The following is a 113,068-nucleotide window of genomic DNA, read 5'->3' as shown; positions in this document are numbered from 1 at the left end:
TATGATTGACTTATAATTTCTTCTTCTTCACATTATTCTTGTCTAGTTTGTCTCTGTACATCTATTATATTGGCTTTTTAAACTGGAATGGAAAGTTTTCCCCTTTTTTCTGTTTAATGGAATAATTTACATAACATACAGATTGTCTGTTCTATGAAAGTTTTGTGAGACTCACCTGCAAAATCAAATAGATCACATAGTTTGTTTTATCTTGTTTGGTTTTCCTTTGTAGGTATATTTTTATTTTTATTTATTTTTTTTTAAAGATTTTATTTATTTATTTGAGAGGGAGAGAATGAGAGACAGAGAGCACAAGAGGGAAGAGGGTCAGAGGGAGAAGCAGACTCCCTGCCGAGCAGGGAGCCCGATGCGGGACTCGATCCTGGGACTCCAGGATCATGACCTGAGCCGAAGGCAGTCGCTTAACCAACTGAGCCACCCAGGCGCCCTGTAGGTATATTTTTAACTACTGATTCAACTTATTGAAATATTCAGGTTTTCTACTCCTTCTTAAATCAGTTTTAGTAAGATATTTTTAAATAAGATTTACTTATTTACCTGAGTGTTAGTTGTCTCTTGCCGCATAAGAAATCACCCCAGGACTTCAATGCAATTCCAGTGAAAATCCCAGGAAGTTATTTTGTGGATATTGATAAACTTATTCTAAAGTTTAAACAGAGAGTCAAAAGACCCATGATAGCCAACACAATATTGAAAGAGAAGAACAAAGTTGGAGGACTGACGCTACCTGACTTCAAGACTTACTATAAAGCTACAGTAATCAGGACAGTGTAGTATGGGTGAAGGAAGAGGCAAATACATCAATAGGACAGAATAGAGGACTCAAGAATAGACCTACATGAATCCAGTCAACTGATCTTTGACAAAGGAGCAAGGCAACACCGTGAAGAAAAGATAGTCTTTTCGACAAATGGCGCTGGAATAACTAGATATCCACATGATTTTAAAAAAAAGGATCTAGGTATTAGCCTCTCACGAAACTTAACGACCATAGACCTCTATGTACAATGTGAAACTAGAAAACTCCTCGAAGATAGCATAGGAGAAAATCTACATGACCCTGGGTATGGTAGTGACTTTTTAGATGCAACACCAAAGGCATAATCCATTAAAGAAAAAATTGATAAGCTGGATTAAACACTTCCAGGTGCCTGGGTGGTTCAGTTTGTTAAGCATCTGCCTTTGGCTCCGGTTATGATCCTAAGGTCCTGGGATGGAGCCCCAGGTCAGGCTCCCCGCTCAGTGGGGAGCCTACTTCTCCCTCTGCCTCTGCCCCTCCCCCCTGCTCGTGTGCATGTGCTCTCTCTCTCTCTCAAATAAATAAATAAAATCTTTTTAAACATCAAATCAAATTAAATTAAATTAAATCAAACACTTCTGCTCTGCAAAAGACACTCACTATCAAGAGAATGAGAAGACAAGCCACAGACTAGGAGAAAATATTTGCAAAAGGCATATCTGATAAAGGACTATGACCCAAAATAGAGTAAGAACTCTTAAAACTTCCAATAAGAAAAGGAACAATCTGATTTAAAAATAGGCAGAGGACCTGAGCATATACCTCACCAAAGAAGATGTACAAATGGTAAATGACATAAGAAAAAATGCCCCACATCATATGTCATTAGGTAAATGCAAATTAAAAAAACAATGAGATACTACTACACACCTATTAGAATGGCCAAAATCTGGAACACTGGCTTCACCAAATACTGGTGAGGATATAGAGCAAGAAGAACTCTCACTCACTGCTGCTGGGAATGCAAATGGTACTTTGGAAGTCAGTTTGGTGGTTTCTTACAAAACTAAATATAGTCTTATCATATGAGGCAGTAATCATGCTCCTTCGTATTTACTCAAATGAGCTGAAAATCTATGTCAGTACAAACACTTGCACACGGATGTTTATAGCGGTTATATTTATATTTTCCAGAACTTGGAAGCCAGGATATCCTTCAGTGAGTGAATGGATACATTGACTGTGGTATATCCAATGAAATATTGCTTAGTGCCAAAAAGAAATGAGCCATCAAGCCATGTAAAGACATGGAGGAAGCTTAAATGTACATTACTAAGTGAAAGAAGCCAATCTGAAAAGGTTCCATACTGTATGCTTGCAATTGTAGGATATTCTGGAAAAGGCAAAACCATGGAGACATTAAGAAGGTCAATGGTTTCCAGAGGTTAGAGGGAGGGAGGAATGAATCTGCAGAGCAGAGAGGATTTTTTTAGGCAGTAAAATGATTTTGTATAACACTATAATGTGGATACATGTTATTACACATTTGTCAAAACCCATAGAAGGTAAAACACCAGGAGTAAACCCTAATGTAGACTACGGACTTTGGGTGATGTGGTATCAGTGTGGGCTCATCGATCATAAATGTAACAACGTTCTAGCATAGGCTGTCGACAGTGGGGGAAGCCGTGTGGTTGTGGTTATGGGAACTCTAGTTTCTGCTCAATTTTGCTGTGAACCTAAAACTTCTCTTAAAAAGTAGTCTATTTACATTGGGGAGGGTATGTGCTACGGTGAGCGCTGTGAATTGTGCAAGACTGTTGAATCACAGAACTGTACTTCTGAAACAAATAATGCAACATATTTTAAGAAAAAAGAAAAAGAAGAAGATAACAGGAGAGGAAGAATGAAGGGGAGTAAGTCAGAGAGGGAGACGAACCATGAGAGATGATGGACTCTGAAAAACAAACTGAGGGTTCTAGAGGGGAGGGGGTGGGGGAATGGGTTAGCCTGGTGATGGGTATTAAAGAGGGCACATTCTGCATGGAGCACCGGGTGTTATGAACAAACAATGAATCATGGAACACTACATCAAAAACTAATGATGTAATATATGGTGATTAACATAACAATAAAAAATTTAAAAAAAGTAGTCTATTTAATATAAATATGTAAACAAAGTCTATTTAAAATAAATTACCCCTAAACTTAGCACTTTCAATAACAAGAAATATTTCTTAATCTCACATTGTTTCTATGGGTCAGATTCCTGGATTCCTGGTCAGGAATGACTAGTGGGTATGCTTTCGGTTCAGGGTCTCATATGAAGTTGTTGCCAAGATATCAGCCAGGGTGGCAGTCATTTGAACATTTGAGTGGGTCTTGAAGATCCACTTCTTTTTTTTTAAAGATTTTATTTACTTATTTGACAGAGAGATACACAGCAAGAGAGGGAACACAAGCAGGGGGAGTGGGAGAGGGAGAAGCAGGCTTTGAGCAGGGAGCCCGTTGCAGGGCTCGATCCGAGGACCCTGGGATCATGACCTGAGCCGAAGGCAGACACTTAACGACTGAGCCACCCGGGTGCCCCTAGAAGATCCACTTCTAATTTGGGTCACTCACATGGTGGATAGCAGGAGGCCTCAGTCCCTCACCACGTGGAGCTCTCCATGGCATTGCTTGTGTATCCTCACAGGATGGCGGCTGGCTGCCCCAGAGTGAGAAATCCAAGACAGAGCCAAGTGGAAATCACAATGAATTTTCTGACCTAGCTGTGAAAGTCACATGCAATCATTTTCACGAGATCCTACTGGTTACACAGGTCAGCTCTAGTCAGTGTTGGGGAGGACTTCACAAAGCTGGGCCACCCGGAAGCCAAGACCATTGTAGGCCATCCTGGAAGTTAGCTACTCCATAAGGTTTTGCAAATTTATCAGCAGAAAGTAATTCTTAGTATTTGCCAATCATCTGCTGTATCTACAACTGTCTCTCTTTACAATCCTAAAATTAATTGTTTGTTTTTGTTCCGGATAAGTCTGTCAGAGATTTTATTTATGTTGAGGAAGAACTTTTTGGAATTTTTGACAGTCCCAAACGTATGGTTGTTTGATATTTAATTACCTTGCTATTTTCTTTATATTTTTTCCCCTTCTGCTCGCTTTGGTTTGTTCTGTACTATCTCTCACTTCTTGAGTTTAATCATCAGTGTATTTTTACTCATTTTTGTTTCTAAAGTATGTATTTAGGTTACACATTTCTCTGTGAATATTGTTTTTAGCTGTAGCTCATAAATGTTGATATGCAATGTTTTCATTTCCTTTCAGCTCTGATTATTCTCTAGTATCCAGTATAATTTCTTTTTAGACTTGTGAATCAATTTTGAAGCATTTTTTTCCTTGTTTAATTCCTAAATATGTGGAGGTTTGTGACTATCTTATGTTATTTGTTGCTAATATTGTTGTACTGTCACCAGAAAAAGGGATTTGTCTGTCTTCGGTATTTGTTTATATTTGCTTTGTGGCCTAGTACGTGGTCAATTTTTATACATTCCTTATAAGTTTGGAAAGAATGAATATTCTCTAATTGTTGGATGCAGGGTCCATTAGATCCACTTTATTAATTGTTGAAATCTTTTACGTTCCTAACAACATTTTATGTGTTTGTTTTACCAGTTATTTAGATGTGTTAAAAAAAAATCTCATGATGATGATGAATTTTGCATTTCTTCTTTAAATTCTACCAAGTTTTGCTTCATATATTTTGAAGCTATATTGTTAGATGCAAACCATATCATATATTTTGGTGAATTGTTTCTTCTATTTTTATGTGATTATCTTTTTTTTTTTAAGATTTTATTTTTAAGTAATCGTCACACTCAACATGGGGCTTGAACTCATGACCCTGAGATCAAGAGTCACACGCTCCACCAACTGAGCCAGCCAGGTGCCCCTGTGATGAACATTTTTATCCTCAGTAATGCTTTTTGTTTTAAGACCAGTTTTGCCTGATAGTAATGTAATTGTACATTGGTTATAGTATTTTTCTACTATATATTTTCCCATCATGTTTTCCCCTATGTTTATGTGTCAGTATGTTTTTTTTTTTAAGATTTATTTATTTGAGAGAAAGAGAGCACACCCAAGTGGGGGGAGGGGCAAAGGGCGAGGGCGAGAATCTCAAACAGACTCCCTGCTGAGTGCACCACCCTGAGATCGTGACCTGAGTCGATACCAAGCGGAAGCTTAAATGACTGAGCCACCCAGGTGCCCCATATGTGTCAGTATGTTTTAATGAAAACAGTGTATGGTTGCATTTTGCTTTGTTTTGTGTTTTTCTCTAATCTGACATTCTCTATCTTTTAACTGGAAAGTTTTGATTATTTACATTTACTACAATCACTAATATATTTGGAAATATTTATATCACTTTATATTGTATTTGCTATTTGCCATGTTTTTTCCTTTGCTTATTTTTACTCTTTTTCTGGCCTTAATGAAGTTTTCCATATCCTCTTTTCTTTCTTTTAATGTGCATTTTGAAGTTGATAAACACTTTTGTTAATAAGTTAATCAGTACTTCTACTCTCCTTACAAACAATAAGAACTTTAGGATACTTGAAATCTGATCACTCCCTCCCATCAGACATGATATTATTACCCAGTATTTTAGTCCCATGCTGTTTTCATATCCCTCAAGTTAGTTTAAGCATGGCCAGACCCAAATGCTCAAATGACTAGTATACTAAAATAGAGACCTTCAAAGCAGTGGTTCAAACAAGAGAGAAGTGTTCTTCCTTTCTCGCAAAGTATTCAAGGAGCAATCAAGTGGTTTGAGGTGGTTAGGCAGCTCCATCCGATGAGGTCACCCAAGATAGGTTTTTTCCATCTTGTTCTGCTACCCTTCCCTACCTAGGGTTAAATCCTGGCACTGGAATGTTCTTAACCACCAAGTCATAGTCATCTTAACTACCCAGATGATAATTCACCTCTACCATGTCCACATACTACCGTTTGGGAAGGGAGAAAGATGAAGTTGAAGACTTCATCTTTCTTTAAGAAAGTGACCTGGAAGTTCGTATGATTGCTCTTTGCTGTAAAGTCTCTTGCTGGGTGATCAAGAGTCCAACTAAAACCTTGAGGCTTCTGTTATTAAAGGGAAGAAGGTGAGAATGGGCTTTGGGAAACAAGTTGCAGTCTTCATAGACATTACCAGAATTCTGTGTCTTTTTCTGATTTTCTCTGTGTTTGCTTCAACCTTGGGCAAGCAGCTCCCCCCACCCCCAACTCCCAGTGATGGCAAAGATGACCACTAACAACACTATCCTCATGGTCTCTCATTTTAGCAATTCCAGTAAAAAAGAGAGTGGCTCTTTACAGATAGTTCCAGCTAAAGTCTAGGACTTCCTCTAATGGCTCCAATGTGGATCACATGTCCATCACTAAACTAGTCACTTTTTTAAAAATATTTTATTTATTTATTTGACAGAGAGAGACACAGCGAGAGAGGGAACACAAGCAGAGGGAGTGAGAGAGGGAGAAGCAGGCCTCCCGTGGAGCAGGGAGCCCAATGTGGGGCTCGATCCCAGGACCCTGGGATCATGACCTGAGCCAAAGGCAGATGCTTAATGACTGAGCCACCCAGGCACCCCTAAACTAGTCACTTTGGCCAGGGGGATGCAGTGCCCTGGTAAACAGGTGTGGGTCACATAATCAGTTCTGGAAGGTGGGTTAAGTAGGGTTAATCCCATCCAAACCATATGAACTGAAAGTAAGAAAAGAGTGGTCCCCAAAAACCAAATAATGAGGTGCCGTCATCATCAGAATGGATGCTGAGCAAGCCACATTAACAGATAACCATTAGATTTATCTATCCTATTGGGCCATTGGATGGTTCGATAAGGTTGTACCAATGAATGTATTTTAAAAATCCAAAAGAATGAATATAGAAGGTGATATTGATGATAAGGTGGCCTGGAACTCTCTTACTTACACTTCTGTTAGGAAGTGGGCAGAGCAGGCATCAGGAGACGAGACTTGTTAAAGGGGGGCTTGGATCAGGAGCCACCCAAACTGAATTCAAATTCTGCCCAGTAATTGGCCAATAACACAAGCTTTCTTTTTAAAGAGCATCTATTCTGGGACAGACATTTCACTAGGGATATTCTTCATATTTTAAATATGAATTTTAAATAGGAAGTCTCCTTAGTCATTCATTCAGCACCTTGAGAATGAACCTCTGTTATGCTGACCAGAGACCACACTGTTTGCTAATTATTTATTTGTCTGTCTTCTGGTTCTCCATAACACACCCTTCTAATTGAGGGCTCCCACAGAGCTAGAATTTGTTTGTGTTCCTTAGTGCCCAGGGCATAGAGTGGGCATCAGGAGATGAGACTTGCTAAATGAAAGAAGGGTAAGGTCTCAGTGAACACTCAGTTCCTTCCTCCAATTTCTAGTTGCCTTGAAAATCATTATTGGAAAGACATCAGCCAAATCCCACAGAGTTCTACTGAATTGAGGGTCAGACCAGATTACCTTGTTTGTAGAAATGTATCTCCTAATAACTGGAAAACACTGCCAGGCATCATTTTATTTATGGAACTCAAATCACATCATAAAAAGACAAAGACCCAAGTAGGAGGAAGTTCAACAGATAATTGATTAATCAGAGTCGTCTTCTCATCCTGTTTGATTCTAAGGTGATAAAACAACAAAAACCCAGCGGTGTCTTGCAGTCAGTTCCCAATCTAAACACATAAATTACTTTCTTCCCCAGAAACACCAATGACCCCAGCTTACTCGACGCTGACAACTCTGCCTATCTTGGAGAGAAACAGAGCTGAAGGCCAGTGAATGTTGCTAGGGATAAGGAGTAGAAGAAAATGCAGGAAACATAAATGGAGAGACATCAAGGAGAGGCCAAAAAAAGTAGTTGGAAAAACAAGAGGTCTTCCTGGAGAAGGTGTCCAAGTGGCTGCCCTGCTTGGCAAGCTCCATCTAGGCTTTCCTGGATGGGTCCTTTGAATACTAATAGCTACCATTCATCGAGCCATTGCTATATGCCAGATGTTGTGGTAAGCATTTTTAGTGCATTATCTCATTTTAATTCTCAAAACAACCCCGCAAGTCCAGAATTGGTACCCCTGTTCAGAGATAAAAGTAAAGCTCAGAAAGGTGCAGTGATATGTCCATGGCCATACAGCGAAGGAATGTAAATCCAGAATTTGAATTACTGTGGACTTGATTTGACTCGAAGCTTCCGTTCTGAGTCCTTAATTCTCTTCACAAAACCACTTTGAGGTAGCTCTTATTTCCTCCATTCTACAAATGAGGCCACTGAGGCCCAGGGATGACCCAACTTGCCCAAGTGACACAGACAGTAAGTGTCAGAGCCAAATCAAGCCTGTCTGACTCCAAAGTCTGCTGTGCCTCCTAGGTAGAGGAAGAGCAAAAGCCGGGGGTCAGGAACATGCCAGTAAGTCCCTTTGCATCAGGCCCTACCCTGTCCTAGGACACTGTCCCCTTGTTTCCTTTCCACCCCACCCCCCCAACCTTCACACTTAGGCCCCTTCCAAGAATTTTCTTTTCCCTGACTCTCCCCAGTATGGGCCCTGGGCTCAATAGGGACTGGGTAGTTCTTGGGAGGCTCTAAGACACCCTTCCCCCAAAGGTTCTCTAATAAAGGAAGAGCCAGGGCCCCACCAGCCTGGGGACTCACATCCCTACACATCCGAACAAGGTCTGTGCATGACTGACAAGGGGGGCTTGGATCAGGAGCCAGCCAAACTGAGTTCAGATCCCGCCCAATAACTGGCCAATAACACCAGCTTTCTTTTAAAAAAAAAAAAAAAAAGCGTCTGTTCTGGGACAGACATTTCACTAGGGATATCCTTCATATTTTAAAAATTGAATCCCCCTTCCTCCATGATTGGCCCTATTTTACAAAAGAGGCGCCTGAGGCTCCCGGAGGGGAAGGGACCAGCGTAAGGACAGCAAGCCATCACCAGCCTGGGACTGGAACCCACCTGGGCCCCAGATTCTGCTGTTGCCTAGGAGCTGAGGAGGGAGGAGCTGCCAGAGAGCCGGGGGGGGGGGGGGGGGGGGGAAAGAGGGGGGGCGAGTTCCCGGCAGCGCGCGCTGACGACAGCAGGTGATTTTTTTTCTGCAGCGCGCTTTCTCCAAGCGTCTTGCCTGATTTTTTTCCCCCCGCCGAGCAGTAGATAAGGGTGGGGCCGCTTCCCTGCAGCAGAGACGGCAGCGGCAGTGGCTGCAGCATCATTGGGAGCAGCTGCTGCAGCAATGCTTAGTCTCCGCTGGAGGTGATCGCCTCCGAGCCCTGCTAGGTGGCTGGCTGCGACGGGACGCTTCGGGGAGGAAGAATAGAGCCTCGTCCGTGGCCCCTGAGGCCACCCCGCTCGGCCCTTCCTCTACTCCATGGCTTAAGCCCGCAGCCACCTCGCCTCGCGTCGCCTCTCTTGGCCGGGGTCTGCGCGCCGCCGCCGCAGCAGGGAGGGACGCGACCCAGACGCCCTCGCCCGGGGACTCCGGGAGGCCGTGTGGCTCACCCATCGGTGCCCGCAGCAGACTGCGCTCCCAAGACCTTTGCAGGCGGCTCCCGGAGGCATTTGCAGCCGGTAATCGGGGGACTTTACGGACTTTATCTCAGTGATAGCTTGACCTTCCTGGGTGCTCTCTGAGGGAGGAGAGCAAGGTAGCTCAGGCCACCAAGGGAAAAACAGTGGGAACCAGACTGGTCGAGGGCCGAGGGGCTGAAGTAAGATTAGAGACTTGCCTTAGAATCACAAAAAGAAAGGGAAGGCCCCCTTCGCAGCTAGCATCATGGCGTGGCCGTGCATCACGCGGGCCTGCTGCATCGCCCGCTTCTGGAACCAGCTGGACAAGGCGGACATCGCCGTGCCGCTGGTTTTCACCAAGTACTCGGAGGCCACCGAGGCCCCGAGCGCCCCGCCGCAGCCGCCGCCGCCGCCGCAGCCGCAGCAGCAGGCGCAACCGGCGCACGCGCCCCCCTCGGCGCGGGCGGTCGCCATAGAGACGCAGCCGGCCCAGGGCGAGTTGGATGCAGTTGCCCGGGCAACGGAGCCGGCGCCCGGGCCTAGCGGCGAACGCGAGGCGGCAGCTGCCCCCGGCCGGAGCGGGCCCGGCCCCGGCCCGGGCTCGGGCCCCACCTCCGGCGCAGGCCCCGCGGACTCGGTGATGCGTCAGGACTACCGCGCCTGGAAGGTGCAACGGCCCGAGCCGAGCTGCCGGCCGCGCAGCGAGTACCAGCCTTCCGACGCGCCTTTCGAGCGCGAGACCCAGTACCAGAAGGACTTCCGCGCCTGGCCGCTGCCGCGCCGCGGGGACCACCCGTGGATCCCCAAGCCCATGCAGATCGCCGCGTCCTCCCAGACTCCCGGGCCGACTCTCGGGGCGTCCAAGCGCCGGCCGCAGAGCCAGGAGCGCTGGCCGGCGCAGGCCGCCGTGGAGGCCCCGGAGCAGGAGGCAACCCCTGGCGGAGCGGGTGGCCCCGCCGCCGGAAAGCCCTCTGGTGCGGACGAGCGCGACACCCGCAGGAAGCCCGGGCCCGCCTGGATGCTGCGTCGCGCTGAGGGACAGGTGCCGGAGCAGATGTCGCTGCCCGCAGCTCAGGCCCCGGTCCAGGCCGCGGGCCCCGAGGCTGGCAAGGGGCGTGCAGCGGCGGACGCCCTCAACAGGCAAATCCGCGAGGAGGTGGCGAGCGCGGCGGGCAGCTCCTACAGGTAAGACGCGGGCCGCAGCTCAGGCGACGGGGCAGGTGACCCTTACCCTTTTGCGGAGGCTGCGCCCGGGGCTCATTCTCCGCACCGCAGGCCTCACAGGCAGCCCCTCCCCTTCCAGACCACACCCTCTCCTCAGCCGCATCCCAGACACCCCCTTCCAGGGCTGACTTCTTTCTGCTCTTTCTTACGTGAAGGCTGTTAGTACTTTCCATTCCGGCCTGCCCAGGTCTTTCCCTTTACCATTTTGGCCACGTTCCCCCATCCCCGCTCCGCCTCAGATCCCTGCCTGCTCAACAAGAGACCCTTTTGCAGTTTCTTCACAGGCGGTGCCATTCCGCCCCACCCACTTCTCCCGCGGCATCAGCCTGGACGCTGCCCCTCGCTGGCTCAGCTGTTGCCCAGGGCCATGGTGCTTTCCCGCAGGGCCCCGTCCTCCTAGAAGAATGCTTTCCCAGTGGCCAATCCCCTCCTCCCTAGCCCAGTTCACTTGGCCTTTCTTTCTTCCCTCCCTCTCTCAGTCCCTGGGAGACGTCCAAGCACCACACCCTTTTCTTGATTCCCCGCAGGGCTCTTCTAGATCACCTTCCTCCTTCTACCACCAGGCTTTGAAGTCAGATTCCTTCCTCCTCTTAGTAGCTGTGACACACTGAGCACTTTTCTTAACCTTTCTGGGCCTAAGGTTCTTAGGTGTAAGATGCAATTGGTAATAGATTGTTCTCTTAGAATTGCTTGTTCACTTATTAATTAAATATTAATATTTAACATATTTTGAGCACCTACTATATGCCAGGCACTGCACTAGACATTGTGAGAATTACAATGAGATGGCCGAGGAGAATTATGTCTGGCACATAGTAGGTGATGAGAATGTCTTAGTGCCATTACAGTCTTGTGCATGATGCCTCATTATTCTGATTTCCACTTCCTAGATACCTCCAGCCTTCTCCCCTATTGATGCATTTCCTTTTTCCTTTCCCTTTATGTTCTCCAGTTGTGTTGCTCATTCTTTTACCACCAAGAACCCCTTCTTTAGCACATTTAAATTCCCTGTAAATGAATGGCTTCAAGAAAGCACATATCCATGTTCTCTCTCTCTCTCCCTCCCTCCTTACCTTTCTCCCTCCCTCCCTCTTCCTTTCCCTCTCCCTCTCTCCATCCTTCTAGAATTCTCCCTGTGCTGCAGCCTCAGCCCTTCCAACTTGCTTTCTCACCCTTTGTACCTCCAATATATATTTCTGAATGCTTAGCTCTCCATCCTCCCCTTATGTTCCAACCCAGATCAAGCAACTGAGAGATCTCATTTGACTCTGAATGTGTAACACTGGGCTTTAGGGTCTCTGGGGAAATAGATGTGCAAGATGAATAATTGAGCTAGAGGGGTTCGAAATGTGGCTTATGGGGTCCTTCATCAATGCCACAGCCAGTTGCCTCCTTCCTGCAGGAGACTGTGGTTGGGAGGACTGCAGAGTTAGTGTCTTTTGCCAAGACCCTGTATGTAGCCTCATATCAGACTGATGTCTTTCTCCAGTGAACGTAACAACCACTCCCTCATATGCTGAGGGAAGCATAGCAGAGATAGATATCCTCTCTTTTTAAGACAAAATTCATCTCTCTCCCAGGTTTTAACTCTGGAAAGCATTTCCCAATGAGAAGGGGCAGCTAATATTTGGCTCCTACTCCATCTTCCCAAATTCCACCTCTCACTTGGCATTTCTCTCTTGGTTTATTGTTATCACGACCACAGTGGTCCCCTAGGAGTGCACTACTTTTTTTATGGCTTTGGGTTGGGCAAGATCCTTTTCCTTGGTTCATAGCCATCAGGAGCAGCATTTGCACAATATTTTTATACTACTACCAAGGGAGGACCAAAAAGAAAAGAAGGAAGCAAATAAGCAAGGGGCATAAAAAACAAAGCCAAGATGTAGTTTTGTGATTCTGCCATGGCTTTCTTGTTTCCCAGGCAGGCCCTACTTCATTCCCAGAGAACCCTAAGATTGGCCCAACATCACAGATTTCTGATCTGGCCTCCTCATCTTCCTGCTCTCATTCTACTACCCCGTGGCAGGTGGAACCTTAACACCCACCATGCAGGAAAATACCCCTCCTCACCTCCAGAGAGTCAATGCCAATCAAGAGAGATCCCAAATTCTCAAATCTCCTTTGGTGATCCTACTCAGTTTATGTTTCCAGGTCAGTGGGACTTGCTTTGTCCATGAAAAATTGACTAGACAGTCAGGGGATGACCTAACCTTCAGATACAACCCACTCCGAATTTATTATCTTGCATCTTTGTTCTATATGGCCTCTTCCCCTAAAACGCCACCTTCACTGTACAGTAAGCATGTCAGGCTTTACAGTTAGAATTATACTCATACTGCAAGTGATGGGATTGAATGGGGGAAGGCTCTGCTGTTGCAGCTGGTGTGAATGACTATTTTTAATGGCTATCAGAACTCCACCAACCTGTCAAAAAAAAAAAATCTCTGAGCACCTCAAAAGAATTTTTTTTCTCATTTGGGTCTTCTGCAAAATTTAATTATGAATGTGACTTTGGGGCCAGCAGTTCCATTTTGCTGTATAATCAGAAGGGTTTGGAAGCATTAAGAGAATGAGTATTGCTAAGAGACATCAATTTCCTTAATGGACAATTTAAGTGCATGACAAAGTTGATGTGAAATTTAACATTGTTTTTTGTTTCAGAAGAAAAATTAACCAGTAATAGGGAAATGCACTTTGGGTGAAAGTAGACATGAAGAAATAAGATAATCAATCAAATATCACATAAAGAAAAAAAAATGCCTGGGAATTGTAGGCTTATCTGGAACATTGATTTTCCTTCCCTATTGTCTCATATTCTTTTCCTTGCTATGATTCCAAATATCTCCTGAATCTAAGTATGCCCCATGGCTGGCATAGATGAGTCTTACATTACCTTGTTAGAAGCCAGGTTGGGTTCCATTTCAAAGATAATTTGATTTACAAACCCCTTTCTTCTGCCACTGTACATAAACCATGGTGGCTTACACCATGGTGACTGGTTCATCTCATGGGCTTTCCAAGTGACATCTGTCACATGACATCAATGCAAGCAGTTGGCTTAAATAGAGAAAGGACACATAATCCATCAGCTTAACATACTGGTATATAATGTAAAATATACAGTCAGCATGCAGAGACATATACATACTCATTGGTTTTTCTCCTACATTATACAGTCAGTACATAATATCAAATGCCCTTTGACGCTATGATTTTGAGAAACCTTCCCAATTCAACAGTTCATCTAATTCATAACATATCCACACTAGCTTGGGATTTTTGCATTAAGTGCTATCTCAGGTATCTTTCATTATTCACCATCATGAAGTTGATTAATTGTTATTACACTCATTTTACATAGGTGATGTTATAAAATTGAGAAGCATGTCTCTGTTACCACTTTTAACGTTAAGGATAGATTTTGCTGGGCAGCCACTTGTGACTTTAGACCTAGCATTCTCAATTAGAAAAGAGATGAGTCATGATGAGGGGATTAAAATTCCCCTCTCAGTCCGCCCCATTGCCCTAGCCATCAGTTAATAGGGATAGATGGGGTGGCAGATGCTCCCCATAGAAATGCTAATGAGAAACTTCTCCTGGAAGAAATCAGCTGAGGCACAGGAGGTAGAATTAATAAACCAGAGGCAAAATACTTGACAAATGAGAGCAGTAACAAGGAAATCGGAAAGAAAAGGAGGCTTTCGTGTCTGCCCTACAGTCTTCCATGAAGGTTAGAGAAAGCCCCATCTGATGTGGGTGGCTTCTGCTGGCAAAACTGCCCTATGCTTCTAGAGCAACTGCCCACTTCCCTAATTTCTTCCTGGGCAAGTCTCAGCAATACTTCAAGGCCAATCTCAGATACTGAATCTTTAAGGATACCTTCCAGGTTCTGCCATTCAGAACTAATTTTTCTTGTATTCCCTTTTTATATTCTGTGCACTCCCATTGTCTGCTTGACTGTAAGATACTTTTGTCTATATCTGCCTCCTCCACCGGATCACAAACACTGGAAGAGAAGGGGTTTATTTTGTTCATCTCTGTACCTCTCACAGTGTAATATTGTGCCCAGGTGCCATATAAGCTTGCAGAATCCAGTAGAATTTTTGGAGTTTGGTGAAAATTTTATTCACCTACACATTGATTCATTTCATTCATTTTAATTTGTTGGGATTTATTTCAGAAAATGACCACCAAGCCCCTGCTTGGGATAGGATGATAGATAGGATGCTGGGGATACCAGATGAATAAGTTATAACCTTTATATAAGGAAGTTATGCCTGCCTTAATCAAGATAAAGTCCAGTCTCTACTAGATTAGTCCTAAAAGTAAATGTTCAAATGAGGACGGACCGCAAACCTTCACCCAGGGCAATGATCCTCCATCTTGACTGCACATTGGAATCACTGGAGAGCTTTAAAAACGCTGATGCATACGTGCCTTGCCCAGAAATTCTGTTTTAATTGGTCTGGGATGTGGCCTGAGCATCTGAATATTTCAAAAATGGTCCCAGGCGATTCTCATGTGCAATTCAGGTTATGACCTACTTCCCTAAGGCAAGGGTTCTCAAAATTTAGTACACCCAAGAATCATCTGGCAAGTTTTCTAAAATGCAGATTCTTGGGCCTCATCCTCAGGCATACTGATTCAGTAGGTTTAAAGTAGATCCTAAGAAACTACATTTTAACATGCAGTCTAGGTAATTTTGATGCAGGCGAAGTTCAAGCTTTACTTGGGAAAATACTGCTTGGAGAAATTGGCTGTCCTTACGTTATTGAGTTTTCTCTTATACAAAAACAGTGTTGGTTGCCACTTATTTAAGTCTTTTACGTCCTTCACTTACATTTTGTAGTTTTCTGCACAAGAGTTTCTCTCTCTCTCTCTCTCTCTCCCTCCCCCCCCCCTCACGCACACACACACATTTTTAAGTTTTATTGTTCTATATTTAAATCTCTAGTAATCTAACTGGATTTTAACTTTAGGTATGGAATAAGGTAGGGATCCAACTTTCTTTTTTGTCTTATGGAAACTCACTTATGCTTAAAATGCAACTTTTCCTCACTAATAGCTCCACGAATCTCCTCTATTACGTAAGGGTCACATATGCTTGGATATATTTCTGGGATATCTGTTCTATTCCATTATTCTGAGTTAATGCCATACTATCATCTTTTCTTTTTGTCTAAAGTATTTCCAATTATGTTTCCTATTGTGAGGAGTATATTTTATTACATTTTCTAATGGTTTGTTGCTCATATGTATTAATTTTTGGATGTTGATCTTGTATTGAGCAATCTTATCACACTCACTAATTAGTTTTGTCTGCAGACTCCCTTGGCTGTCTGTGGTTTTTAGCAAATAACAATTTATTGTCTTCCTTTCCAATATTTATAAATCTTTTTTTGTGTATGTGTACTGCTGCATTGGTGAGGACATAGGGTGTAGTTTTGATAGTAGGTGATACAGGCGTCTTTGTCTTGGGATGTGGAAATGCTTCTTAAGTTTTGTTATTAAGCCGGAGGTTTGCTCTGTATTTCTATGAGATAGCTTCATATCAGGTTAAGAAACTTCTCTTTATCCTGGTTTACTAAGGGTTTCTAAAAATGTGGGTGGGTATTGAATTTTATTGAATGCTTTTTCTACATCAACGGAGACGATCATATGGTTTTTCTTTTTGAATCTGTTAATAGAGTATTCTGATATTGAACCATCTTTGCATTCCTGAGATAAACCTTACTTGTATAAAAGTATACTTTATGATGTTGAATTTGGTTTTTTATTTTTTATTTGAAATGTTTGCATATATATTTATATCATCCCCAAGGAAGGAGTAGGGAAAATTAGCCATCAGAGAATGGAGCCCTGAGGGATATAAGTATTTGGGGGGGTACTGACAGCAGAAGGAATAGCCATGAAAAAGACAAAGAAGGAATGATCAGAGGAGGAAATCAGAACAGAGACGTATCACAGAAACCACACCAAATACCTAACTCAGCAATGCATTATGCCTCTTTGGAATTTTTTGCTGAGGAATTAGGGTACAAAGCATTTTGCTAGATCATTGGTTGACCTTGGGCAGTTAACTCTCAGAGATATAATGTTGACTGAAACTAACACACAACGAGGAAAGGAGATAAGATACAGGCAATTCTTGGTTGCTCTCTTAGGGGGGAAAAAAAGGCACCTACTGCATATATGAACTTTAAAAAATAAGTCAAGCCAGTGATAGTTCTAAATCTATAATCACTAAGAATTGCTCAGTTTCCCAGACACAATACTAAAATACTCCAGTAAATGTCCACTAAGATTAAAAAGCTATCTCTATCATCAATGCAGCTTTGGCTTTACAAATTATATCAGCTGTATAAAGGTAGATGGGTGAGCTTCTAATTCTCTACTGAATGAAGAAAACTGCAAGATGAGCCTCAACCAACAAACTAAAAATTCTCTTATGTTCACTAAAAATGCTAGTTTTCACCCTTTAAAATAATAATAGTAGCTAATTGAGTGCCTACTATGTGCCTGGCAGGCTGCTAGAAATCTTAGATGCATTTTCTCCTACAATCTTTATAGTAGCCCTGCAGAAATGGTCCTATTATTTCCCTGTTAGAGCTTAGGACCCACAGGGCCTCTTATTTGCCCTTTAGGTTTTTAGACTCTGAAGGCACCGACTTTGTCTAATGCTATTTCTCAATGTATGCCATGTCCTCCATGTCATATTAACATGTATTGTCTCAACTCAGTTTTAATCCAGTAAACATTGATTAGTGTCTACTCTGTATCAGGCTCATTCCTACAATGACAAAGCAGTCCTCGCTCTTGAAAGGCTTATGTGTATTAGGCAGAGACAAGTGTGCTGAAAAGTACCCTAATAAAAATTCTGTGCAGGGTATGGTGGGGCACAGAGGAGAGAGAGAGTTTAAGTCTACTTGATTTGAGGGCTGTCAACCAAAGGGTTCAGGAGAGAGGGGACTGGAGGGCTGGATCTTCAAAGAAGAGTGGACATTGTGGGGAAGGGATCAATTTGAGTAAATGTATGAGAAGATAAATTGTAAGCAGTTCTGTGCGGGCAGCATTTAGAGGTTTCATGGGATGACGATAGAATGGTGAAGGGTAGACCAGGTGGGTAGGCTGGGCCAGCTCCTTTGACCTATAAGCAAAGAGAAGAAGCAGGATTAGGTTTTGGATTTTGGAAAAGGTGACTTTGACAGCAGTGGGAAGGATGGATTGGGGGCATGGAGTTCAGGAAGAAGCTGTAGACTGGGTGAGAGATGATGAAGACCTCCAGCAAGGAAAGAAAGTAACTAAGCACTGACTGTATAGAATACAATAATATTGTGGCTATTTGAAAGCAGGTCCAAAGGCAAAGAGAAGAATCTAGGACACTTCCCAGATTTTATGCTTTGGATGTCTGGGGAAACAGTCATTCACTGAGCTAGATAAACACAGTTTTGAACCAATTGAATTTGAGGTGTTTTTTGCAAGGTTGACATGGAGATGTTCAGTAGAAAATGAAAATAGAAAATAGAAATCCGCCCTGCTGGTAAGGGTGTAAACTAGTACAATCACTTTCATAAAACTCTTCGCATTATCTACTCAAGTTAAACATATGTTTTACTCTAAGACCCAGTAACTGTCCCCTTGAATATATATCCAACAGAAACGAGGACAAAAGAATTGTACAAGAATATACATAGCAGCTTTATTAATAATAGCTAAAAAGAAAAAACAACCCAAGTGTCCATCAACAACGGGATAAATTATGGTATATTCATATAGTGGAATATCATATGGCAGGCTGTGGCAGGGAGAATAATGCTCCTCCCCAACCCCCCACCCAAGGATGTCCACATCCTAACTCCTGGAACATGGGAATATGCCATGTTACAGAGCACAAGGAACTTTACAGATGTCATTAAGTTAAGCCTCTTGAGGTGGGGTGAGTATCCTGGATTATGGGCCCTTTGTAATCACAGAGATCTTTATAAGTGAAAGGGTCAGTGTCACAGTGATGCCGTGTGATAAAGACTCGGCCAGACATTGCTGGCTTCGAAGATGGAAAAGGGGACCTGAGCCAAGGAAAGCAGGCAGCTGCTAAGAAACTGGAAAAGGCAAGCAAACGGCTTCTCTCCTAGAGCCTTCAGAAGGAACACCTTGCTTCTAATGACACCTTGATTTTTTTCCACTGAGACCCATTACAGACTTTTTAACTTAGAACTAGGAGATAATACATTTGCATTGTTTTAAGCCACTCAGCTTGTGGTAATTCATTTCAGCAGCTACAGGGAACTAATACACAGAGTTTCTCGATCTTGGCACTACTGACTCTTTGGGCTGGATGATTCTTTGTTGTGAGGCGCTGCCCTGTGCATTGTGGCATATGCCTGGCCTCTACCCACTCCATGCCACAGCATTCCCCACTGCACCCTCACCCTTGCTGAATTGTGATCAACAAAAATGTTTCCAGACATTGCCAAAAGACCCCTGCAGGAAGAAAAATCGCCGCTGGTGCGAACCACTGTTGTATGAAAAGTAAAATTACTGCAGTACTCTATAATATGGATATATCCCATAGACATGATGGTGAATGAAAGGAACAGATGCAAGTACACTTACTGAATGATTCCATGTATATGGATTTCAAAAACAGCCCAAAGGAATTGATGGTGGTGGCAATCAGAATATTGGTGATCTCTGGGGGTGGGGTGGGTAACTGGTTGAGAAGGAGCATAAGAGAACCTTCCGAGATACTGGAATTGTCCCATAATCTTGTTCTGGTTGCAGGTTATGTGGATCTAGACATGCCAACAATTAAGGTTTATGGACTTTATTCTATGTATGTTATACCTCAACCAAAAATTAAAAAACAAAGTACAAACCAAGTAAGAGAAAAGGCAGAACAGAAAAGATCTGGACATGGAGCTGTCAGTGAGGATCAAACAGGCATCAGGGCGGCTGGGGAATAAAGAGGGTGAGAAGAAGAGACTGTTGGGGCTGGGGCCCAACCAGCACTGACACATCAGGGAGAGGTGGAAGAGGAGTCAGTCGAGGATGGGCCACTGGTGTCTGTATGGAGTGAAAGCTCAGGCTCCCCCTTTGCCCCCACTTCCCACCTCCCCTGCCACCGGCCTCTGTGTTCCCTGCAGGAGCTACCCCACTTGTATATAAAACATCACAGTACTCTTCCCTGTCTTCACTGTCCGAGCATAGCCCATTGCCAATGTGTATTTCTTTCCAAACTGAATGAAGAGGCTTCTGCAGGACCATGCCTGGTATAACCTCTTCTGGTGGGAAAATTGGGCCCAGGCCCCAAGCCACAAAATGCACCATAAGTGCCTCCTTGAAACACTGCCTTCTCCACCTGTTGTGCTGTTCCCTGTGGTCACTGTCTCTTTCGTGCAGCGACTTCAAAAAGTTGGCCCATGTCGCGGCATATCCTAAAGGGCATTTTTACAATCTTCTTAGCCCCTAAGAACTGTTCTCTATTAGACCATCATGACAGGCAAAAGATAGGCAATGGCAGAATGCAAAGGAGCATTCTGTTATGATTGTTAGAATAGAGACATAACTGAGTTTCAACCCCACTTACTGAGTATTTACTCGGTGCCAATTGCTTTAACATATCTTTTTATTTAGACTTCATAACGACCTTCTAAAGTGAATATGTCTGTCTTGAAAGATGAATACTAGGGTCAGGGAGGTCTGGGGGCTGATATCACACAACCAGTCAATGGCTGAGGCGTCCAGGAGCCTGTTTCTCCTCTTCCTGGCCCACTACTGTGTCTTACCTGCGAAGCTCAAGCAGACATCTGCCAAGTGCCCCAGTTTGATGTCCTTCCTAGGGGGCTGCCATGCGCCCCCACCCTTCTTGCTGTCTTTTTGGCTCCCACTCTCCTAAGCCCATGCCATGCTCCTTCACCAGCTTGTTTCTGCCGTGGGAGAGGGCTGCCTGTCTCACTACTCCTTATCCGGAACTCTCCTCAGATTCCCTTCCCTTCCAGAGCAAGGCCCAGCACCTCGGGCTGCAGTCAAGGTTTTCCAGGATCTGACCTATCTGGTGTTCCCAGCGTTTTTGCCCCCTGCTCCCCACACTCACCTGATGCTTTTTCCTGGGGATTCTCAGTTCTGGTTGTACATTACAATCATGGGGGCCCCAGCAGGTGATCTAGCCAAATCACAGTCTGAACTGGCCCTTGACAAGCCCTACATGTAACTACGGCTGGATTTTGCTCACAGTTTTCCCTCCTGCCATCCTCCCATCTTCCTTCTAAATCCCTCCTATCCTTCAGAGCTTTTAGTCCATTGTGAAAGAGGCTTATACTGTAAAAACAGGGAATTAGGTTGGATTTATTTGATCATAATATCATAATAATAATGCAGAGGGCTTAATATTATTTTTATTCCGAGTTCAATGCAGCATCCTCAGAGCATGCAAAGGCTGGGGCTATGGGCTATGAGGATTTAAGGTGCAGAACACATGGTCCCCACTCACAGGAGCTTGCTGTCTTGTGAGGCAGGGAACATGGATGCAATCATCTAAAGCACCAGACAGGGCCTGCTGAGGGTTAAACTCAGGGGCCAGAGATCTCAAGGGCCAAAACAAGGGCTGGTTAATTTTGTTGAAAGATTCATGGATGGGATGGTGGGATGAGTCCTTGGAGGTGTCCTGGTGTCCCGTGAAGGATTTGCTGACCATTAAAACTGGGTTCGAATCATTTCTCTGTAACTTAAAAATCTATGTGACCTTGAGAAAGTCTTTTGTTTCCTCATCAGTAAAATGGAGATGATTGCACAGCAGTGACTTCAGAATCATGATGAAGATGGGGGAGATAACACTTTCCCCCAATGCACACCCATCGTACTAAGTGCTGGCCGCGTTTATTGTTATTGAGAGAATGGAATAGAGTCGGTTACCAATGAAAGTCTTTCAGTTATTCACTCAGCAAACATCTGTCACATCTTGTATCAGGCACTATGCTAGGACCCAGAGATACAGAAATGAATTGCACGTATTCCCTCTCCTAAAGAGAGCTCTAGCGAGAGAAACATATTAAGAAAATTACAGTATTAGTAGTATGTGCAATAGTAGAAATATGGACAAGATATTGAGGGGATGTAGAGTAAAGGGAGGGGGGCCTGCCTCAATCTGAGTCATGGACCACTTCCTGAAGGAGGTGTACCTGTGCAGTGTGTCAAAAGCGTGGAGCTAGTTCCATTGGGAAGGCAAGAGGTTAGGAGCTAGATATTTCTTCCTGCAGGTCTTTAACAATGAGCTAAGAACAAAGAAGGCCACTTAAGAGTACAATACTTGCTAGTAATTTCAGCTCCTCTCAGATGTCTAGCTTTATCTTGGGACTTGTGTTCAAATTCTACTCATCACTTGTTAACAGTATGACTTTGGGCAAGTTACTTAACCTCTTTTCTGATTTTGTTTCCTCAATAGTAAAATAGAATCAATAATATCTACCTTGCAAAGTTGTTGAAAGACTAAATATTCCATTAAGTTTGTGACTTGTGACTCTTTTGCCTGTCTTTTTTTTTTAAGATTTTATTTATTTATTTGAGAGAGAGAGTGCACGAGCACACGAGCGGGGGGGGGGGGGGGGGGGGGGAGGGCGGGCAGAGGGAGAGAGAGAAGCAGACCCCCTGCCGAGCTGCAAAATAATCAGGCAGGCAGGGAGGTGGCACGTTCCAGGCAGAAGCAATGGCTGGAGCATGGAGAGTTAGCTATGCATTTGGGGAATCACAGATATTCAGATATGACAAATGTTCCAAGTGTGAGGAGTGACATAGCAGGAGATGAGTCTGGAAAGGTCTAGAGCAGTGATCGGTAAACTTTCTGTAAAGGGATAGATAATATATGTTAGGCTTGGCCAGCCCTTATATGTTATATAACAAGAGAGAACAAATTTCCCGGAAGTTTTAGTGTTGAAATTCAAAAGATAATAATAATCATTGAATACAATATTTTGTAATATAGGTCTACTAATGAGAAGAATGGATTTTTTTTTTAGGGGAATAACATTTGCTGAAATGAGGTTCAAAATTAATGTTCCCCTTCATCATATTTGATTACAAGTACTTATCTACAAAAACCATTCTTAGCTCATGGCTGAACAGAGCCAGGTAGAGGGCCGGATTTGGCTCATGGACTACAGTTTGCCAATCTCTGATCTGTATTATTTTTTTTAAGATTTATTTATTTATTTGAGAGCGAGAGAGAGCATGAAAGCAGGGGGAGGGGCAGATGGAAAGGGAGAGAATCCTGAAGCAGACTCCCTGCTGAGCATGGAGCCCAACGTGACCCAGGGCTTGATCCCAGGACCCTGAGATCATGACCTGAGCTAAAATCAAGAGTTGGCAGTTTAACTGACTGAGCCACCCAGGCTCCCTCTGATCTGTGTTATTGAAGACAGAACACCATGCTATCAAGTTTCAGACTCTGTGTTTAAGTGTCAAATAACCTTCTGACCACAGTGCCTGAGAATACTTAGTTTGACTGTTCCTTATTAAGCACATCATTTATTCTTCCCAAGTGACATAAGCACTCTCTTGTTTCCTTACAACTGAAATGCAACAGGGCACTGATGTATGTGTGAGAGAGTCTCTTTGTCTTCATATATAATGGGTAAAAACCCATCTCTCATAGCAACCAAGGATACAAGGTACGGGAGTCACCATTGTGAAATAATATCAGGCTCTGGCTGCTATGACCATTTCATGTGGGGTTCTCTTGGGAGCCGGAACAAGGCTTTTAAAAAAATAGATAAGGAATAAGTGCTATTACAAGGTGCATGAGGACAGATTCCCTTGCCTAGGATTAGGCACCTAAGAAAAGCACAGAAGAGACCTCTACCATGAGAGAATTGTGGTGACAACTCAAAGAAGCTCCGTTCCAGCACGACTCCACAGGCTGGCTATGAACTGGAGTCTTGGTGATTGCAGCTGCTGAGAATCTAATCTTTTCATACCATTCTCTGGGGAGCCTTTTAGTACATCATAATAGTCCCAACTCAGACTGTATTTCTCGGAAAGTGGTACTTTATAAATGCTACCTTAATCTCTATCTAGATGGATGAATTTGGGTAAAGAGCATGACTTTGTTAATAAAACAATTCAATTCAATTCATATTTGTTGAGTACTTCCTATGAATAAGACACTTAGCTAGGCTCTGGGGAGATGACTGTGAGGTCCGCAGTTTGGCACATCCTGATTTACTCTGTGTCTGTTCCTACTTCAATAATAGGGAGAAGTACTATGATGAAGATGATGATGATGATGATGATGATGGAAAAGAAGGGAAGAGGCAGGAGGAGATGATGCAGCGGCAGAAGCGTGGATGCTTTTAACTAAGCAAGGTCTTTAGGGCTAGGGGTGATAGAAGAGGCAAGAGTACTGTAGAAAAAGTGAAGAACATAAGGGAAATTAGTAATCACAGCTACTGATCTGATAGCCATGGTGCAGAGGATCAGCCAAAAGAATTGGCATCAGATAAACATCAGCTCAAATCTCAGGCTTTCCATTTAGTACTTATGTAACCCTGGTGAAGTTATTTCAAGTCTCTGAGCCTAAATTTCCTCCTCAAGAAAATGGGGCAATATTATACATGTCATAGGTTGCATGGATGTGTACAATGTTTTATAAATCATTAGGTCCTTGCAGTCGAAATTTTAAATATCAATACTTAAAAATAAGCATGGAATCTGACTGCACACCAGTTTAGACAGATTAGTCGCTCGGGACAGGCTCCAAACTAAGTTGGATTGTACTCTGAACAAGATAGATGCAGTGCACCATGGACTGAGCTGTAGAATGACAAATGCAGTGTTAAGCATGCATTCCAGTCGCTGATTATTAAATACAATTGTGATGAATTTTAGGCAGGGAAAGTACTAAGTGCTGGGAGAGCATTTAATGGGACCCCACAGGCCTAACCTAGAGCAGAGTTGGAGCTGTCATCTGAGGAGGTGGTGTTTGAGCTGAGCCCTGGGGGGTGAAAGTGAGCCTTGATGCCTGCCCAGCTTGAGCCCCTCCTTCTGGCTTCATTTCCTGGCCTGTCACTAATGGGTTGGCCCAGTCCCCTCTGGAGGACTTCCTGGCTAAGGGACGACATTCCAAGATCCCCTTAAACACCCAAGCACACGATGCCAAAGCGCCCTGTCCTGAGGCTTGCAGCGGAGAACACAGGGCAGAGGACAGTGCAAGCTGTGATGGGCAACTCTGAGGGCATTGAAGAGTTAGCTCGCGGCCAAGGATTTGGTTCCATCCATTTGATACTGCTCTCATTCCTTCCTAAATATCGGACGCTACCTTGCCTGAGAAATCCTCAAAGCACTTTCTCTTCTCTTTTTTTTTCTGTGGAACTTTAAAAAAAAAAAAACACTACAAAGAATAGCGTAACTCCCATATTCTTGCTACCCAGAAGTTTAAAAATTAACATTTTATTATATTTACTTCCAGTTTTTTTGTGTGTAAAAACATTATTTTCTTTCATAATAAAGCTGTCTTTGCCCACCTGACCCAGACCCATCCTGCTCTTCCCACTGCCCCCAGGAGGCTGCCACTCCTGACTTTGGGGTGCATATCTCTTCATCCATAAACTACAAATGGCATTACTATGTGTGTGTATATGTTGATTTATTTTTTATATAGTATTTGATGACCTTTTTAAAAGTTTTTTATGTATTTATTTTTTTAATAATCTCTATACCCAATGTAGGGCTCAAACTCACGACCTCAAGACCCCAGTCACATGTGCTACCAACTGAGCCAGCCAGGCACCCCTGTGTTTACTTAGATGACAGCTAACACTATGTATCATTCTGTGACTTTATTTTTTTCACCCAACATCATATATCCTGAAAAAATACAAATGAGCAGGCATAAGCACCCACTTATTTATAGTTCCTTCTTTTTAATGGCTGTATAACCTGCCAGCATTGAATATATCACATAATATTTATCTTACTCTATTTATATTAGGTTTTCTTAATTTTTAACTATCGAAAATGTTGCTGCAATGAGTCTCCTTATACATTTCTCTCTTTGAATATATGTAAGAGTTAGAAGGGAAATTGTTGGATCTCAGGTTATATGCATTTTACTAGATATTGGAAAATTGCTCTTTTTACTGGCTGGACTCATTTGTACTTCAATTAATTGTGTAAAAAGTATCCTTTTTTCTTGTAATGTCAGTTAAAATTTTGCCAATTTCATAGTTGAAATGAACAATGAAAATGGTCATTGTTTAATTCATATTTCCCTGCTTTTCAGTGAAATTCAGAAGCTTTCTATGTGTTTCTCAAAATCTGCAATTCCTCTTCTGTGGGCTGCACATTCCCACCCCGTGCCTGTAGTCCTATAAGGTGTGATCTCATTTTTATTGACCTACACTGATACTGACAACTATCTTTTCTGTGGCTTGGCTTTCGCCTCCCTTTACAGGGTCTTTGTCACACGGAAATTCTTCATTTTAATGTATTCACTGTGTTCAGTCCTTGCCTGTGTGGTTTGTGCCTTTTTTTTCTAATTTCAGAAAGACTTCCTTCCCAAAGTCTTTTATATTTTCTTCTGATAGTTTCAAGGTTTATTTTTCACATTTAGGTTTATAGTATATCTGGAACGACTTTTCAGTGATATGAATGTGAGATAGGAATATATTTCCATGTTCTATGTGGAAAGCCAACGATCCCAAATTCACTTGTTTGACAGACCATTCCTTTTCACGACTTAAAAAGTTCCCTCTCTCTGATAGCAAGTCCCCTCACTTGTGTGGGTCCGTTTTTGGGTTCTCTACTTTGTTGCATTGACCTATTTGTCAACTGCTAGCAAATACTACACTTAACCTAATTACAATGGCCCTGTGATGTGTTTTGATCACAGGGCAAGTCTCTCTCTTGGTTGTTCTTTTTTTTTTTTTTAAGATTTTATTTATTTATTTGATAGACAGAGAGAGAGGGAACACAAGCAGGGGGAGTGGGAGAGAGAGAAACAGGCTTCCCGCGGAGCAGGGAGCCCGGTGCAGACTTGATCCCAGGACCCTGGGATCGTCACCGGAGCCGAAGGCAGATGCTTAATGACTGAGCCACCCAGGCGCCCCTCTCTTGGTGGTTCTTTTTCAGAATTGTCTTGGTCTTACTTAGACATTTACCCTCCCATATTTATTTTGGACTTCGTTTTCAACTACTACAAAAATTACTATTGAGATTTTGATTAGACGTGGGTTAAAATTACAGGTTAACCTGAAAATTGACATCTGTGTAATGTTGAGTCTTTCCGTGTATAAACAAGATACGTCACTCCATTTACTGAGGTCTTCTTTTATAGCCTTCTTAAAGTCTTTTTTCTTTGCTCTTTCCTAGACATTTTCTAGATTCTGTGGCTATTGTGAGTGAGATTTTTTTGTTACCTTTCCTAATTGGTTGTTTGTGATGTATAAGAACATCCTTGACTGCCGTATATTTACCCAGTACCTGTAAACTTGATGAATTGTCTTGTTAATTCTAATATTCTTTTTTCAGAAATTTCTTGGATCTTCTATTTACTGTGATTTTCCTTTGTTCCTTCTTTGGTCCAATTCAGCCTTTTATTGAATTGATTAGATTTTTCTCTTTCCCATCTGTGTAGAAGTATGCATTCTATTTCCAGTTTTTTGTTGGGTGGTTGGCTTTGTGGTGGCTAGGCTTATTTTTTAATCTGTAGATCTGACTTACAGTTTCAAGTTGGTCAAACTTTACCTCTGATCGCCCCTCCAACTTCCATGTTCTTGTCTTATAGTTTAGCTCAGCTTTGCTTTATAATTTAGAAATAATTAGTAATAACATTTTTATGTCCAATGCTTATTTAGATTTGCCTCAGTATTCAGTAATACTTTGCTCACCACTGCTTTTTGAATCCCACTCTTGCTTTCTGGAAGTCTGCCCTTCATCTGAAATATCTTTATCTCGCCCTCATACTTTAGTGATAGCTAGCTGAGGGAGGAATTCTAGGTAGACATTAGTTTTCTTTTAGCACTGTAAAAATATCACTCCACTATCTTCTGGCGCTGTTGTTGCCTGTGAGGAATCTACTATAATGTAAACTGCTTGGATTAGTACCCAGCACATAATAAAAGTATCCTACGTGTTGTTGGCAGCCGCCGTTGTGGCAGTAGAAATAATAGGAACAGCTTTCTGTACATTCTATCTAGTCTTCCCGACTCTGTCCTGTAGGTACTGTGTTATCTGAGGCTCAGAGAGGCTGGATGCCTTTCCCAGTGTTACACAGCTAATAACTGAAGGCATAATTTACATCCCCGAATAGGCCACCTACAGCCTGTTTCTCCCTCTCCCTAGATAACACTGCCCCTCTTATAATAAAATAAGGTTTGGACACTGTTGGAAACCAGAGCCTGGGCAGAGTATTTGCCAAGGCCACCGGTGGGAAACTGGGGGACAAGGGCCTGGGTACTGATGTTGTACACTTCCAGAACAAGCTGTGGGAGAAAAGCCTGGGACAGTGTAGGGTTCTTGGGAGGGACCTCAAAGACAGAAAACAAGTTTATAGTCATTCTTATAGTTAAGGATTCTGGTTTTCCAGGGCGTTGAAAATATACACCGTAATATATAGAATCTTCCTAGGGGAGGAGCTGCTTTTGACATCATCCATCCATCCATTCTTGGATTCAACAAAGAAGTCACTCAAATTGCTGGCAAGTGAGTGTTGTTCTGACATAAATGTTGGCTGATATTTTTGTTTGTATTGAGGAGAAGGTGAAAGGGAAGCAGTGAGGGTGCCTGAAGACGTGTCTAGCTTCACGCATTAACGAATGCTGTGAGCTCCCTTGCTGCAGCCGATAAGCATTTTGAGTACTGGAAAAATATGTCCTCCATTTTTTTGGTGCTGCCCACAACGTAACAGCTACAGATATAACACACTTTTACGTGTAATCTGCATCATTAACATTGAACCCATTACTTTCTTAAGTCTGAACAGCCAAGAAAACAATAAGCCTAGTGTTGGTTTGCTGCATTTGCTGACTTCCGTGGTGTCAGAGGCTGATTCCAAGCTGCCCACGTACCGCTCCCTACCACGGAGCCGCCAGTATGTGGCGTTCCCATCCAGTGGGTACAATCAAGAAGACCTAAGTCATCTCAAGAGCATAGATGATAGTAACATGTAGTAAAATACTTAGAAAGTGATGTTTTGAGCGTTTTTACCTTTATCTTTTAGTACAATTTGTTTACTTTATATTTATGTAATTATTTTTTTTATAATGGCTGTGCTTAACCACTGGCTCAGAAAATTTAGTATATGGCTCTGTCAAGACAGTATGAGCCGGCTCCAGCACACTGCTCACATCTAACATAGATATGGAAATCAGAGGGACTGAGAAATCTTCCGAAGGACTGAATTTTGAGCAGGGTTCTGAGGGTTGAGTAGAAGTCTGCTGCATAAACTGGAGGGAGGCATCTCAGGCAGATGGAACAGAATGAGGGAGGGTAGATCCCAGGGCTTCCTTCTGAGGAACGTGGGTGGAAAGTAGGGAAAGGCCAGAGAAGTAGGGCAGAGCTCATTCATGAAGGGTCTTGTGCACCTTTATCCCGAAAGCTCCAGGGAACCACTGAAAGAGGTTAAACAAGAGAATGAGTGACTGGATTTGCCTTCTCAAGAGACCTGTCCGGCATCTGGGAGGCGAGAGGTTTGGAGAGGGCCAAGGTTGGAAGCAGGGCAGGCCGTGATGCTGTGGTGGTCAGCAAGGTGCCAGGTAGTGGAGGTCAAGTGGTAAAAGGGGAAGTGCATTCCAGAAACCCAAAACAGCATGTGCAAAGGCTTGAGATGTGAGAAACGAAACCAAGCACAGGGAACAGGGAGGCCTGGGTATAGACTTCCTGCCAGGGAATGGCAGGGTTGTGACTGGATATCTGGGCACTGTTGACACAGGGTCAAGGACTCCTGTGCCAGGGGATGTGTTGGATATAGTCCTGTTTATGGAGTGCACGGGCAGGAAGTGGGGTCAGCGTGCTTCATTCTCTCTGAACCAAACTATTAAATAATTGTGATGTCCTTTGGCTTACCTGATTGGGCTTTTGGCAGATAAGTGTGGTATGAACTAGTCTCTGGGAGGCTGATCTTCTAGGTTCTTGTTACTCAAAGTGTGGTCCACGGACCTGCACCATCAGCCTCACTTGGGAGCTAATCAGGTATGCTGAATCTCAGATGCTACCCCGAACATATTGAGTCATATTGCATTTTAACAAGACCTCCTGAGCATTCTACAGTCTAAGAATCTCTGAGTGAGGGTAGGCTTTCTCTCTAGTGGCCCACCACCACCTGCACTGGAATCACATGGAGTGCCTATTTAAGGTGTAGATTCCTCAGCTCCATTCCAGACTCCTGGGCCCTGCCCATAGTTTCTGGATCTGAATTTTTAAGGTTGGGTCCAGAACTGGAAATTTCAGTACGTTTCAGAGATCGCCTTTATGCACATCAACAGTCCACGCTCATCCCAAAAAGACTTGGCCCAAATAGTCATGTTTGATTTGGGTCAGAAACACTGAACTCTTTAAACTATCCTGGTAAATTACTTCCTTCCCTTTCTATGTAAAGGACTTTGTAGGTCATTGTCTGCCAGATAGTAGGTGCTCAATAAATGTTAGCAATTGGTGTTGTAGCATTTGTTATATTTGAAATGTCATGAGTTCTTTGGCAAGGCCAGAAGCAAGCAGGATCTAGGAAAAGGTGTGTGTGTGTGTGTGCGTGCGCGCGTGTGCACGTGCTTGCACAATGTGTTGGGGTGGGGGTGAGCAGAAGGATGCAGGGTACTGGATAACTCAGATGTCCTCTCAGCCTGTTCCCCGCCCAGTGCCAACGACCATCTGTTCTGAGCAGCAGCCTGTCTGGGAATCAGGGGTATCCATGGGAACCAGGTTGCCAAGAGGACTCCATGGCTACCAGCCAGAGCGGAGAGTGGAAATCAAGTGGAACCGAAAGTGACAGACTTGTGTGTGTTCAGTGGAGTGGGAGGTGGTCAGCTGTGAGAGCAAGGGTGCGGCCTGAGCACAGCCAGCCTCGAGGCCCGGAGCCCAGAGGAAACGCAGACAACTCTGACTCGCTGTGCGCTGGAGGGTCACTTGAGGCAGAAGAGTAGTATTTCTCTCTCCCCCTACCTCCCTCCCTCCCAAGTGAGGCTGATGGTGCAGGTCCATGGAACCATGGCACCCCAGGAAATTTAGTTCAAAAAAAAAAAGTACAGGGCGCCTGGGTGGCTCAGTCGTTAAGTGTCTGTCTGCTTCGGCTCGGGTCATGATCCCAGGGTCCTGGGATCGAGCCCCACATCGGGCTCCCCCTGCTCTGCAGGGAGGCTGCTTCTCCCTCTGCTTCTGCCTGCCACTCCCCCTGCTTGTGCTCTCTCTCCCTCTCTGTCAAATAAGTAAATAAAATCTTTTAAAAAAGTACAATTTGTAAACAAATAAAAATGACAATGTCAGTCGCCTCAAATCCCACCACTCATATGCAGATGCTGTAATTTTGATGTTAGTTCCTCTTTTTCTCTCTTCATGTTTTTATAAGGTTGAAATCGTGCATTTCCAGCTCTGTATTTTGCTTTCCAGAAAGTTCTCTTGAGTAATTTAGCTTTGCGAAAAAAAGCATGGGATTTAGAGTGAGATGCCACCCTGCATTCACATCCCAGATCTGCCTAATTAAAAATTGATGGCTGAGGCCAAAACGACAAATTGATCCAAAATGGATGGATATTCCTAAATGGATGCTGTGGCACCATCTTAGCTAGCAGTTCCATTTTAGTTTTTGAATTGGGTATTTTTTATGTATTTAAGTCACTTTGATAAAGCCTGTGCATAAAGAACAAAAAAATACTCCCAACAGGGAGAGAAAAATGAGGAATTGTTTTTGCTTAGATACTTCTGAAAAGAGCATTAAGATTTAAAATGCTGTATTGACCCTAGAATGTGATCTAATGGGGTAGGGAATGTGTATCTGGATCATATCTCCTTCATTTACTGTGGCCTGTCGCTCTCCTCACCCCAAGAGCACTTGAGGGCAGGTGCTGCATCTCATGTGACCAGTCACATTTGAGGGAAAAGTGAATCTCAACAGCTGAAATGTGCAAACCTGCTGGTGGGACCACGATGCCACTTCAGTCAGTGTTTCTCAGAAATTCTCCAAAGTGGGCCCATTCAAGACACTGTGAGCAGCTGAGTTTACTTTATTCGATGTGTTTCCACCCTTTTAAATATTTCTGACCTTTTAAGTATGTATCTACGAGTCAGTGTTCTGTGTGATGGGATGTGAAATATATGGGCAAGCGAAATAGAAAGATGCAGCTGCAGGTTGCTTGGTGAGACAGAAGAGAGCACTGGATCAGGAGTCCAGAAAGATTTAGATTCTTCCATTTCCTGCTCCGAAGCCTGCTTCTGTGTGCCCATGAGCAAACCACAGACTGCCCTTTTAGATGTTTTTGTCCTTTTAAGTGTTTATCTGTGAGTCAGGACTGTCTGTTTTCATGGCAAACGAGAAAGCTGGAACTGCCCCTTGTTCCTCTCAGTAAATGCTGTCAGTAAATGCTTTCCTTCCATGATTGAAGGGAGCCTGTAATAATCCAACATTCCACACAATCTGCCATTCGCTTTTACACTTGGCTTGAGAAAAACAACAGAAGTTTGGGAGCAGCTTAAAAATTGACTACAGGGGCCCCTGGGTGGCTCTGTCCTTAAGCATCTGCCTTCAGCTCAGGTCACGATCCCAGGGTCCTGGGATCGAACCCCTCATCGGGCTCCTGGCTCCAAGGAAGCCTGCCTCTCCCTCTCCCACTCCCGCTGCTTGTGTTCCTGTTCTCGCTGTGTCTCTCTCTCTCAAATAAATAAATAAAATCTTTAAAAAAAAATTTGACTACAAATTCTAACCCCCAAAGTGAACAAAATATAAGCTTGACTTTTAAAATTAATTCAACAAATATTTTTTTGAGCACCCACAGTGAACACTATAGTGAGTTAATCTAATAGTTGTTCAGAGAGAAAGCATTTGTCCTCAGGTCACTTCTAGTTGAATATGGGAGACTACTTTAAACATGCAGGCTTTATTTTTATTCTGGCATGGTAACACACCAGATCAAGAGATGACTGCCATTGAAAAGATCGTTGATTAAGCGTCTGCCTTCGGCTCAGGTCATGATCCCAGGGTTCTGGGCTCGAGCCCCACATCGGGCTGCTCCCTGCTCAGCGGGAAGCCTGCTTCTCCCTCTCCTTCTACTGCTCCCCCAGCTTGTGCTCTCTCACTCTCTCTGTCAAATAAATAAATAAAATCTTAAAAAAAAAAAAAGAAAGAAAGAAAAGATCATTGATTCTTAAGAGGAGGGGACAGCCTACACCACGCCATGCCAGGCCACATGGGGAAGCACCAGGGTTGGTCAGGAGGCGGAAGGAGGAAGGGGAAACGTGGGCAAGAGCCTTCCTTGTGGTTTTCCCAGGAAGAAGTGGGTCAGGCAGGGGAAGCAGGCTAAGCAGGTGTAGGATTGGCTTGTTTGAATAATTTCAGTGGCCTCTGGGGCACAGGGGCTGTCCATAGCTGTCTGATGCCTTGCCCTGGAATGATTAGGGCTGGAGGAGAGTGGCCCAAGTGTGAGGGCCCAATAAAGGCAGTGTTTGGGGTCTGGGCAACGGATGGGTTGGGTTTGCATATGAAAGGCATGTTTACTACCTCTAGGAATGGCTAGCCCTGGGGTGGGGGTGGGGAGCTGCTTACCCAGATGCCAAAACACCAGAATAGAAAGACATGCTTAATACAGAAGCAAGGCAAGGCAGGTGCTTAATTGTAGCATTGTATTAAGGGGAAGGCTGTAAGTAACAAAAAAGAAGCACGCTTTGGGTGTTAAGACGAAGAGATTATTTCAAGAATACTTATTCTGACAAGGCTTAATGGAAGAAATAGCCTTTCAGCAGTGCGGGGTGGGGAGGTGGGAGGGGCTCCAAGCTCCTACCACTCGTTGGCAAGTTGCCCACCCTGGGCCAATTATTTAAATAAACCCTCTGAATAACGTCTATTCTGTTTCTATCCCAAAGTTGTTATGCAGATCAAGTAAATACCTCAGTGTTTCTCTCACTGTGCACAGTCTATGGACCTGTATGAGAACTGTGGTGTTTGTTTAAAACGCAGCTTCCTGGGGCCCAGAATCAGACTGTGAGGGTGAGGCCCAGGAGGCTGCATTTTAACAAGCCCCTCACTTCCACCTGAGGTGATCCTTAGGAACACTGAAGTTAGAGACCAGCCTAGAGAAAACAATGCTAGGCACATTCTAGAATCTAGAGGAGAAAGTACTATGCATATGTAAATATGTATTATTACAACAGTAGCTTTCACCCGCCATCGCTCTCATACATGTCAACTCCTTAGACAAGAATTATGTTTGGGTTGCCTGCCTCATGAAGCATCTGCCCAGCTAAGCGTTAAACACACAACAAAGAGATAGCGCCCAACGCCCTGCCTCCCCAGGCTCTAGACGTCTGAGCCCCGCCCCGCCTCGGGGAGGCTAAGTTACAGATGTTCCCACGGCTTCGGGCTGAGCGCAGCCAGGGAGCCAGGCCTCAGACTGCAAGCAGGCTCCCCTCACAGCTTGGCCTCCCATGCAGCTGTGCCATTTCAAATCCCATGTTTACCCGCATGGGTTTCTATTTTTACCTCCCATCTCTAAAAATATGAACCGACAGACTAACCAAAAGTGATTTTGGCACTTTCAAGGGAAAATAGATGGGTAAGAATTATTGAATAATTGCTAAGCCCTCCAGCCTTGCCTAATTGGGTTTTTGGCAGACAGACACTGTAGGAACCGATCGTTGGCTGAAAGCGGTCATAGAGGAGTGTACCACTTCGTGAGGACGCTTGTTTGACCTTGGGGGGGGGGATGCTTTCTGTCCTCACAGAACACCTGTGAGGTACATCTTTCCCGTCTTGCTTTCATAAAGTGAGGCTCAGGCATAATCAGGCCCTCGCACCAGGCTTCACAGACCAGAAGGTGCGGCTGGGCCTTCAGGGGGCTCCGTTTGACTACAGAGTCCCCTTGCTTTCCTGGCCAAGACTGCCTCCCAGAAGATGCTGGGTCCCCAGGGTGGGGTTAAAAGGCATGCTTCTCACTAATCACTTTTATAAAACCCTGATGATTTTATGAACCAAAAAACTTTTTCACTTTACTGACTTTCCCAGAGATAATTCTTATCAGATCTCTGACATAAACCCATATCGTGGCTGCTTATTTTGCTTCACATTTTCCTTCCCATTCCCCCAGTAATTACGCAGTAATTGTTATGTGGGTAATTACCTCATTAGTAATTTGGTGTGAGAGAGCTCAGTGAAAGAATAATAAAAGGGCGTCTATCGCTACAAGATTACAAATGACAAATACAGTTTTAATAGCCCTTAAACCCCCATTAAAAGAAAAGGGAGAACTTTTCCTGCACAATATTTTGGCAAGTGTTAGCGTATCTCTTATTCAATCCCTGTTCTTCTAAAGAGCCCAAGTTTCCCTGCGGTTTGAGAGCCCGTTCCTAAGTGAGTGAAGGCACTCGGAACGTTCTAGTAAAGAAGAGCAGCAGCAGCAGCCCTGACCACCAGCCTTATGTGCCCCACCCCCGCCCTGCCCATGGGGGAGAGGGAGAAACGTGGGGGAGGGCATCATAAAAAAGGAAAAGACACGTGCCCTGGCAAAGGGGCTAGTATCCCGGCCGTTGGTCCCCGGCACCAGCACTGCATAGTCCCGTCTCTGGAAACCAGCTCAGAAGCTCCAGGGGGCAGAGCCTTTGTCCTGCTTGGGCCTCCCTGGCCTGGCTCTCGGCATGAGGACAGGAGAAATGTGAGTCAGGGCTCCTCAGTGTCACAGGCCTGGCCACCCACTGTCTGGCTTCATTGGCTACCGTTCACCCCGAATGTTCCCCATCCTCCAGGACTCTGACCACAGCCACCCCTTGGGGTCTTCACGGAATTTGCTTTCACTCTTTGGGCCATGAAAAGCTATGGGTGCCATCTTTGGTGAATTCTTGGTCATGGAGATTCAACTCATATCCTCCCGTACATTCCTGCCCTCTCTCCCATAAGTAGAATAAATCTCATTTATTTTCCCTTAGCACTCTTTACACACTTCGTGTATGGCATTGTTCGAGCATTCCGCAACAGTCTTTACTCGGAGTCTCTTCGGCCTGCTGACAGGGACACAGCCTCTGTAGCCCATTCCACTGTCGTCCTTCATCTGGATCATTCAAGTAGCCTCCTACCTGGCCTCCCTGTGTCCTCCTTGTTCTTAACCTCCTAGAACGAAAGGCAAATCATGCCCCTCAGCGCGAGATGAGCACGCAAATCCTCCAGGGGCTCCGCATCTCACATAAAGCGAAATCAAATCTCTCACTCTGATGTGCAGTGCCCTACCCCACCCACCCCTGCTCCTCTGATCTTCTGTCCTGTCTCGCTCCTCCAACCCCCTTCCCCTTGTCGGCTCCCATCCAGTGGCAGTTGGCCTTTGTCCTCACACACACCTCCTGCCTCAGGGTCTTAGCATTCTGCCTGGAGGACTCCTTCACCAGATGTCCACAAGGCTCACTTCTTCCAGGTCTCTGCTCACATGTCACTTCATCAGAGAGGCTGCCCTTGACCCTAGGTAACACAGCGCACCTATACATACATGCAAGTGCACATGACTCTCTGTCGCCTTTATTAATCTTGGTAGAACTTCCCACCACCTGGCATATTATAGAACTATTTGTTGGTTTATTGTCCATCCCCCCTCACTGGATTGTAAGTCACTGCTGTCCAGGACAGTAGGGATTTGTCCCTCCATTGTATCCCACTCCCCTATCGACGGCATCTAGGTTAAAATATGTTGAATAAATGAATCAGTGAGTTACTGAGCATCATCCAGTGAGCCCTCCATAAATACTTACTGATGGAAAATCATAAATATGCTCAGAGTATGTGCCAAAGCAGGGAAGTTTAATTTCGAGTTATATGAGGATTAACATAAAGAACAAATAGGCAGATGGACTTGTTGGAAGGATAGTTTACCTTCACACGTCCCACGGGATGGGGATTTATGGGCAAGCATCAAGAAATTTGAAGAACACAATGGAATAATTTCTGCCATGTAAATGGTAACTCAAATGAAATGCTTATGTAAAGTTACGTTCCAAGCTATCAGGTTTTGTGCAGATATTATCAATTGTTGTTTTTAATGACAATATATATTAGCAGCTGAAAAATAATCAGATTATCCTGCTGCAAACAAAACAAAACAAAGACTGGACCAGGAAATGAGAGGCCCGAGAGTGCTGGTTCCAGCTCTGCCTCCAGTTTGCGATGTGATACAGTGGAGTTACTTGCCGTCTCTCCGCTTCATTTTCCCAGTCTATAAAATTAACATACTGGATTAAATTATTTCTGGAATGTCTACCAGCTCTACAATTCTAGGTCCTAGGGATTGTTGGCTGGCTAGCTGGCTGAAGCGATGGACAGGAGACTTTAGTTTCCATGTCACTGCCCCAGTATTAACTCTCTAGGTTGGTTCTAGGTTCTTCTTCTCACTCTCTTCCCACTCTTTCCTAGCCCAGAGAAGCCCTACTCTTTATCTGAAATTTTTTTATGTACACCCTTGAGGTCCCTATATCTACTTTGAATAGGAGACAGAAAATAGTAGAATATAAAGTCATACAAAGCAGAAATAATGGTAACTGGAGGATATTTATTTGGTGAAAAGGGAAGGAAGAAGAGGAATAGGTATGTTGACTTACATCCAAGAATCGGGGGAGCATATACAATTCATGAGCCTGTTTCACTTGTGACTGTTTTTGAGAGGCATTTCTTTATACACTTTTCCACAAGAATTACAAAGTGTTACATTGAATCTTCCCTCTGGCAGATTATAATCACAGATGTTTGAACAAGGAAAGACCTAGAAGAACATCTGAAAGGGAGATCTTGCCCACCTAATTTGATGTGTTTGGGCAAGTCCCCAGAGTTGCAATGGATGAGAACACAGAGGAAGCTTGCCTGAGTTCAGGTCTACCACTCACTAGCTAGGTGACCTTGAGTAAGGCACTCCCTATACCTCATTTTTCTGGAAATAGAATAGAGTTAATAGGGTTGAAGTAAGAATTAAATAAGAAAGCTCAGTGAGGGGGCGCCTGGGTGGCTCAGTCGTTAAGCATCTGCCTTCGGGGCTCAGATCATGATCCCAGGGTCCTGGGATTGAGCCCCGCATGGGGCTCCCTGCTCAGTGGGAAGTCTGCTTCTCCCTCTCCCACTCCCTCTGCTTGTGTTCCCTCTCTTGCTGTCTCTCTCTGTCAAATAAATAAATAAAACCTTAAAGAAAGAAAGAAAGCTCAGTGAGGTAAAGTAACTTGCCCCCAAGGTGACAGAACTAATCGTTTGAATCGCAGAGCCTTAGTAGGAAATAGATGTAAAAAGAGCTAAAGGAGACTGCCTCATGATTTTAGATTATCTGTTGATTAAACCAATGGATTTGAATAAGAAATGTCTATATGGTGCCCACAGAGGTAATTCCACCATTGCGAGAGATTTGCTCACCCATGCACTTTGGTGTCCATTGCAGCAAAATATACCAGAAATGCCTTTGCCGGTGGTATCTATGGGATGGAATTATACTATGCCAGCTGAGTAACGCAACCCGATACCTAGTGCCTCTCTCCTGCGACAGCAGAAATGATCACTTTTCATTGATCTCCTTTTAGATCTGACCTTGATATTCCTTCCTGCCCCCCTAAATATATCAGAGCACCTGAGGATATAAGCATGTTCCCTTTCAACTGAATGTCACTGGTCTCGTGTTGAGGTTTGTGCTCCGAAGCAAGCAATGACAGAGGCTGGATCTGGATCTGATCTTCCAGTCCGCAGAATCTTCTAGTCACGGGCCTTTGAATGTGCCCTCCCCCCACCCCTTTCATGGTTGTGTTTTGTGAGCTTAGAGCGCCCAGAGCGCCAGGGGAAGCCATCCGTCACCATAGCTGTGAAAGCGCGTCTGTGCTGGGTCCTGCTGGCCCTGTGTTAAATGAGCCCATGCAAAGGAGGGACGTGGGCAGGGGTTGGGCAAAGGGCAGAGATCAATTAAGAAAAATACTGCTAGGGCAGGGGGATGGGCAACAGGGGTGAAGGGGATGGGGGATACAAGCTTCCAGTTAGGGGATGAAGAAGTCCGGGGAAGGAAAGGCACAGGGCAGGGAGTGCAGCCAATGGTACTGCATGGGGGCAGACGCTAGGCACACTTGTGGTGCGCATGGCATCACGTATAAAGAAGCTGAGTCACTGTGTTGTGCGCCTGAAATGAAGGTAGCCTGCAGTGTCAACTATACTCAAGTCAAAAAGCATTTTCTTTTTTTTTTTTTTAAGATTTTATTTATTTATTTGACAGAGAGATACACAGCGAGAGAAGGAACACAAGCAGGGGGAGCGGGAGAGGGGGAAGCAGGCTTCCTGCGGAGCAGGGAGCCGACGCGGGGCTCCATCCCAGGACCCTGGGATCATGACCTGAGCCGAAGGCAGATGATTAATGACTGAGCCACCCAGGCACCCCAAAAAAGCATTTTCTTAAAAGAAAAACTCTTCTACCGTATTTTGTTAAATCCCTAGTACCCTAGCAAGGTAGGTGACATCATCCCTGGTTTACAGGTGAGGAAATGGAGGCTTAGAAAGGGCAGGGGGCCTCGACAGAGTCACACAGCTGGAAAATGGCACATTTGGGACTCCAAACCCAAGCTCTTGCTGATAGGCCCTGCTTTGTTATGGCTGAGAGTAGTGGAGATTGTGAAGAGTGACCAAAAATAGCTAGGGATGGCCTAGTCCTGTGGACAATGACATTTGCACCAGGTGGAACCCCCCTCAAGGTACGTCAGATTATGCTAGTCACCCCGGCACCATGGGCATGCTGCCTGGAGCCAGGGGCTGCGCCTGGCCCTTTGCGGACCCTAGCTCCACAAGTGATCACCTTTCACTGCAGGCCTCTCCCCTGGCCTCTGACCAACCTTTCACCGTTAGCCTCTGACCAACTATATTGGAATCACCCTAGGAGCCTGTTCAAATACAGATCCCAGGGCTTTGCCTCCGGGGCGGGAACAGTGGAATTTTCATTACTAAGAAATGCTGTGGTGGTGTTTGGCCCTCCAAGTTTGAGAACAGTTGTTCTTAAAAAGTAATAGATTCTTGTTATTAATGAATCACTCAAAATCACTCACTGCCTTTTTTGAAGCCTTTCTAAGTTAAGCATTTTGTATTTAAAATATAGTTCGGACTCTTTTACTGAACAATGAATTTAAGAAGGATGTGAGTGGGAAGCTGGAATTCAGCGTCAGTTGAGTGAATTTTACTTTACCCAGAGGAATTTGAGGGAACTTATTTTTAGGACTGACTAGTAGGTCACAACTATAAAATTCAAGTCCTGGTATATATAGTATGAAATTTGGCCACCAGTCTGGACTTTTGTAATATTCTATAATATGTCAAGTAGCTTCTTTGAAATATTTAAATAAAATGCTCATAATAAATTAGGTAAGATACAAAATTATAGAGACAGATTCATTTCCACTCAACATCCTAGTGCATTGACTGTGCCCTAGGTACAGTGCATTACAAACACAAATAAGCTGGTGAATCCTACCAAACATTCAAAGAAGAATTAATACCAAGCCTTCACAAACTTTTCCAAAAGATAGAAGAGGAGAGAGCACCTCACAACTCATTATGGAAGGCCAGTATTTCTCTGCTCCCAAAACCAAAGACCTGAGACTCACCAGTGAAGGTAGGATGTGTTTAAGCCCGAGTCACCTGCTGGCTCTGACTCTGGCAGGTGGGTTTCAGGGGGAAGGTTGAGACAGAGCACGATGAAGACAGTGATAATGGTGATGGTGGTAGTGGTTATAATTACACTCTCACACAGACAGATTTGAAATCCAACAGTGTGCTTTTGTCAAGCATTCTTCTCTAGGGTAGGTTTTGGTTTTTCCCTTACTCTAGCTATCTCATTGCTGTGGATATTTAAAAATGTATTCACAGCGGCGCCTGGGTGGCTCAGTTGATTGTGTCCAACTCTTCATCTCAGCACAGGTCTTGACCTCAGGGTCACGAGTTCAAGCCCTGCGGTGTGCTCCATGCTGGGAGTGGAGCCTGCTTAATAAAAGAAAAAAAAATGTATTAACAGATGATAAAACAAATATATATCTTAGGAGCAAGAATTGGGACTTTTGCTCTGGTGTCAACAAGATTTACTCTCACTGACTGATGTTTTCCTCTCCCCCTCCTTCTGCCCACTCAGCTGAACTTCCCTCCCATTATTGTCCCACTGTCCTGTCTCCGTGCACTCCCACCATCACCCCGCCAGTGTATCTCCAGCCGTGTCTTTCAAACTTGAATTCACATCTAGATCTAACCCCTTTCATTGTTGTATTTAGTTATGACCACTGCAGTTTATGTTAATCCTTTGACAAACAGTTGAGTAATGGCAGCTCTGGAATAAACTGCTTTCCAATCTCTTTGGTCTCAAAAAAAGAAAACATTTTGTGTCAGTATTTAGAGCAAAGCCTTTTATCCTTTGTAGTGGAATCTTTACTGCATGCCTGAGAACAGAATTGATTCAGAAGAAATGTACTTGTGGGTCGAGGATGCCAAAATAAATAAATAAATAAGTAAATCCCGTCCTGGGAACCACTTTCTTCAGCCCAGGCTGACCTGCTAGAGGTCCCACGCACAGACACGGTGGAAAGATCCAGACTTGGAGTCCTTGTGAGTTTGCGCCCTGCACTGCCGCTTGCCAGCTCCATGACTTTAGACAGGTCACTTGACCTCTCTGAGCTTCCATGCTCTAATCTCTACAATAGGAACAATAACTTCTATCTGAAAGGGTCGGTTGGCTTAAGAGTAAATTAGATCAAGTATATAAATCAATTATTAAAGCTTTTGGTGTACAGTAAAGTAAGTCTTCATTCATTGAAATGTAACTTTTACGTTGAACGAAAGCAATTCTTAGGACATCATTATAAGGCGACTTTATTTCTGCTTCCTACTATCCTTTTTCATTTATTCTGTGGGACAAGTTCTTCTGCTACTCTTGCTTGAAAATGTGGGCAAGTTCTATAGCGTGTACAACAAATTTCAGTAAATAAAATCCTCTGTCATTAAAATGTCCATCCCGTGTTATAGTCAAGAGAGCTGTCTGTTTAAAGTTACCACCTTTTCTCCTCCTGCAGCTCTGGCCTGCTCTAGAGGAGAAGCAAGGAGAAGCCCATGGTGGGGCTTCTACCTCACTTGTCCTAACCTCTGCCCCCTATTCAACCTGCCCGATGTTGGGTTTCAGGGGTGAAGAGCAGGAAGCAAAGGGGACAGAGGGTTCTTCTGGGACTGGTGTGGCCACGGAGACCGGTGCTCTCTGGACTAGCAGGTTTTCCGGAGGGACTGTCTCTCGGGGGTGCTTTGCTGAGTTTTCTAGAGGCCCCCACTCATCACCGTGGACCTGTCCCCCCAGGAGGGGGATAAAAGGGATAAAAGTGAATCCCTCTGGCAGGTCCCACACTCCTTCCTCCACCCTTCCCACAGTCCCTTCCGGCTTCTTTCTGTTGAGACGTGTTTGCCCCCTGCGGTAGCCCTCTTGACCCCATCTGGCCCCGGGAAACTGCATCGTGCGTTCTTTGCCCGAAGCTCAGACAGCTCCAGGCACCCCCCAGTGCAGCCCTTTCTCCCTCTCTCTGCTCCTGGACAGACCAGCTAGCCATCTCTGACCCTCAGGCTTCTCTGGAGAGGCACCACCGCATCCCCCAAGATCCAGGTGTCCTTGAGCCTCTCTCTTGACTTCCGCTGGAGGGAAAGCAGCCCCTTCATGGCACACAGAGTTCTCACCAGTGTCCTGTCCCTGCACTTTTCTCGGCCTCTGCTCTGGAAATTCCGCCCTCTGACAGCACGCCTTACTCTGGAACGCGGTATTGTCTCCTTGCCTCAGCTGAGCTCCCCACTCAGTCCTGGGACGCGGCTGCTAGCTATACTATTCTTGTCTAACCTGGGCATCTCCACTTACTGCCAAGGTCACGACACTTAACTACCCTCAGCCCCGCTTTCCTCATGGGGAAAGTGAGAACCGTAATAACCGCCTGCCTCGAGAGGCCTCTGTGGGGAGTAAATGAGATAGCACCTAAACGTCCTTCCCTCAGTTCCCGGCACTGGCCAGGTTCTCCGTAATGTCAGCTGTTTTCACCGCCATCACCACTAGCGTGATGAATCTTAAAGCAGAATTCCGCGTCCTTTTGTTAGCAACCCCCTGCCCCCTTACCGCTCGGCCAGAGCCCGCACGCGCACACAGGGGACGCACATACAGACACAGCTGCCCGGGCAGAGCGGTGGCTGTTTGGGGGTGTCTCAGTCCCTAACCCCCTTTGATGCTGGCTCTCCTACAACCGGCACCCTTGGTGCCCTGTCCCCCATCCCGTAACCGCCCCCCCCAAATTCATGTATCTCTTTACACTGTCTCTCACAGCAACCTAATTAAGTGGTGGGCCTGTGTGGAGCCATCTGCTGCTGGACTGTCACCCCTCTCTCTCTCTCAGGATCCCTGGGACTCCCCTAATGGCCCCAGAGTTTCCTGAGGTAGGAGGATGGGGCTAATCCCCACTGTTGGGAAGTCACACGCAGGAGCCTCTCTGTTGGGTGACCACAAGCATGAAGATGCTTTTTGCGTCTCATGCAGTGATGCTCTGCATATTTGTCTTGCTTTCAGTCATTTCTTCCTAACTAGTCTGGTTTTGCTTCAAAAAGAGAAAACGTAAGTGATAGGATGGTAGGCCCGTTTCCCACCTGTGCTGTGTTTTTTCTGTCACCTGTCACCATGAGACCCCATCCATCACCCCAAAGAGGGTCGGGGCCCCGCTCTGGGCCTTTTCAGCCCCCTCCGCTGCTCTCTGCTCTAGCATGGCTCATACCACACGAATCTAATCTGTTTCTTTTTCTCTTCTGCCCCCCACTAGGCGGTGAGCTGCTGTCCTTTATCCCCGTGTGCTAACATAGTGCCTGGCTCACCGTTTCTCTGAGCTTGGTTTCCTCATCCATAAACTGCACAGTCATAGTGCCCATCTCAATGGCTAGTGCTGAGGACTCAATCACATCACGAGGGCAAAGCTCCTTGCACACTGTGGGCCCCCAGTAAGCAGTAAGCATCTTATAACTGCGGCCGACACTTAGCAATTGAATTGAATAATTTGTCAGGAGAGTTGACAGTAAGTTCTAATTCATCATCATTAAACAGAACTTATGTGAATCTGTAGCCTCCAGTCTCTCCCTATCCCCAGGCTCTCATTGTCCCCAAGGGGCCTGAATCACCCAATCAAAGTGCCTCCCAGGCCACATCATCTCATCACTCCACCACTCTGAGATCTTGAGTGGCTCCCGCTGCCTCGAGAGTCAGGTCTGACTCTGTGACCCCACCCTACCTCTCCACCTGGTTTGCCTCCACTGCCCTTTATGTAATCCTTGGCCATAAAATGAGGCGAGAACGTCTTGGGGTGCTTGTCCAGCTTTGCTGCTCTGTGATTCTTACACGATCCTGTTCGTTCAACCTGCCTTTTCTGAATGCCTGCTGTGTGCTGGGCCCTGGGCGGGCCTGGCCTACAGATCCTGCCCTCAGGGCCTCTAGCCCAGAGGAGAATATAAGCATCTTCAAGACATGGTTGAGATGGGGAGGGGATGCACAGTGGGAGCTGGGGCAGAAGTCCTCAGCCTGTCTGGAGGTCAGCGGTGGCTTCACAGAGTTGGCATGGGGGGTGGGGGGAGTCAAGCAAAGAGTGTAGGGTCTAGGAGAGCATTCTGGAAAGAGGGAAGAATATAAGCACATACTAGTGCAGACCAGTGCAGGCGTGTGGATGAGCAGCTCGGGGGACGAGAGTGGGAGGCAGCAGGACTGCAGAGGTGGGCCATGGTAGGGCCAGAGCGGAGATCTGGTTGAGGAGTCTGGCCATGACCCTCCAGACGCAGAACCAGCAAAGGTCCTTTAATCACTAACCCCCCCATAGCCAGAAGTGTGCCTCCCTTCTGGTTGCTAATCTGCACATTATATTGGGCTCCACATTTTATTCTAATAGTTACATAAGAGAAAAAAGTCATTTTTAAATGTTTTGTTTTGTATACAGAGACGGATTCTTGTAAGACAATAGGAAAGTGTCAGATCTGTAGTTAGTCATTCACTCTGGAATTTGATTTCTGACCGTTCCATTTACCAGCTGTGTGCCCTTGAGCAAATCACTCACCTCTCCAGGCCTTGGTTTTCTCATCAGTAAAAATGGGGGAAGGCCCCAACCTTATAGCACTGCTGTGGGGATTACAGATGAAAGCATGTTTTTGTGGGGCATCTGGCACATCGGAGGCCCCGACATATCCCTTCTCTTCCCTCCCCTCTCAACTGCTGGGTTTCCACTCACCCGGACGCCAGCCCAGTGACCTGCACAATGACAGAGTGCCGGGGCACCGATGCAAAGGAGGGTTCCTATGAAATATAGTCATGGTTTCCCCCAAAGACTAGGTGTTTTGAAGGGTTTTGGTCCCCTGGCTGAAAGCTCGCAAACTCACTGGCCAGAACCTGCCCTTATTGCAGGCTGTCCAGGATAGGAAGGCCACTAAGGCAAGTCCAAGCGCTGAGGCTGAGTTCATGAGTTTGTGGGTGTGATCTTCTTCGTATGCGTAAGCTCAGAGCAGGGAAACTGGCAGGAATTTCAGTGCCTCCTCTTCTTTGAAAACTCCTGTTTATCTTCGCAAACCCCTTCAGATTCTCATGGGAACCTTGAACTCCCAGAGCACCTCTCAGCCCTCAGCTGGAAGTTCCTTAAAGGCAATGATACTCAGGGTGGCTTCATGAATACTTATTCAACAGAGCACCTGGCAGAGGCTCAGAGGCACGAAACCATGGTTAAAATACCGGTTGAGCACCTGCTGCATGAAAGGTGTTGTGTTCAGTATATTTGCTGACCAGTGGGCATGAGCCAGGAGACTCGGGTACCTAAAGTACGGTGCAATGCTTGCCATTCTCACCAACGCACACCTTTTCCTGATGGCCCTGTAAATTATGCTGGTTTGTGTCTTTAACCTTTCTTCTCTACTCAACTATATTTGAGCTGCAATTTGCAGTAGCTGTTTCCCCAGTAGGAAGGGGAAAGACAAAATTCAAGATGAGGACAGGCCCATGCAAAGACACAGACTAATGAAAGTGTTTCAAGCTTTCACAGGGCAGCTTATGGAGGTCGAAATGTGGAGCTGAACAGACCCAGGTTCAAACCTGGCCCTGACTGACAGAGACATCCCATGTAAGTTCCTGCACCAGTCTGGGACTCAGGAGACTCCAGCCTTCTGGGGCCACCCTGAAGGTTAGAGAGCAAATATGTGTAAGTGCCTCCCACCCGCGGCATAGAGAGGAGAGAGGAAGTCATGCGGCCCTGGCTTTCCTGTTGCCCCTTAGCAACTGGCCTTTATGTTTTTTTGTTTTCTTAAGAATTATTTATTTATTTATTTATTTATTTATTTATTTATTTATTTGAGAGGTGGAGGAGGGGCAGAGGGAGAGGGAGAGAGAAACTCTGAGCAGACTCTGTGCTGAGCATGGAGCCTGACGCCAGGCTCGATCTCACAATCCTGAGATCATACCTGAGCTGAAACCAAGAGTCAGGCACTTAACCGGCTGTGCCACCCATGTGCCCCACAGCTGGCCTTCAAAGGTGCCACCCCAAATCACTGCCCCCTGGTTGCTGGCTGAGGCAAGTGACTAACAGGACTGAGTTTGACACTGCAGCTTCATGAAGAAATTCTAGGTCCCATTTTTGACAAAAACCCTTCCCGATTTCATGAAAAAAAAGTCTCACGTTTTCTCTGACTCTGACTCTGATGCCTCGTAGGTTGCGGAAAGACTTGCTGGGGAAAAAAAAATTGCATTGCAAAAAGAAAGAGAGGCACCGAAACCAAGAGCGTTTAGTTGTGCCTGGGTAAATGAAATCTGAAATTCCACTCACCAGACTGCCCACCATCTTGCTGCGCAGCTGCACTCCCCCTGCTGTGGCCCCAGAGCTCCCACTACCTCAGCTGAGATGAAGCATGGGCAGCCCAAAGCAGAATTTAATGGTATCACTTCCAGTGAATCATTAGCAACAAGAAACAAACGTGACATTATGTGCACCAAAAATGGCCTCATGGGGATCACCTACTTAACATTTTTATGCTCACCATTACTTAATAATTTCTGAGATTTGGTCATGCTCCAACACTGGCAGACTTAGAATGCATTCGTATTTCCAAACAAAGCAGTAGTTTGCAGCCTTCACACATGATAATTAATCAAGAGTTTGTAATACATGAAAAAGTGTTTTCTTTTCCAGTTATTTCCTTAAGACAAGTTTCTAGAAACGGAATTGCTAGATCAAAGGATAGCAGTTTTAAAGGCTTCACTCCTTAATTCACACAGTCAACAAATATGCACGGAGGACTTGTGATGTACCAGATCTTCTGCAGGAGCCGCCCGCCTCCCCCCCCACCCCCCCAACCCCCCCATCCCCCAACCCCCGCACCAAGGCACAGAGGTGTCCTGCTGGGTCGAGGCAGGCTCTTACCTTCCCCACACCCTTGCCAGCAGTGGCTACAGTTACGCCTTTCCCGCTTGAGCAGCCTACACAAAAATAGTAATATATTCTCAGGGGCTTAAAGATTTAAATGTAAGAAATAAACATGCAAAAAAAAATAAAAAAATAAACATGCAGAATAGAATTACAGGTAATTATTTATATGATTATGTCATAGGGAAGGATATAAGATATGGAATCATATATATAAGGATATGGAATAAAAAATAAAAGACAGTAAAACTTTGCAACTGTGTTCCCCAGTTTATCTTTTATTATATATAATATATATAATTTATTATATATATCTATACATAGCTATATATATCTATAGATATCCATATCTTTATATATCCATATATATATATGGAATCATATCCTTATATATCATATATATAAAATAAAAGATAAACTGGGAAGCATAGTTGCAAAGAATTACTATCTTTTATCTATAAGAGTTATAGAGAACTCTTACAAATTAGTAGGAAAAAGAAAAACAGAAAACCAACTGCAATGGTTATGTGTTCCTTTTACAATTAAAAAGTAAACTCAGGGTGTCTGCTCATTCAGCAACGCTGATTGAGTGCATGCTGAACCGTTCCGGCCTCCAAACCAGGCGCCAGGGGCACAGAGATGGCTTCAAAGCCACCTCTGCCCTCCCAGGCCTCACAGATGGGCTTGGAAACAAATAGCCAGGAGCACGATGTGGGAAATCAGACAAAGAAGCCGGCACAGGCAAGTCCTAGGGCCTCGAAGCAGGCAGGCACCACCTCTCTGCAAGGGGAGGGATGTCAGGGAAGATGACGTTCCAGCTGGGTTTTTAACAGCTTTATTGAGATATAATTACATAAGATAAAATTCACCCCTTTTACAGTTCACAGTTGGATGAGGTTTGATAAATGAATACAGTGGTACAACCATCCCTGAAAGAGTTTTCGAATGCCGCCATCCCTCTTGTTCATTTACAAGCAATCCATACTCCCGCCCTAGGCCTAGGCAGCCCCTGATCTTCCTCTTTCTATGGTTTGCTTTTTCTAGAAATTTTATATAAATGGAATCATATAATATGTAGTGTTCTCTGTCTGGCTTCTTTGATTTAGCATGATGTTCTTGAGATTCATCCATATTGGTTCATTCCTTTTTACTGCTGAGTATTATCCATTCTATGGATTTACCCATTTTGTTTATTCATTCATTAGTTCATGAACATTTGAGTGCTTTCCAGCTTTTTGGCTCTCATGAATAATGCTGTTGCTAACATTCAGGTATAAGTTGTTTGTAGACGTATGTTTTCATTTCTCTTTGGTATTTAGGAGTAGAATCGCTGGGTCGTATTGTAAGTGTATGGTTAACTTAAAAATAATTTTTTCCCCAAAGTGGCTGTACTGTTTTACATTCCCATCAGCAATGTAGGAGAGATTGATTGCTCCACATTTTTGACAACATTGAGCATTGTCAGTGTGCTTTATTTGAGCCATTTTCCCGAGGATGTGGTGGTATCTTACTGTGGTTTTAATTTATATTTCCCTAATGACTACAATCTTTTCATGTGCTTATTTGCCATTGTATATCTTCTTTGGTAAACTGTCTATTAATATTTTTCCTATTTTTAAATGGGTTGTTTGTCTTATTGAGTTTTAAGAGATCTTTATATATTCTGAATGCAAATCCTTCATCAGATATGTTTTGCAAATATTTTCTCTCAGACTATGCTTGTCTTTACCTTGTTTTAATGGTATCTTTTGAAGAGTAAACAGTTTAATTTTGATGAACTTAAATTTATCATTTTTCTCTTTTATTGTTTTGGGGTTTTGTGTCATATCTAAGGAATCTTTGCCTACTCCAAGATCACAAAGATTTTCCTGTATGCCTTACAAGCTGCATGGTTTTAGGGTTTACATTTAGGTCTCTAGTCCATTTCTAATTAATTTTTTATGTATGGTATAAGATAATGGTTAAGATTCTTTTTTTTTCACATGGATATCCACTTTTTCCAGCACATTTGTTGGAAACACTATCATTTTCCCTATTGAATTACCTTAGTACATTTTTCAAAAATAAATAAACCACATATGTGAGCAGTGGTATGATGGTGAATGTTTAACTAGCTCTCTGGAAAAAAGGAAGGGCCTGATTTGTAGTGTTGGCCAATTTACTGATATTTTCGCATGGCTGATTTCAAGCTACCAGTAGTTGAACAATCAGCTCACCAAATTACTGAAAATTTAACAAATTTAATCAGCTCTGTGCACCAAGATAAGCCAGCTTCAACACACTACTGTATACAAAAATCTATTTTGTTTTTAGATCAATGTGTCTATCTTCATGCAGTAACATACTTGGTTACTATAGCTTTATAATAACTTCTGAAATCAGGTGGAGTAAATCCTCAGACTTTGTTTCTCTTTCTCAAAATTGTGTTGGCAATTCTAGATCTCTTACATTTCCATGTAAGTTTTAAGATCAGCTTGTCATTGTCTACAAAAGTCCTCTTGGGATTTTGATAAGGATTGCTTTGAAATTATAGATCAATTTCTAGAATTGCTGTCCTAACAATATTGACTCTTCCAATTTAGGGACATGGTATACGTCTTTATTCAGGTCTTCAATTTCTCTTAGCAATATTACGTAGGTTTCACTTCTAGGCATTGCGCTTCTTTTTTTTTTAAGATTTTATTTATTTATTTGACAGAGAGAGAGAGAGAGAGCACAAGCAGGCAGAAGGAGAGGGAGAAGCAGGCTCCCCACTGAGCAAGGAGCCCAACGTGAGGCTCGATCCCAGGACCCTGGGATCATGACCTGAGCAGAAGGCAGTCGCTTAACCAACTGAGCCACCCAGGCACCCCTGGCATTGCACTTCTTTTGTTGAACTTGTTCCTAAGTATTTTATTCTTTCTGATGTTTTTGTGAATGGATTTTAATTTTTTTTTCTTTTTCCAATGTCTGTTACTAGTCTATAGAAATAAAATTAATTTTTGTATATTGATTGAGTATCCAGCGACCTTGCTGAACTCATTCATTTGTTCTAGTACTTTCTGCAGATTCCTGAGGATTTTCTAAATGCAAGATCATATTTATATAAATAAGGATAGTTTTACTTCTTCTCTTCTAATCTGTATGCCTTTAATTTATTTTTCTTGCTTTATTATACTGGTTATGACCTACAGTACAATGTTGAATAGAAGTGATGAGAGTGGACATTGTTGCTTTATTCCTGATCTTGGGAGGAAATCATTTAGTCTTTCACCATTAAGTATGATGTTAGTTGTAGGGTTTTTATAGATGCTATCTATTAGGTTGAGGAAGTTCCCTTCTGTTCCTACTTTGCTGAGTTTTTTTTTCTAAATCATGAAAAAATGTTAGATTTTGGCAAATGTTTTTTCTATGTCTATTAAGATTATCTGTGGTTTCTGTCCTTTACTCTATGAAAATAGTATATTATATTAACTGATTTTGGGGTGTTAAACCAACCTTGCATTCCCGAGATAAATCTCACTTGTTCATGGTGTTTAAACCTTTTCATTTGTTGCTGGATTTGATCTACCGACTTTTTGTTAAGGGTTTTAATATTTATATTCATGAGAAATATTGACCTATAGTTTTCTTGTAAGGTCTTTGGCTTGGTATCAGAAAAATATCTGACATTACCCATCTTAAAATGAGTTGGGAAATGTTCTCTTTTCTAAAAGAGATTGTTAGGATTTGGTATTTATTTTTTCCTTAATGTTTGATGTAATTCACCAGGGAAACCATCTGGGGCTGGATTTTCTTTGGGGAAAGATTTTAAATTACTAATTCAATTTCTTTACTTGATATGTATTTATTCAGTTTTTTTCTATTTCTTTCTTAGTCAGTTTTGTAATTTGCATCTTTCTAAGAATTTTTCCATTTCATCCAAATTTATTGACATGAAGTTGTTCCTAGTATTCCTGTATAATTCAGTTACATTTTAAAGAATAAATTAGCATGGTCTCAATAAGTCATAAAATGATGTTTTCTTCAGCACCAGCTTGATTTGTGAAAAAGATGTTGACTAAGTACTTCCTAGGCACCAAAGAAAGAATGAGGAAACTGAAGCTTATTGAACACTTCACTAGATATATCATGCAACGTCCTTGGCGCTGTGTGGAGCTCTCATAGGAGTGTACTCCCAGAATTCTAGGTCCACCTGCAGAAGGAGGCAGCACTTTCAGGGCGTACTCTCAGTGTTTCCATTTCCTGTCTAAGGAACCATCTTTCTGCAACTAATGGACACAGATCTTTGGGGACCCAACTAACCAGAGAAGTGCAGCCTTTGTTTTTCAACCTCAGCCAGATAACTCTGTGGTCTAGTGGCAAAACCACCACAGAATTCCTACGACCAAAAAGCCCAGCTAATAATGGGGTAGTGCGGGGCAGGGCAGAGTGAGAAGGGAGTCATTGTGATTTTCCTATGAGCTCTCATCTAGCTCTTCTTTTTTTCTACCTGAGATGTATTTGTATGTGTACTTACTTTAACTACCACACGCCCTCACTCTTTTCCTCCGCCTGCCATCTATAGCTTTCTTATTTTGCACCTTTCTCTTCCATACAGTTCTTAGCATAGTGCCTAGTAGATACGGCAGCCTAAATTAATTTGTGTAGAATCACATTGACTCCTAATTGAGCAATTTTATTTTTAACTCTCTGTCCTCATAACTCTATACATGTTGTGCATATGAGCTTTCTTTGTGTGAAACACTATCTCCCAGGTGCACAGGGGCTTGTGACCCTCATGCAGCCTGGGACAGGGCTTAGCAGTTACCCGCAGAATCTCCATTTACCTAATGAAGGAACCCAAGCCCTGACGCTCGTCATTGCCAATCGCTACCCATGTTGGATCTTTCCATATAAGGGAAAGGGCAGATTCTTTTCCACTCATTCTCTGTTCACATTAAATTAGCTTCAAAATTTTCTTTACATACAGACATTGCTTTGCTCAAGTGCATGCCCTCCTCATTTTAGAAAACTATTAGATATGGTGTGCACGTGTTTACTGGATATTAATGGATTAGAAGCACGGTCCTGAATGCTTACAACATTGGCATTGTCTATCAGATCCCTTTTTCTCCTCTCACACAAAAGAAGCTGAAAGATGCAGGCAAGTATGTGCACAGGCATAGATCGTAAAGCCCCTCTCTTGACCCAGTCATTTCTGCCAGGAAGAAAGAATCTTCTGTTCCCCTCTAACGAGAGAGAAGCCACTCTAAGCTCCCTGCAACCCTCTAGGCTCAGGTGTTCTTTTCTTTTTAATCTCCAGATCCGACTTCCTTGAACTAGCTCCTGACAATAGCTTGGCAACCGACAGCGTTCACTGACTGTCTCCATCAGATTTCATGAAAGAGCCTGCTTCCCTTCTTCAAGAACACTTTAATATAATAAACGTAGGCAAGGTTTTTGAACAGAGACTTAGTGTGTTTCCATGACAATGTAAATCACCTATGAGAATCTGCAGGAAGATTTTAGACCATTAAGACTTAAAAGCACGATTTTCTTCCTTCATAAAGCAGTAGAAGAATGTTGTTGAAAATTTTGATGTCAGGAGGATGGGGAGAGAATTTTATTTCCCAAGAACTTAGATACATAATAAATCCGGGCCTTATGGGCAGAGACATGGAATTTATATTTGAGCATGGCTGGCAATAATCCATTATTCTGAGTCCCTACTTTCGTCAAGAAGTGATTTGTACTAATTAGCACGTGTAGATATTCTCCCCAGCAGTAGAATTATTCCTTGTATGATTCTATCTCATCGTTTCTTGTAAATGCCAGGCTTTTTCAAATTAGAAATGAAAGAGCAGCCCCTGTTCTCTTCTTTAGCAACACTTTCTCTCCAAGGCCAAACCCTCTAGCCATTCTCCCAACGCCTGCCCTCCTCCCTCTCCTGGGGCCTGGCTTCATCAATCACCCGGCTCCCTGCCTGTCTTCAGTCTCCCCCCTATAATTGCTCTTTCAGTATCTCCCCTTGAATCACTGCAAGAAAATGTGTGTAAGTGGGGCAAGTCCTTAAGCGAACATCCGTGTATGGCGGACATTCAGTATTGGAGATTCAATTAATCAGGCATTCACTGAATGCTACTTTGTTCAAGTCCAATGTGAAATGCATTCAGAAAGAAACCTGGCATTGGAAGCTGCTGCCCTGATTTTACCCTCTCCTAGCACCGGAATGTTGACTGCTGTGGTCAGAAATACGGCCACAGGGACAGGCATTTGGTGGTGTGGTTGTTTCTATCTCCCTGCCTGACTAGCAGGTCAGTTCACACTGCATCACTATCTCTGTGCCTGGCATGTAGAGGATATTCGGTAATTTTTCTTGAATGAACGACTCTGTAATGAAAACCAGATACATTTATTATACAGTTATGCACCGGGCTTTGTTGTACTGACACAGGTGGGCGGGTCCTCTTCAATAACTACATCCTCATTGAACCCCATATCAACCCTGTGAGGTAGGTGTCCAGCTCCCTGCAGTTCAGGGCAGGGGACAGCCTGGACCCAAGTTTGGAGCTGGGATCCCGCCCAGGTTTCCTGTGCTCTTGCCAGTGAACCACCTGCTCTGTCCTGACCCGGGCTCTATGCTTCTCACCTTGTTAACCTCTGTCTGCACCTCCCTGAGCCCTGTATATGCTGTGTGCTCTGAGACATCATTTTCTCCTGAGGCCTGTGTTTCTTTGTTTCTGCTGATGACCCGGCCTCAAGGCAGCCTCATCTTTAACAGCTTTGCTGCATCGGGGGCTTTGCTACCTTCTAGTGAGGGCTGCAGTACGGTCCCCCCGCCTCAGTGTCTTTTTTTTTTTTTTTTTTAAGATTTTATTTATTTATTTGAGAGAGACAGAGAGAGCAGGAGCAAGGGAGAGGGGCAGAGGGAGAGGGAGAAGCAGGCTCCCCCCTGAGCCGGGATCCCGACGCGGGGCTCAATCCCAGGACCACCCAGTGTCATGCAACCAGAGCATGACCTTCTGTTCACTTGATGCCGCAGTTCTGCTGAGGGCTTGAACTTCCTGTGCTCTGCTCACACCAGTGCTTTCTGCCTTGCTGAAGTGAAGTGTGGGTGGTTTTTTTGTTTTGTTTTTTTGTTTTTTTTTTTAAAGATTTTTTTATATATTTATTTGACAGAGAGATAGAAGCACTAGTAGGCAGAGAGGCAGGCAGAGGGAGAAGCAGGCTCCCCGCTGAGCAGGGAGCCCGATGCGGGACTCGATCCCAGGACCCTGGGATCATGACCTGAGCCGAAGGCAGCCGCTTAACTGACTGAGCCACCCAGGCGCCCTGAAGTGTGGGTGTTTTAAGCCCCTTTTGATGAGAGGAATAGTTTCTGATCAGGGTGTGTATTAGAATCAACTGCTTTGTAACAAATTACTCCCTACACTTAACAGCTTAAACCAAGACAAATGTTTATTATCTCATACAGTCTCAGAGGGCCAGAAGCCCAGGAATGACTTAGCTGGGTGGTTCATCTGAATACTTGCCTGGAGCTAAGGATCCACTTGTAAGCTGGCTCACTCACGTGGCTTTTAGCAGGAGGCTTCAGTTCCTTGCCACACAGGCCTCTCCACGGGGCTTGTGTGTGCGTCCTCCTGTCGTGGCCGCTTTCTGTGCTCAATGTGAGTGATCCCCAAGAAAGCAAGCAGGAGGCTTGACAGGGTCTGTAGCGGCTCAGTCTCAGAAGCTCCATATGGCCACCTCCACTGTATTCTGTTGGTTGGAGGGGAGTCACTAAGTTCAATCACATTCAAGGGAAGCGGAACTAAGTCCCACCTGAGGGAGGAGCGTCCAAAAATCTGTGGACGCATATGGTGAGAAGCATTATAGGTGCCAGACAGCCTCGTGCCCTCTCCCTGGCCAGGGCAGCCCAGGGACTTCCTGTTCAGCCGTTCACAGGGGTGAGTGAGGCGGAGGCTGCATTGTGAATCTGTGGCCTGGGCTCTGTGAGCATTACACAGATGCAAAAGGACCCTGCTGACCCTCAGCAGTGGCCCATGCGGGAGGGAAGAAAGGTATCTACACAGGCAACCTGCTCTAACACAGAGAACAGTGAATGCTACGGAGGGATGAAGTTCAGAGAACAAGCTCGGTGCAGCCGTGCAGCCATGGGACTGGTGAAGGCCCCCTGGGGACGGGGCACCCGAGCCTGGAAGGACCGTCATGTGGTGTCTCCGTAGCCGGATGTATGGAGGGAAGAGCAGGCTGGGGACAGGAACAGCAAGAGCAAAAGCTCAGTGGAGGGGAAGTGCAGTAGGCGTTCGGGGAAGGGAGTGTGGTGTTCTCCTTGGCAAAATCAGCCATAGTAGCTGCGGCACGGGGTTCTTGTGGGGGTTACAGCAGATAAGGCATTTAAAGAGCTTTGCGCAGCGCCTGGCGCCCAGCAAGTGCTCACTAACTGACGATGTGGTGACTGGTGAGGATGAAGAAGTAAGGCCTGAAAGGTAACTTGGGGCCGAGTCACAGGGCCGTGCATGTCACCCCGAGGAGTGACAGCATGAGGAAACTAGTGGGGCCTTGGCTTGGACTTTAGCTGGTCCTGTAGTGACTGGGATCTGTTGTGGCGTTTCATAGGGGAGTAATGTGCTTACGGCCGAGCTGGAGGAAGATTTCTCCTGGAGCCTGTGCCGATGAATCAGAGTTGGGGGGGGGGCGGGACTCTGATGCTGGGGTCCTGATGCCACGGTCCAGGGAGAGGAGGCCTTGAGGGCCAAGGGGAGATGACGCAGGGGGACAGAGGACAGGAGGAGGTGAAAGTAGGGTATTTATTGACTCCTCCGCACAGCATTGCACACGGCAGGCCTGAGCCCGCCCGGGCACCTCCGGTGAGAACAGGCCAGCACACTGCGGTGCCAGCACGTTGGGGAAGTGCGGTGGGAAGGATGTGGGCCTCCCGGACTCGAGCTGGTCCTTCAGCCCTGCTTCTTTCCCAGCTGTTTGGCCTTAGGCAAGCCACCTGACCTCTCTGAGCCTGGCTTACCTTGTCTTGTAAGAGAGATACAATACTACCTCCTTTCAAAGTTGTTGTAAGGATTATGGAGAATATACCAAAGCAAAGCCAAAACAACCCTCCAGCTTGTAAAAGGGGACTAATGAATGGTAGCTAATTCTATTTTTGTGACATATGATTAGTTATGGCTTGTGGCTGGGGGAAGGTTTTGTGGAGAGTTCAAAGAAAGCTCTAAGTAGCAGAATTTGGGTTTCAACCAAGCTGTCATAATTACAGTGAACTTAATCATGGGACTCACTAACATGGCCTCATATGAAGAGCAGTTCTTTAAGATCAGGGGTCACCAAACTGCTCCCACGAGGACACGCCCCATGGGTAATGCTCACCCTGAGACACTTGCCAGCCCACAGAGGCCAGGACAGAGATGCAGAAAGATGCAGAGGTTGGCCTGGGAGAGATGATCCAGAAAGAGTTCTTAGGGCCGGTGTAGACCTATGTCAGTCCTAATTCTGGAAGCAGGCAGGGGTAGGAGCAGAGAACTCAGGGTTCTATATTCAGGAACCAGGTTGTTATTGGTAAGCCACATATAAGGGGCTTCAGCAATACTCTGGTCCTGAAGGGTGGGAGGAGGGAGGGGCTGCCTGGATTCTTAGATGGGTCATGGTGGCCACAGCCCCCAATGTGACCCAGGCCAGCCCAAAATGGCTCAGAAGTCAGGTCACAGGGCGCCTGGGTGGCTCAGTTGGTTAAGCGACTGCCTTCGGCTCAGGTCATGATCCTGGAGTCCCGGGATCGAGTCCCGCATCGGGCTCCCTGCTCGGCGGGGAGTCTGCTTCTCCCTCTGACCCTCCCCCCTCTCATGTGCTCTCTATCTCATTCTCGCTCTCTCAAATAAATAAATAAAGTCTTTAAAAAAAAAGTCAGGTCACAGTAGCTGGTTGAACCCCTGGAAGTGTAAAAGCAGGGAGGAGACCACAAGAAACAATATAACACAGGCTTGAGGCCAGAGCAGATGGGTGCCATTAACAGAATCAGGGGGGTCTCAACCCTCCCAGTCCCCTTCTCCTCCCAGGTTCTCCGTCTCAGTGGGGAGCACTGCCACCTACACACCACAATCCTAGATCTCTCCAGATTCCCCTCTGACCCTGGCCTCCCACGGCTCAGCCGCTCTCAAGTCCTGCCCACTTCCCTTTTGACTCAGCCACTCCCGGTCCCCACTGCCACTGTCCTGGCTCAGGCCTCTGCTGTCATCCGGGCTCACGGCACAGTCTCCGGCCTGGCCTCCCGACTCACCTCACCCCGTCTGTGCACCATTCACACTGCTGCCGAAGTTCTCTCTCCCCAAACTAACCTGGTCACATTCATCCTTGGCTTGGAGCCATTTGGCATCTCCTCGTTACGGTCCAGACCATCCCCTCAGCATGGCTGGCAGGACCTCATGATCTGCCCCGTCCCCACAAGCTTCCCCCCGACCACCTGAGCTGTCTGCAGAGGGCCATGTCTCGGCAGCCTCTTCGGGTACCCCTCATTCTGCCTGAAGCCCTGGCCAGCTCCCTGTGCCGTCTGACTCCACTCCAGAACCCACACCCCCGACTCGCTCCCAGGCCGGTATAGGCTCTGTCATGGCTCTGTTCTTACTGTCCTGGAGTAACCGCAACCCTCTGCCTCCCACACCTTGAGCCCAGGGCCTCTTCTTACTCACTTTGGGCTCCACAGAGCTCAGCATCCTGCCAGACAGACCTTAAGCACTCAGTAAATGTGTTGCGAATGAATGAATGAAAGAAAGAAATTGAATGATGAGGGAATGAAGACAATTTGGCAGGGCAGACAAGATGCTTTCGTTCTAAGGATGTTGGGGTTGAGTTGGTGGGGCCCCTAGGTGGGGGTCCAGGCTGCACTGGAAAGGCAAGTCTGCAGCTTGGGGGAGGGTCTCTTAAGAAACTGTGGTCTCTCTGCTCGCAAATGAGCCAATTCCCCTCAGGAGGTCAAATGACCAGCAAGTGGCTCAGTGTTAACCAAACCAGCTTTATCGACTCAGAGAATCTCTGAGCTAGAAGGAATGATAAGGACATTGTCTGGACTTTTTTTGACAGGTGTGGAAACCAAGGCTCAGAGAGGGGAGAGGACTGCTCCACATCTCGTTAGAGGCGGGGCTGGGACCTCATGACTCACAGCCTCAGCCCCTTCTGCCGTCCCCTGTGGCCTCTGTTTGGGCCACTCGTCTCTGAGCCCCAAAGGAGGGCGTTATCAGTGAGGGTGACGAGGGCACTGGAAGAACCTAACCACAGATATTTACACCCTAACTCTTCCTTTCCCACAACACAGCTTCTCATGCCCCCAATGAGAACAGATCCATTGAATGTCATGCACTCAATAAACAGGCTGGACCCCGTGGTCTCCATAAGCAGCCACATGTACTTTACCCTGCTTTGGACCTTGTCCCCATCTAGTCTCCAGCCCTGCAACAGATCAGAAACAGCTAATTGGAATCCACAAGATCCTAACAGGAAAGATAAGAACATGTACACACTGACTCAGAAAAAAGCAGCAGATGGTGGTCATTATGGGGTCAGGACCAATAGCCATTCGCACCAGAGCACGTGAAGATTCTCCTGCACATACTCGGTGCGACATCAGTCCTAACAGTGGCATCCACATTACGTTTGGTACATTTTGCTTATTTGTGATCTGCAAGCATTTAGACATCTCATGAGTATTTTCATCTACAGTGAGTAAGATTGTTAAATTTCTGACAATATAAGAAGCAAGCCCTTTGCTATCAAGGGGAGGAACTATCCTGGAGGATTCTGGCTGACAAAGGGTCTCCATCATGACAAGGCAGGGCAGGGGACTGGCATTTGTCTTTGGCCACGGCACACCAGGCACGCCGTCTAACACGTCTCATTTTCGCACTCTTGACCTCACACACGGCAGGCATTTAATCATAGAGGCTGAACCCGTGCATGACGGAGTGGACTGAGTGTTTTCAGCCTCATTTGCGATATTGCAAAAACGAGGCCCAAAGATTAGATTTGCCTCTCCGTGATCACACAGTGGTAGCTGGGAGCCTGAGCTTCTTCGTCCTATAGGGGTTATTGCCACAGCCTGCCTCAAGGTGGCAGGAAGGAAACCTCGCGCTTCCCCATGAGGAGAAGGGAGTTCACTGCTCAGCCACCCCTCCGTGTGCAGCACCAGCCCCAACTGAGAGCTTGCTGTGTTTGCAGCCCGGTATGAGGAGCACTGCGTCCCCGCAGATCGTGTTTCATATCTCCTATGCTTTCTTTGATTCACAGAAATGAATTCAGAGCGTGGACGGACATCAAGCCCGTGAAACCGATAAAAGCCAGGCCCCAGTACAAGCCCCCAGATGATAAGATGGCTCATGAGACCAGCTACAGTGCCCAGTTCAAAGGGGAGGCCAACAAGCCGACACCAGCGGACAATAAGGTCATTGATCGCAGAAGAATACGCAGCCTCTACAGCGAACCTTTCAAGGAACCCCCAAAGGTGAGATAGATCTTGTGGGGAACCCCTCAGCACAACCTAGAGCCAAGGGGTTAAGTGCAGCAAAGTGTGAGGGCGGGGCTACTGCCCACCTGGCCCAGCCCCCACGGGCTCCTGGGCAATTCCTCCTCTTCTTGGTAACCCAGAGGCTAAATTCAAAGGGAGTGTTAAAAAGGAACAGCGCCTAAAATAAAGCAGCTTGAAGACTGGCAGGTTTTCAGAGAACTAGCTTCTGATTTAGAGAACCCCCCCCAAAAAATTTGCAGAAAATCTCACCTGAGCCCTCAATCCCCCCTTCGTAAAACAATGGCTTTGCCCCTGAAGTGCTGGCCATCGGAGGTATCTCGCTAGCGTCCTCCCCACTCTGCCCCTGCCGCATCCTTGGCTCCAATCCGTGGACACTTCCTTACTCCTTTTTATCCTTCTCCTCCGTAAACACTATGCACCATCAGCTCTTAGTCTGTCACAGAGCACCTGTCTCGTCAGCTGCAAGATGTGTTCCGGGTAATTTGTTACTATAATAGACGGTTTGTGAATGATGTACATTTCTAAGTAACTTCCAGTAGATTCAGGGATTTCCACATAATAACACTACTTTGCCTTATTTGCATCCCAGTACACACTCATGAGGGAATGAGGGGGAGAATGGAGTTGGAGACTCAGCTGGAAGCAGCACCAAAGCTGATTCTGTGAAGTCAAGCCACATGGGATTGTGCAAATATCCACTCTTATCTACAAGAGTAGGAAAAGTGTGAGATCCCTTCCTCTGCTTTTGTCTGAAAGTCTTACACTGAAGTCGAGTTTCCTATCTGGCCCAAGACTGATTTATAGGCGAGGTAGGAAACCAAGCCAGCTTGAATGGACTCCTCCACTTGGAGCACTGAAAATTCCACGTTCCATGAAAGCCCTCAGGCCCGGGAAAACCAAGATGTACAGGTCAGAGGTGACTGAAAACCCCTGGACCTCCCTGAATGAATGACCTAGCCTGTGAGGCCCAACAGCATCTCTGCCCATCTTCCACAAACAAGGTGGAGCCCAGGACATAGTGCTGGCTTTGCACAAAAGAAGACTCAAGGGGAGGAAGGAGGGAAGTTTGGGGAAAGTAAATCCAGAGATGGAGGGCATATTGCGGGACCATACACAGTGGCCCCAGAGTTCTCAGGAAAGAGAGGGCCGGGCCATCTCCTGGGAGTAGGGGGGGGTGGGTGGCAGAGCTAGAGCCGAGGGTTTGGGGGGAGTGGATGGGCTGGAAGGGCTGCTCTAAGGAAAACAATCCAGGGAGCCTGCAGGAAAGGAAGAGTGGATGGTGGGCAGTGCTGAAGGCCTCTCTGAGAGGAAACTGCCTGGCCCATTTCTCCACACAAGCTCACCTTCCTGGAGACAGAAACAAAGGAAAAGTCCAGTTTATACGGTGGTATAAACCCGTCCGAATCTCTGCATCTTCTATCAACAAAGGTTTATTTCCCATGAATACCCGTCCATCATGGGTGGCCACAACCCTACCCCTTGCCGCCTCTGCAGTGTGGCCCTAGGGTGACGGAGAGCCTCCCTCATGGCCGCGGAGCAGAGAGCCCTGGGAAGCATGGGCTGACCCTCCCGTTTCCGCTGGAGGTGACCCCTAGCCCTTCTGCTCACATTTCATCGACTAAAGCAAATCCTAGGCCTGCCCAAGTTGAACAGAGTGATGAGTGATGAGGTATAATCGATTCTCCCACAGGGAGGGCAGCAGGTATTGCAAAATGCTAACATCATCCACCACCACGGTGGTTCCGTGGTGATAGCCTCCCGGCCGGGCTGCCACTGTGGCCTGTGAGCCTGTGGCCACAACGGACCAGCCGGTTCAGAAGCCGGATGACCTGTGTCACTGAAAATACTTTAGACGCTGTGCTTCCTCGATGTCAAGTGTCATCACGACAGTTACCGTTGAGCTAATCATGTCTTCTCTCTAACTTCTCTCTCCCACTCCCTCCCTTTCTGTGTTTCTGTATTTGCGGTCTGTCTGTCTGTCTCTCCAAGCAGGTGGAAAAACCTAGTGTTCAGAGTTCCAAACCAAAAAAGACCTCAGCGAGCCATAAGCCCCCGAGGAAGGCCAAAGACAAGCAGGTGGTGTCGGGCCGGGCCTCTAAGAAAAAGAGCACGGAGGGCCCCAGTGCCACCCAACCCGAAGACAAGGAGCAAAGTAAAGAGATGAACAATAAACTGGCTGAGGCTAAAGAGTAAATTTCACTGCATTTTCCTTTTATTCTTCTTTCCTTTTTTTTTTTTTTCTTAACCAACCAACAAAAAAGGCCACAAAATTGCTTAGAGGTTTCTCATCTGCCTTGGTCCTGAGTGTTCCAGGAGCTCTTTGGTTTGGTTCCTTTTGATGGAGGAATGCCGTCTCCAAGCCCGAGTGGCATGCCTCCTCTCCAAATCGAGAACGGCCGGGCTAAGCGCGGCGCAGGGGTCCATGCCGCGGGGCCCCCGGAACACCAGGAACCCCGGGAAGCGTTGCTCCCCGGTTGTGCCTCCCACAGCAGGTGAGACTGCTCGTCGGCTGCCTGCCGAGGGAGGCAGGCAGGCCTTAGCACGCAGAGGCCCTTCCCAGCGGCTGGAAGTCTCTCGGTCATGCTTGGGAATGCCCGTAGGGTGCCCGCCTCTTCTCCCCCAAGGTCTGTGTCAGGGATCAGTTCTGAACTTTAGGTAAATGTGTTCTTTTCCAAAATTCAGAGGGTTATCGTGTGCTAGAGAAGCTCGCCTTTGGGCTTCAGCGATGGACAGCATTTGTGGAAATATTTAAAAAGCAAAAAACCTCGGCCTTAATGTCCGTAAGATGAATTGTGTCTGTTAAGTTCCAGTAATTTTTCTCATAGACTTTTCTGTTAGAAACGTGTGACTACATTTAGTTTCCTATCAGTGGGCTTGAAATTGTATGCCAAGCGATAAATATGCCACTGATGACTCAAAGCAGGCCAGGGTGTTTTAGGTACGTTCTAGACGTCTTAGGAAGATGAGCACGGCGTGAGGAGACTGTTCTCCTCTGTGTACCCAGTTTGGAGAGCAACTGGTTACAGATGACTGAGGAGGAAAGTTCAGGGGGCAGGGGTAGTGTATTGAGAACGTGGCTTCCTTGCTTCTGAGAAACACAAGGTGCGAAGTCGACGCCATGCCAAGCATGGCGATGTTCACTCTCCCTTCCTGAACTGTGTTTGCTCTGTTCCTCAGAGAAGACAGAGGATGCTGAGCTTCAGTTAGTGGAAATGTCTGTGACTTAGCTGAAGATTAGGAGAGTTCCCTACTAAGTGATTAGCAAGCATTTTTGACCTCACTGATGAATAAAAGCAGCTCTCACCGTGTTGTGTTTCGCGTGTCTGTGTGGCCAACGCCCCCGGGAGTGGCAAGGGGCACCTTAGTTGTGCTAGAGTTGTGTTGTAGGCGGTAGTCAGAGAGTTGTATAAAGACCCCTAGTGCTCATGAGGGAACCCAACATACCTACCGGAAAAATTACATTTGCAAACCTTGTGACGTGTACATTGCTCGGTATGCTTTGTTGCCCCTGTCCTTGAAGTCCTTACTGTTGCTGGCCCCGTGACATGGCTGGGCTGTCGTCCGGCTCCTCACCGCGGCGCTCCCTTTCGGTCCCTGTGGTGTGGAGGAAGCAGGGCTTCCCCCAGTCCTCTCCTGTTCTGACCATTCAAGCAGCAAAGTCTCTGTTGGCGCCATTTTGTTGGTCACCCTGGGGCTGATGGAGAAGTCTTTCGCAAACTCGTTGAGCGTGTGCTTTGCGGGCCACATTTGTTAAGAGAACAGGACTCCTAGAAATGAGGCGCTCAGCCAGGCCCACCGTCATCTTCCTTTCTATCTCAGGGCGTGGAACGGAGAACTTTTGAAGAAGGTAGAAAATAGGAGTGAGTTTCAGTGCTCGTGCATCACACGTTTTGATGCCTGTCTGGAAAGGACCAGAGCAGACCTCAGTACTGATTCTAGCTCTTTGCTCACTAATCTTAATGTTAACCAGAGAGCTCTATCAACATGATCTTAACTCTGTCCAGAGAATTTGCCAATGTATGTTCGTTCTCTTGAGGTCTGGCATTAGTCAGGCGTGTTGATGTTAGCCGCAATTTGGATTTCTCCATAGAACAGTCATATATGTTTTGCAGATCAAGTAAATCAAACTTTACGATGCACAGGGGAACGTTCGTTCCATATTCGCGACCTGAATGCCTGTGTGCCAGACACCGTGCAAGACGTGCTGGGTGTTACACATACATCTGTCTCCACAGCAGCACAACCAGAAGGATACATACGGCTTGATCTCGTGTCTGATTCAAGTTTGTTCGCCCAGATTGTAGTTTCCCACCCACCTTGCAGCTCCAGGGACTGAATTTCCAACCCTGCCCCACCTGCGGCTTGAGACGTGACCCATATAATGTCTTTTCGACCCTTCAGGCTCCCCGTCTTTTTAATCCTGCGACTGGGAAAACTCTTATTTGTAGTTCACTTTGACTCTTGAATGTGTCACTTCATGGCAAGAAACTTCCTTTGATTTCTACTGTTTACACATAGAACTCAGCCAGTGTTATTCTGCATCCCAAACGTACTGATTGAAACTGATTCTGGTTTCGCAAGCAGTGTTTCCGTTTTGCCTTTCCGAAGATGACCAAGCTTCCGATGCCTGGCTGTCCATTTTTGTGGATTTCCCTACCGATTCCTGAGCTCCCCTGGCAAGAGAGCAAGGCCTGAAGCTTTCCTATTGTCTGCTTTGCTTGCCTGCAAAAATAATCCCTAAAGCTGTGCGTTGGCTCCCCAAAGTTTTCTGTTATCTGCTGGTGCTTCCAACCGGTCCGTTCTACCTTTGCCTCTCCAAGGCAGACAGGAAGTGTCTAATTACGATTTTGTGGCCTGGGTTTTGTTGCATACCACAGATTGTCTATGTAATGTGTAGCGCACACCTCTCTTGGTGCTATTTCATTCCTGCTGTTAGTAAGAAAATGACAAAAAATATTCATGTATAGCCAATTGATTGTGACGTGCTTGTGGTCTGTGCTTGCTCAGAAACAAACAAACAGTTTTTTTTTTTCCAAGTATAAATAAATGCTAAAGACGAACACCACTTTCTTGATCTTATTTCCTTGGTAAGGCCCAGCTGAGTAGGTGAAGGAATCAACCTTTGCCATTTGAGCCACTCTCCACGAGATGAGCTGTGCCCTGCAGTTTTTCTGGGGTTCTCCCTAATGCAGCTTGACTCTTTTAGATTGCCTCTCAGATACTAATTGCAAGCAGTCAGAGCTAAGTGTTGGGAAAGGCGAAGATGGACCAAGAGACCCACTGGCCAACAAGGTAGTGTAACGTTTTGATCCCATGTCGCTGGGGATGAGTGACCGCCTGCGCCCAGCACCGCGTTGCCGCGCCGGGAGGCTGGGTCCTGATTCTCCACCCCCCTTTCCGTCATCCTGCAGGACTGGTGGTTCTGGCTTTTTCTCCTCCCAAGAGATGGTAGAGATGCCTTCACTAACTCCTTTAATCCGGTCATTGTGAAGGTTCTACCCTCTGTGGGCTGGCTCGCTGTGTGGGTTAGGGGGAAAGTCTTGTGCGTGCCTAACACGGGGGAGCGGAAACAGCCATAAGAGCGGTCCAAGGAAGGTAACAACAGACTAGGTAGCTGGTTGCTCATATGAAGGACAGGTTTCTTCCTACAGGAGTGGGGAGTCAGAAGGCTGCATCGGGGAGGGAACCTTGGAGAGTGGGTGGGTTGTGGGTGTGCAGGCCATGTGGGGCAGGCCTACGGGCAGGAGAGCAGACCTGGGAGGGAACCTCAGAGCTAGGGCCAGGTTTAACCGCTTGGATAGCCTTCTGCTAAAGTGGGAGACAAAAGATAATATACTTTTAGTATGGGATCCCTCTTCCTTTTACTAACATGTGTTGATTGAATACCTATTATGTGCCAGGCACTGTGCCGGGCACTAGGGAACCAGGATGACTGAGACCCCACCTCTGGTCACTGTGGGGCATGAAGGAGGAGCCTGTTCTAGCTGGTTCCATGGATCAGGGAGAACTTCAATGGATGAGCAGGTGATGACCAGGTGAACAGAGTCTGGGGTGGCCAAGGCGTGCCAGACAGAAGGAGCTGCAAGAGCAAAGGTGTGGAGGGGTCCAACACCAGGTGAGCTCAGGTCCTGGGGGAGCAGTTCACTCAGGGAGGGTCAAGGCAAGGGCTGGAAAGTGGCAGAGACCGTCATGGAAAGTGGTGCCATGTGAGTGGGCGGTTACTAACTGGGACCTCCATTCCATACACCCAGATTTCACCCCCCCCCCGACCTTTGCATGCTCCCTGCCATCATGCTTTTGGCCCTTACCTACATATCGGGCGACAACCACAGGTCCTCTCTTGCTTTAGGCTGGGAGCTCTAGGCTGGGACTTTTATTCTACTTCTGGTCCCCAATTTCTGTGTTTTGGGGAGAAGCCATGGTGGGAATCAATCAAGGGTCGTATATATGAAAACCCACTATATATTTGTTTTCCAGATGAACAGAAAACATTCCACCCACCTGCCTGCTTTTGTATAAGGCAGAGAACACAAAATTCTGTTTAATAAATACAACATACATAAGGGCCTATTATTCAGCTCTTTTGTGATCCGTTAAAAATAGTTTTGGTCAAAACCAGGGACTGAGAGAAGTAAAAAGAAAGACAGGAGAAAAACAAAGAGGTAGAAGTAGAGACAGAGAGGGGAGAAGACCACAGAAAAACACACTGATGATAAGCTGAGAGAAAGTGAGATGTACTCAGAGTCAGAGAGGCGGCACGGACCCGGGAACAGAGCAGGCAGGAACGTGGAAAGAGAGCCTTGCTAGCTTGGTGTGACCAGCGCTCAGGCCTCACCCAGGGCCGCGGCCTCTCCATGCTCCCTGATGCTGCCCCAAGCCCAGGAGGCAGATCTATAGCTCATTACTTGTGTCGCCTCCCCAAACAGCTCACAAAATTAAAAGCAGACCTCTAGTTTTAAAATAGGTCATTATTGCTAAATTAGCTATAAGCATATTGTCATTCTTCCCTACAGTTTGTGTGTTCTTATGAAATCCTTCTCTGTTTGTTTGGGTTTTTTTCCCACTAGGGTTGAAAAATTTATAACCTGCTTCTCCTAGATTTGGGAAGTGTTAAGTCCCACTTCACAAAGGCTATAAACTCCCTTAACGTGTCATCGTGGTTTCAAGGTCCTTTTACCGCTAAGATGTCTTAAAGCAGTTTACGTTTCCAAGACCACAGGTATAAAAGTTTCTTCCAGCAGGTAGCCTGTGGACCGTCTGCAGTTAAGGCGGGGCCCCATCCCCGCGCCCCCCCCCCCCCCCGAGCCCACTGACAGGAGAGGTGCGGTCTCAAAGGAATGGAACGAAACCTTTCTTAGACTCGCCTCTTACAGAGGCAGGCACATAGCCCAACCTCCTCCATCACCCTGCCACCTGCTGCACAGATGCTCCGAGGAGGAGAGGACCGAGGGTGAAATGACCCACAGCGGACACTAAATACGGGTCATTTCAGGCCCTCCCCCTTCCTTTCTCAGTGCTTGGAAGGTCCGTGTTCACGATCTTTCTGATAGTTCGCTTTAGGTAATCTCAGACAATACTTGAGTTTGATTGGGGCAGACACTCTGAGAAGAAGGTTTTTGTTTTTTTGTTTTTTGTGGGGTTTTTTTTTTTTTTTTTGAGAAAAAGGCTTTTAAAGGATTCTAGCTATGGATTCACCTTGAGTCCACGGACCTAAGCAATATTTTAACAATTTACATTCATTGACTGCCCACAAAGCGTTTCTTTCTGTGCCATTCTATTGAGTTCTCCTCATGTGAAGCAGGTGTGTGCCCCAAGTATAAAAGACAGAGAAGGGAAGGTCAGAGAGAAGGGAAGCCTGCATTGAGCCTGGGTCTTCTGCTCCGCAGCCTGCACTGCTTCCCGCCCTCACCCGAGGGAGGCCGGGGCTGGCCTGAGGTGAGTCAGGCTTCAGACAAGCTGTACTCTTAACTAAAACTACACCCACACCTCACAGTGCCATCGTCTGGTCAGGCCACTGCAGGCCCTCCAGCAGGCTTACCTAGGATCTTCTTTAAATCATGGGACCCAGATACAAATAGGGGGAATTAAGAATTTGATCCGGTCTCCCCACACAACTGGCTCAAACATCCCGACTGAATTGACCAACTGTCTCAGCCAAATATACAGGTTTTCTCCTTTGGGTACTAAATTAACTGCCTGGGTAACTAAAATGCATGGTTATTGAACACAGAATGATCCAACAAATTTTTCATTCATAAGAAATGTATTTGGTACTGGAGATACCAAGATAAAACTGGTGTCCATTTCCTGAGGCACTGGATCAGAGACCACCATTTTGTGCTTTTTACTTCAAACAGTAGAACTGAGCTGAACTCTCTGTCCCTTGTCCTCATATAAATGGTCCCCAACTGCTTGTTAACTTGACATTATCAACCCAGACATCTTATCTGGGGCCAAGGGAGCCTCAGATGCTGAGGTAAATAAATTCCTGCCACTGCTGCTGGTTTAAGCTGCCAGAGAGATCTTTAGAACATGCAAATCTGACCCTGTCATCCCCTGCCTTCAACCATCCGTGGACTCCTTGTGGCCCACAGAAGCTTATCGTCCCCCCAGTGCACCATGCTGCTTCTCACCTCCATGCCTTTCCCCACGCCGCCCCACCTGCTCCGATTGCCCTTCTCCTGCTTCTCCACCTGGCTAACTCATCCTTCGAGACTCCGCTCAGGGGACAGCTCCAGGAAGCCTTTCCCGCACCTCCCAGGCTGGGTAAGATGCTCCCTGTGTGTGTCTTCATCACAGAACTCACCACATTATACTGTGCCACTTGCTTGTGTGCGTGTCCCCCCACTAGACTGTGCTCCCCCAGGGGCCAGGACCGGCTCCTTCTGTTCACCTTTGTAGCCCTAGCTGCTGGCCCAATGCCTCCCTCAGAGAATGTCTTCTAAATTGTTTGTTGAATGAATAATGAGTGAGTGAATGAATGATGATATTCACCATCTGCCTCCATATTCACCACGGCGCCACCGCAAGGCTTTATTCTGCCTAATAATTGTCTCTGCTCACCTGAAAGGGGTGGTTTCAAGAGAGGTCACAGCACAGATCACAGAGCAGTCGATGGCTGGTTTTACAATGGCCAGCCCGCCCCTGTTCTTTACGTAGCCACTTTTCTCTAAGCAGACCTGACTTCAAAAAATCATAGACTCTTGGTCACAGGGTAATCTTAAGAGGTCAGCTAATCCCGCCCCCTGCCCAATGCAGATCGCCTAACTTCATGATGGCAGAGAGGCATCCCCATGGGGAGGTCTCTTTAGGAAGAAGGACGGAATTAGAGCCGACAGGCCTGGTTTTCAATCCAAGATCTACTCTTTACTAGCTGTGTGACCTTGGCTGAGTCTCTTAATCTCTTTAAGCCCCAAAGAGATAACAGTAATACAAGTATCCATCCCTCTCCAAATCTGTTTGGTTCCCAAATCCAGAAAGTAGGAGTTTGGTCAGCAAGGGACACAGTATTATTTGAATCTTTTGATTCCAGCGTTTAGGATAGCAGGTGGTAAGAGTTCTCATAGCTGGTGATACCTGCTTCTGATCTGCAGGACTATCTGTTATGAGGACCCAATGAGGGTGCATGTGAAAGCCCACCGTCAACTGCGAAGTTGACAATAGTTCATTTCATGGATGGTTTTGTCAACAGTTAATTTCACGGATGGTTTTCTTGACCCCCGCTGACCACCCTGGGTCCCAACGGTGTGGTGGCTGGAGCCACATGTGGTAAAACCACTCCCTCTGTCACACAACAACCTGAGATAGAGTCCACCTAGTGCTGGGTCTTGCTGCCCTCCCTCCCCCAGCGCTTCCCCGGCCCCTCCTCTTTGGGCACACCCTGTAATCACCGGGTTCGGATTCCATTTCCGCAATTACACATTCGTTCTAATTGAGCCCCTCTGGACACATGAAACCAATTTTGATTAATGGCTCTAGATCCCATCCTTTGCTTTCGATGGAGTGGGAAGAAAGGACAGAAATTGATTTGCAAGGTCCCGGGAGCACAGAGCTAGACCAGAACTGAGCCTGTGTTGTCTGGTTGCCTTAGTTCAGCACTTTCCATTTTAAGAAGGGTCATTAGCAGGATTATCAGCTTCTTGGAAGCCCATTGAGACGGTCCGTGCTGTCTTTACCTTTGCCTTCTTGGCGTTAAAACAACCAAGGATGCGTTTTGAAATTCTTATTATACAATGGGGAGGCTATTTGGGTTTTTTTTCTTAGCAGATTGTATCTAGAAAAGCTATTTTAACAGCAAAAAGGGAAACAGCAACAACACAGGGCAAAACACCTAGTCATCGAGCGCCCCGGGCGACCATCTCCCTGTGCTTCACAAGAACGCACCTGCTGCAGGGAGCCTGGAGTCGTTGGCGGGGAAGCTGAACCGGGAATCTGGCCCGGGTCCGTGGTTCCGTGCTGGTAGAATGCAGAGTTGGCACAGCCTCGGGGAAGGGGAAGGACGTTGATCCGGCCCTCACGCCCTCGTCCTCACTGAATCCTCACATAAGGCTAGAGAGTTTGGAGGTCTTTACGGATAAAGAAATCAAGACTTAGTGATTAAACGGCAAAGTCACACAACTTGTAAGGGGTGGGCCAGGATTCAAAGCCAAGTTTGGGTTACTTAAAACCCACTCTTTGTCCAGATGTGGGGCCGTCTCTCGGATTTTGGTTGTGAAGATGTCCTCCTCCTAAAATAGCGGCCTCTTTGTCTTGTCCTGTCCCTGCTCCAGATCCTTCAAGGACCCTAGGTACTCTCATCCTCTATGGGACACGAGTCATGTGAAGGTCCCAGATGCTGTTTGATCCGCACTGTTGCTACCCCTCCTCACCTTCCGCCCGGCAGCCCCCCGCCCGCACCCAGAATGAAGCCTTGTGGTGGCAGTATTTTTCCTAGCTGTTCCCCCTGTGCTGATGGGCCACATCCGGGTGGACTCTGGGGGGCTCTAGGCTGGTAGACTGATGGGCAGCTGTGCAGGGCTTACAGGTATGGGCGTAGATGGGCGCTCTCAGACCAGGATGCTCTCCGACTGTCTGGGACTATCTTCTTTACAGGGTCTGCCGAACACCAGGTGGTAAGCCTGGGAGAGTCGTCGTGTAGTGGATGCAGGAAGGGCCAAGGTGAAGGGGGACTGGTTGCTGGGGGCCTGGCCCCCAGAGAGGCAAGTCTCTCAGGAGATGCAATCGGGAGCTTAGAGCTGGGGACCTGCAGAGGTCAGCAGCTCCAGCCTCCTGCACCATGGTGGCAGAACAGGTCAGGGTCATCTCGAGCCAGAGCTCTGCGGAGGAATTTGGAATCTCTCTAGCTGAAGTCCCATCCCTCGAGGATATTGTTGTAGAGAGGAAAGAGCTTGACTGAAGTCTGTGCTCCTTGGTTAAAGTCTTGACATCGCCACAAATTCACTCTGTGACCTTGCGCAACTCACTTCCCCTTTCTGAGCCTTATTTCCACCCACAGCTGGAACATGGGGGGTGCGGGTGACACCCCGGCCCACCTCCCCCCCTGCCTGGCCCACAGGGCTGCTGTGAGAATACAATGTGCCACATTGTATGTCAAGCCCTGCTAGAAAACCATCAAGAAAAGGACAAAAAGGTGCGAACACAGTTAAAAATAGGACGGGATTTGTGTGTCAGGTAACCGTGGCTGCTAGAATTTGATCTTGTGTGAGTTACGTTTACAACTTCTCACTCCTACCCTGTGCCCACCCCATGCCAGAGTCTATGCTTCTCCACTCAATTCAGTGGCTCGGCACATAGTAGGCATTTATTAAATGTGCATGGAAGGAAGGAGGGAAGAAAAGGAGAGGGGAGGAGAGAGGGACGGAGGGAGGGAGGGAGAGGTGAAGCGGACCGCCTCCCCCCCCATCCCCCAGTCTGGAGAGAGAGCTACAGAGCAGTTGGGCTGCTGTGAGCAGGGAGGGCTCTGTGCGAACACCGGAGAAGGAGGACTGGCCCCTGGAGGTGGAGGGCTTCCCTGAGGAGGTGGCTCTGGAACTGAATCTCTGCTTGCTGAGGAGGCGAGGGGCTCAGCTGGGGAGGGGTGCCGGGCAGCAGCGCTGACGAGGCTGAGAGGAAGCTGACGCAGCCCAGAGCCCTGGGGACGGAGCTACGGACCCCAGGGCAGAGGCGCTGTGTCCTGCTTGGAGGCCACACCTGCAATATCACTGTCAGCTCCGGGGGTCATGCTTTCCAAGGGATGAGGAGCCCACCTAGATGTGGAAACCAAACATCTGAGCAGTTGTCAGGTGTCTACTGCCCAGAGACCCCAGAAAGAAGGACACAGCTGCTTCTCCCTCCAGATAGCCGAAAGGCCGTCCGGGAGCAGGCAGCATGGCCTCCTCGGAAGGGGACCCGGCCCGGGGCAGGAACGGGAGGGAGTGGAGCCCACAGAAGCAGGGTTCTGCTCGGGGTCTAAACACTAGGCCCCCAAGGGGTGGGCAGTAGAGGGGCCAGATGGCAGGGAGACGGGCAGTTGAGGGCTCGGGTCTGTCCTTCCAGCCCTGGACACCTTTGATTTGGCTCGTGAGGAGTTGTGCTTTCATAGAGCAGCAAGGGAGGACTTCCCCAGCGAAGGGACCTTTGGGCCTCTCTGGTTGGAAAGCCACAGGCCGGTGAAGGCTTCGGGCCGGGGCGGGTGGGGTGCTGGCTTTACGGTGTGCACCGTGTGCTTATGGGTCTGTCCTTGGCTCCGCACAGGGGGGCTCCTTACGGGCCCCGGTATCATTCAGTCTTGTGCCCCCAGCACAGGGCCGAGCCCAGAGTGGGGTGCCTCAGCCAACTTTGTCCAGTGAATGGATAAAAGAGAAAAAAATAGAATAAAGGGAAAAAGCTACACACCAGCGATTTGTTACACAAATCTCTGCAGGTGCTACTATGAGTCCGACCCCAGATACTGGTGATGCGAAGATGAACAAAACAGCCCATGGGCCACAGCAGGAGAGGCAGGTCACCACCGAACACCATGATCCTTGCTAAAACAGAGGCTACCTGGAGTCTGTCGGTGAGAGAGGCAGGAGCTGGAGCTCTTGTTTTGAGAATGCCTTGTCTCCTGCAGATTCTTCGTAAGAATAATGAGCCTTTCAGAGATGGTTTCTTGGTACTCCCCCTCTAGTAGCTGCATTTCCTATACAAGCTTCCTTGGAAGCTCTGTTTATGTCCGGGAAAAGCTCCTGCATGAGGCCCATGCGGGCAGACAGGAGGAGAGCAAAGCCATCAAATTGCCCCATCCACTGTCTCCCCAACCTTCTGCCAGAGCCCCTGAGGTGCAGTTGGCCTGGGCCCCGGCTCAGCCCCTCCTGTGTGTCTTTCCTTCCAGTGAGTTTGCTCCATCCCCTCCCACCCCATCCACTACGATGTTGAGAGGCCTCTGTTTTAGTCCCGGACCTGCTATCCATTGGCTGTGTGGCTATGGGAGAGTCACTTGCCCACTTTGGGCCACTTTCTATCTGCAGAGTAACACAGTTGGACTAGATCACTCAGTCCCTCTTTGGAACTAACATCTACTAAACGTCACCCATATTCCAGGGATGATGCCGCGTGTGTTCACATATACTAATCCTCCCTAAAAGGCGAGCACTGTAATCCCCATTGTATAGATTATGGATGCTGAGATATAGAGACTGGAATGCCCATGATGAGATCCCATGGGCTAGAAAGGTCTGCATTCAAACCCAGCTCTTGTGGCCCCTAGCCCGGCCCGTGCACTTTCTTTCCCCCAGCAGGCTGCTCTTTACATTCCAAGAAATGATCTATGTTAAAGCACCTGGCCCCAAGCCTGACACATGGTTCCTGCTCAGGAAATGGGAGTTTCTTTCTTCCCCAGGGCTTTTCCAAGCTGTGGAGGCAGGGGGTTCATGGACAGGGCCCTCCTACATGAGCACTGCCCCAGCTCTGGGCTGCTTTGATGGTGCATCAGGAGACAGTCCAGGGAGGAAAAAAAAAGGAAAACAACTACATGGGTGGATGATGGAATTAGAATTGTGTGCAAGAGCAGGAACCAGCAGGAGGGAAGGAGGCCCTTTTTCCAAATAATCTTGGGCAGGGCTCCATAATCCTGCTTCCAGACTCTGATAAAGCATAGATCCAAAGCCAGTGCGTGTGTATCCAGGAGGCATTGCCTGTCTCCATGGTAACAGGACGAAGGGCAGAAAATTAAGTTCCTAAGACTTAGGATGTCTCATGTAACCTTGGAACATTAAATTTTGCAAACAGGACAGAGCCTGGCACAGAAAGGCTCTCATCTGTTCATTCGACAAGTATTTAGTTGGGTCCTTTCCTTTGTTTTAGGTACAGACGATACAGTGATATGCAAAGGCAGCCTGGTCCTGCCCTCTGAATGCTTCAGTCCAGTAGGGAAAACATTAATCCAGAAGAATGCGGGTCCTGAGCTGTGTTAAGGGGTGGTGGAGGGCCAAGGACTAGGAGAGCCTGCAGCAGGCGACCTGGGTGGGATCAGGGAAGGCTTCCCTGGGAAAGTGCTCCAGTGAGCTGAGAGATGGGAGATGAGTACACATTAACCAGGGCAAGAGGGAGCAAGAGAATGTTCCGGGAGGAGACAACAGCACATGCAAAGCCAGAAATGGAAAGGAGCAGGGCATACTGAGGAACAGAGCAAAGTCCTGGGAGGCTGGAGGGGACATAGAGCCGGGAAGGCAGTGGGAGCAGGCTTGTCAGCTAGGTGGGGCCATGTGACAGGCTTTACTCTTTATGCTGAATGCAAGAAGCCATTTTGGAAAGGTCATTCTGATTTCTGTTTGAAGAATGGATTGGAGGAGGAGATAAGGCTACCAGTTAGGGGGCTGTGACAATGGTCCACAGAGATGGTGGCACGGGGTGGGCAGGGAGGGAGGGAAGGTCGTGGAAATACTGAAGAGAGAAATGTTAGGAGCTGGGACAGGTGGTTCCTGATGGATTGGGTGAAGGTTTTAAGGAAGAGGGAGACATCAGGAATGACTCTGGGGTTCTAGCTGGGGCCATGGGATAGATGATGATAAAGCAGGTCTCAGCAACAATAATTTGTAAATCTTCCCATTTGATCTTCTTTGTTGCTGGCACTGTGCTGGGCCCTGGGGCTGCAGGCCGGGAGGATGAACTCACGGTAGAAGGGGAGCTGGGGGAAGGGGGGAGACTGACATTAATGGGGGCATGTGTGAACGTGGGAGAGACTGTAAAGTGGTACAGCGAGGGAAAGCTCATTCGGGGAGATGTCACCAGGACCTTGTAAGGAGATGGGGTCTGAGCAAGCGGATCCGCCAAGGACAGACAGGGCGAAGCGGGTGAAAGGGTGCAGTCCAGGCAGCAGGAACAAAGCAACAAAGCACTGGGGGTGCACAAAACAGCACGGGCTGGCCAGACAGCAGTGCACGGAGGGTGAGTGTGCAGCGCTCGCCGCCCCTCTCCCTGCCTTCGTCCGGGGCTGCCGTGAGGGCCCATGGGCTGCAGTAAGGAGTATGTGAGCATCTGTGAGAAGCCGTCACTGAACTTAATGGGAATGGACTTTACCGTGTGATGCACTCTACAAATGTCAAGAATTGTGATTTCACATCCCTGCCCAACAGGATCATCTGATCCTCTGTTGTTACGGTTCCTGAATTTTGTATTGTTCTCCCCATTTTATAACTGAGGTCTATCGTAGTTGAGTAATTGCCCACAATCTTGCAGGCGATACGCAGCACAGAAGCCAAGATGAACTCAACGGGTTATTCTAGTTTATGAGAGGGTACACAGGCTGGGAGGGAGAGGCTCCTGTGGCATGTGCTGTCCCGAGAAGATCTGCAGCTGGCTCAGGGCTGCAGATGTGGTTGTGCAGGTTAGGCCATGCTCAAGGACAGCTGGCCCGTGCGCTGAGCGGGGCTGAAGGCAGCCCATCTCCACTTGCCAACCGGCTTCCACCCGGAGGGCTCGGCTTTGTCTGACTCACACAGAAGGCACTGTGCGTCTGGCTTCTGCCAGCCTTACTGGGAACAGTGGGGCGTTTTTACAGATGGGGACACTGGCAGGGCACCATGGAACGAAGTGATGGCCAGTCAGGGTCACCGTGAGTTTTATGTTGCCCTCGAGGGTGCTTCTGTTCATAGGAATACCAGCTGAGGCTGCTTTGGTTTTATTGTTTTTTAATTATTTTTTTTTAAAGATTTTATTTTAAGTAATCTCTACACCCAGTGTGGGGCTCGAACTCACAACCCTGAGATCAAGAGTCGCACACTCCACCGACTGAGGTAGCGAGGCGCCCCAAAGCTGCTTTGGTTTTAAAAATGAATGCTTAGGGCGCCTGGATGGCTCAGTCGTTAAGCGTCTGCCTTCGGCTGAGGTCATGATCCCAGGGTCCTGGGGTCGAGCCCCACATCGGGCTCCCTGCTCAGCGGGAAGCCTGCTTCTCCCTCTCCCACTCCCCCTGCTTGTGTTCCTGCTCTCGCTGTGTCTCTCGGTCAAATAAATAAATAAAATCTTTAAAAATAAATAAATAAATAAAAATAAAAATGAATGCTTAATTTATAAAAGTAACACCTTAAAAATCTAGTAAAGTTCAACAATCTCTTGTAAGGAGGATTTTATAACCTAATTAATTCAGTTCGCCTAAATAATTTAAATTAAATTATAAGTAATTTAAAATAAACTAAGCTTAAAATATAATTATCGGGTTATCATAAAAGTTCCATCGTTGTTTTCAAAATTTATAAAATTGTCCTATATCTTTCAACTTAAATCGCAAATCTAAATTAATTATTCCATTACACATTTTATATTGGAATCACAAAGCTCATCTGTTAGATATCCTAATACGCCAAATTATTTTAAACATCACAAATATTTTCAAAATAAATCTACACAGACATTTCCTTAACTTAATACCAAAAAAGGGTAATATTGTAGACTTGATTTTATCATTTCCAATCTTCATTCTAAACCTTCCCATGAGTAAGGAAGGACACTTACTAAGGAAACAGGTTCACTAGCGAAAGCGATCTAGGGTTGTTCATCCAAGCAAATTTGGGGTTAGTTAGCTGACAGGTGGTTGAGAGGCTCATTCAACGGAAATATAGGGCAAGGCATGGGAGCTAAGGCCTCAGACATACAGGGAAGTGCACTTTACCCACGCTGTGGGGCTCTCCCCTGTTTCATCTCCATACCAGCCAGGGACGCCAAGTCCATGTCCTGCCAGTGAGGGAGGTCTTGCAGGGCAAGCCCCCAAGATCAAGTTAAGCTCTGCCCCCTTTTGTGTTTCCTACCTCAGCTCTGTCACCCCTTCAGGATGTTCACTACCTGATAGGATTCATCTATTCGAATTCCTGCTTGATTCTATTCTGAACCGGGCAGTTTTTATTTCCTCTTCGGCCAGCCACCAAGTATTAGACATATTTTAATGCCATCCTTGGATTCTGCGTACTTCTCGAGGCCTTGCCTGGCTCTGCCAACACTAAGGTCCCACTGATGGCAGCCAGCTGTGTCCATCTGGCTCTGTGTCATGCTGAGCCAGGGAGGCAACCTAGCCCCTGTCTGTCCACTGTGATGCTCAGAGCCATGCAGAGGGACTGACAGAGAGGACTGAGGACACATTGCCTATGCCAATGTGTCCTCTGCTGAGAGATGCAGGTCCCCAGGTAGCTCAAGATGCTAAATACAGTAAGAAGCTTCTGGATCGGGATGACATGTCAGAATAAAAATAGTCCAAATATGTGTAACTTTACTTCTAAGTCAATAGAAAAATAATGGTAATATTGCATAGTAATATCCTGGGACAAGGTGCTAATGATCTCTAATCATACATTCCTGAGTAAATATCATTATATCCAATGAAATAGATGACAAACTTGAGGCCCAGAGAGAGGAAATCATAGGGAGCTATGAAAGTGTGAGCAAGTAGGGGTCTTATTGGACCAACTTTAATAAGCAGGTAAGAAAGACAGTCCTAAAAGCTAATAGGAACTGGGTTTTTTTTGTTTTGTTAAAGATTTTATTTATTTGACAGAGAGAGAGAGAGAGAGGCAGCGAGAGAGGGAACACAAGCAGGGGGAGTGGGAGAGGGAGAGGCAGGCCTCCCGTGGAGCAGGAAGCCCGATGCGGGGCTCGATCCCAGGACCCTGGGATCATAACCTGAGACAAAGGCAGACGCTTAATGACTGAGCCACCCAGGCGCCCAGCTAATAGGAACTGTTAAAATGCCAAAGTGGTTTTAAGCATAAAGACTTGATTGGCCACAAAGTATAAAAGAGTAATAACAGCTACGGTGTACTGAGCAGCGACTGTATGCCGGGCACTACAGGGGACAGAGCACAGGCCCCAGGAGTGGAAAGACCCAGACTCTAGAGTCCATGCAGGTCCCTCACTTTCCACATCACTTGCTATCTCGGGACCTCAGTTTCTTCATCTGACAAGTAAGGGTAATAACATCCATGCAGCTTCATGGGGTTGCTGGGTTGCTGAAATGAGCTCTGAGAAGTGATTTGGAAGGTGGAATGTGCTGGAAGTGTGCGAGGGTCTCAGACACCGGCTGAGTGGCTGCTCTTGGGTGGCAAATTCAGCCTGGCCTGCAAGGAACGAGTGTGCATTCTAAACTAGCCTGGCGGGCTCTGAGTGTGGCAAGGTTTGCCCTTGGTGTCAGCGATGTCGCCTGCTCTCCACCATGTGGATGGGCCAAGGGGTGAGGCGGGGGTCCTCAGTGAATCCTGGTGAGAGGCTTGGGCTCGGCTGCAGGGAAATCAACCCCAGGGCCTTGGAGTGAGGGCAAAGGCCCAGCGACAGTAGGCGGAGCCAGAGGCGGGGACAGAGTGAGGGGAGCAGAGTCTCTTCACTGCCAGAATGGGGAGCCCCAGCCAGTCACCTGCCCAAGATGGGGGCAATGGCAGTGGCACGGGCAACAATGTGGCGCATTGTAGACAGAGAATTTAAATGCAGTGATAAAACCAATGGAAAGCCAGTCTGCTTTTTATTGTCACCTTGTGTAGGTGATTCTAAACAATGTTCATGATAAAACACTTTTCCCCTTGCAGGAACAGCGGTCGGAGGGACATTCCCCTGCCCTCTTTCTTGTCCCTCTCCACAGTCAGCCCTTAACAAGGGACGTGGGGAGGGGAAGGAGCCTTGGAAGGCCCGAGAAGGGGGCCAGGGCGCAGGCGTGGGGGGCCATCTGAGCAGACAGCTGGGACAGGCTTGCAGAAGGGTCCCAGCTACCACAGAGGCCGGAGGAGCAGCCTGGGTGGAGTGTGGGGTGGACAGGCTGCTGTGATACCCACAGGAAGACTCTGAGTCCTGCGCCGGTACCACCTTGTCACCCGGGTTCCACCCTCTGTGCCACGCGCAGGTTATAATCAATTGGCAAGCACATTGAATGACTGATTCCTGAGCCCGCCCCTCACCCCAGCCCACATTCTGCACTAAGAACATGGAAATCAGATTCTCCTCTCAGCTCTCCAGCCAGAGCTGCCCTGCCCAGGCTCCACTAGGCCAAGACTTATCAGGCAATCTGTGCTCTGCCCACTCCTTGGCCTGAGCTCGGGCCCTCACACTGACTACCTCTCTCTCCTCTGCAGGAGCCAGGTTGAACTCGCCAGTGATTCACGTAAGAATCGAGGTCCTATAGCCACAGAGCCAGACAAGGATCAAAGTCCCGTGGGCCCAGGGCCTCCGAAAGATCAAGGTCCTGTGATCCAAGAGCATCCAAAGGATCAAGGCCCCATGGCCCCAGAGCCTCTGAAGGGTCAAGCTCCTGAGGTCTCAGGGCCTCTGAAGGACCCAGGTCCCATGGTCCCCACGCCAGTTAAGGATCAAGATCACGTGGCCCCTGAGCCTTTAAAGAATGAAGGTTCTGTGATCTCCGCACCAGTAAAGGACCAAGGTTCCTTGGTCCCCATGCCTCCAAAGAATCAAAGTCCTATGGTTCCAGCAACAGCTAAGGATCAAGGCTCCATGGTACCAGAGCCTCCGAAGGAGCAAGGTCCCATGGTCCTGGCACCTGTCAAGGATCAAAGCCCCGTGGTCCCTGAGCCTGTGGATCAAGGTCCCATGGTCCTGGCACCTGTCAAGGATCAAAGCCCTGTGGTCCCTGAGCCTGTGGACAAAGGTGCCATGGTCCTGGCACCTGTCCAGGATCAAAGCCCCGTGGTCCCTGAGCCTGTGGACAAAGGTGCCGTGGTCCCGGCACCTGTCAAGGATCAAAGCCCCGTGGTCCCTGAGCCTGTGGACAAAGGTCCCATGGCCCCGGCACCTGTCAAGGATCAAAGCCCCGTGGTCCCTGAGCCTGTGGACAAAGGTCCCATGGTCCTGGCACCTGTCAAGGATCAAGGTCCTATGGTTTCAGAGCTTCTGAAGGATCACAGCGCTGCAGTCATAGCACCTGTAAAGAAGGAAGGTCCTGTGCTCTCTGAGCCTGTAAAGAATCAAGGTTTAGCAGTTCTGGAGCCAGTCAAGGATCAAGGTGGAGCGGTCCCAGAGCTTCCGAAAGATCACGATTCTGTGGTTGCAGCACATGTAAAGAATCAAGGTCCTGTGGTCCCAGCAGTAGTCAAGGATCAAGGCCCCGTGGTCCCAGAGCCTCCAAAGAATCAAGATCCTGTGGTCCCTGAGCCTGTGAAGAATCAAGTTCCTATAATTCCAGTGCCTCTGAAAGATCAAGACCTTCTGGTGTCACCACCAGCAAAAGACCAAGGTCCTGTGGTCCCCGAGCCTCTGAAGACTCAAGGTCCCAGGGGCCCCCAGCTTCCCACTGTCTCGCCTCTACCCCCAGTCATGATCCCAACTGTCCCCCGTGCGGAATATACTGAGAGTTCCCCTTGACACTCACCCCTTGACATGCCAAGGAAGGAGCTGACCATGGAAGTTCTCCCTCCCAGGGGCGGCGAAGACACATATTTAATCTGCATGAAACACATACTGTATAGTCTTGCTGGAATCTAATAAAACTGGTCCCTCTGGCTCAGCAGTGTTTCTCTCTGGTCCTACTTGAGTGTGTATGTGTGTGTGTGTGTGTGTGTGTGTGTGTGTGTGCGCGTGCGCGTGCACTCCCGTACACCGTGCACATTTAAAATTGGGCACGCAGGACTCCGCATTCATCCATCTGGGCCAGACAAGTCTGAGAAATCCCCAGCTCCTGTGAGCAGACAGCATAAGATGGGAGGGGGTGGGAGAGGCTAGGAGATTGGGGACGGGACCCCGTAATGAGGATGTGGGGCAGGACGAACCTGTGTTTCTCCTTCACTCTCACACTCTCACAGCACTTCACTTCTGACACCACACATGGAACAATTATCCGACACCAGCTGGCGGTCCTATCATTCAACTCACTTCTGATACTATCTACCCAGAGATAGTGCCAGGCCCCACAGGTGTTTAGGGCTCAGTTGCACAATACTAGCCCCACGCCCACATTTCAGATGCCAATGGCAAGTCCCAGGTTGTTACTTATACTTCCGACTGTGGGCTATAAACTGGGATTTCCACAACCCCCTACCTGGGTTCAGTAATTTACTAGAATGTCTCATAGAACTCAGGGTAACACTCACTTAGGTTTACTGGTTTATCATTAAAGGATAAAGAATACCGATGAACATCCAGATGGAAGAGATGTGTGGGGTATGGCATGGGGGAAGGAGCATGAAGCTTCTATGCCCTCACCAGGCATGCCACCCTCTCAGTACCTCCAGCAACCCAGAAGCTCTTCAAACCCTGTACTTCGGGGGGTTTTATGGAGGCTTCATCATGTAGGCATGATCCATTATTAACTCAATATCCAGCCCCTCTCCCCTTCCCAGAGGATAGGGGTGGGGCTGAAAGTTTCATGGTTTGGTCTTTCTAGTGTCCAGCATCCAACCTGAAGCTATCCAGGAGACTACCAAGGGTTGCCTCATTACAACAAAAGACAGTCTTACCACCTAGGAAGTTCCAAGAGTTTTAGGAGCTCTGTGCCAGGAACCAGGGACAGAGACCGATATTTTCTATCATTTCACGGGTCGGGTCCCATGAAAGCCGAGGAACGGATACCAGACCGCAGCAGACTGAGCCCTGTATTGGTCAGAGTAGAAGCCCAAAGAGGAAAGAGGAACAGGGAGCCAGCTGGCACAGGGCGATTCTGGGTGACAGTTGTTAGCCAAGGGCTCAGACCTTATCTAGGGGTCATGCTCCTTTTTTTGCTGTTGTTTTTTTTTTTTAAGATTTTATTTCTTTATTTGAGAGAGAGAGAGAGCACGAGCAGGGGCAGAGGGAGAGGGAGAAGCAGACTCCCCACTGAGCGGGAAGCCCAACGTGCGGCTCGATTCCAGGACCCCGGGATCGTGACCTGAGCCAAAGGCAGACACTTAACCGACTGAGCCACCCAGGCGCCCCCAGAGGTCATGCTTCTTGAGAAAACCAGGCCTCTGATCAGAGAGTCCAGGACACTCGTGAAGGTAGAACCTAACATCTGCTGATCCCCATTCAATATCCAGGACAGCCCAGCCAAGGCTTCTAAACCAATCCTGAGGCTCCTCATTCATTTACACCCACAACAGACTTTTCCTTAGCACCCACTTTGTCTCACTCAGTGTTGGGCATTGAAGTCACAGTGGGAAAGATGTCTCAGTTTCATGAGAATAAAAGGTGGTGTGGGATGAGGCCCGAGGACACAACTAGAGGCGTGGTTTTGAGAGGATAGTGAAGAGAGAAGACTTGGTGGGGGCAGCCAGGAAGGCTTCTCAGAGAAAGCGGCCATGGAGTACAGACAGCCTGGGGTATCATGGGGTGTGGGTACAAGGGCTGGGGTAAGCCCTTTCCGGGAGTCCTTGAATGAAAGAAACCAGATATGCATGACAGCTGACCAAGGGGTGTGGCGAAAAACTGGGACCAGGCAGAAGTGACCAGTTCTCAGAATCTGAGGACCTGAGAGAGGGAGAGGGCTGGGGAAGAACACCGGGGTACCACCAGGACCAAAGCTCCGCTTGGTCAGAGATGGGTCCTATGAAGACACCACTGTATGGGCCACCATAACCTCAGAGTCCTCAGGGGCCTGGGGGCGTCGGGGGAGCTCCACCTGTTGCCCCCACCAAAGCCAACTGCCAAGGAGCACGCCAACCCCCTTAGGGCCTTTAAGACCCATTATGGACACTAAACCCTTTTAAAGGTCTCTTTTTAAAGTAGCTCAGCTGGGTTGTTAACAGAGAAACCATCACAGGAAGTACTGATGACTTCCAAATAGTCAATTTTTTGAGCAACTGGCCCCAGGCCGGCCTCCTCGGCCCACTCCCAACAGCACCAGGGTTTTCTGCTCCCAGAAACCTCCGTACACACACACACACACACACACACACACACACACACACACACACAGGATTCTTCCTGGCCCAACACAGAGCTTGCTGCCATACGAGTTCTCAGAGTCGGGGCCCTCCCTGCAGACCAGAAAGGCCACACTGAGGTGAAAGAAGTGTTGTGCATGGAAACCTTCCTCCTTTCCGTCCGCCCTCTGATCCACACACCCGGTCCCATAACTCACACACCCCCACGGGCCAGGCCAATGACGGGGCCCCCTCAGAGACACGGAACATCCAGGGGCAGACGTCCAGGACGCCACAGGCTACCAGGGCTCCAGTTCTGAAGGAAGAATGAGCCCCACTTGGGGGAGGTTAAGCTCTCCCAGTGACAGGGTCACAACGGAAGAGAAGCGGGCCCAGTCCAAAGCTTTGGAGGCTTTTAAGAGGTAGGACGAGAAATGTACAAAGGAAGCTGGGAAGGCTGGCCCAAAGCTGTAAGAAGAAACCAGGGGCCTTTGCTGCCAGGCCTGTGATGCCCCGAGTCCAGGGCTGAGAGAGAGTGCACATGAGGACCCGGCCGTGGCCGCTGCTGGGTTTAGCAGCTTCAGCTGGGGAGCAGGCCGACCTGGGCTCCAGCCCAGCACCAGCCACCTCAATTTCCTCACTTGTAAAGCCCTCCCCGACGACTGAAATCCCCTGGCCCAGGGCTGAGCTGCCGGCCTAGGCCCCACCGGCCAGCTCTCCGCTGCATGGGAAGAGGGCCCAGGGAAGGAGGTGAGGGCCAAGGTCTCCCGGCCAGGGCTGGGGCCTGAAAAGGCAGGAAATGAACTGGACTCTGGCCCTCCTCAGAAGCAGACTTCATTCCCAGCCTGGTCCTTCCCAGCTGCAGCCATTTCCCGGCCTCTCCCCAGCACCTGGCACCTCCATCGGTCCTTCTCCCTCCCGCCGCCGCACTGCGCACCGCGAATCCAGAGGAGGGACCCCGCTGCCCGCCACTCTGCGGGCACCGACACCGTGCACCCCTGAAGGGTCTGGGGCGCCCGCTGAGGAGGCCAGGAGGGGTGGGGCGGGTTGGGGGGCTCTCTGCAAGGGAGGCTCCCGTTCCAGCCCAGGGCCAAACCCAGGTCAGCCTGCATCGGAGCCCGGATCTGAGACTCGGTCCGAAGAGGCCCAGACTAGCCCAAGGGCCTGAGAACCTGGCTGGAACGTTCCAGCCCGGGATCCCACCTCACCCTGGGGCGGGAAATCCGTGAGCCCTGGCCCCAGGCAGCAGCCATCCTCACGTCCCCTGCAGCCAAGCCTCGGGGCCCTGGGAGGGGGGGACCTGCTGGGGGTGGGAGAAGGAAACCTGGGGCTCCTAGGCGCGACCCCGCCTTGGGGGGGGGGGGCACCACCTCAAGGCCGGTCTTGGAGGCCCTCTAGGAGCTGGGCCGAGGCCTCTCCAGAGCCCCTGGTGGCTGATCTGGGGACAGGCTGTGATTTTACTCCCGCCACGAAGTGATCCCCTCCCTTAACACCTGCCGGCTGCCCGCGAAGCGGAGTCACCTTACGCCGCGGTGGGGCATGAGGCCACAGTGCGTGTGGATCCACAGTAGGCGCCAGGGGCCTGGTGGTACTGGGGCAGTCCTATCGGTAGTCTTTGTCCCGGCCAGGACGGGCCATCTAGAGAAAAGGGAAGGGGAATGGACCCTGAGTGACCCAGTTCTCAGAAACCTGGAAATCTTCGGGGTTTGGTTTTGCTTTGGGGTTTAGTTTTGTTTTTGTTTTGTTTTTTTTGCACTAATTTCCAACCCTCCACTTCCAATCCAACACTAAAACACGTGCACTCTACCTGCTAAGTAAATAGGGGTGTGCCCTCTTTCTCTACGGCCATCTCCTTTATACCTCGCAAGTATCACGGTTTGTAATTCTATATGCGAATTACATCATGGCACCGAGGGCACGAGAAACGTGCATTTCTTTATTCTGATAAATCACATGAAATCTAGCTGGAGTCCCCTGCTCTCACTGCCAGGGTTGGCAGGAACTCTACTCTTTGTCGTTTACCAGGAGCCTACCCCTGTCCCTGCGGCCAGTCACGGACCCAGGAGGCTCAGGCCATCCTGAGGGGAAGACACACAGGCTACCCCGGCAGCTCCGCCAGGCAGGCACTCGTGGCCCCAGACCCCTAGACCGTGCTGGGCTGGGAGCTCCCAAAGCCTACCCAGATTGAGGGATGTTTATGTCATTTCTCTGGGCGCCCCTGTAGCCCATCCCTCAGCTCCCCAGCTCCCTGCCTTTTCTACACACAGCCACCCCCTTCCGAAGTCAGGCCACTCTACCTCCTCATCCATCAAAGCACCTACACTTTTTTTTCCCAGATTTTATTTATTTATTTGAGAGAGAGAGAGTGTATGTGTGTACACACACACGGGGGTGGGGAGGGGCAGAGGGAGAGGGAGAAGCAGGCTCCCCCCTGAGCAGGGAGCCTGATGCAGGGATCGATCCCAGGACCCTGAGACCATGACCCGAGCCAAAGGCAGACGCTTCACCAACTGAGCCTCCCAGATGCCCCCAAAGAACCTACACTTTAATCCCTTTTCCTCAAGCAGCCCACTATAACATCCTCAGTGGGCTTAGACCTGATTCTTGGGGGGCATCTCACACTCCCACCAGCAATGTATGAGGGTTCCAATTTCTCCACATTCTTGTCAACACTTGTTATTGTCCATTTTTTTATTATAGCAGTGATTTCTTTGCTTATTCCCCCACCTTCCATTTTTTCTTACACACCCAATGTGTAGAGTGGATATCCAGGAAACAGCAGGTTGGGGCAGGAGGATGGACTCAGTTCGGTACATGGGAGTGGGAGACACCTGTGGGACAGCCAGGGAGGGGTGGCTAGGAGACTTCTGGATATAGTGGTCTCAGCCTTGGACAGGGGTCTGGAATGAAGGCAGAGATGGGGACCTCATTGAAATTTGGGTCTCACCAACCCCGGGAAGGTATGTGAGGCCATGAGAGAGGGTGTGTTTACCCAGGCAGAGTGTGGAAAGTGAGAGGTGGAGGATCTAAGATAGAGCCTTGGGAACCGCCAGCATTTAAGGGACAGGAGAGGAAGGCGCCCCTGAGGGGCGCCTGCCACTGAGCAGCAGACAGGCGAGAAAACTAGAAAAGAATGTTGCCTGGGGGAAAGCATCAGGAGGAAGAGGCTCCGAGAGCAGGCGTGCTTCCCTCCCATGTGGATTAAGAAGTGTCCACTGAACAATATGGGTAGGATGTCAATACATGTTGAAGTTTTGTGATGAAGTTCATTATACTATGTTCTCAACTTTAGTGTATGCTTGACATTTTCCCTATTTCCAAAATAATTTTTTTTTTTTTTAAAGTACCCATTGCACTAGCCGTAAAGAGATCACCGGTGAACTTGGCAATTGCAGAATCTCTGGAGCGGAAGAAACAGGAGGCTGATTCTAGGAAATGAGGGAGGAGGAAAGAGAGAAACAGAGTGTGTTTTCACCCTGATGCCTGACTCACTGACATCCCAGGTAGCGATCACTGAGCACATACACCCCAAGTATTCTGAGAAAAGCGATGATTACGGGTGACAGTCATTAAATACTTTATAGTTGCTGGTGCCTCCCACACAGGGACCATTCTCAGCTAGGCTCAGCAACAAGCCAAGAGCTCTTCCTCAAAAGGAAAAAAATTGCTCACCAAGGAGAGCCTGAATTTGCTCCTAAATCCTGGATGCTTCACTGTGGTTCTTCTGTCGCCCTCATCCGCTGCAGACACCTGAATCCCTTTGGGGTCATTGAAGCTATTGGAAGAGCTGCCTGCCCTTCCACTTGGATCACCCGGAAGCCTTCTCCTGCTCCGGGCCCCTCTCAAAGCGGGCAGCTTACAGGCTACTCAGTAAATGCATCAGATGGCACACCGAAACGTGATATAGATCGACTCCCACATACACAGAAGCCCAGCAAGTGTACTTTCTTACTACGACTAAGGGGACGAAAGCACAGCAAGTTCTTTCCCTTTGCAGGATGTGATGTTAATTTTATGTGTTGACTTGACTGGGCCATAGGATGCCAGGATACTTGGTCACACATTATTCTGAGTGTGTCTGTGAGGGATGAGATTAACAATTGACTCTGTAGACTGAGCAAAGCAGACTGCCTCCCCAATGTGGGTGGGCCTCATCTAATCTGTTGAAGGCCGGAATAGAACAAAAGGCTGAGTAAGGGAGAATTTGCTCTCTGCCTGATTGTCTTCGAGCTGGGACATTGGTCTTCTCCTGCCTTCGGACTAGAACTTACACCATCAGCTCACTTGCTTCTCAGGCCTTCGAACTTGGACTGGAACCATATCATTGACTCTCCTGGATCTCCAGCTTGCCAACTGCAGATCTTAGGTCTTCTCAGCCTCCATAATTGTGTGAGCCAATTCCTTATAATAAATTGCTTTATATCTATATCTATCTATATACATTTATATCTATATCCATACCACATATACCTGTATCTTCTATTGATTCTGTTTCTACGGAGAATCCTAATACCAGTAATCCTGACCACTGAACACCCAGAAACTTCACTCGGGTGGCAGGCCTCTATGTTCTTATGGGATTTATCTCCCATTCTCAGCACATCTGTACCTTATCCATGCATCTAAAGTACCTGATACTTTCCACTCTCCAAATCCTAGGAACACTCTGTAATCAATGTAGCAGACAAGTATGCTGTCCTGTAATTTGGGAGGATAATCGAAATCCACAAAGATTAAATCATAGCAGAGAACTAGCAACTCAACGAGTTTCAAGACAAGATGAGAAATCTGCGCTGCTATCTCTGCCAAGAGAAAGAAAACTGCTTCTGGTGTTCTCTATAGAGGAAGAGAAAAAAATTAGTTTCAGATACATAGTTTCACATCAAGCGACAAAAAATATGTACATTTGCTTCCACCAAAACAAACAAACAAAACCTACACACCTGGAATAGCAACTGCAACTGGAATCATCATCTGAGTAAGCCTCGGCTAGCTGCCTGTCACTCTCTGAGCCCCGCGCCTTCTGCACAGGCCACACCGGCGAGTGAAGGGACACGTGACAGACGCCACCCCTGCCACTTTCAAGTCTTTGATGGCGGCATGAATTTCTGTGATTCTCCCGGAGTTGAGCTATTGTTTCAGTCTACTTGTTTGTAAGAAGGGGACGTTCCAGGGGTTTCCACTTGTCCCTTTCTACAAGAATGACCCTTATTCCATAGGCCTGGAGAGTCATGTGTGAATTCCGCCTATAAATTTCAATTGTTCACCCTGAAACTAAGAAAATAATTCCAGGACGAGTCCAGAGTCTGACTGGGTGCAACGTGCCTGGATTTGGGTCCAAACTCCAATGACCACCTGATCCACTTGAGCCCCTACACAGTGGTGCTCTGTGTCCTCAGAAATTAGCATTACATAGACTCAAGGTCTGCTAATCCCTGAAAAGTCTGTGTGTTTTCCCTTCACAGAGCACAGTTCTCTGGCAAATGGCCCAGGAAAGATTTACAGTATGTGTCTGGGTGTCATTGAAGGGTTCACTCTCAAGCATACTGGCCCCTCTTCCATTCAAGGGGCTTTGGGTCGGGGAAGAACTGAGGCTCTCTCTCATAATGGCTCAAGTCGGGCTTCCATAGCCCAACCTGGAAGGGTCTGTTTGTTTATTGTTTTGTTGCTTCCGTTATACAGATGAAGGAGGACTTAGAGGCTGCCTGTTTGGTCCCTTTCGTCCTATTTGGCCTTGGAACAATTAACCTCCACTGAGGATATCTGTGAGTTAGACCCTTCTGATCACTGCCTGATGTCTGATGTTCCAGAAGGCCAAGTGCTGCTGTGTGTGCTCGCCTCTCCTGGGGCCCCAGCATTTCCACTGAAATTATGGAGCCTGTTTCTGTGGCAGCATGTCTTGCCAGCATCCCTAGCCTGCAGAGAACAAGTAGCACGTCATGTTTCAAAGACGCTCCCCTCACTAACATAGTTCCCAGTGTCTTGCTGAAGGAAGTTTCCTACAGGCTCTGTAAGAGGAAGTCAGGAGTGTGAAACGTGGCTAGGGGCTATGTGAGTGGGTCACACGGGGTAAACCCACCTCAACCTTCCTCCCTCCCTTAGTCTTTGGGTTCCTTCCTCTATTTAAAGCAAGAAATTCCTGGCATTTCAACATCAATGAAGCACAGTTCCCGATTGAATCCGGGGTTCAGTCAGCCAGCTAAGCCAACAGTGAAAACCACCCTTCGCTGCTCCAACTGGCACACTGAATCTAGGATCTCAGGTAAACGTATCCTGTATTATAAATAAATTCAGGGGATGCCTGGGTGGTTCAGTGGTTGAGCATCTGCTTTCAGCTCAGGTCATGATCCCGGGGTCCTGGGACTGAGCCCTGCATCGGGCTCCCTGCTCAGTGGGGAGCCTGCTTCTCCCTCTGCCTCTGCCTGTGGTTCCCCCTGCTTGTGCTCTCTCTCTTGCTCTGTGTCAAATAAATAAATAAAATCTTTAAAATCAATTAATTAATTAATTAATTCAGGCCAATGAAATGATGTTTCTCCCTCCAGGGACCAGCACCCACAGAAAACATTCCCACTTACGTTTTTCAGATTTTGTGCTGATGGAAATTAGCAAAGTCTTGCGATGCTTTGGCTGTGCACGCTTCCTCCTTCTAGACTTGACTCCAGAACTAGTCCCCTGAGGCAGGTGAGCATCGAAGTCCCCTTGCGGGACTGGAGACAAGGGGACTGGGGCATGAGGAGAACTGCCTGCCCCCGGCGGGTAGATTGAAAACACGCCCATGCTATTTTGCTGCTCCTGCCATCAAGAGATGGAGTCTATTCCTCACCCCTGGGATCTGGGCATGCCCACGACTTGCTTTGACTGACAGAATGTGATGGAGGTGACATGATGCCGGGCCCCAGGGCGTTAGCTCCTGCCTTCACCCTCTCAGAATCCCGAGGCCATCGTGCCAGGGAAAAGCCAGGATGCAGGGCCGCAGGTCAGGTCTGTGAGGCTCTGATGCCTCGGCCGCCAAGCACCGAGCACCCACCGGAACACTTCGAGTGAGCATCTCTAAGGCACTTCCTCCGCACCAGGCATTGTGCTGGGTCTAGGATGCGGCAGGGCCCCGGCAGACCGGGGCCTGCTCTCAAGCAGGTCTCAGCTGGCGTCCATTTCCTCTTCCACGGGTGCAGGATAATGAGCTCTGTGCTTGCAGGGCTGGGGTTAGGATCACATGGAATCCCACTGGTGACTGTCAAGTGCGGCACTCGTGCCTCCTGTCCGTGACCTACTGCTCCGCAGCCAGGAGATTTGGGTTTCCACAGAGGCCAGGCCCTGTCGTTGACCTGCTGGGTGGCCTTGGGCTGGCTACTTCGCCTCCCTGAGCTAGTTTTCTCGTCTGTAACGTGGGACAGTAGTAGCTATCCCTTAGGGAACCTCTGCGGAATTAATGAGATCATCCACAGCAGGGCCAGGCACATAGTCAGCGCTCCCCATCTCCGCACACTTGCCCTACATCCAGGATCCCCACAGTTCAGCAGAGTCCTCTCTCGGCAACTTTAACAAGCAGCGTGGTGGGAATTACAGGACCTCCCTCCAGGGGCCTCCGTCGGAAAGCTCCACACAGGACCTGGATGGGCCACTGGAGACACTGACCTGGTGTCCAGCCCCAGCCCACCCTTGACCTGTCCCCCTCTGCCACCTGCCCTGCCACCCTCCACACCAGCGACTCCACCCTTCACTGTGAGGCGGGAGCACAGACCTCTCACCACCTCCCGGCATGTGCCCGAATGGCAGCCAGTGGCCTCAGGGCCCCCTTTGTGTCATTGGGGGTGGCCCCGCACCCAGGCCTGGTTTCTTTCACTGCGAGCTCCCAGCTGGTGAGGGAGCTGTTGCAGCCTGAACTCTGGGTCCAGGAGTCCTGAGTGCTTGTCTCGTCTCTGCCCATCTCTGAGCTGCACTTGTAGGATTAGGGTGACTTCCCACCTAACTGGGCTATTGTGGGGGAAAAAGTGGGATGACATGTATAGGCTGGAAGAGGGCTATGCACCTTTAGAATCTGGCTAGTTCTTCCCCTGCCCTTCCTGGGTGGCATGGAGGGAGAACTAGCCAAAGTCCCAGAAGCAATTTCAGCTCAACCCCCGCTGGCCGTGCTGTGGGGCCTCGGGCAGGTTGTTTAACCTCCCTCGGCCTCGGTCATCCCACCACTAACACAGGGATAATTCCACCTAGCCAAGCTGCAAAGAGGTTTGGATAAAATTATATATATCAAGTGACCAACACAGCATTTGGCATAAACATGCTGTTAGAAGCAAAATGCAAAGGTAGTACCCGCTGATATTCAAATCATTATTCTAATTTTTTAAAAAAAATACTAATTCACCCTTCAAGGCAGCCCATATGTCCCCTCTTCCTGGGCGCCGCCTTCCTTCTCTCCCCATGGCAGTCATGGCTTCCCTCTGTACTCTCACAGCCCCTGCACCCTTTAGCACGGCCGCTTCACTTAATCCGCAGATATGTTAGTGTCTTATGTGTGTATGATGCTGAATCCAGGTGCAGGACATACAGGGGTGAACAAGACATGGTCCCTACTCTGGTGGGGCTTCCGTTCTAGCAGTGGGGACAGACCGTGAATGCGTCAATAGGTGGAAATTTTCACAGCATTAAAGGGGCAGTAAAATGAGAAAACATAGTACAGAAACTGAGGTAGGGGAGGAGCTGCTTATATTGGGTTATCAGGGAAGGCCCTGATGAGCAAATGACATTCAAGCTGAGTTCTGGATGACAAAAAAAGCACCCGTGGCAAAGAACCACTTGCCAGGCAGAAAGAAGAGCTAGTGCAAAGGCCCTGAGGCAGGGGATAAGTGTGGCAAGTCTGGGAACAGAATGATCACTGGAAGAGTGAGGAGGGAGCCCACTTGTCACTCTAAGTTTCCACCTCCAAATGAAGCCCCTTGAGAGCAGAGATCTAATTTCTTGGGCCCACAGCACAGGACAGACCCGGAGCTCTGACAGCTGTGTTAATATTCTGTGGTGGTACTAACAGGGAGTCAGCTGGCCCTTCTGCAGCCCCATTCGCATTGTGGAAGGACCCCAGCTAGGGTTGTCCAGCTAGGCAGGGACTCCTTCCCAGGACCAACAAACCCAGGGCAAAGTTGTTGGAAGAGGGAAGCGAGAGAGGTGCCCAGAGGGAGTGACCTGCCCAAGATCACACAGCCAGCAAGCAGCAGAGATGGGGGTCAAATCCAGTTTCCTCCGCTCCTCTGCCAGGGGTCTTCGGCCTTGTGCATCCCCCTCACCCTGTCCCTCCCTAGCTATGGTGTCGGGAGCCCCAAGGACCGTGAGAGGGAATGGGTGTGAGGACTCTCCTGCTATAAACCCGAACAGAACCAGGCTCCCACCAGCTCCTTCCTGCCCAAGCCCTGCCCAGTCAGGCAGCCCGAGCTTGTAGTCTGGCCCTGGATATGGACGAGGTCAGCTTCAAGTGGAAAGCTAGGGGGTTACAGACTGGACAGCCAGCGTTCAAGTCTGCAACGCCCTGGGCTCCAGGCCCAGCACTTCCATTCCATCCCTGCAGCCACGTGTCCAGGGTAGCCAGAACCAAATTTCCTGAGTCGGTATGGACCAGGCCTGCAGTCACCTGCCGGCACTTCAGGGCCCGACATGGGCCCTGGCTCCACAGCAGGAGCCCTTGTCCCCTGGGAATCTCTGATCCAATCACCCTCCGTGCTCCAAAAAAACTTCACTGGAAAAGTTTTATTGAAAAAAAAAAATTGTACAAATAAGTTCTTGGTTTGACAGCAACAAAGGCTCATTTTCCCCCTGCCCTCCCCACCTTTGAAAATCTACAAAAGGAGAAAAAAAAAAGTTCATCCCCATGATGCCTGACCAGAGTCTGCCCACGAGCGCCCCCATGAGCTAGTTCCTGATCCCCGTCTCTGGGACCAGGGCCATCACGGAGGTGCCTGGGCCAGGGGCTGCAGCACCTCACTTTAGAGTTGACGGGAATTGGGAGAGGACTGGAGTAGAGCTGGAGAGAGGGCTGAGGTGATGGTGGGGTCAGGGAAAGAGGGCCCCCACTCCACAGGGCTGGGCTGAACCCCCCTAGCTCGATTCCATCTCACAGACGAGAGAGCACTTGGCCATAAATATGAACACTGATTGAGGCAGGCTTAATCCCAGGACTCTGAGGGCAGAGACACAACGACTGCCCCAGGCCCCACAGAATGTGGGGTGTGTGGGCTCACCATCATGATATCTGGGGGCCCACGTCCAAGCATTGTGAATTTTGCCTGGGAAGATCTGCTCAGACACACAGGAAGCCTGCTCTGTTTCCCCACCCCCACCCCATGGAACATCCAAGGCCGGTACCTCAGCTCCCCCCCATAGCACCCATGTGTCTCAGGAGACTTCGGCTGCCTCCTGCCATCCCGTGACCCTGGGGCCCTACAGCTCGTCTCGCATCTTGTCACCCTTGGGCCGGACCAGGCGCCCAATGAACAGCAGGGAGCCGCTCTGGGTGTCTCGAACCAGGAAGATGAAGGGGTGGTCAGCATAGAAGAGCTTAGGGCTACGCAGCTCCTCACGCCCATAGATGTCCTGGTCGAAGGGGTTGCCCTCCGTGTCCCACTCGAAGGCGGTGGCATGGAACACGCTGGCCAGATACAGGTCCTTCTTGCCTGACATGCGTGACAGGTCGGCCTTGTTCTTGTCGATGGCTTCGGTCAGTCCCAGCCCAGCCAGGTGTTTCTGTGGGACCAAGGGGGTTGCCAGGTGAGGCCACAACAGGCAAGGCTCCTAGACCCTCACCCTCTGCTCACACAACCCATCACCTCCTACCCCGTCTGTTCCCCTCCCGGTCCCCTTATGTGTGCCAGACGTGATGTGGGCCCTTCGGACCACTGCCTCCTCACTTCCATGACAACCCTCCGAGAGCTTCTAACCGCCACTTCATGGATGAGGAAACTGAGGCTTGGAGAAAAGGCAGAATTTATCCCTGGTCCTGCTGAGCAATCTGGGTCAGTGCTTCTCAAAGTACGGGTTGTGGGCAGCCAGTGTGGGCTCCACCTGGGAGCTTACAGGAAACACACATTTCCTGACCCACTCCCTCCCGGAGCCACTGAATCACAGTCCCTGGGAGTGGACCCGGGAACCCTCTTTAACCAAATCTCTAGGTGATTCTTGGCACACTCAAAATGTGAGAAGGACTAACCTAAGGATAGCTACGACCATATAACCTTGGGGCCAAAACCTGTCCAGAGTGATATATGCCTGGGATTTGCTTCAAAATAATCTGACGGGGGAGGAATGGGTGTGTACAGGTGAATCCTTATTGGTCATGAGTTAATGATGGTTGAAGCAGGGTGACGGATACATGAGGGCTCATTATGCTGATCTCTCTATTTTTAATATATTTTTATATATTTCCGTAATAAAAAATTAAAACACACCCCCGCAAACATGCAGCCCCCTCAACACACACTTTCCATGGCTCTGCAAAGGCCCTGGAAGCCAAGTACAAGCTCTTTCACACATGAGCTATGCTTGCACCTCAGCCTCACCCCTTAGCATGCCTCACCCTGCTCCCCATCCAATAGCCTCAATGAACCACCGGCACCCACAACGGTGTCTCGATGGCCTACCTGCATCCTGGTGGGGTGCTTTAACCACCCCATCTTCCGGCAAGCCTTCCCTCTCCCCAAGACTGCAGCCCTGGCTCCCTGCGGCTCAGCACCAGAGCCTCTCTCTGTTTCAGGGTCTGGGCCTGTCTATCTCCTGCCCCTGGCTCAGAGCTCTCCCAGGGCAGGGCCCGGGTCCCACACCCTCCCTGGCTCTCAGTGAGGAAGACGCAGCCGTGGAGGACTGCCGTCTGAGTCACCGGCAGCCCCGGAGTTCAGGCTTCTGCAGAACAGCCCACCTCCCCAGCAGGGCCAAACAGGCGCCTGATCCGGGGTCCTGAGGGTCAGGGGTTCCTGAGACAGCGATTCCAGTCCCAGTGACCGTGACCCTATACGAGTCACACACACCACATTTCCCAACTCAGTGTCCCCCCCTGGTCTGGTGTGTCCACCCAGGGTTCCAGGAAGACACGGGAGACAAAAGGGGACAATGGAGTCAGAGAGCAGAGACTGCAGGAGGAGGAGCTGGGAGGGCCTGGGACGGGCCCAGGACACAGGGATGGCGCCCGTCTGGAAAGCGCAGCTCGACCCGCACAAGTGCCACGAGCCTGTGATGTGGAGCCCACACCCCATTTCATCGCAAGCTTGCTGTCCACGGCGGCAGCCGTGAGTCTGAGTCAATTCTGTGAGGAAGAAGCCTGGCAAGGAACCCTTTCTGGCATCCAAGGCAGGAAAGAGATAAAAGCTTCCCCTTTGGAGCAGGTACAAAAGTCTCTCCTGACTGACAAAAAGGCCACCCTGAGTTTTCACCCTGAGGACTAACTACAGCCCCACCACTGACTAGCCAGGGTGGCCTCAGCAAGCCCCGGCTTCGAGAGACCCAGGGTGGTCATGAGGGGAAAATACTACTGAGCACATGGATTCGGGTTCCAGTCATGGCTAGTGCCGCACGGCTGACGGCCACTGTTGCTCTTACTGCTGCATGGGGGTCGACCGTTGGCTCGAACAGCCCCCCACTGGGGGCACCTCAGACTCTCCGAGGCGGCACAGCACAGGATCAGGGCGCGGCCTGGTGCCAGACCCCTGAGCTACCGTCTGTGTGACTCTGGATAAGCTGTTTAACCTTCCCGAGACTCCGCTTCCTCATCTGTGAAGAGCTTGATAGTCCCACCCAACAGAGCTGTTTTGAGCATTAGAAGTTTAATATACGTGAAGTGCTCAGAAGAGTGTCTAGCATACAGCAGGCGCCCAGTTGTATTCAGCTACTGATGTCATCATCGTGTTCCCAAGGGCAGGTCCCATTGGACCTCCTCCCCGAGCAGTGCCCAGTCCTGCCTGGACACCCACAGAGACTCAAGACAGACCTGCTGAGCTGACGAATGGGTGCCCCAAGCAACCCTCTCCTCCAGGCCCTGCAGCCCCCAAATGGGGCCCCCCCTCACCTGCAGGTCGTGGGTCACCTCCACCACACCCTTGGGCAGGGAGATGGCAACAGCTGCCTTCTGCATCTTCCCCATCCAGGTCTTCAGCTGCTCCTTGGTCAGCAGCTTCTCCAGGCGCTCCAGGGGCTCCACGTGGTGCGGCATGAGGATAATGAGGCTGGAGAGCTTGTGGGCCAGGGGCATCTCCACGATCTGCAGCTTCTCCTTCTCGTCGTCATAGTAGTTGTAGAGGCCTGGGAGGAGAGCAGAGAGGCCGCTGGGCATGCTGGGCTGGGAGCAGGCCAGGGCCCAAGCACCCCCACAACCCCAGCTCAGCACACGGCTCCGCAGGGCACCCACCTGTGCGGTGCATCATCGTAACACCCACAGTATAGGAACGGGTCACCATGAAGCCTCGGTTGTCCACCATCTTATGGTGGAACTTCTCGTCCCAGTGTGCTGTAGTGGGAAGCAGAACACAGGGTCAGAAACAGGCCCCCCTCTTGGGACACATAGCCCCAACTGCACTCCCTGGATTTCTCTCTCTGCCACAGGCCTTCGTTCCAGTCTTTGGGGTTCAGCTGCAGCCCACCTCCCCTCTGAGCACCCAGCCCCCAGAGTACATGCTCCCAGCTTTGGGGGACCGGGGTGCTGGCCCCAGGACATGCTGCCGGAGGCTAGGGCTCTCTACAGTCAGGGCCTGGATCTTTCCACTTGACAGGGAATTCCTTCCGAAGGAGGACCCCCAGCTCAGCCACCGCGGCGTCCGCCCTCCGCCCTGACACCTGTCAGGCATTTAGGCAACACCTGCTGAGCGGCAGCCCCACCCCGGCCGCCCCTCCCCTCCGGACTCACGCTTGAAGAACATGGCATTGACCAGCAGCGCGCCATCCGTCCGCTCCACGTCCTTGGTGACCTCGGGCAGCTTGCCGTCGGTGGTCTGCGCCGCCCACTCATTGATGGACTGCAGGGCGCTGCGCTTGTCGCGGAAGTTGATCTTGGAGTGCTCGCAGTTGTAGTGCTGTTTGCTACTGCGCACGAAGTCCTCGGCGAAGCTCACGGAGCTGGGCCCGTACAGGCGGCTGCCCAGCTTCCAGGTCACGTTGCGCGCTGTGCTGTTGCTGAGCGCCCGCAGCAGCTCGCCCAGGCCCGCGTGCACCTCCTCGTCGCGCAGCTGCTCGGCGCTCAGCACCGCCTTGGCCTGGGATGCCGTGGCGGCCTTGCCCCCCAGCGACACAAGCCCCAGGGACGAGGCCACCACCACGGGCGACAGCAGGATGTTCTCCACCGCCTGGTCCTTGGCCATGGCCTGGTACAGGCTGAAGGCCAGGCCGGCACTGCGCTCAGCCAGCGTGGCCGCTTTGGGGCTCAGCTTTTCTGCTGTACCGGGTGCCGCCGCGGCCGCCGGCTTCTTCACCTCGGCGGCCAGGGCCACGGCCAGGAGGCAGCAGGTGCTGATGAGCAGGAGGAAGCGCATGGCGGGGAGGCGGATTGGACGCACCACGGAGGACCTGTGAGGGCTGCAGACAGGGCGGCCCTGAAACCCTGGGGGTTCCTCCCCGACGACCACCCCCAGCCTACTGGCAGCCACCAAGTCCCCTGCAGATGGGAGCCAGAGAGCCCTGAGTTCTGGGGAACCCAGCCCTAACTCAGAGCTGCCCAGATCCGAGGTCTTAGTCGGCCCGCTCTCTCTGAGGCCTATGTCTGAGCTCCTTATCCAAAACAGGGTTTCAGGCAAGTCACCACCTCCTCCCTATTGATTTCTTACACTGAACTGACAACACTGAGTCTTATGCGTTTATTATGCGTTATCTCCATGCCTAACTAGTCTGTGACCTCCAAGAGGACAGGAAATCTAGCCAGTCTGGTTTCCCCGTATATCTCCAGTGCCTAGCACACAATAGGCCTCAGCTGTTCGTGAATGAACAGAAACCAGGGCCGTTTGGCCAGACGTAGCGTCCTCAGTTCGCATAAAAATTAGCTCTCATCTCATACCACCCCGGCTCCCTTTTCCAGTAGAAAAAAGTGGCAGATGGACTGAGGGTCTGCATGAAGCACAGCTGCCTGGGCAAAGGATGTCCTGTCAGGACAGGCTGAAGGCCGGCTTCTCCCCCACCCCATGCCTTTCCTTCTGCCCTGGGATGTTAATGAGTCACCGGTTAGCTCACTCATTAAGTGGGGGAGACCAGATGCTCCATTCTGCCGCCCCACGGGTGACCTTGAGTGTGTGTCCCCTCCTCTCTTGGCCTCGGTCCCCATTTTCCAAGCTGTTGGGGCCTAGGTCTCCATGCCCAAGGCCTTGTCCTAGCAGGGACAGGCCTGCCCAGCTCTCCCCAGTCCCCGGCGTGAAGGGGAAATCCCAGGACACAAGTTGAGTGGGGGGTAGATTTCCTGAGAGGAAGGATACTGGAGGAGGGGTAAGTCACAGCTCAGTGGAGCAATGACACCCCCTCCCCTTCACCGGAGGCTGGCCAGATATGTGTCCGCAGGAAGCTGGGTCCACCTCACATTCCATTCTGCCCTCCCATCTGACAGTTGCTGCCACCCAGGCCCTCTGCTCTAGGGCTTCAGGGTGGCCCTCAAAACCCCTCCCAAACCACAGTGGTAGCAGTGGCCCCTAAAACAAGCCTCCCTCCCCTCCCTGGGGCCTCCAGTCAGGACAGTCTCTCCCCATAGGATACTTCCCCCGCTACTTTCATGCAGGACAGAAGGGGAGATGACCGGGCAAAGGGAAGGGTTGGAAGGACTCTGGTAGAGGCTGGGATCCCACTGCTCTGGCAGATCCCATCTCATGGTCCTCAAGAAAGTCTGAAAATTCAGAATCCTGGTGGAAGACTCTCGGGACTTTGGCCCGCCTGCGGGAGCACTGGGTTTCTGGGAAGACCCCACTGCTACAGCTACCCTGCGAACCCAGGCAGGTCCCCCCCCTTCCTGGGCTGCCACCTCTTTGAAGGTGCAGTGTAAAGGGGAAGCAAAGGACACATGGGGAGAGGGGGGGAGAGGAGGAGACAAGGCACAGAGAGACCTGTACCCTACCCAGAGTCCAGACTGGGGAGGTGATATATCCCAGGGCCCAGGCCGCCTTCCTCCCAGCCCTAGCTCCTTCCCCACCAGGCCTGGAGCCTCAAAGGCAGAATGACCATAGGATTATTGTACAAACAAGGGTACCTAAGAAAATGAAATGGAGCGCTACTAATTATTACGCCAGGACAACAGGCATATGGCCGCTCTATTCAAAGGTCACCTCTAGTTCATACAGCTGATGCCAGAGCACAGACCCCGGGCAGAGGCCACCAGCAGCCCACTGGGAAAGTCAAGGAGCCTAGCTCACAGCCCTGCCACGCGGCAGGCACCATCTTGACAGCTCCCACCCACAGCCAACCAGGACTTCAAAGGACTGGGAGGGGCCTTGCAAGAAAGCTCCAAATGACTAGTTTGGGATTCCTCTGGCAGCCACACAGCTGTGCTCCCACTCCCGCTCCCGCTCCGCTCTAGGCGACGTGGCAGGCTGGAAACAGAATTGTCTCCATCCGCCGGCAGAGGGGGGCTTCCAGCCTGGGAGGCAGGAGGCCTGGGTTCAGGTCCCAGGGGGTGCCCCAGGGCCTCCCTGGCCTTGGCTTTGAGTCTGCCCATCTGGCTCTGCGGGGAGATGCGTGGCTGTGGAGAGAGCCGCCCTGTTCACCCGGCAGCAGTCACAGAGGAAGACAAGTCACGGCAAGCAAGGCAGCCTCCCGCAGCCCAGAGAAATCCCAGCCCTGAGGCCACGGTTAGACGATTCACAGTCCCACAAAGGACACGAAAAATACAGGCTCAGAGAGCCGAGGCCTGTGCCCACAGCTAGCCAGACTCAGCTGAGACTGGATCCCGGGTTTCTGTAAGAGAGGAAGGTAAGCAAATTCTCGGGGGTCCACCAGAGAGGATCTCAAACACTTGAGGGAGTCTAAAGTACCTTGAAACTGCCTCAGAGGGAGGTCAATGCCTGCCTTTTTCATTCTGAAAGAAAACAGAAGGGTGAGGAGAGTGGGAAAGGGCAGCGCTGGGCTGGGTGGTGGTGAGGTGGGGCCTGGAAGGCCCGAACCCCGAACGGGACCCTGGCTACACTGCCCGTGGCACAAAGGAAGGCTTACCCAGTCCCAGATCCACAGGGACTTTGGAGGCTGTCCACCTCACTGTGCAGTGGGAGCAACTGAGGCCAGAGAGGAGAAGGGAGCCACCCCAGGTCCCACAGGATCTGTGGGGGTTGGGCCTCCCCGCTCAGGGCTCCTTCCTCCCAGAAGCACCCACAGAGCCCCTGAGGAAGCCTGGATGGAGTCCCCTGTTACACAGGGAGAAAAAAAAAAAAAAAAAAAAAAAAAAAATTCTGCAGGGAATCCCGGTGACCAGAGACAAAAGGAGTGGCTCTCCGGAGGCCTCAGGAAGGGGGGATGGGCAGATGAACCATCTGAGGATAGGAGGGTGTGGTACCAGCCAGAGACTTCCAGGGAACCAAGGCCCCCTAATTTTCCTCTGGCCTCCAGCCTCCATCCGGGCCCTAGAGCCCAGAGGGACCTGCTGGGAACCGGGAAGAGGAGGGGCCGGCCCCCGGCCATGCTGGAAGTGGTTTCTTTCTTCCTCCACTCCAGCCGCCTCAGGAATGTCCCTGGGCTGGGGGCAGGGCACCCTGGCCTTTGGAAGTAGTAGCCTTAACCCTGCAGTTACTCCAAGAACCAGGCAGCAGTGGACAGAGTTAAGAGTGGGTGACTCAACGCCTTCTAGTCAGCCAACCCTCTGCTCTTGTGTCAGGGGGTAAGAACCCCGCTGATTCCTCACCCCCTTTCTGGAGGGAGGTAGGGGAGATGGTGCTGGTCAGGTTACTCCTTCAGCTGCCAACACATGCGGGCTGCTGATCAGAAGCGGAGCCACCGCTGGTGACTCCTCCCAAACTGTAGGGACCCCAAGACACCCCCCGCCCGGTGAAAAGCCTAGACTATTTCACCTCCTTTCCTACCACCCTACCTTCAGGAGGCTCAGATGCACCCCTCCCCCCCCCCCCCCAAGCCCGTCAGGAGACTGGTCCCCCCACCCCTGCTGTCCCCTGGGCCCCAGCCCCAGAGGCGGAGGCGCCCTTAACTCCAAAGCTGGCCTGGCTTCCCACCCCTACTGGAAAGGGCCCCAGACCCCATCTCCTCCCTTCTGGTTCCTGCACAGGGGCGAGTCTCGGCATCCTGGCTCCCAGCCCCACTGTTTCCTCTCTGCCATCACCACCCCTGCCCCATACTTCTGTGGAATCCCGCACTTTTTCCGAGCCTTCCAGTGCCCGACTCCCCGCCCCGCCCTAGCCCTACAGGCTCACTCAGCCATCACCATCCACCCCCAGGCTCCCGATCCCAAACGCTCCAAGGACTCCCAAGGTGCCAGGGACTCCGGTTTGCGGGCTCTGGGTTGGACCCCAACCCCTCCCCCCGGGGCCTCCCGCCCCCTCTCACTCGCCGGAGCACCCACAAAGCGCCCGCAGCGCGCCGGCCGGCCCCCTCCCTCACCTGGGCCGGGCAGGCTGGCGCCGGACGAGAGTCCCACTGGAGCCGCGGACGGTTTCCACTCTCCGCCGCTCCCGGCTCCCCAGGTCTATATATGGCGTTCCCCTCCTCCCGCCCGTCCCGAGAAACTTCTGGAAAGTTGGAAAAGCTTCCGGAGGGCGCCCCGGTTCCGCCAAAAAAACCCAAAGACCTCCCCCAGACCGCCCCGGCTCCCGCCCCTCCCTCTGCGGGCTCTCACCCGGCCCCTGGGTCCTACTGCCCCCCACACCGGGCGGGGCGCGGGGAGCCCCCGCAGAGAGGCCGGGCGCTAGGGCCTGCACGACCGGCACAGCGCGCTGGTGTTCTTGGACTCGCCCGACACTGCGGAGACTCCGGACCTCCCAGGTCCTGGAGATGGGGACCCGGCGGGGGGCGGGGGGGGCGGAGGGGGCGGAGTTCGGACCGCTGAGCTGGAGGGGACACTGAGCTCCAGGGTCCAGCTCCCCGGAGAGGAGCACCCTCCTCCCCACAAGGCTGCTTACCCCTTCCAGCAGCCTTTCCCTTTGCAGGGGCTCTGCCCCGAGGCGATCCACTCCCCCCCCCCCGTTTTAGAGCGGAAACTTTATTAGGTCCCCTGACACACCCCCTCCTCAGTCAGGGTCCCTCTCCTTTGTCTTAGGGGAGGTGGTCAGAAATTGAGAGGCAGCATCTTTCTCCATCCGCAGCTTATCCTGAACGCCTTGGAGGAGCTGGACCTCAGTGACTGCCCTGAGGGGAAAAGGGATCCTAACCTGCCCAATACCTGACCATAACTCTGGAAAGTCGTGATAGAGGCGGAGACTCCGGGAACGTCGTGGTTTGGCTAGGTCTGGAGGGGTGCACAGGAAGGATAACCCTGGCTGTCCACTAAGTAATACGTTGTATGATCCTAAGCAAGTTACTTTCCTTTTCTAGGCCGTAGTTCCTTCTTTGGCTGTGAAATGTGGTGCTGTCATTCCTTGCTTCCTTACCCCCTTCCCTGGTCTGTATGTCTGTCTCCCTCTCTCCTTGGTTATCCCTGCCCTCTACCTGTCTGGGTCCCCTCCCAGGGCTCCAGGGCTCACTATCAACCCCTCTCACCCCACCCTCCTACAACTGATAGTCCCTTGAGCTCTAAGCTAAGCTGGGTATTCAGGTCTGTTCCAGGTGCTAAAGACGCAGCTGAGAACAGGACAAAGTCCCTGCCCTCAAGGATGTACAGTATGAGGAGGAAATGTGCATGTTAGTAGGGAACTCAAGAAGGCAGAAGATGATTTAGGACATGCCCCTACCTCCCACAAGTCTTCTAATAGTGAAATGATGGATAACAGACTGGCACAGTATGGAGAGGGAGGGACAGGGTAGAGAGACACTTCATTCACTCATTCGTTCAACCAATCAGTAAGCTGTGCTGAGTGTCTTCTTTCTTCCAAGTGCATCCTTGGCTCTTGGGGATCAAATGAATCCCAGCACCCAGGGGATGAATCATCTGGGTCCCCAGCAGTAGGGGTGGGGGGGGTGACTAACTGTGAAGTCTGGGTTAGGTGCTGCTACTTCAAGTCTGATTACAAGGACGGTGGGAAATCTTCGATTCCAAGAGCTTCAGACTCTTTGAGTCAGGGTCAAAGAGGTGGAGAGGACTTGAATCCAAAAGCGACCATCATAGAAGCTGATATCTTCCTTGAATCCCCATACAATCTGAATCTCCATCTAGAGAACCGTAGAGTGGTAAATCTCAGAGTCAGAGAATCTTAGAAGAGAAGGAGCAGGGGCTCTGGGCTGCAAGGCTTCTCAGAGGTCATGGATTCCTGTGTGCGGCCCCAGGCAGAAGCCTCTCTGCAGTATCCCAAAGGCAAGTGCACAGCGTCTTCTAGAAGAGGGAGTTCAAGTCCCACAGAGGCAGCCCAGTATTCTTTCTTCGGACAGGTCCGATCATTAACAAAATTGTTCCTCTTTAGTGTGGTGTCCATCTCTTTGGAGTGGCTGTCCTGGTTTTCACGTGCTTCTTCCTGCCTCGACTGTGTATTGCTTTTAAGGATATGTCCTTGCTATCCAAGGAAACCACCTGGGTCACAGGCCATAACCCACCCTCTACCCCATCCCCACGCCTAGCTTGGTGCTCACAGGGTAATCAGCCCGTGAACGAAGAGTCCATCAAAACTGGTGGAATAAAGGAAAGGTCTTGGTTTCCAGTGGGTCCAGATGTCAAAAGCCCACAGAGATTTCCTTTCCTCCACACTGTTCCATTTCTTAGCTCTCTGAGGCCTCACCAACACTTTCGGGGTAAGCAGAATGCTACGACTCTCAGTGCCGGCCCCGAGGGGGAAGGGTCAACTGAGGCTCCTGCTGCTGGATAAACCCAGAATCCTAGAAGGTCAGAGTAGAAAGGACTAATGCCCTCCATTTAGAGAGAGAGAAGCTGAGGCCTGAGGAGAAGGCTAGGTCTGAAGACCAAACTGGGTCAGAAGCCTCCACTATGGTATTATTTCTGTGTCATCACCCTATAGTGTCATTGAGTGTCTCTGGAGACCTGGGCCGCCTTCTCTCTAGGAGTCCCCAGTACCCAGCACAGCGCAGGCCCAGAGGAGGAACTTGGTAAGCCCCACCAGAGAGCCAGTGGTGGGTAGCATCTGAATGAGTCTGTGGGGCTCCAGGCACCGCCTCCCTGAAGAAAGACAACGGCTCCTTTAAATTTCCAAGATCAGCAAAAAAATGTCAAGAGCCTTTGTCACATTATTCTTAGCTCCGAGCCCAGCCCAGGCCCAGCTGTGGCCCTTCCCCCACACTTCCAGGCTGCACATTCTGGAAAAAGCACTCTTTCTGGAGGGAGGAAAGACTGAATTACAGAGAGACTCTCCAGCATTTCAGGTCTGGATTCCTCCAGTGCCTTGGCTCCCTGAAGGAGCTGTTCCTGCCCTCCGCCCCATCCCATCCCCAAGAGGGATGGAAAGTTGCCCAAGGGCACACAGCAGGTCTGAGGTAGAGCTGGGCCAGAACCCAGGTGCTGGACCCCCAGCTCTCTTTCCCCCAAACCACCTTCTGATTGACCCAGCCAGATCGGCAGACCCCGTTTTACCAGAGATGACAGAAGCAGCTTTCTTTGGCTCCCGTGGCTGGATTCATGCGGTCCTTGCCCTGTAGAATCCTAGCACAAAAACTAACGTATCATTTAACTGCTCAGCATACCCGTATTTCATATTTTCAGAGTAAGTAAGAATGTCAACAGTTTATTTTCTTTTTAAGTATGATCCACACCCAGCGTGGAGCCCAGTGTGGGGTTTGAACTCACGACCCTGAGATCAAGACCTGAGTTGAGATCAAGAGTTGGATGTTTAACCCACCAAGCCACCCAGGCGCCCCAGAACGTTGCCATTTTAAACTGGAGGAAACTGAGGTCAGGGAGGCTCAGTGGAGTGTTTAAGGGCATACGTGGAGCTGCATTCAGCACAGGGATTTGAACTAGGTCGGTTTGTCCAAAGGAAGGTAGGGAAAGGGAAGGACTGAGAAATGGCGTTTATGGGTCACTTTGCTACGGCTGGCCGTGCTGGGCACCTAAACCGTATCTCACTCTTAATTATAGGACGCTAATTGGAAGGACGTGTAATCCCTTTCTCCTTTTCACATGGGATAAAAAGGGCAAAGAAAGGCTCAGCTAAACAGTCCAGGGCGGAACCTCTTCCTCAGAGTAGGGCCAGGGCTATCTCAGGCTGCGCTTTGAGATGCTGTCCGGAAGCCAAGAATATGCTCGCAGCCCAAAGCATGAGTCAGGGAAAACGCAAGTTCTGCAATCTCTGATTTTCTCTGTGGAGCGTGGGGCTTCCGATGAAAGGGCTGTCCTGTAAGCTGCCACGTCCGAGGGTGGGAGGCCCCATGTGGGGCTAGGGGTGGGCGGGCACAGGGTTTCTCCCCTCCTCCTCCCAGAGCCGGCTGCCCCACCTCCCCCCCCCCCCCCCCCCCCCCCCCGCAGCGCTGGTGCGGAGGGAAGTCACAAGGGCCGTCCAGTTACTTCACTCACACGTCTGACACGACACCCAGGAGACATATGCGCACTGACACATGACGCTGCACATGCACGTGTCTGTCCACACGCTGTGGCCCCTTCCTGCAGTCCACGCACACACGTGGCTGCATATTCCCTAGCAACACAAATGCACCGCGCGGAGCACACGTGCCTCATAGGAACCTGTGTGCAGGGGGAGAGGGGAAAGGGCACAGCCAGGAGATCTGGGGTTCCACTCTCATCCCTTCACCCCTTATCAGCTGTGAAGCACTGGGGAAGTCACTTCCCTCTCTGAGCTTCCATTTGTAAAATGAGAGGCTGTGACTCCTCCTTGCACCCCACTCCCTGCTGGTGGCCGGTTGTTCACCCTGCCTTCACCTCAGAACCTGCAGGCTTGGGGCGCCTGGGGAGCTCAGTCCGTTAAGCGTCTGCCTTCAGCTCAGGTCATGATCCCAGGGTCCTGGGATCCAGCCGCATCGGGCTCCCTGCTCAGCGGGGAGTCTGCTTCTCCCTCTCCTCCCCCCCACCTCCTTAATGCTTGAGTGGTCTCTCTCTCTCTCTCTCTCTCTCTTAAAAATAAAATCTTTTTAAAAAAAAATCTGCAGGTCTTTCTTGAGCATCTACCACGTGTGGGGTGCCCCAAACCCTAGGAGGCTAGGATATAGTTCCCATTGGGAAGTGGAAGGAGCCGGGTGCAGCGCACAGGCACAGGGCTCCTGAGCCCAGCCCAGGGCTCCCTTCACCAGCTCTCCAGTGGTCCCTGGAGAGAGTCCAAGCCCCTTCATTGCCCTCACTGCCCTAGCATCAGGCGTGCCAGTTTGCAAAGGCAGGTCCTTGGTGCCCCCAGGGCAGAGATGTTCTGCCTTCTTAGGGTCAGAGCAAGAGAGGAGGCTCTTAAGAAGGCTCAGCTTTAGGGAATGGGGCAGCACATTGTACTTTGGGTGGATTGGTAGCTCCCTCCCTTCTCCCGGCCTCCCCCTCCCAGGCCTCCTCTGGCAACTCCATGGAAATGGCTCCAGCTGCCTGCAAGGCCAAGAGGCCAAGAGGGCTGGTAGGCTGGTAGATGCTTGTTAAATATTGTCTGGTATCTACCAGGGTATGGGGTAGGGTACGGGTTCGGGTTAGGGTATGGGTTAGGGTTAGGGTACGGGTTAGGGTACGGGTTAGGGTACAGGTTAGGGTACGGGTTGGGGTACGGGTTAGGGTTAGGGTATGGGTTAGGGTTAGGGTACGGGTTAGGGTACAGGTTAGGGTATGGGTTAGGGTTAGGGTACGGGTTCGGGTTAGGGTATGGGTTAAGGTTAGGGTACGGGTTAGGGTACGGGTTAGGGTACAGGTTAGGGTACTATATAGTGATGTCCAGCTCAGCCACAGGGCTGCCCTCCCTTTCTCACCATCTATCTCTGACACCCAGGAAAGGGACCCTGAATCCTGACCACCCTACACACCCCAGCCCTAATCTGATTCAGCCCAGGGCGGCCTCCCCAGTGTTATGAGTCCAAGAAGCCCTGGTTTGGAGGTCTGCTATATTTTAGCCTCGTGCCCATGATCTAGGTCCCCCCACCCCCCGCCAAACTTGTAATGATCCTCTTGAAGATAATGAGAAGTACAGATGAAACAAGGAATTGGAGAGCACTCATACTCTGCTCATCTCTTCATCATTGCCTGGTCCAGTCCTACCTAGCCACTCCTGCTCTGTCCTCTGAGCACTGTCCTGTCGGTTCCACTCACACCTGTCCTTGCACACATACATGAGGATCCCAAAGGGCTGTGAGTGTCATGGTGACTGCCCTGGGGAGGCACAGGCAGAGGATGGCAGCCTGGCAGAAGGGGGAAGAACCCAGCCTGAGAGTCAGGAAGTCTGGGTGCCACTAGCCACTAGTCACTGAGTGACCTTGGAAAGTTGCTGCAAGTCCCTGTGCCTCAGTTTCCTCATCTGTAACATGGGGGATTTTGAACAGGATCTAGAAGGATCTGAGGGATTGCATTTTAAACAGGAAGAAGGGTTCTGGCAGGAGAAGCAATGGGCACAGCCTTTCCAGAAGGCACTTTGCAATGGGAGCTTTAAAGACATGTTACTGAATAATTCCCTGCAACGTTGTTTGTAATAGCAAAAAGTGGAAACAACCCCTCTATTGGTAGGGAGTGGGAATACCAAGAAGCTGGGAAAAACAAAAAGTTGGAGGTTCTTTATGTCCTGATCCTGATATGGAAGAGGAAAGTAAAGGACAATGTGTAGGGTACACTGCTGCCTTTCAGATCTGCACACAGCATCCCTGCAGGTGGGTGAGAAGCTTGTAACATGCCTCCCTGCAGGGGAAGGGCCGGAGGGAAGGGAGAAAGGGAGGGGTGAGACTTATTTTTGGACTGCTGCTGACCGAGAACAGCTCTGGTTTGAACTGCGGTCCAACTTATATGCGGATGGGTTTTTTTAAAATAAATACTGTACAATACTGTAAATGAATTTTTCTTCCTTATGATTTTCTTCAAAACATTTTCTTTTCTCTAGCTTTATTGTAAGAATACAGTGTATAATACATATAACATCCATAATATGTGTTAGCTGACTTTATCTTATCAGTAAGGCTTCTGATCAACAGTAGGCTGTTAGTAGTGAAGTTTTGAGGGAGTCCAAAGTTATTCATGGATTTTTTTGACTGTGTAGGGGGTCAGCACCCCTAACCCCTGTGTTGTTCAAGGGTGAACTCTATAGGAATGCATTACTTATTCACACATTTTTTTCCTTTTTAAATCAGCTTTTTGGAATTTAGCCTAAGGAAATTATTTTTGAAAATATGAGCCGAGGTACATGTACAAGGATGCACATTACAGCCTCGTTTGTAAGGGCCAAAAATTGGAGACAGTATCAGTATGGGATGGACTCTTGGCGGCCATCATAAAGGGGGGAGCTATTTTAATCCTCAAGCAGAGAAAGACAGCTCAGTGGATTTGGTGGACAAAAAATAGAGCAGCTTATAAAACAGCATATTTATGAAAACTCTCTGTGCAGAGGCACAGATGTGTGGAAGTATGTTCACATTTCACCGAGAAGTCCACTCTTGGTATTAGATGATTTCCACTTAATTTTTAGAACATTTCTGCTGTTCAAAGTTGTTTTATTTACTTTTTTTTATTTTTAAGGATTTTATTTTTTTAGGGTAACGTCTATACTCAACGTGGGGCTCAAACTTACAACCCCGAGATCCAGAATCGCATGCTCTACTGATTGAGCCAGCCAGGTGTCCCTGAAGTCATTTTATTTTTTTCAATGAATGTGTGTTAATAAAAAAATATAAAGAAATGTGTATAATACTCATAGAAAAAGACCAGAAGGAAAACTCTTCAATGGTTTATTACTGTTTATCTTTGGAGATGGAAATATACATTATTTCTATTTTCTCCTCTCTGCTTCTCTGAAATTTTTCAATAGCATATATCACTTCTGTAATCAGTTTTTCAAAAAGTCAATATAGTGAATAGGATAGAAACATCCAGTGGGAGGTCAAGCCAAGCCTGAAGGCCACATCTGAGTTGGGGGTGGAAAAGTGCAGGCCAATGGGGCCTGGGGCTCAGGGTCCCTAATTGCAGCTCTGGGGAGGTTGGGAGGCTGGGGCTCGAGCTCTTCTGGCCAGGCCTGGCATTTTCCATGCCTGCAAGCCTGCTGGCTTTAGGCCTCAGGCTAAAATGAGCTAGATCCTGACAGTATTTCATGGGAAGCCGCCAGGGCAGGCAGGCAGGGAAGGTCCCGACAAAGGTCACCATGTGAGGGGTCAGGAGTATGTGTGGGTAAAGCTGCAGAAGATGGCCAGCCAGGGGTCTCCCAGGAGCTTGGGGGTGGGGAACTTGGAGCTTCCTCCTGAAGACAATTTAGCAGGGAACAGACAACGTCCCATTGGTGTTTTTAAAGATTTTATTTATTTATTTTAGAGAGTGGGGGAGCAGGGAGGAGCAGAGGAACAAACAGACTCTGTTCTGAGCCTGGAGCCCACGACCCTGAGATTGTGACCTGAGCCAAAACCAAGAGTCAGGTGCTTAACCAACTGAGCCACCCAGGTGCCCACCCCCCCACCTTTTTTTTTTTTTAAGATTTTATTTATTAATTTATTTGAGAGAGAGAGAGAGAAGGAGGTGTTTTTTTTTTTATTTAAAGATTTTATTTATTTATTTGTTTGACAGAGACACAGCGAGAGAGGGAACACAAGCAGGGGGAGAGGGAGAGGGAGAAGCAGGCCTCCCACGGAGCAGGGAGCCCGATGCAAGGCTCCATGCGGGGCTCGATCCCCGGACCCTAGGATCATGACCTGAGCCGAAGGCAAACGCTTAAGGACTGAGCCACCCAGGCGCCCCGAGAAGGAGGTGTTTTTAAAGTAGTTCTCTGCCTGCTGAGTGGAGAGTGATAGAGGCCAGGGGCAGAATGTCACAACAGCCCAGAGCTAGATGCTAATGCCTGCACCTGGATAGGAACCATCGGACTACAGAGGTCCTGGTGGTAGACTGAGCATGGAAGGGCCAGCAGCAGGAGGAAGGAGGACCCTGGGGTGTGCAGCCTGGGGGAATGGGTGGCCCATGGTCCCCTTCCTGAGATGGGCGCTGGGAGGGAAGGTGTTGTCTGTAGCTTGGAGACATCTGGGAGGCTGTAGCCTCCATTAGTCTGGCACTCGAGAAAGAAGGCCAAGCTGCAGAGGACGATTTGGGAGTTAGGGCATGGGAGAGTAAGGGACACCATGGGATGGAAGGTGTGGGTGAGGGCAGGTACCGAGCGAGAGAAGAACTGAGCCCAGGGAGAAACAGGCCCACTCCAGGCAGAGGGGGCACCCCTGCCACCGTCAGGAAGGAGAATCAGAGTGGCGTTGGCAGGGCCACCGGTGAGGCCGGGGCGGGGGGGGGGGGGGGGGGGTACGGGAAGAAGGCCATGCTGGATGCGGTGGGGAGATACTGCCCTCGTCCCCTCCTCCTCCGTCGCCAAGAATGCCGAGGGAGGACCCGGCGGCGGTGATTCCACGGTGGGTGGGCTGGGTCCGGGCCTGGATCTGTACACTCGGCCGGACCCCATTGGCTGGCGGGCGGGAGCTGGCGCAGAGACAGGCCCCGCTGATGCAACGTGGGCCTATCGTTGCAGGCCCCGCTGAGGGGGTGCAGCTGTGCAGGCCTCTGCCCAGAGGTTCCAGCAGGGAGGGGGGACCGCCTCCCGGGGGCAGGCTGGAGCGCTGGGACTGCAGCGCAGCCCGGCGCCAAGGCTGTCTGCTCTGCGTCTGCTCTGACTCACGAGGGAAACACGCCTTTCATGGAAGCACCCAGAGCCCTCAGCCCCGGTGCGTGGGCGTGAGGGTGCGTGCGGGCACGCGGGGGGGGGGGCGCGAACCATGCGCACGCTCAGCAGGCCCTCTCAAGCTCAGCATTCCTGAGGCCAGACCCGAGCGGGAGAAGGGGGTGGGGGAGGGGCTGGGCACCTGCAGAGCCCAGGCTGGGCGTCCGGTCCTGGGTTTCCCTCTGTGCTCAGCCTCTGACTCTGTATATGACTTTGGGCAAATCCCTCATCCCTCTGAGCCATCTCTTTAGCTGGGACAGAGAGTTGTGGAAAGGAACTCGGAGATTGGGGCTGGAGCGGGAATGGGGTCACTAGGGGCACAGCTGACCAGTCTGAGCCCCCAAACCAGGCACAGAGGAAAGGAAAGTGGCACTTATGATGCCCACTGTGTGTGCATTCTTAAGTCCCATAACCCTGCTGTGAGGCAGGCATTTTTCATTCCCACTTCGTAGATGGGGAAACTGAGACCCAAACAGCCCAGGAATGATAGAACCTGGATTTGAAGCCAGGTTTCCCTGCTTGGGGTCTGGGGTTCTGTCCGCTGCAGCACCTGGGCCCTACCTGCGGGCATCAGGAGGCTGACGCTGGCATCACTGAAGGCCAGAACTCACAGTTGCTCAAATCTTGGACGCTTTCTGTCCTTAAGCAATGAGCCTCACATGGGATGCTCAGCGGTATGACAGAGGAGAGCAGGGAGAAGGCATTAGAACCCAAAAGTACCTCACCCCATGCAGGGGTGAGGGGCAGGGAAGACTTCCTGGAGGAGACTGCCTGGGGTTGAGAAGGCGCTCACAGCCAGCGCAGAAATCTTGGGGAGGGTGAGGAAAGTGAGGTGCTCTCCTCACTTGCACAATTAATGGCAACACCCAAACCCACAGTAATCAAGGTAAGTAATATTTTCAAAAATCAAAAGCAACACGTGAAAAATAGCCATGATGAACAAAATATCAAAATTTTAAATAAAGCCAGGAACCAGGCCAACTTCATGAGTGTCCAACCTCTGCAGTCTCCCAGGGCCCCACACTTGGTTAAATGTTCTGCTGTTTCCATCCTGAAATTCTGAATGATTTTTGAGGAAGGGGCCCCAAACATCACATAGCCTGTCCTGGGCGAGATCAGTAAAACAGTACTGTGTCAAGCCGTATTGGAGCCTGAGCCAAAAGAGAAAAAATGTTTAAGATTTTGGTATATTTTTCATCGTGGATATCTTTTCACATTAACTTTGATTTTTTTTTTAAAGATTTAATTTATTTCTTTGGCAGAGAGAGACACACGAGAGAGGGAACAACTGAGCCACCCAGGAGCCCCAATTTGCAATATTTTTAATAACAGTTTTTTTTAAAAATCAAAGTGAGGGGCGCCTGGGTGGCTCAGTCGTTAAGCGTCTGCCTTCGGCTCGGGTCGTGATCCCAGGGTCCTGGGATCGAGCCCCACATCAGGCTCCCTGCTCCTCCCTCTCCCTCTTCCCCTGTTTGTGTTCCCTCTCTCACTGTGTCTCTCTCTGTCAAATAAAGTCTCTAAAAAATATATATTGCAAATGTTATTTCTTTTGATTACTGAGGTTTTTGATGCCCCTTTTAATTTGCACCCAGCTGAGTGCCTCCTGGCCTCCCCCTAGTCCCAGCCCCGAGAGAAGTTGAGGAAGGGCAGCTGGGGCAGATGGAGCAGCAGGGCAGTGGCCAGAAGCCAGCCTGGCTAGCAGAACTAGCCTGTGAGGAGGTTTTGGCAAGGTTGGGGGGCAGGTGAGCCACGGAGTCCTTGCAAGAGAGGTACCTGGAGGTCTCCCCGCCTTCCAGTCACTGTCCAGAGCCTTAGTGCCCTATCTGGGAAGTGAGAACAAGGGTTCCTTTCAACAGCCCCTCTTCCAGGTTGTTCTGAGGGGCAAAAGGAAAAAAAAAAAGTTGCTCTGTAAATGGGAAAGTGCACAGGCAAGTTCTGTGCTGGGTGCCACACTGCTCCCACAGGCACGTGCACACAACCATCTCCCCTCCCCCCCATGCCTTGGCCTTTCTCACCCTCGGGCCCTCCATTCTGCTTTCTCACAGCCTCCCAAAGCCTCTCCCTTCCCTCGCCCTCAGCGTGCACTGGACAGGGAGCATATTAAGGCTTTCCTTCCTTCCTTCCTTCCTTCTTTCTTTTATGGAACAAATATTTATTGAGAACCCACTGTGCACCGGATACTGTTCTAGGTGAACAAAACAAGGCCTTTGCTCTCAAGGAGCCTCACAATGCAGCCTGGGGGAGACAGGCTATGATTAAGAATCAACTGTGATAACTTCAGGTAATGATAAGGGC

The 113,068-nt window shown here is 48.9% G+C and overlaps 2 protein-coding genes across 3 annotated transcripts; one reads left to right on the top strand and one right to left on the bottom strand.

The window, feature by feature from the left end:
- The first annotated feature begins 8,878 nt into the window (after positions 1 to 8,878).
- Positions 8,879 to 80,598, top strand: MAP6 (microtubule associated protein 6). The gene is made up of 4 exons (XM_073879716.1): positions 8,879 to 10,517; positions 59,418 to 59,631; positions 61,648 to 61,844; positions 79,221 to 80,598. Exons 1-4 carry the CDS (start codon positions 9,598 to 9,600, stop codon positions 80,461 to 80,463), a joined length of 2,574 nt encoding a protein of 857 aa, XP_073735817.1. The 5' UTR covers positions 8,879 to 9,597; the 3' UTR covers positions 80,464 to 80,598.
- Positions 80,599 to 92,654: 12,056 nt separating this feature from the next.
- On the bottom strand, positions 92,655 to 101,701 carry SERPINH1 (serpin family H member 1). 2 transcript variants are annotated; one of them, XM_025848447.2, is made up of 6 exons: positions 101,472 to 101,701; positions 99,902 to 99,945; positions 96,808 to 97,472; positions 96,313 to 96,411; positions 95,974 to 96,206; positions 92,655 to 93,662 (listed from the first exon to the last, which is right to left on the bottom strand). In XM_025848447.2, exons 3-6 carry the CDS (start codon positions 97,427 to 97,429, stop codon positions 93,360 to 93,362), a joined length of 1,257 nt encoding a protein of 418 aa, XP_025704232.1. In that variant the 5' UTR covers positions 97,430 to 97,472; positions 99,902 to 99,945; positions 101,472 to 101,701; the 3' UTR covers positions 92,655 to 93,359. The 2 variants fall into 2 exon arrangements, with proteins under 2 accessions (XP_025704232.1, XP_025704231.1); XM_025848446.2 differs by lacking the exon at positions 99,902 to 99,945 and having other exon boundaries at positions 101,472 to 101,699.
- Between the last annotated feature and the right edge of the window lie 11,367 nt (positions 101,702 to 113,068).

Source organism: Callorhinus ursinus, unplaced genomic scaffold, assembly GCF_003265705.2.
Source record: "Callorhinus ursinus isolate GAN/ISIS: 27379988/994484 unplaced genomic scaffold, GSC_fseal_2.0 scaffold35, whole genome shotgun sequence".
NCBI classification, from domain to species: Eukaryota; Metazoa; Chordata; class Mammalia; order Carnivora; family Otariidae; genus Callorhinus; species Callorhinus ursinus.
This window is presented reverse-complemented; position numbering and strand designations above follow the sequence as displayed.

What these genes read in the sequence shown, in the direction of transcription:
- MAP6 (XM_073879716.1), top strand. Translation starts at nt 9,598, where the DNA reads ATGGCGTGGCCGTGCATCACGCGGGCCTGCTGCATCGCCCGCTTCTGG. An exon ending in GCGGCGGGCAGCTCCTACAG is followed by an intron (nt 10,518 to 59,417) that starts GTAAGACGCGGG and finishes TTTGATTCACAG; the next exon opens with AAATGAATTCAGAGCGTGGA. An exon ending in CTTTCAAGGAACCCCCAAAG is followed by an intron (nt 59,632 to 61,647) that starts GTGAGATAGATC and finishes CTCTCCAAGCAG; the next exon opens with GTGGAAAAACCTAGTGTTCA.
- SERPINH1 (XM_025848447.2), bottom strand. Translation starts at nt 97,429, where the DNA reads ATGCGCTTCCTCCTGCTCATCAGCACCTGCTGCCTCCTGGCCGTGGCC. An exon ending in CAATGCCATGTTCTTCAAGC is followed by an intron (nt 96,412 to 96,807) that starts GTGAGTCCGGAG and finishes TTCCCACTACAG; the next exon opens with CACACTGGGACGAGAAGTTC. An exon ending in AGGTGACCCACGACCTGCAG is followed by an intron (nt 93,663 to 95,973) that starts GTGAGGGGGGGC and finishes TTGGTCCCACAG; the next exon opens with AAACACCTGGCTGGGCTGGG.